Genomic DNA, 144,179 nt, shown 5'->3' on the forward strand with positions numbered 1-144,179 from the left:
CATACTCTTCAGAGACTGTCCTAATATGTAAACCATACTCTTCAGAGACTGTCCTAATATGTAAACCGTACTCTTCAGAGACTGTCCTAATATGGACACCGTACTCTTCAGAGGATCGCTTTGTTAGCAACTAAAGGACAGTAACCTTAATGTGTATGAGCAGCTGTTAGATCTGAGATCACCTTGGCTGAAGGAGGAAGGATGGATGTCATTTCAAAGTACTCAATGGGACAGAGTAAAATGAGGGCGACACTCCAGCCATGCACTAGGCTGGTAGAACTACTCGACACAGACTCCAATATTGATCAGCAATTTCATCAGTCAAACACTGAGTGGTTTTGGGGTCAGAGGAGATACGTATATCTCTGGCAGACACATGCATGTATGCTCTTAGTGAAAGGTCTGGTGGAGGTCAACCCAAGAACTCTGTCTCCTCTTTCCTTTTTCTTACATCTTTCTTTTCTTTCCTCCATTTGTTCTGTCTTTTCTCCACACACTCACACTACCTATTTTCTGCTTGCACTAGTCAGAGCCACACCCCTGTCTTTAGTCTGTAACCACACTGTTTTCCCCTTTCATTCATCCCTCCGTTCCCTCCTTCATCTGCAGTCACGTTATTCTCTCGATTTGTGCTAGCTAGAAAGCCACTCAACTAAGCACAAAAACATATACTTACAGGACTCGTGCACACCTTATATCTTGACTTTACGCACCTTAGAATTTCACTCAAATGTACCAAGTAAAATGCGGTCCTCTAGAGACAATGCACTTGCATACACCTGTGTGTGTGTATGTACATGCTTATTCCTAAGGAATTCACCTAGTGATGTAGGGGGATGACAGCTCCATATATGGCTCTGCTCAGTTTCTACTGCCTCCACCCCTGCCCCTCATGTACACACACTCATACGCACATACCTGATGATGACAAGCTGGAGTCCAACCCCATCCCATCCCATTTTCTCTGGTTCTGATCAATGAAGAGAGAGAGAGCGAGAGAACACTGTCGGTGCGTGTCCGTGTATTCTGTCAGTACAGGGTTACCTCACACATGCACTCTGAAGACACAGCAGGGAGAAGAGGCGCTGAATCCATTGTTTTCTTTCCGAGAGAGAGCTCCGCAGACCTGAAAACACCAGGATTCCTACCGTGGTGGAATGCCTGTGACCCTAGTATTTCCTGGATTTCTTTTAACATTCTAGTGTTTCCTCGACGCATTTCTCAATCCTTGGTTTTTCTGGAATGAGCTGTTTTCCTGCCTGCGTCGTTTCCATGCCAGCATGGGAACTGTCGTGTCTAAAAGGAAGAATTTAAGAAACGATGCGATATCTTCGGTGGCAGCAAAAGTTAGGTGAGTGTCCTGCCCTCTTTCCCGATCGACCACCCACCAACAGACTAGCCTATCAGTATTGCCGTCATACTGTAGAAGAGATCTGCTATGCTACCAAGTTAATGTAAAACACTGTGTGACATAATAGTGACATTTAGGTTACCCAACGAAATTGTGTAATTGCGCGTTTATAAACGCCTCAATCTATTCTCCAGAATTCTTCCACGTTATGTCGTCGGGTGCAGGACAGGTAGGCTACAGCTTATAACCATCGGGGAGCAACATCAACCCGTCGCTGCGTCTGCAGCATGCTCGACATGACTTGGCGTGGAATGATCACACAATTTACTGCTTTTGGTGCCCAAAAGTTGCCTTTGTTCTCACCATTGACACAAGCAAGTCTCCGGACGCATGCAGAAAGTGTGCATCATGAAGGGGAATATGTTCACTGATCCTGGAGATCTGTGTGGTGCAGTGCAATTTAAATGCTTTGAGCTTAGTCCATGTCAACTTCAGTTCACTCTATGTCTACAGACAAAAGTTAAATTAGCACTATAGCATAACCTCTTGAAGGTAGCATATTGGTTATTGTGCTAAAATCAAACGATGATATGCGAAAGATAGGTAAAATCATGGCAACATCGCCTAACCCATTTAGGTTACTGTAGCCTATGGGTCCCACTGCACTGGTGACATGTTTAAAAAATATATAGGCTCCAACTGGATGGATTAGATATGAAGGACACTTACCATTAACCGTCATCTTTATAGAGAAACAATATCTTAACATATTGCACGAATTGTAACATATCACATAAATTGCAAAATCCGTAACATATCTCATGAAATGGATGACGTAGTACACAATTGGATGACCTAGTACACAAAAAACGGGGACTACTAGCTGAAATTATACAAAAGTTAGAGAGTGCTACTGCTCTTGGATGCACTGGTGTTGCATGCTGCGGGCAAATGATTGAGCTATCAATTTATCGATCAGCCGCAATTGACTTGGGCACCTTCGGTGATCACCCATCACAGTGAGTTATTGCACCGGTCGGAGCAGGGCAACAGAATGCCTATAAACGCCACCGTTAATTTATTCAGCAAAGGAAGCAAATTCCTGCCAGGTCTCCAAGGCTATAAGCCGTGTAAACGACCCACATGGGCTAATCGTTACTTCGCATGTCCTGTAAACAGGGGTCGTTAATCTGGGAGATTTCTGACACCCCCTCACCCAGGCAATAATGTACAACAGCACCGCAATAACATTTGTTCTTAAATTGGCTATGCGCAGGTCTCCTGTGTTCACTGTCTGGGTCTATCGAGAGGAATAACCAGCAGTTTTCTCAATGCATGTCGTCTGCTTATGGATTCCCAAGAGCTGGATAGGTCTGGACTCGATTTGGCCAATAGTGTAATCTATGTGATGGCTCCCTTGTACCGTCATGGCTGCTGCTGCACCTTGGTGAGATTAAATGAACCGTACAGCAGGTGGACATTATATAGGAGAGAAGTTCACAGAGATCAATATACAGTATCTGATTGGTCATACATGAGTTGTCACACGGTAGTCTTCTCTTAATGGAGGTCACTGCATGACCTTGCAGATGCTGGGTTTACTCCACAGACAGATGTGGGATTGCATTAGCATGGTTACGTAATTCTGTGTGTATGTGTGCGTGCGTACGTGTGTGTATGGATATGTGTGTTTGTGGGTGTGAGCGCTCTCTTTATGCAATGCCGTGTGTGTGTGTGTGTGTGTGTGTGTGTGTGCGCACAACTCTCTGTGCTGCGGTATTCTCGGTGTACACACACAAAGGGCTGTGACGAGAGAGAGGGGACCTAGAGCACGTACAAATATCACATGACACACACATACACACCAATCTTGTGCCTGACACATTGACATTATCTCTCATGTCTGGACACTTGACTGGACATACAGTAGTACACACCAGAGACAACTGGTGTCTCTCCAGGCTGAGTACACTCATTGTACACTCCATCCTTTACCTTCATTACTGTGATCACACATCTAACACATACAATATTCATCCCCCACTCACCTGCATACTGTATGAACTCATCAATCCATGGTCACGCACAGTACTAACCTAGTCTAATCTCTCACACATACACACATACACACATACACTCACACAGGTGCTTACTGTATACACACACACACACAGTATGTCTGTGTTCTACAGTAGGAGCTGGCCTATATTCTTGGTATTCACAGCCCGGCCTTAGCTGCGCGACATTGTGACTAGAGAAAGCCATTAAAAGGGTGCCAGGGTCTGTGGGTTGAACGTCCTCAACACACAGGAGTTCCTCCAATGGTCCTGCTTTCCACACACACACACATGCATGCACGTACATACACACGTACGCACACACACACATACACGCACACACATAAACATACCCGCATGCACGCACATACTTACACACACACACACCAAACAATCATTATTTCCTCTACACACACACACAGGCCTGCTGGGACACAGAGTCCTACTCTCCTATTCGATGCACCCCGGCCTGCTTTCCTCTCCACTGTCTGAAGGGCAGGCAGGGCTCTGCAGCTCTGCAAGCTGCTCCTCATATCAAAGCTGTCTTTCTTTCTGCAGTGCCTCTTCTCCTGCTCTACCCCACCGAGCTTTGCCCTGTGCCTTCTCTCTTCTCTCCCTCTGTGTTCCAGAAAACCCTCTATCCCTGCTGGATCCCAACACACACTGTACCATGTTCCTAAGATACCTAACACTTCAATGCATATGCACTTCATTTGACATTCCCCTTTCCTCTCTGCAGCCCATCTATTGATTCAGTCCAATGCTTTGTCATTCCTCTCCTCATCTTTTAGCCCACTTCAACCGCACTCAACTCTGAGGCTCTGAGGCTGAAGCAGTGAAACCGACAGTCTCAGGTGAAAGTGTGTGTCCTGTGTTAGTGGGACATATGGCTGAGCTCCGTGGCTCCTCTGTGCTCCTGTAGGCTGTGTGATGGATGAGGCCAGCTGTGCTCGTCCACAGTGGCGAGGCCTCTCTGTCCGACTCTTCCGGTCCCGGTGTAAGCGTCAGGAAACACAGTGTCACCCTGTGGAGGGAGGGGCTCACTGAAGAGCTCTGCCAGGGGACATAGCAAACGACCGGAGGTCACACACACCTCAGCCGGCGGGCATCCAGACAGTCGGTATGTGTCCGGTGTCTGAGTCATCAGTCATTACTGTTTACCAGTACTTTTAAACACTCTTGTTAGAATATACCGTCTGGTGAAGAGTGATGCTTCACCTCTTTACAGCACACAGTGCTTATCGTATAGGGGTGGGTGGGGTCGGACAGTTAATCACATCCCACAGCCAATCAGAATGCTGCGCACTATGAGGTGTCCAGCCACTCTAAGTGTTGATTGGACAGTGCAGGCAGCGTGTTAGACTGACGCAGAGAAGATGCAGAGACACCCACCTTCTGCCAAGGTGTGTGTATACCTGATAGCATTACAGATCACACAAACTACTGAAACGTTCAAACCGCTGAGGCTAGAGCAATAGATAGCTCACCCTGGCCTGCAGCCTTTTGGATAATCTTTGGAAATCTGTCATCAGGAAAATCCCCAAATCCTTGATTTGTGTATCCTTAAGGAGAGTGATACGATTGATCAGTTGAAGGGCATTGGACTACTAGAGCACTCTGAAAGATGGAGTGATGTGGGGCTCACACTTCTCACATTCAGACACATTATTTTGGGTTTCATTCAAATAAATGGCAAGCAGGTTGAAAGGAGTGCCAGTAGAATTAGTAATGATATTTCTATGGCCAGTGCGTTGTCTCTGGTGGTGCAGTGTAGCAGATAGTTTTAGCCCCTGGTCTATCTTTCTTCTATGTGCTCTCTCTCCTCTCACATAATAGTTTTCTCCCACTCTTATTTATTCCTTTACTACCCTTTAATCTGTTTGTTTTTCTGAGCTGAACTATCCTAAACTAAGCTTACTCAAGTGTAAAATGAGCCAGTGAGCTCCTGTGTTCTCTTTTCCTTTCCCACCCTCTCATCCTCCCTCTTTATTAGAGGCTATTACAGTGCTTGCTGTAATTATGGTAATTGTGTGAGATGATACCGATTTCGAAGTGACTGACACACAGCAATAAGGCCTGTGACACTGCTGTCGTGTTGGGTGCTGGTTATGTGTGTGTGTGTGTGTGTGTGTGTGTGCGTGTGTTTGATGAGCTGCATCGTGGGCAAGTGTGAATTTGCTGCATCACTCAGCGTTTAGGAGGCTGATGTGGCACCTACTCTCTGACGAGGTGATGTTTTCATCAGTGCTCTGATCAAGTGCTGGGCCCATATGCCCTATAAATGAGTTAAGCAGCTGGAAGAGAAAACCAATTCAATTAGTGAAACGGTGAGAGGATTCGATTAGCCAACATTTAAAGATATTGCTGGCCAGCCTATTGTTTATCGATGAGAGGGTAAAGGCTGGGGAATTGGTCTGCAGGTAGACTACTGGGAATCCTGCCAGTGAACTGATGGTCGTCTTAAGGCATTAGTTGTTTGTCCTCTAAATTATATTGGAGTATGTTGTTTCACTGCATTAAGAAACAAAGAAAAATGAAAGGGAAAGGATTGTGAGTTGATAGAGAAAAAGGAACTTCTTATGCATTTAGGCTGTGTTTACACACAGCCCAATTCTGATATTTTTCCACAATTATTGGCAAAAGAGCTGATCTGATTGGTCGAAAGACAAATGAGTGGAAAGAAGATCAGAACTGGGTTGCCTGTCTAAACTCATCCAATGTGGACTGTTTGTTTAGTTTTTTGTATCTATAGTGTGATGAAGTGGTGTGTAGAACTCTATATTGGCCCAATGTTGTGATGACAAGACTCTTTCTTCAGCGAGGACTAGTAAGAGATTCGGAAGGGTTCAGTCAGTGGCATAGTGGCAGAGAGGGAAGAAATGAGATATGCTTTTTAAGTCTTGTCATTAGTGTCTCATGATCAGAAGTAAAACGGTGCCCCCTATTGGCAATCTGCAACAGAGCACGAGCCAACAGAACAGATCCTATTATTGAACTATACGGACTCGGTGGATTTGTCTCTAACGTGTTCTCTTGCACAATGAGACTCCCCTGTGTAGTTTTGATGTGAGTGTGTTGCATGATCTCCTGAACATCTGGATGCCGTATCATGCTTTCTTTCCTCCTCATTATCCCATGATAATACCTCTATATTCACACAGAGTTCAAACTCTATACTATTCTAGCATTCTCACCACACAGCCTTGCCATGAACTTTGTGTAGATAGAGCTGCAGTGTCTTGGGCTGCAGGTACAGTGGGGAGAACAAGTATTTGATACACTGCCGATTTTGCAGGTTTTCCTACTTACAAAGCATGTAGAGGTCTGTAATTTTTATCATAGGTACACTTCAACTGTGAGAGACGGAATCTAAAACAAAAATCCAGAAAATCACATTGTATGATTTTTAAGTAATTAATTTGCATTTTATTGCATAACATAAGTATTTGATACATCAGAAAAGCAGAACTTAATATTTGGTACAGAAACCTTTGTTTGCAATTACAGAGATCATACGTTTCCTGTAGGTCATGACCAGGTTTGCACACACTGCAGCAGGGATTTTGGCCCACTCCTCCATACAGACCTTCTCCAGATCCTTCAGGTTTCGGGGCTGTCGCTGGGCAATACAGACTTTCTATTGGGTTCAGGTCTGGAGACTGGCTAGGCCACTCCAGGACCTTGAAATGCTTCTTATGGAGCCACTCCTTAGTTGCCCTGGCTGTGTGTTTCGGGTCGTTGTCATGCTGGAAGACCCAGCCACGACCCATCTTCCATGCTCTTACTGAGGGAAGGAGGTTGTTGGCCAAGATCTCGCGATACATGGCCCCATCCATCCTCCCCTCAATACGTCCTGTCCCCTTTGCAGAAAAGCATCCCCAAATAATGATGTTTCCACCTCCATGCTTCACGGTTGGGATGGTGTTCTTGGGGTTGTACTCATCCTTCTTCTTCCTCCAAACACGGCGAGTGGGGTTTAGACCAAAAAGCTCTATTTTTGTCTCATCAGACCACATGACCTTCTCCCATTCCTCCTCTGGATCATCCAGATGGTCAATGGCAAACTTCAGACGGGCCTGGACATGCGCTGGCTTGAGCAGGGGGACCTTGCGTGCGCTGCAGGATTTTAATCCATGACGGCGTAGTGTGTTACTAATGGTTTTCTTTGAGACTATGGTCCCAGCTCTCTTCAGGTCATTGACCAGGTCCTGCCGTGTAGTTCTGGGCTGATCCCTCACCTTCCTCATGATCATTGATGCCCCACGAGGTGAGATCTTGCATGGAGCCCCAGACCGAGGGTGATTGACCGTCATCTTGAACTTCTTCAATTTTCTAATAATTGCGCCAACAGTTGTTGCCTTCTCACCAAGCTGCTTGCCTATTGTCCTGTAGCCCATCCCAGCCTTGTGCAGGTCTACAATTGTATCCCTGATGTCCTTACAGAGCTCTCTGGTCTTGGCCATTGTGGAGAGGTTGGAGTCTGTTTGATTGAGTGTGTGGACAGGTGTCTTTTATACAGGTAACGAGTTCAAACAGGTGCAGTTAATACAGGTATTGAGTGGAGAACAGGAGGGCTTCTTAAAGAAAAACTAACAGGTCTATGAGAGCCGGAATTCTTACTGGTTGGTAGGTGATCAAATACTTATGTCATGCAATAAAATGCAAATTAATTACTTAAAAATCATACTATGTGATTTTCTGGATTTTTGTTTTATATTCCGTCTCTCACAGTTGAAGTGTACCTATGATAAAAATTACAGACCTCTACATGCTTTGTAAGTAGGAAAACCTGCAAAATCGGCAGTGTATCAAATACTTGTTCTCCCCACTGTATAGCCACTTTTCACCTCCATTTTCTCTCTCTGCTGTCCCTCTGGTTTTTTTTCCACATCCTGCTCTCCCTTCTCCTCTTCTTTATCTCCCTTTCATCTTTAATATGCCCCTTTCTTCTCTTCCTCTCAGTTGTAATCTTCCTCCCCTACATCCTCCTCCCTACCCCAAATCCACTACCTCGTAGCTCTCCTCTCCACTCACATGTCTGGGAGCATGCTGGTCCCCTCCTCCCCCTTCTTTCTCTATCTCTCTCTCGCAGTCTCACTATCCCTAGTGTTCCCTCCCTTCATCGAACCTATATACAGTTAAGTATTACCCAGATGTGCTATATCCAGAGAGAGAGAGAGAGAGATATTATTTTTGCTGACTCTAGAGTCATGATTCGTTTTTCTGAGTGACTCGTTCATTTTAGTCATTAGATTGACCTGCTAGAGCTGGCTGCAATGAGTCCTACAGCGGGATTAATACACACTCCTCCGGGTCAGCGGCTTCAGAGACGTGCTTCGACATATGCATGCAGGAAAATCGATGAGCATCGATAAGAAAAATACATGTTTAGCACTGATAATTGAACAGCATGGTGCAAGAGTGAATGCAATTAATTGATTATTGAACGTTATGATGGACACAGCTTTGTATAACTATAACATATAATGCCTCTGCTCAACAAACTCGAACTCGAGAACAAATCGTTGGGGGGCTGCAGTTCGCTAACGACATTGCGCTTATCACCCTCACATGCTGACTAAACCGGCTCAGTGCGTGCGTCTGCGTGCGCCATCGTGCGCATGTTGATTTTGTCTATGCCCACCAGATGCGTTCATGACACACAGGTTAAAATACCAAAACCAACTGTGAACCAACTATATTAATTTGGGGACAGGTTGAAACACACACGAAACATGAATGGACATTTATCTAGCTTGCTATTGCTAGCTAATTTGTCCTGGGAGATAAACATTGGGTTGTTATTTTACCTGAAATGCATATGGTTCTTTTTTTAGCTGGATCTTTGTAAAATGTTGACACATTTTGAATCATACAAAATCGTGTGTTCTCTACTCCGACAATTTATCCACAGATTAAAAGGGGAACCCTAGTTCGTTTTCTTTGATTAATCTCTCCTCCTTTGTCATGCTGCTGCTTCTTGTTCTTCTGTGGATTTTATATGGCGGTTGGTAACCAACTTTAAGGTGCATTACCGCCACCAATTGGACTGGAGTGTGGACCCTGTTCATATTTCAATCACCAACGTGGGTATATGCATGTAAAAACCAATGAGTAGATGGGAGAAGCGGGACTTGCAGCATGTCATGCATCTAAAATAGAACCAAGTTCTAGTTTAGCACCTGACTACGCAGACGCCCGTTGACGCGCGTGAGCAGTTTGGATACAAGTATTTAATAACATTTACATGTACATTTATTTTGTATCGCTCACGCACGCAACGCAGCCGGTTTGGTCAGCATGTCACCGCAGTCAAGCAATGCATTCCGCCAAGAGTCGTTTACAATCTAGTCGGATGCGCCACAACTAGACCTTGTTTCAAATGTATCAAAACATAATCTTATTTGTATGCCTAGCAATCAACAAATGTACATTGCTAGGTGGCAAACAAATAAGCCACCTATGTGAACGAGAGGCTTGTAGAATCATGACTCTTTTGAGATTTCAGTTCATCGTTCGCCGGTAGCGGGTCCTGCGTGCTCTGTGCATGACTGACTCAAATGAACGAAATTAGTTATTTTGACTGAACGAGTCGAAAAGATCAGAGTCAGTAAAAAGAGCCGAACTTCCCATCACTAATGGAGAAAAGATGGAGAGAGAGATGGCGATGGGGAGGCGGTTTGCTCTCTCTCTCTCCTCTGTTTTTGCTCATGTTTTATGGATGATGTGTATCTCCGAGGCCACTGTGTGCATCCTGTTGTTGATTTTAATCAAAGCTCCGAGCTGCTGAATAATAAAAAAGGGAAAAATGAAAAAGTATTCAGAAGCTTCAGAAGGGAAGGAGTAATTACCCATTACACCAGACCAGTTTAATCGCACTCTGCACAGAGAGATAGCTCCCAGAAGGCCTGACTAATCACACCATGACGAAGTGCACTCGCTCACACACGCGCATGTGAATGGGCACATACACACACGCATCCACAAACATAGACACAGACACACAAACAGCATTCCAGGGAGGATGATACTGTTTAGCCAGAGAGGAAGGAGGAAAGTGCAGTGGCAGAATCACATTGACACATGTTTGCAGGGTTATTTTTACATGTGCACGGGAGCCGTTTGGTGGTGCACGTGTCGAGCCACTCGTTTACTGGTGCCACCCCCAAACCCAGAGAACCAGACTGTTACTGTGACTTGTGTGGAGGAGCTTAAAGCAATATGACATCTACAGTACCGCAGAGGGGCTTTGAAGTGGATCCTTTTGACTGATGAAATACTAAGGGGGAGAGAAAGGGAGGAGAAGAGAAGAGATTGAGCTTTTCTCTCTCTGTCTCTCATACTTAAGGCTTCCAGGCAGTCCTAGGGAATGTTCTGTATTCCCGCTGAAACCGGAAGTGCTATTTAAAAGCATATAATACCAGCGAATAAAAAGTATACCAATGTAATTGCAGAAATCTAGGCTACACATGAATCTAACGTTTTTTTTTTTTGTATGTGTTTCAATTTAATCAACTAAAAGTTACCACACTTTTCGTTGATGTAGCCTAGTTTTAAGGTAGCCTAGACCTATGAAGCACTGTTGGCCGACTGGTAAAATATTATGAGGTCTAGTGAAAATTACATTCGTTTTAGCCTACCTTTGGAAGACGTCAGGTAGCTTTTCTCTCCCCTTGCATCTGGCTATCGTTGGAATTTGGGAAGGTTGACCGTTTTTGCCTCATGATAACTTGCTCATTGTGGTGACAGTCACAGGGAACATCAAATTATCCGCTAAACAAACAGACCAAGGCTAGCAGAGATTCAGCACCATGGATAGCGCAGTTGATCAATTGCCCGCGAATCTGACCAGTAGCCCACTGTGCGCCCGCTTTTGTTAGCATAACATCATGAAACAATGACCACGTTTACATGCACACAGTATTCCGGATAGTAGCTCATATCACGCTTAAGGTCTTATTCGGGATAAGCTGTTTACATGCACCTTTGATATCCCGCTCATGAGTATCCCTGTAACCATGAATAAACATAATATTCCTAATTTAAGTAGGCTATATGGGTTAAATTGAATAGTAACTAAAATATGGACACTGACTGTAGGCCTATAATCTCTCACATGTAGTGTAATGTAATATTACAACACATTTTAATTTTGTCTTGGGAACAGGAGTGGAGAAATATTATTTATTTATTTATTTATTTTATCTTTTGAGAAAATGTGAATGAGCTTGTTATGTGTTATCTTTGACACTGTTATGCAAGCAGACTGTATTTCACCCATATAAAATATGCACCCAAGTGGAACTGAAGTCTTTCTCAGCTTTTCATTTGCTTAAAACCGGTCAAACTGATGACATTTGGACATTTTGCAAAGGAATAATTTTTCCACTGAGTTATTGCGTTTTCTCACGGGTCCCTAAACGAAACAGACAAATTTACCGGCGTTAACTAGATTACTAATGCATTCATTCTATCGATGTAATACATTATTCAGGTGAGCGCTACTTTATTTAGTCTTCTGGGGCAACAAGTATAGTTGACAAACAAATGGCCTACCAAATGTCGGAAATTATAAGATGAAACTTGTCTAAATTAGGGGTGAAAGTAGCCAGTAGTAAATTATAGTAACTGAATTATAGTAGTATAAATTGTTATGGAATTATTATGGTGGATCGCGGAGGTAGCCTTTTTCATCACACAACACCCATGATATGCGAAACTGAGCCTGTGCAGACCGCAAAAGCAACAGTAAATGGGATAAGATGTTTACATGCCACAGTATCCCGTCTTCGACCAGCATATCCCAGGCATTTTATCCGGGTTTCTCATAACCGGGATACAAGCTTTTTCGGGTTACTGTAAACAGGATATGATGTTTATATGCATCAACTCAAAAACAGAATACTTGAGTATCCCGAATAATGACGAGATATTGGTGAGCATGTACACGTGGTCAGTGTTGAACATGTTTATTTCCTCCAGTGCTTTTAAGGACACAATGGATCAGCCGTTTGTGATTAGCAACAGTTTATATTTGAGACTCTGGCAGTGTCACATGTAAGTGGAGCTTTGAATTTTTATTTAACCAGGCAACTCAGTTAAGAACAAATTGTTATTTACAATGACGGCCTATACCGGCCAAACCCGGACGATGCTGGGACAATTGTGCGCCGCCCTATGGGACTCGCAATCACTGCCGGTTGTGATACAGCCTAGAATCGAAACAGGGGGTCTGTAGTGACGCCTCAAGTACTGAGATGCAGTGCCTTAGACCGCTGCGCCACTCGGGAGCCCTCGGGAGAATGTGAGATGGAGATCGAGATTGGACATTGTCTACCATAACTGCGTCTAGAGGTCGTGTGTAGCTTGCACATAGAGCAGGGACTGTAGCACTTTTTTTTCGAAATTAATATTTTTTATTTTGGGGGAACTCAGTCTTGGTCTCAACTTACTAATGAGAGATAGAATATTAGAATACACAAGGTGCAATTTCGAAACTTGGTTGTGCATCATCAGTTTACCTCTTGTTATATGTAACTCACTGACAGTCACATAATTAGGCTAAATCAGTTAAAATTGTATAGATTGGTAAATAAGTCTACTTAGTCTACATTTACATTACATTTTTACATTTGTCATTTAGCAGACGCTCTTATCCAGAGCGACTTACAGTTAGTGCATTCATTTTCATACTAATCTCTTCAAATTGCATTCAATACAATATTCAGGGTCTCGCGAATGAGCTGCTTAGTTTGATACACCGATCACACGGTTAACAGCTATAGGCAGTAACCTGCCCTTCAGGGTCTGGAGAACATGTAGGGAGTAGGTCAGCAACCTGATTCTGCACCGCAACACGTCAGAAAACACAGGACAGGCAGCCATTATGGTGGGAAGCCCCTCCACCTCTATGGAACCAGAGGGCTGTGTGTGATGGAGGAGTCTGGGCCGTAGGCTACAGGTCATGTGGTCTCAGACTGACCAACCAGACTGCAGCACACCTGAGGGATGGGGTGAGGGCAGTTCACATAGACTGACACCAGACTGCAGCACCCAACTCCCGAAGAGGTGATGGCAGCCTCGGATATCATCGACTTCCTACAGCCGCCCTTGTAGGCAGACCAAAAGCCTCATTTCAGAACAGACCAGCCTCAGTGCCATCAGAACCCCAAAGGTATCGGGTCATTTTATGACGGATGCATTGTATTTTCTGTACGGCTGCCAAAGACAAACTCGTTTTATAATGACAGCCATAACGTCTAGCCAGCTATCTACAGTAATCATGGCAGAATTACCGACCGGCCAAGCAGGGCATGTGCCCTGACCTCCAGGGTACCCCCATTGATTTTGTTAGTCACTCTCACTCAGATATCATACTAACATGTCATAAGTCATGGAAAATGTGTAGAATTGCAGGAAATTAGCTTTAAACTGCAAACATGTCTCACCACCCATGACAATTAGAATTGAAGGAAATTAGCTGTAAAACTGCAAAACAAAATTGTTCTGTAAAGCAAAGTTATTTTATTTACCTTTTGATAATAAAATACTTTTTCTGCTAATAGGTCCCTCTGTAAGTAAATTATAGTTTTAAATCCCAGTGCTGAGTTAATGATGTCAAGCAGCTAATTATATAGCTAACCCAAACTTTTTACATTTGAGTAATTTAGCAAACACTCTTATACACAGCAATTTACAGTAGTAAGTGTATTCATTTCATACTTTTTTCCCCTCCGTACTGGTCCCCCGTGGGAATCGAACCCACTACCCTCGCGTTGCAAGCACCATGCTCTACCAACTGAGCCACTCGGAGCCCCCCTGCGCGAATGCACAACGTCTATTTCTATGGGCACAAGCACTGTTCATGACACAAACTGTTCACACCCTCTTGTTGGCGGAGAGAATTTTGTCATGGGGTGCAAAGGAAATGTGGCAGTTTATAAGCAAATTTTCTTGCAATTCTTTACATTTTGCCATGTCTAATGTGTATTTATGTAATATTTGAGTTACAACAAAATTACAACAATATCTATGGGCTAAAAAACATAAATAAAAAAACGTTAGCTGACATACAGTTGAAGTCGGAAGTTTACATACACCTTCGCCAAATACATTTAAACTCAGTTTTTCACAATTCCTGACAGTTAATCCTAGTAAAAATTCCCTGTCTTAGGTCAGTTAGGATCACCACTTTATTTTAAGAATGTGAAATGTCTTAATAATTGTCTTTAAATTGTTTAACTTCGGTCAAACGTTTCGGGTAGCCTTCCACAAGCTTCCCACAATAAGTTGGGTGAATTTTGGCCCATTCCTCCTGACAGAGCTGGTGTAACTGAGTCAGGTTTGTAGGCCTCCTTGCTCGCACACACATTTTCTATAGGACTGAGGTCAGGGCTTTGTGATGGCCACTCCAATACTTTGACTTTGTTGTACTTAAGCCATTTTGCCACAACTTTGGAAGTATGCTTGGGGTCATTGTCAATTTGGAATACCCATTTGCGACCAAGCTTTAACTCCTGACTGATGTCTTGAGATGTTGCTTCAATATATCCACATAGTTTTCCTTTCTCATGATGCCATCTATTTTGTGAAGTGCACCAGTCCCTCCTGCAGCAAAGCACCCCCACAGCATGATGCTACCACCCCTGTGCTTCATGGTTGGAATGGTGTTCTTCGGCCTGCAAGCTACCCCCTTTTTCCTCCAAACATAACGATGGTCATTATGGCCAAACAGTTCTATTTTTGTTTCATCAGACCAGAGGACATTTCTCCAAAAAGTACGATCTTTGTCCCCATGTGCAGTTGCAAACCGTAGTCTGGCTTTTTTATGGCGGTTTTGGAGCAGTGGCTTCTTCCTTGCTGAGCAGCCTTTCAGGTTATGTCGATATAGGACTCGTTTTACTGTGGATATAGATACTTTTGTACCTGTTTCCTCCAGCATCTTCACAAGGTCCTTTGCTGTTGTTCTGGGATTGATTTGCACTTTTCGCACCAATGTACGTTCATCTCTAGGAGACAGAACGCGTCTCCTTCCTGAGCGGTATGACGGCTGCGTGGTCCCATGGTGTTTATACTTGCGTACTATTGTTTGTACAGATGAACGTGGTACCTTCAGGCATTTGGAAATTGCTCCCAAGGATGAACCAGACTTGTGGAGGTCTACACATTTTTTTCTGAGATCTTGGCTGATTTCTTTTGATTTTCCCATGATATCAAGCAAAGAGGCACTGAGTTTTAAGGTAGGCCTTGAAATACATCCACAGGTACACCTCCAATTGACTGAAATTATGTCAATTAGCCTATCAGAAGCTTCTAAAGCCATGACAGCATTTTCTGGAATTTTCCAAGCTGTTTAAAGGTACAGTCTACTTAGTGTATGTAAACTTCTGACCCACTTGAATTGTGATACAGTGAATTATAAGTGAAATAATCTTGTCTGTAAACAATTGGTGGAAAAATTACTTGTGTCATGCACAAAGTAGATGTCCTAACCGACTTGCCAAAACTATAGTTTGTTAACAAGACATTTGTGGAGTGGTTGAAAAAAATGAGTTTTAATCACTACAACATAAGTGTATGTAAACTTCCGACTTCAACTGTAGTTGATCTGGACGTTTCTGACGAATTATAAATAGCTCTCTAAGGTATGTAATGACTAACATGACAAGAGGAGCGGATGATGCACTACCCTATTTCGAAATTGCACCTTGTTCATTCTACTATTACAACTTTCAAGAGTAAGTTTAAAGCCGGACTGAGTTCCTTAAAAAAAAGAAATATATATATATATATATATATATATATATCTATATATATATATATATATATATATATATATATATATATACACTACCAGTCAAAAGTTTTAGAACACCTACTCATTTCAGTGTTTTTCTTTATTTTTACTATTTTCTACATTGTAGAATAATAGTGAAGACATCAAAACTATGAAATAACACATATGGAATCATGTAGTAACCAAAAAAGTGTTAAACAGATCAAAATATATTTTATATTTGAGATTCTTCAAATATCCCCTTTGCCTTGATGACAGCTTTGCACACTCTTGGCATTCTCTCAACCAGCTTCACCTGGAATGCTTTTCCAACAGTCTTGAAGGAGTTCCCATATATGCTGAGCACTTGTTGGCTGCTTTTCCTTCACTCTGCGGTCCGACTCATCTCAAACCATCTCAATTTGGTTGAGGTCGGGGGATTGTGTTGGCCAGGTTATGTGATGCAGCACTCCATCACTCTCCTTCTTGGTAAAATAGCCCTTACACAGCCTGAAGGTGTGTTGTGTCATTGTCCTGTTGAAAAACAAATTATAGTCCCACTAAGCCCAAACCAGATGGGATGGCATATCGCTGCAGAATGCTGTGGTAGCCATGCTGGTTAAGTGTGCCTTGAATTCTAAATAATTCACAGACAGTGTCACCAGCAAAGCACCCCCACACCATAATATCTCCTCCTCCATGCTTTACGGTGGGAAATACACATGCGGAGATCATCCGTTCACCCACACCGCGTCTCACAAAGACATAGCGGTTGGAACCAAAAATCTCAAATTTGGACTCAAGAACAAAGGACACATTTCCACCGGTCTAATGTCCATTGCTCGTGTTTCTTGGCCCAAGCGAGTCTCTTCTTCATATTGGTGTCCTTTAGTACTGTTTTTTTTGCAGCAATTCGACCATGAAGGCCTGATTCACACAGTCTCTTCTGAACAGTTGATGTTGAGATGTTTCTGTTACTTGAACTTACCATCATAGCGCTTGATGGTTTTTGCGACTGCACTTAAAGAAACTTTAAAAGTTATTGACATTTTCCGTATTGACTGACCTTCGTGTCTTAAAGTAATGATGGACTGTCATTTCTCTTTGCTGATTTGAGCTGTTCTTGCCATAAAATTGACTTGTTTTTTTAACCAAATAGGGCTATCTTCTGTATACCACCCCTACCTTGTCACAACACAACTGATTGGCTCAAACGCATTAAGAAGGAAAGACATACCAGAAATTAACTTTTAAGAAGGCACACCTGTTAATTGAAATGCATTCCAGGTGATTACCTCATGAAGCTGGTTGAGAGAATGCCAAGAGTGTGCAAAGCTGTCATCAAGGCAAAGGGTGGCTATTTGAAGAATCTCAAATATAAAAATATGTGTTATTTCATAGTTTTGATGTCTTCCCTGTTATTCTACAATGAAAAACATAGTAGAAATAAAGAAAAACCCTTGAATGAGTAGGTGTTCTAAAACTTTTGACCGGTAGAGGATATATACAGTACCAGTCAAAAGTTTGGACACAGCGCTTTGAATTTATGGTGACTTTGTGTAAGTAAATAGGCCTACCATAGGCTACAACAGCACACACACTCATACACACACTGAGCATTGATGATTGATCATGCAGATAGCAGAGCAGAGCTGCCCACAGAGAAGCCAGACTTAGACATTCTATATAATTTAACAATGTCCATAGAAATAATTTATAATAATTTACCGGTTTCTCGCCATTATCTCGTGGGCCTTATGCCCGAGTTGAGGGGGCCGACAGGAAGTGATGTTGTTGTATAGGATCATCCCTGGCTCTAATCCAGCTCCCTGTCGGAAGCAGGTCCAGAGATGCAGGACTGTTACACACACACACACATACACACACACACACACACACACACTAAAAGATAGAAAGCTCTCCACATGGGTGGCAGTACATTGCATAAGGCTGTAGGAAACATCTGTCAGCTCTTATTGGATAACTGGCAACACATGTCTCCACTGTATCCTGCATGAATGTGAAATCCATTTCTCCCTATGTCTCAGACTCCATCGATAGGGAGCTCAGTCACACTGTCTGTTTGTTATGCTGCATGTCTGTCTATCCCGCTCCTGTCTCTCTGTAGGCCTGTCAATCAAAGGATCGGGAGTATCTTAGTGGACACTTAATCTTGGTAGGGAGAGGGGCATGTGCAAAATGGGGAATATAAAAACTAGATGCCTATGATGCCCTCTGTTGAAAAGATGAAATGATGACTTCCTGAACCGAACGCTCGGGGTCTAAACTAAATAATGCTTTTCTCTCTCGTCGTTTGACTCCTGTAATCTGCTGCTGCTGCAGTTTCCCTCCAGCTTGAGCTATGACATGGATATTTACTGATATCTACATCTTTTTGCTCTATTTCTTTTTTTACTCCCTCCTTTCATACCCACTGATGAATAGAGTCACGTCAGAAGTCATGTCAGTCTCCTAGAGTCATTCTATCAATCCCGAGTGGCGCAGTGGTCTAAGGCACTGCATTGCAGTGCTAGCTGTGCCACTAGAGATCCTGGTTCGAATCCAGGCTCTGTCGTAGCAGGCCGCGACCGGGAGACTCATGGGGCGGCGCACAATTGGCCCAGGGTAGGGGAGGGAATGGCCGGCAGGGATATAGCTCAGTTGGTAGAGCATGGCATTTGCAACGCCTGGGTTTTGGGTTCGATTCCAGTATGAAAAAATAAAATAATGTATGCGCTCACTAACTGTAAGTCGCTCTGGATAAGAGCGTCTGCTAAATGACTAAAATGTAATGAGGATTTCTTTTCATAATCTCCCAGTTTCTATGTATGAATGAGTGCATTTGTCTGTAAGTGTGTGCATGTATGTTTGTACAGAATGTGTGTGGGTTTGTACCACATATACTAGTGAATGCCTCTGACTATTTTCAGCTATGTTCAGCTATGTTGTCACAGCCATTTCTCAGTTGCTAGATATGCATTGATGCAAACTAAGACACAGGAGGTCATATGATTGGAAATTAAGTACACCTAAGCCGTTCTTTTACCACCTCTCTCTCTCTCTCTCTCTCTCTCTGAGTCTGCCTGGAGTTGAGAGATAAACAGCTACATCTTAATCTGTGGGTGGCACAAGCTACATAGCAGGCAATTAAGTTAACAATTCCCTCTCTCTTTCTCTTCTTATCTTTCTCTCTCCCTGTCACTCATGTGTTAACATCAGTGTGTGTCATGTGGGTGTGTCTCTACAGAGCAGCGCGAGCATTTGGAGAGTACCTGTCCCACACACACCCTGAGAACCGAAACGGATCAGGTCAGCATCCCTCCCTACCTGCCACCGTTTGTTCTCCCTCCATCTTTCTGTTCATTTTCCTCTTGTGCTTTTCCCTCTTTTCTTTTGTAATAGCATATTTACTCCATCCTCCTTTATATGTCATTTACATAATTTATATGTAAACCACTGATTGAGGATGGATGATAATGTTCCACGATCCTATTCTCTCTCGTCTTCTGCTCTCTATGTCTATTTCTCTCTTTCTGTAACTCCTCCATCTCTCTCTCTCCTTCTGCTTCACCCAGCAGCCCATCTCCTGTCTGACACATTTGTGGGCCCAGACTCTGACTCCCCTGGTGGTGTCCGTCACCACAGCAACAACCATCCATACCCCCACAGGGGTTCTCCAGCCCCCCCTGAGTCCAGCCTGTTGAAACCTCCGCTGGGCCACCTCCAGCCCCCGCCTCCCTCCATCACCACCACCAAGGCCCGTCTGTCTCTGGAGCGCAGCTTCTCGGCCGAAGAGGACCAGCAGAAGTGTGTGGAGTGCGCCCTGCAGCCTGCCCGCGTCTACACCATCACCGGAGAGCACGGTATGCTGGGTAGCAACCGGGGCAGCAAGGAGAGCCTGGAGCTGGAAGTGCTGAAGGGGGCGTCGACCCTGGTCCAGCCCTCCACCTCCCCCTCCTCCACCTCCTCCTCCCCCACCCAGCACCACCTTCGCCACGGTCACCGTAGCAACACTCATCGCGATGATGGGAGCCATCGTCATGGCAACCCCGTTGCCAGCGGCAGCAACCACCACACTCTGACTGTTACCGGCGGGGGCGCCACCCACCATGGTCACCATGGCAGCCACCACCACCTGTCCCAGCAGCCCCTGTCAAGCTCGGTCAGCGCCCACAACATCCGCAGCTGGGGTGAGGGGGGAAAGGGTGGCTCGCGGGAGGACTGCAGCCTCAACATGGCCTTGGACTCTAGTGGGGCTCCGTCCCGTAGCCAGGGCTCCCTGGATCTAGAGAGCTCCCGCGAGGCAGGCAAGCAACACAGATGCCTTGAGAGGATGTGGAGTGTGGACCGGATGACTGGGCTGGAGAGAGGTGAGATGAGGGAGACAGAGAGGGAGAGGCGCTGAAATCCAGGGGGGGTTGTGTGGTGAAGGGGGGGGGTCGATGTTAGTTGGATTGTGACGTGGTCTGTATTTCTGACTCTTCGTCTCTCCGTCTCTCCTCTGCTCTCTCTCCCTGTGTGTCTCCCTCTCTCCCTCTGTGGAGTGGACTGGTGCTGTGTCCTTTGAGGTTTCCTATCGTTGCTATAAAGAGTTAAAAAACATACACACTATGTGGCTGGCTGCTACTGTAACTTCCATTCATTATCTCTCTCGCCACAGAGGACAACAGCTGGGACCCAAAAGAAAACATGTTCAGCTTTCAGACTGCTACTACCACCATGCAGGCGTGAGTACCCAGCCCTCACACTCATACACACAAGCACACACACACATACACACACACACACATACACATTTACAAACATACTATATTATCGTACAAACATACAATGTAGAGGACCAAACAGTTAGACACACACATTTATGTACATAGACTAGTGCATGCCCACACATACTCACATACATAATATCTCCCACAACAAGCCACAGTTGTCTACAGTAAGCTAGTTACAGTGAATCAGTGTGACCTTAGGGACAGATGCTTGTGCAGGTGCTAGTCCTGCTAACAACTGAACACCTGTCTCTCTGGGAACACGCTGACATCCCAGCTAGCACATTTGATTCCTTGGAAGTTGTGGGAACGTACGTTTTTGGTTTCCCATTGGCTCTGGGAACTAAGTTTCCTGACTGGTAAAACTGAACGTTTTTTGAAACCTTCTGAGAATGAAAGTGAAAATTTAGCCTGTTCTGGGAACATAAATGTTTAGGTTACAGGTAGGTTCTGAGAATGTTTTACTATGGTTCCCAGGCAGTTTTTCTGGGAGGTTTTATTAACATTCTGAGAACGTGTTTCAATACGTCTGTTAATAACACTGGTAGCTTAGTTCAGGTTAATTGTTTTGAACTCCAAGCACAAATAGGACCCATAGAAATGTATTGGCTTAGGCATTAATCATGCAAACACTTTTTTTTTTTTTGCGACACGGCATCAGTGAACACTTAACTCTCTCTATCCTCTATCCTCTATCTTGTTTTGTTCTTGGAATGTTACTAATGTTTTCTTGTGTTTTTTATGGAACATTTTCTTAATGTTCTGAGACCATGACTTTAAATAAAACCATGAGGAAACCTTCAGACAAACATTATGCTGATTTTAAACAAAAAACACTTTCTGTTTAACATAGACGGAAAATATTCATATGTGATGAAAGGCGAGTTCCTAACAAGTTCAGGAAGCTAAGCTAGAGCTCTGTGAGACGTTCACAGTAATGGGGGAAGACGTTTTGATCAAGAGAGACCTTTAGAAAATATGTACATTTTCGCTAACACACAAATATGTATTTTACAGTTATAAGAAAGGTGAAATCTTATAGTTAGTCATTTTATAATTTGATTATACTATATTTAGAAAGCATATAAGTCCTTTCAAGCCTTATACAGTTTTGTTGAATAGGAAATACATCATAAAATATTTCATATTTTAGTATTTTTATAATATTTGTACTGTGTACTTGAGCTTGTATCCTCAGTAAGGTGAGATTTTAACTTTTCTTGGCGTATGCAGCATTACTAGTTATTGTTTATAGCCCTCTCATGATAAATCATTACTTTTGGGGATTATGTAGATTACATTTTCGATTACATTCAGTTACATTTAACTGGTTTTAAATAGAACCATGAGGAAAGCTATAGAAAACGTTATGCTGAAGTACTGAAATTCCCACAGAAGAATGTTGTTTCTTAACATTCTCTGAACTATTTGAGAACATTCCCAATTTCAAACCAGTTGGATAATGTTCCTAGAACATTACCAAAACTGAAATGTAACCATGTTTGAACTTTTAGGAAATGTCCTGTTAAAGTAATAAAATACCTAGAAAATATACTTTTTTGGTCAAGTTCCTTAAATGTGCTGAGAATGTTTCAAAGCCAAGCAACTATCCTGCACGTTTCCCAGAAAGTTGTGGGAAGGTTGTATGCAAAAGAACCATAGGACAACCATGCTCTCACCAAGCTCTAAGAAACATATAGTTCTCAGAACGTTATGTGCTAGCTGGGATGTCACTGGGACTCCACATCCACTCTCTCTCTCTCTCTCTCTCTCTCTCTCTCTCTCTCTCTCTCTCTCTCTCTCTCTCTCTCTCTCTCTCTCTCTCTGTCTCTCTCTCTCTCTCTCTCTCTCTCTCTCTCTCTCTCTCTCTCTCTCTCTCTCTCTGTCTCTCTGTCTCTCTGTCTCTCTGTCTCTCTTTCTCTCTCTCTCTCTCTCTCTCTCTCTCTCTCTCTCTCTCTCTCTCTCTCTCTCTCTCTCTCTCTCTCTCTCTCTCTCTCTCTCTCTCTCTCTCTCTCTCTCTCTCTGTCTCTCTTTCTCTTTCTCTCTCTCTCTCTCTCTCTCTCTCTGTCTCTGTCTCTCTCTCTGTCTCTGTCTCTGTCTCTCTCTGTCTCTCTCTGTCTCTGTCTCTGTCTCTGTCTCTCTCTCTCTCTGTCTCTCTGTCTCTCTTTCTCTCTCTGATAATGCTTCCTCTCTCCTTTAATACACACACGTTGTAATAGTCATGACCTATAGGATGTTAATGTCTTTCTCTCTCTTTTTCTTTCATGCACTTCTTTCTCTGACCCACTGCAGGATATCGTGAGTATCTTTGACCTACTGAATCTAGCTTACCTCCCGCTCCTTAACCCCCTTGACCCTTAAGCCTATGACCTTTAACCCCATGACCCATAACCCTTCCCTGGGCTTAGTGTTTGAAGTTACAGAGGAAACTGACTTCACTGTAACTAGAGTGAATGAGGAAGCACACATTTGGAAGCTGTGTTTATAATATGTGTGTGGATGTTACCTAAACCTGCTCTACCAACAGTGAAAACATGTCCTAACCCACTACAACCCAGACATAGCTGTTGTAGATAGCTGAACCCCTATGCAAAACAAACCGAAACCTACACCGCTGACTGAACCCTTCACTAATCCACTGCAACTGACCACAACTGAGACTTTAGCCAACCCCAAACCCAAGCCATGGTAAAGGGCCTCTGTGCACTGAGCCGTCCTAAGCCCTGTCACTGCAGCTAAACCCAGCTCTAATCCACACACTGCAAGAAGACCCTGGGGCGACTGGCACAGACAGACAGCTAATAACCCAGACCCGGCTGCAAGATGCAGACTGTTCTGGCTGCAGCACTGTTCTCCTTCACCTCTGGCTGCTTGATACCTCCAACTAACCCACATGGTCAACTCTTCAGCTAAACCCCAGCTGGCCCTAACGTCTGACGCTAACCTCCTCAACTAACTCAAACAAAGAGACAGTATCCCAAATCCCGATGATGCAAACCTAGCCATTACAGCTACATCCCCCAGAGCCGACTAAAGCCTGTACTGTAGCTAAACCCTACCCTGGCAATACCCCCCGCCTCCCCTCATCTTCCTCCTGCGCTATATCTCTCCCCTCGTGCTAAGCCAGCATTCTCCCTCTCATCCTTTCATTCTGTGCCACGTCCTGGCAGGGCTTTCCGGGGATTTGTGCAGAGAAAGAGGAGAGAGAGGGAGCTGGATTCGGCTGAAGTCATCCAGAGGTACCTACTGTGTTCCTGGCTGGTCAGGATGTGCTGCTGGGCTCCAGTACTCTCTGACTCCCCCCATCCATTATCCATAGAATAGATATAGACTCCCAGGAGGGGTAGAAAATAGGAGGAAAAAAGCAGATTGCAATTACGTTATTACTATAAGTGAGAGAAAAAAGGATCTAAAGTGCAATATTGGGATGCAAACTCAAAGTGTAATACATTTCAACTCTATATCTGACATGGTAGAGGTGATTATTTTCTTAAGACTGTAACCTGGGGCCTCATGTACAAAGACTTGCGTTGAATTCATACTAAAACATTGCGTACGGACAAAGCCATAAATGTGCGTACGCACCAAAAAAATCAGATGTATGAATCTCTGCGTACGCAGCATTCCACATACATTCTCTTTGTACATCCCAATCAACGCGAAATTGAGCGCACATCCACGAGCACCACACCACACCCTGTCTCCTCCCTCAATTAAATCAATTTAAATATGGTAATTAGTCCAATTTGGCAAAAGAAACCTGCAAGAACATGGCTAAAGCAAGCAAGAAACGAAATTTCACTGAAAACGAATTAGAGGTGCTACTATCAGAGGTAGAAACAAGAAAAAATATTTTATTTGGAAATCTGTCCTCTGGAATTAATAACAAAAGAAAGAAAAAAGAGTGGGCGAGTTTGTCTGATGCCGTCAACGCGGTGGGATCTGAGAGTCGCACCGTAAATGAACTGAAGAAGAAATGGTCAGACATAAAGGTGGAAGTTAAGCGGAGAACTGCTGCGCACCGACAAAGTGTGGGCAGAACAGGCGGTGGTACAGGGACCGATGAACTTGCACCCTTTGATCAGAGAGTTGCCTCTATTGTAGGAGACACGTTAATCTCTGGAATCGTATCCGCTGATGTAGGAGACTCGGATATACTACAGGACTGCCAGCAAGGTGACTCAGATTTATTTCCTTAACTTTGATATACATAGCCAGCCACCGTTTAATTTTAAAATGCATGCAATATAGCAAAAGGTACACCAGAGATTTCACGTATCCACTGCTTTTATTGCAAATGCGTGTACCCATTAATAAGGAACAGACTCAAATTACTGTTAAGATGTGCCTGTGTTTAATTGGACTTAGGAACCGCAGGAACGTCCACTGGCACGCACTCAGAGTCCGCACCACCTGAGCAGCCAGAGCCCATTCAGTCCAGCGTCTCCCGTGTCTCTAATGTTCCCCCCAGTGCTGAAGCCCGTCCATCTGGCCGTGTCTTGACGCATGCTGTTCTGGAGTCACAACAACAAATTGTTAGGGCCATTGAAGAAATGAACAGTCACCTTAAAAATGTCACTGACGCACTCACAGAAATAAGCCATTCATTAAAAGAATTGGTCAAAAAATGAACTTTGTGTCTGAGTACCATTTATATTGTCGCAATTACACGTTGACGGGCCTGGATGGGTTGTTGATTGTGCTGCACATATACTGGTCCTGGGTCAGGGTCATCTGGCGGTGCCCCCACCTCACCAAGGGGTATGCCATGCCTGTGCGCGACATTGTGCAGCACTCCACAGGCCAGTATGATGCGGCAAACCTTGTCAGGGCGGTATAACAGCATCCCCCCGGTCCTGTCAAGGCAGCGCCACCGACATTTCAGCTGCCCAATCGCCCGCTCCACAACTGACCGAGTGCGGGAATGGGCATCATTGTATCTGCGCTCTCGGTCAGTTTGTGGGTTGGTGAGGGGGGTTAACAGCCACGTCTTTAGTGGATAACCACTGTCTCCTGATGGGCAGTAATAATAATTACAGACACAAACATTTTACTTTTAGATAGAACCATACATTTAAATGCATAACTTACCAAGTAGCCACCCATCGCGCACCCTGCCAGCTTGGAGTCTCATCCCAACCATGCTGTTTGTAAGGATATATGAATCATGGGTTGACCCAGGCCACCTTGCCACAATATTTGTTAGGCGCATTTGTGCATCACATATAATCTGCACATTTATTGAATGGAAATGTTTCCGATTCACATATGCAAATTCGTCTTCAGATGGCGCCTTTATAGCAATATGTGTGCAGTCGATCGCTCCGATTACATTAGGAAAACCGGCTATCGCTGCAAATTGCGCTTTGATGTTTGGCTGGTCACCTGCATCGTATGGGAACGTTATATACCTGGTAGACAAGCGGATGATGCCGTCCCATACAGGTGGCATTGCACGGCTCAAACACGACTGGCTTATTCCTGAGCGGTCTGCCAGTTCTCTTTGGAAAGAACCGGTTGCTAGGAAACCAAGTGTAGTAAGCACCTGTAAAGGAACGGGTAATGCGTGGCTCCTCACTGTCTCTCTTTCCAAATTCGGACCCAACTCAGCGCAGAGCTCCAAGAGTATAGCCCTTGGAAATCTGAAACGGCTGATGAGCCAGTCATCGTCGTGGGCCAGAAAATCACCGTGGTCCCTAAAAACTTCGTTCTCTCCGGATTTGTCCATTGAAAATGTCTTCTAATAAAGCCAAAGCTGCCATTGCTAGACGGGTTGTATCAATTTTCACATCCTTTATATATGTTCTTACTTAATTGCATAATTAATAGAATATTCTAATAAGACTCGTGTGACAATAATATGGCAAATCATTTATCAATTACAAATTATAAGCAATATCTGGCAGGTGCGATAGAACAGTTCGTAGTGTAATGTTTGCCACTTCACTTTATTGCCTCTATGAGTCGCCAACGGACAAACATCACAAAAATGTACGTACGCCAGGCCTGAAGTTTACGTGGAAGAACGCACATTCTTACGTTAATTTCACTGTTAGTACATCTGACCGTGAACGTGAAAGCTGGCGTACGCCGTGTTTTCGTGCGTACGCAAGATTGATACATGAGGCCCCAGGTGTATACTTTTGTTTCAAAGTAGATTTGTTTAGGACTACCAAGAAAAACTCTATGTGATCCTGATTTAGCCCACTGCAGTAAAAGGTTAACCCTAATTTGCTCCAGGTGCATTGAATACATTGTATGTGACAATGAAACATATCTCTAATTTATTCCATTCCAGCCATTACAATGAGCCCATCCTCCTATAGCTCCTCACACCAACCTCCTCTGGTGAGGTTGTATAATGGTACGGAACCTAGCTAGCTCAGTGCTAACGTAGCCAAAAACTCATGATGAGCTAGGCTACTGTATATGAGGCATAGTTAGCGATGCTAACAAGGCTAAAGCTAACTCCTGGACAGGTGACTATCAAATCAAATCATCAAATCAAATTTATTGGCCACATACACATGGTTAGCAGATTGTAGCAAGTGTAGCATTGCGAGTGTAGCAAAATGCTTGTGCTTCTAGTTCCGACAGTGCAGCAATATCTAGCAAGTAATATCTAACAGTTCTGCAACAAAAACCTAATACACACAAATCTAAGTAAAGGAATGGAATAAGAATATATAAATATATGGATGAGCAATGTCATTATCAGAGTGGCATAGGCTAAGATGCAATATACAGTATAGAATACAGTATATACACATATGAGATGGGTAATGCAAGATATGTAAACATTAAAGTGGCATTATTAAAGTGACTAGTGTTCCATTTATTAAAGTGGCCAGTGATTTTCAAGTCTGTATGTAGGCAGCAGCCTCTCTGTGCTAATGATGGCTGTTTAACAGTCTGATGGCCTTGAGATAGAAGCTGTTTTTCAGTCTCTCAGTCCCAGCTTTGATGCACCTGTACTGGCAGTGGTTCGGGTGGTAGTTGTCCTTGATGATCTTTTTGGCCTTCCTGTGACATCGGGTGCTGTAGGTGTCCTGGAGGGCAGGTAGTTTGCCCCCGGTGATGCGTTGTGCAGACCGCACCACCCTCTGGATAGCGCTGCGGTTGTGGGCTGTGCAGTTGCCGTACCAGGCGGTGATACAGCCCGACAGGATGCTCTCAATTGTGCATCTGTAAAAGTTTGTAAGGTGACAGGCCAAATTTCTTCAGCATCCTGAGGTTGAAGAGACGCTGTTGCGCCTTCTTCACCACACTGTCTGTGTGGGTGGACCATTTCAGTTTGTCAGTGATATGTACGCAGAGGAACTTAAACTTTCCACCTTCTCCACTGCTGTCCCGTCGATGTGGATAGGGGGGGTACTCCCTCTGCTGTTTCCTGAAGTCCACGATCATCTCCTTAGTTTTTTTTACGTTGAGTGAGAGGTTATTTTCCTGACACCACACTCCGAGAGCCCTCACCTCCTCCCTGTAGGCTGTCTCATCGTTGTTGGTAATCAAGCCTACTACTGTTGTGTCATCTGCAAACTTGATGATTGAGTTGGAGGCGTGCTTGGCCACGCAGTCATGGGTGAACAGGGAGTACAGGAGGTGGCTGAGCACACACCCTTGTGGGGCCTCAGTGTTTAGAATCAGCGAAGTGGAGATGTTGTTTCCTACCTTCACCACCTGGGGGCGGCCCGTCAGGAAGTCTATGACCCAATTGCACAGGGCGGGGTTGAGACCCAGGGCCTCAAGCTTGATGATGATGATCTTGGAGGGTACTATGGTGTTGAATGCTGAGCTATAGTCAATGAACAGCATTCTTACATAGGTATTCCTCTTGTCCAGATGGGATAGGGCAGTGTGCAGTGTGATGGCGACTTTGGGAGTGAGCCCATTACCTTGGCAGAGTCAGTCAGATGGGCAGACGGACAAACCTACAGACGTTTTCCCACAATGCCAGGCTGCAGCAGTAAAAGGTCACTGTGGCACGAAGCCTCGGCTGATTAATGGAGGAGCAACAGACCACCATCCCCTCTGTCTGGACATGGAGAGGTGGAGAGAAAGAGAGAGAGATGGAGAGAGAGGGGGAGGAGGAAGAGAGATGGGGAAGAGGGGGGGATAAGAGATAGGGAGACAGAGGGAAAGCGCGGCGGGGAGAGGAGAAATGGGAAAAGAGAGGGAGGACGAGGGTGCATTGGAGCAGCCTACGACACACAATCAGAGAAACACAGAGGGAGAGAGAGAGGGTGGAGGAGGAGAGAGATGGGGAAGAGAGGGGGGATAAGAGATAACGCCGGAGGAGCATCGGATCGGCCCTCAGCGCGTGAGCAGCATAGAGAGATAGACGGAGGGAGATAGATAGAGAAAGAGAGGGAACAGAGGTAGAGAGAGGACAATGGAGAGAGAGGGAGTAAATGAGAGGTAGGACTAGAGAGAGACAGAGAGAGAGAGGAGAGCCGGTGACTCATCCCCAGCTGGCTGAGTGGGCGGAGGGGTGTTTTCTCCTTCTCTTTCATCCTCTCATTAGCCGACCTGCTGCGTGTCTCTCCTCTGTGGGCATGTGGGGAAAAAGAGGAGTGGAGAGTTGGTCTCTGTTCTCCATTCTATCAGCTCACGCTCCGCCATCTGTCACACGACGATAGTGATGAGGCCTGCTATTTTTTAGGGTTGAGGGGTTAGGGAATGTTTGAGAAAGGAATGTTTTAATCACAATGTAAAACTAGTCTGATTTGAGATTCCTTTTTTTGACTGTGTGTGTGAAAAGGTGTAAATTGGATTATCATTCATTGTTGGTGAACAGTGTTTCTCCCTCTCTCTATATCTCACCCTCTCTCTCTCTATCTCTCACTCTCTCTCTCTCTGTCCTCCTCATGTCTCACACTTCTCCACCCACACGCGGCAGCTATGTTTGACCCTGTCTTCATTAGACGTGTTGCTGCCGTGGTGAACAATCACAAGGCGTGCTGGAGAGATGTGACTTCTGTGGGGGAGTTGGCCAGAGAGATGGAGGAGAGGAAATGTTTATTTATTTAAAAAATAGCAATTATACGGAATGGAATGAATGGCATGAATAGGGAACGACAGGCAGGCAGTTGAGAGGGGGAAACAGACAGAGAACACAATGATATTGGTTGTTAGTGAAATGTCACTCAAAGCTATGAAGAGCCGTAATACTTTAAGCTAGTCAATGAAGAAGGTGTCTGTATTTTTTTCTTTGATCTAGGCTACTGGTTCAAACATGTCTATGTCGGGTCAGAAACATCTGACAAAGGGCAGTGGTGTTACATGTAGCAACAGGTAACAGATACTGAAGGTTATGTAGTAGCAGTTGAATGTTCCAATGTTACTTAAAACACTCACTTGACAGACCTAAATTATGAAATAATTAATCGTTTGCTATCTTAAATCTTGAATTAGAAAAATGTTGTGCACATCTGTCACTTTTTATCTTATTGGTTACGTCACAAATGGCACCCTATTCCCTACGTACGTATATACCGCACTACTTTCCACAGTGCTCTGGTCAAAAGTAGTACACTATATAGGGTGCCATTTGGGACAGACCCACTCTCTTTCCCTTATTAACTCACTTCCTCCTCTAAACGATTCTTCCTCTTCTTTTCCTCTTCCTCCTCCTCCCTCTCTCCCCATGCCCAATCGGCCCACAGGAACTTCCGGAAGCATCTTAGAATGGTGGGCAGTAGGAGAATGAAGGCACAGAGTGAGTCACGGTGTTACTGTGTGCTGTGTGTTCTCCCAACATGTCCGCCCCCCATCAGTGGTTTTGTGTTTTGTTGTCTTTATGTTTATGCATGGCCATGTGTGTGATGTGTGCTATTTCTATGTATATCGGTGTGTGGCATGCCGTTGTGCACCGATGAGTGTGTGTGTTTTGGCACAAGTCTGATGCTGGTGCTGGATATGCGAGTCGTTAAGCTAACGAATGAAATATCTCCCCAGTCTCTCATTTGTGAGGCTGGTGTTGTTGCACCTAGCCAAAACTCACCCACCCAGTGTGTCTTCTGGAGAGGAGTTGCGGTGTTTGGGGGTGGAACCTGTGTGTGTGTGTGCGTGTGTATGTGCGTGAGCGTACGTGTGTGTACAATGGACTGTGTGTTGGGTGTTCAGGGTGTGTGTGTTCAGGGTGTGTGTGTGGTGCGTGGGTGTGTGACTCTCTCTCCCCACCTGCACTAGCATTTGCCGAGCGTAGAGCGAAGAGTTTCAACCGCTCCTGGAGTGATCCCACCCCTGTCAAGAATGACTCTTCACATGACCCCAGAGACAGTGAGTCAATACAGTCACACACATTACTATACACACTCACTAAGACACTCACAAACAGTCACATGCATTACTATAAATACACCAGTGGAGGATGGTGGGAGGAGCGATAGGAGGACGGGCTCATTGTAATGGCTGGAATGGAATGAATGGAACCGTATCAAACACATGAAACATATGGAAACCACATGTTTGACTCTGTACCATTTATGAGCCCATCCTCCTTTAGTTCCTCCCACCAGCCTCCACTGATACACACACACTCACAAACAGACACATACACTCACACACAAGTACAAGTATGCTGAAGCATTAAGCATTGAAAATAATTTATGATAAAAGACACATACACACTAATCGGCTGTCTCTGCTGTTGACTCTGACCCTATCTGTCTGTCTCCTTCTGACCGTGGGTCTGTCTCCAAATTTGTGATGCTCTCTCTCTTTCTCTGTGAGTATTTGTCTCAAATGGTGTGGGAGTGTGTCGAGCGCAGGTCTGGGAGTGTGTGTGGATACGCACTGTATGTTTATGTGTCTGCATGTCTTTTTCTCTGTAGTCTCTTGAATGTTTGTGTGTTTGTTTCTGTTTTTCCATCTACTTTGGGCCTCTGCATCTCTCACAGTCCGATGATAGAGGTTACTGTTTATGACATTGAAATGGCGCCAGGTATATTTGTGTCTTGAATTTTTCTTCTTCTCTGACAGCCCAATGTTTTTTTCCTAATGATTGGCACAATCTGTTGATCTACCCTGTCACCTTTCCCGTTCTCCTTTTCACCTCACGATATCCTACTCATACATTTTCTGCTTTCCTCTTTGACTAGACTATTTTGCTTCCTTTTCTTTCTTAATTTTCTTCCACCTATTCCTCTGGATGGTTGTTGTCCTCTGTCACTTCACCTCTGTCTCTCTTTGTCCCTCACTGTCACTTTCTACTGCCACCGTTCTCACTCCCTGCCACTCTCCCTCCCTCCATCTGCCGTTTCCCACTCCCTGCCACTCTCTCTCCCTCCATCTGCCGTTCTCACTCCCTGCCACTCTCTCTCTCCATCTGCCATTCTCACTCCCTGCCACTCTCTCTCCCTCCATCTGCCTTTCTCACTCCCTGCCACTCTCTTTCCCTCCATCTGCCGTTCTCACTCCCTGCCACTCTCTCTCCCTCCATCTGCCGTTCTCACTCCCTGCCACTCTCTCTCCCTCCATCTGCCGTTCTCACTCCCTGCCACTCTCTCCCTCCATCTGCCGTTCTCACTCCCTGCCACTCTCTCTCCCTCCATCTGCCTTTCTCACTCCCTGCCACTCTCTCCCTCCATCTGCCGTTCTCACTCCCTGCCACTCTCTCTCCCTCCATCTGCCTTTCTCACTCCCTGCCACTCTCTCTCCCTCCATCTGCCGTTCTCACTCCCTGCCACTCTCTCTCCCTCCATCTGCCTTTCTCACTCCCTGCCACTCTCTCTCCCTCCATCTGCCGTTCTCACTCCCTGCCACTCTCTCCCTCCATCTGCCGTTCTCACTCCCTGCCACTCTCTCTCCCTCCATCTGCCTTTCTCACTCCCTGCCACTCTCTCTCCCTCCATCTGCCTTTCTCACTCCCTGCCACTCTCTCTCCCTCCATCTGCCGTTCTCACTCCCTGCCACTCTCTCCCTCCATCTGCCGTTCTCACTCCCTGCCACTCTCTCTCCCTCCATCTGCCTTTCTCACTCCCTGCCACTCTCTCTCCCTCCATCTGCCTTTCTCACTCCCTGCCACTCTCTCTCCCTCCATCTGCCGTTCTCACTCCCTGCCACTCTCTCTCCCTCCATCTGCCGTTCTCACTCCCTGCCACTCTCTCTCCCTCCATCTGCCTTTCTCACTCCCTGCCACTCTCTCTCCCTCCATCTGCCGTTCTCACTCCCTGCCACTCTCTCTCCCTCCATCTGCCGTTCTCACTCCCTGCCACTCTCTCTCCCTCCATCTGCCTTTCTCACTCCCTGCCACTCTCTCTCCCTCCATCTGCCGTTCTCACTCCCTGCCACTCTCTCTCCCTTCATCTGCCTTTCTCGTTCTTTCTCTATTATTCCATTGCTTTCTTTCTCTCTGTCCGCCTCCCCCCCTCTCTTACGCCATGTCTCCCCCTCCCGTCTCCTCCCCCCTCTCTTTAACGGTGTGCCTGCTCTCTTTGTCGGGGGATAGGTGGGGACCTGCCGGCCTCGTGTGGGACTCTGGATGAGGGGGAGCGTGAGGACCTAGACTGGGAGGAAGAGAGGGAGATGGAGAGACTGGCCTGTGAGGGAGACGACTTCATCCCACCCAAAATCATGGTGAGGGACTAGGGTTGAACAATTCTCGTAACTTTCCCAAAATTCCCAGGTTTACCCAATGAGGGACTGGCTGCATGTGAACATGTTTACTGTGTTGGAATGTCATGGCTGTCGTGATTCTTCAAGACATGATTGAAAATGTGGTCTCATGTACTCAAAAGACCATATAGAAATCAATGGGCTACTTTTTTATCCTTAACTGACTGAAATAAAGTGGAATTGAATTAGAGTGGACTCCTGTTTGATACCAGTATATACACTAAGTGTACAAAACATCAGGAACAGTTGCTCTTTCCATGACATAGACTGACCAGGTGAATCCAGGTGAAATCTATGATCCATTATTGATGTCACTTGTTAAATCAAATCAAATCAAATCAAATTGTATTTGTCACATGCGCCGAATACAATAGGTGTAGACCTTACAGTGAAATGCTTACTTACAAGCCCTTAACCAACAATGCAATTTTAAGAAAGAATACAAAAAAAAAAAAAAAAAAAAAATCTTTAAATAAAATAATTATAAGAAATAAAATAAAATTTAAAAATTAAAGAGCAGCAGTAAAATAACAATAGCGAGGCTATATACAGGGGGTACCGGTACCGAGTCAATGTGCGGGGGAACCGGTTAGTCGAGGTAATATGTACATATAGGTAGAGTTATTAATGTGACCATGCATAGATAATAAACAGAGTGTAGCAGCAGCGTAAAAGGGGGGGGGTGCAATGCAAATAGTCTGGGTAGCCATTTGATTAGATGTTCAGGAGTCATATGGCTTGGGGGTAGAAGCTGTTTAGAAGCCTCTTGGACTTAGACTAGGCGCTCCAGTACCGCTTGCCATGCAGTAGCAGAGAGAACAGTATGACTAGGGTGGCTGGAGTCTTTGACAATTTTTAGGGCCTTCCTCTGACACCGCCTTGTATAGAGGTCCTGGATGGCAGGAAGCTTGGCCCCAGTGATGTACTGGGCCGTACGCACTACCCTCTGTAGTGCCTTTCGGTCGGAGGCCGAGCAGTTGCCATACCAGGCAGTGATGCAACCAGTCAGGATGCTCTCGAAGGTGCAGCTGTAGAACCTTTTGAGGATCTGAGGGGGAATAGGTTTTGTCGTGCCCTCTTCACGACTGTCTTGGTGTGATTGGACCATGTTAGTTTGTTGGTGATGTGGACACCAAGGAACTTGAAGCTCTCAACCTGCTCCACTACAGCCCCGTCGATGAGAATGGGGGCGTGCTTGGTCCTCTTCTTTTTCCTGTAGTCCACAATCATCTCCTTTGTCTTGATCACGTTGAGGGAGAGGTTGTTGTCCTGGCACCACACGGCCAGGTCTCTGACCTCTTCCCTATAGGCTGTCTCGTCGTTGTCAGTGATCAGGCCTACCACTGTTGTGTTGTCGGAAAACTTAATGATGGTGTTGGAGTCGTGCCTGGCCATGCAGTCATGAGTGAACAGGGAGTACAGGAGGGGACTGATCACGCACCCCTGTGGGGCCCCCGTGTTGAGGATCAGCGTGGCGGATGTGTTGTTACCTACCCTTACCACCTGGGGGCGGCCCGTCAGGAAGTCCAGGATTCAGTTGCAGAGGGAGGTGTTTAGTCCCAGGGTCCTTAGCTTAGTGATGAGCTTTGAGGGCACTATGGTATTGAACGCTGAGCTGTAGTCAATGAATAGCGTTCTCACATAGGTGTTCCTTTTGTCCAGGTGTGAAAGGGAAGTGTGGAGCGCAATAGAGATTGCATCATCTGTGGATCTGTTGGGGCGGTATGCAAATTGGAGTGGGTCTAGGGTTTCTGGGATAATGGTGTTGATGTGAGCCATGACCAGCCTTTCAAAGCACTTCATGGCTACAGATGTGAGTGCTACGGGTCGGTAGTCATTTAGGCAGGTTACCTTAGTGTTCTTGGGCACAGGGACACACAAAATATTTAAGTGCCTTTGAATAGGGTATGGTAGTAAGTGCCAGGCGCACCGGTTTGAGTGTGAGGACGCTGCAAGGTTTTTCACGCTCAACAGTTTCCCATGTGTATCAAGAATGGTCCACCACGCAAAGGACATCCAGCCAACTTGACACAGCTGTGGGAAGCATTGGAGTCAACATGGGCCAGCATCCCTGTGGAACACTTTTGACAACTTGTAGAGTCCATGCCCCGTTGAATTGAGGCTGTTATGAGGCTAAAAGGGGGTGCAACTTAATATTAGGAAGGTGTTCCTAATGTTTTATACACTCAGTGTGTAATGCATCTTGGCTACGCAGACAGACTAGTGTGAATAGTGAGTGTTCAGGGCCCAGCAGGCATTGGTTGAGAGACAGAAAACAACAGAGAGTGAATGGGACACTCCTTTCTCTTCCTTCTCTCTTCTTTCTCCATATCTCACTCTCAGCTGATCTCCTCCAAAGTCCCCAAGGCAGAGTACGTTCCCACCATCATCCGCAGGGATGACCCCTCAATCATACCCATCCTCTATGTGAGTGGCTTTCTCGCTCTCTCTCACACACACACACACACACACACACACACACACACACACACACACACATACACACACATACACACACACTGTCACCTTGTTCTCTATGTGTCTGCATGCACAGGTGATAAATCAGTTATCATGTATAATATTCAGTGAAGGGATATTGAGTGGACTTTATATCTCTGTGTCTCCAGGACCATGAACATGCTACGTTTGATGATATCCTCGGTAGGTAAACTGCCCTTTATGTGACTTTGTCTTTATCTGTTTGTTCTGTTAAAAGCTTCATCCCAAATGGCATTCTATTCCCTATATAGTGCACTACTTTTGACCAGTCCTATAGGCCCTGATCAAAAGTAGTGCACTATGTAGGGAATAGTGTGCCATTTGGGACGCAGCCATGTTTGTGGAGTGAACCGCATTATGCAGTGAGAATAATGCAGTGTTCCATATTGTTTTATTTTAGTGTGGGGAAATCTGTTTTTACTGTACTCCCTGTCGCTCTCTAACTCCTCTCCCTGTCGCTCTCTCTAACCCCTCTCCCTGTCGCTCTCTCTAACCCCTCTCCCTGTCGCTCTCTCTAACCCCTCTCCCTGTCGCTCTCTCTAACCCCTCTCCCTGTCGCTCTCTCTAACCCCTCTCCCTGTCGCTCTCTCTAACCCCTCTCCCTGTCGCTCTCTCTAACCCCTCTCCCTGTCACTCTCTCTAACCCCTGTCGCTCTCTCTAACCCCTCTCTTTCTCTCTCTCTAACCCCTCTCCCTCTCTCTCTCTAACCCCTCTCTCTTTCTCTCTCTCTAACCCCTCTCTATTTCTCTCTCTCTAACCCCTCTCTCTTTCTCTCTCTTCACAGAGGAGATTGACAAGAAGCTAACAGCCTACAGGAGAGGCAGCAAAATCTGGAGGATGCTCATCTTCTGTCAGGTGATATAGGGAGAAGGTGGAGAGAGAGAAAGGGGAGAGAGAGAGAGATGACAATGATTATGAAAGAACAAAAGAAAGCGTGTGTTGGCTAAATGCTGTAATTCCCAGTGGAAAGATAGATAACACCACAATTAGTGACATAACTCTGGAGGTCGAGGGGATAATTGTGTTTTTCTCTTAATGGGATCCTGCTATGTTATATGAGTGCCAAGTAGTGGTGTTGGTTTGAATCTTGACTGAGAACTTGAAAAGCTACATCTCTGTGGGGTTCTTAGGGAGGTCCAGGGCATCTGTACCTGTTGAAGAATAAAGTGGCCACATTTGCCAAGGTGGAGAAAGAGGAGGACATGAGCCAGTGAGTTTCATCAGTCATACTCTTCATACAGCAGCCATACTTTTTATACAGTACCTGGATGCGTCCCAAATGGCACACTGCACTACTTTTGACCAAAGTCTTATGGGCCCTATTTGCCCTGGTCAAAAGTAGTGCACTACATAGGGAATAGGGTACCATTTGGGATGCACCCATACAGTACCTGTCTCTCTGTTAGTATTGTTAGAGTAGCAGTATTGTTGTAAGTGAGCCATGTTATCCTCCTACAACAGGTTCTGGAGGAGGCTGAGTCGGTTTATGAGCAAAGTGAACCCTGAACCCAACCTCATCCACATTATGGGCTGCTACGTCCTCGGAAACCCCAATGGAGAGAAGGTACAATACACTTCTCAAATATTAAAACACACACACACATATACACACACACATAAACACACACTCCTTACTTTATGTGACTCATTATGGCGCCTTGCTAATATATGGAGAGGTTCGAGAATCGCTGTCTTTGTTTCTCTCACTCCTCTCTCTCTACTTCTCTCCCTCTTACCTGTAAGAGCCCACTATCTCATCCTGAGTCATGTTTCTGGATTTAGCAGAGAGGCACAGGGACCAAGTGACTGTGACAGGAGAGAGGCTGCTACGCCATTCTTCACTTAAAGCCACACACAAACAGAGCACAAACAGAGCACAAACAGAGCACAGAGTGTGTACACACACATAGACACTCTCTCATACACCCACATGGGACCAGTGCTAACACAACTCTGTGGGCTTCTGTAGTCTGCCAAAGTGCTTGGTGTTGTTAGTTACATAATGTGAAGTGCTCTCTGGCATCTCTGTTGTGAAGCTGTTAAGGGGAGTATACAGTAAAGTAAAATGCAGGGGCCAGGATAACTGTCTGCTTAAGCACTATAAACAACCGAAACATCCCAGAGCCCTCCATGTAGTCCCCCAGGCTCTGCTCTGCCATCCTCCTGGCTGTCTACTCTCTCATTATTTGTCTGACAGTGGATCTAGGGACCACGGAAACAGACGTGATGTCACAGGTTATGAAAGTGATCGTGTACACCTTATATATGATGGGGGTAAAGAACGTATGTATATATGTGACCTTGGTTTCGGCATCAGTGTCTGTCTGAATGTTAGAGCATGAATATGTGTGCATAGGAGGTGTATGTAGAGTGTGTGTGTGAGTGAGTGACTGTGTGTGTGTGAGTGAGTGACTGTGTGTGTGTGTGTACCTGCCTACCTGAGCGTTTGCTTGTGCATGCGTGTGTGTGAGACAGATGCAGGACCAATCAGCTCTGACAGTTAGCATGTCCAATCCTCTCTACTCCTCCTCTCCCCTCCCCTCCTCTCCTCTCCACTCCTCCTCTCCTCTCCTCTCCTCTCCTCTCCTCTCCCTCTCCTCTCCTCTCCCTCTCCTCTCCTCTCCTCTCCTCTCCTCTCCTCTCTCTCCTCTCTCCTCTCCTCTCCTCTCCTCTCCTCTCCTCTCCTCTCCTCTCCTCTCCTCTCCTCTCTACTCCTCCTCCACTCCTTCTCTCCTCTCCACCCTCCTCCCCCCTCCTCTCCCCCTCTCTACTCCTCCTCTCCACTCCTCTCCCCCCTCCTCTCCACTCCTCTCCACTCATCTCCTCCCCTCCACTCCTCTCCCCCCTCCTCTCCACTCCTCTCCACTCATCTCCACCCCTCCTCTCCACTCCTCTCCTCTCCACCCCTCCTCTCCTCTCCACTCAACTTCACCCCTCCTCTCCACTCCTCTCTTCTCCACTCCTCCTCTCCACTCCTCTCCCTCTCAGAGTTACAGTCAGGTCATGGTTCCTGCTCCACTGAACACCCTCTGAAAAAATCTAAAAGCCTTGTCAGAATACAGCTAACCAACCGTTTCCTCCTCTACTGCTCAGCAGTAGAGTTGATCACATATTGACTGGGGTGATATGTCATCATTTACAGTTTCAACAAGTTCTCGTGAACTCAGAATTCTGGATCTGGTGATCTGATTCTTAGAATTCTCCTTCTTGACCTTGACTCAATACCCCCAGCGCATTATCATTCTATTTGTATTGGCGAGGTGTCTTGACTTGGGGACACAGCTTGGCAGATCAGAAGAACAGCTAGGATGGGCTTGCTGCTAAGTGAAGAAAGTTGTGCTCCCTGAAGAGAAAAGCTAGCTTCAATAAAACTCTAAAGCAAAGGCTCCCGGAATGAGAGTTGTCAGCCAGTATGTCTAGATCCATTAAATTACAGATGAGCTAATTCTTTGATTCTCCTTGAGGGCAAGTCTCCAGAGGTGAGTATGAAAGAGGTGTTCCTCAGAGCAGGCAGAGTGTCATCACAGAGTACAGAAAAAGGAACACACATAGACTGGCAATCAATGGGCGCCTTTGAAACTCTTTCTTCTACTCTCTCTCTCTCTCTCTCTCTCTCTCTCTCTCTCTCTCTCTCTCTCTCTCTCTCTCTCTCTTTCTCTCTCTGTCACCAATCTTAGATGAATGCGCAGTTTGCCGCAGCCGTAAAGCTTGGAGCTGGAGGCTCACTGTGGCGGGTGCTTGGTCCTGCCGAGGTCCAGGCTGGATGACCTCGGCAGGACCTAGCAGGAGGGAGAGCCAGGCTCTGAGGCCAGGCTGGAGGATTAATTGGTGTCTGTTCTTATCGTTGGCCAACAGCTGTTCCAGAAGCTGAAGAACCTGATGAGGCCTTACTCCATCGAATTTGAGTCACCACTGGAGCTGTCCGCGCAGGGTGAGGACTGTCAGCTACACACGCATGCACCGCACCACACACACACACACACACACACACACACACACACACACACACACACACACACACACACACACACACACACACACACACACACATATACTCGACCAGCATTAACTTTCGAAGTAAGGATTTATTGATGGACTTGTTCCCTCAATTAAAAATGTCATTATTTCTCCTTCTTCCACTCTCTCTCTGTCCCTCACATTTTTCATTTATACTGCTATGTCTCTCTGCTACTGCTATGTCTCTCTGCTACTGCTATGTCTCTCTGCTACTGCTATTTCTCTCTGCTACTGCTATGTCTCTCTGCTACTGCTATGTCTCTCTGCTACTGCTATGTCTCTCTGCTACTGCTATCTCTCTCTGCTACTGCTATGTCTCTCTGCTACTGCCATCTCTCTCTGCTACTGCTATCTCTCTCTGCTACTGCCATCTCTCTCTGCTACTGCTATCTCTTCTGCTACTGCTATGTCTCTCTGCTACTGCTATGTCTCTCTGCTACTGCTATGTCTCTCTGCTACTGCTATCTCTCTCTGCTACTGCTATCTCTCTGCTACTGCTATCTCTCTTTCTCCATTTGCTCTCATTTTTATTTCTTCCTCTGTCACTGCTATGGGTCCATTCACTGTAACTGGACCATCTTGTCTTTCTCTCTCTCTCTCCCTCTCTCCCTCTCTTACACAGACTGGGTGATTATGTGAGATTTTGGTGTGAGTTAGATAAGGTCAGGAAGGTTAATGGCAGGCAGTGAGAGAGGGTCAAATGAACCTGCTCCCTGAACAGTGAATGACGTCTCCCATAGTGTCAACACACAATGATAGAAAGTTGAACCATCCATTGTAAATTATATTGTTCTTGAGAATAACCAGTCAAATGTTAAAGAGATTATTATCATATTCAATATATTTGTGTAACACACACAGTATATTAAGGGTGGGTTGCGCCAACATGGGTTAAATTAATCTTAGATTAGACCTAATCTAGACTTTATAAATCTAGGATTATATTTAATCAGAGATGTGTTGCACCACTTAGATTAATTAATCCGGTTTAAAATGAAGTTTAAATCTTTAAACTATGATTAGTGACATGTCATAATGGATTCACCAAAGCGATTATGTTCTAATTCTATTTCTATGGAAACAAACCATCACTGGTCATTGCTACCTAGCAAAGTGAATTTTCACTTCAGGCTAAATTATGGAATTAATTGCGCTTTTTGTCAAATTAGTTAGCTGGCTAGTTTACTCTTACCAACATGATAAACCAAAGTAACTAAAATTGTTAATCACACCAAAAATACAGCAGATACACTGACTTGTTATCAAATTAATCCTCCTCCAGTGGCAGGTTTTAGAATGAATCCCTGATCAATGGAGCGACAGGATTCAATTTGATCTGGGTTTAAATCATAATTACATTTAACTAGGATACATTTTAAACTAAGTTTTGTGCAACATAAACCTGGATTTAAACCAGTGTAAGAGTTAATCCATGTTGGTGCAACACAACCTAAGTACATTAAGGTGGACTCGCTTGAGGGTAACAAATCTTATTAGCTCAGTCCTTGTATTTGTAACTAGATAAGGTGCCCTGTAGGGAAACACATAATTTAATGTTTACTTCTTTTATCTAGGAAAAGAGATTATTGAGATGTACTTTGACTTCCGTCTCTTCCGTCTGTGGAAAACCCGCCAGCACTCCAAACTCCTGGACTACGAGGATCTTTTGTGACGGGGCTCCAAGTGAAGTCAGCCCTGTAGCATACATACAGTCTATACTGGGGCAGAAGGACCCACTGAACACCACTGCTCAACTCAACTCAACCCTAATGCTCAATCCCACTGTAACACCCATCATACCTGCTTTCATCCAGGAGAGGACTGGGAGAGGGGGGTGGAGAAGAAGAGGAGGTAGAGGAGGAGAGGGACAGGAGTGATAGAGAGGAGGTAGAGGAGGAGAGGGACAGGAGTGATAAAGAGGAGGTAGAGGAGGAGAGGGACAGGAGTGATAGAGAGAAGGTAGAGGAGAAGAGGGACAGGAGGGATAGAGAGAAGGTAGAGGAGAAGAGGGACAGAAGTGATAGAGAGAAGGTAGAGGAGAAGAGGGACAGAAGTGATAGAGAGGAGGTAGAGGAGGAGAGGGACAGGAGTGATAGAGAGGAGGAGAGGGACAGGAGTGATAGAGAGGAGGTAGAGGAGGAGAGGGACAGGAGTGATAGAGAGGAGGTAGAGGAGGAGAGGGACAGGAGTGATAGAGAGGAGGTAGAGGAGAAGAGGGACAGGAGTGATAGAGAGGAGGTAGAGGAGAAGAGGGACAGGAGTGATAGAGAGGAGGTAGAGGAGGAGGATGACGGGTGACATAGCAGCTATCATGGCGGTGTGTCTCTAACCCATTATTTATTTCAACCTTCCTCTTCACCTCCTACGCAACCACAAAGGTCAGGGGTCAAAAAGAGAGAAACCAAGCCAAAGGAATGCTAGAAGGACAAGGAGACCTGAAGATTGGAGAGAAAGAGTGAAGGAGTATAAAGGGAGAGACAAAGAGGTATGAAGGGATCTTCTGTGCTCTCTCTTTCTCTCCCTATGTTTGTGTCCGAGATGCTTATAGCACAAACCTTTAAATGCAATTGTATTTGTTGGTTCTTTCAGATAATCTGGATTGGAGAAGCATAAATAAACGTATGTCTACATCACATGAATATAGTCTAGCTCTAGTCATGCAAATAGTCTATATATGAGAATATGATATTTTTGATGTGTATTGTTGTGGTGTTTCTTATGGACTCTTTTCAATAACTCAGGTTTTAGCCATGAAATAATTGGTTTGATCCCCTACTCTATCAGATGTTGTTATCATAATTGCCATTGCTTGGGATGAATGTATATCTCAGAGACATTTATCTGCTATCTATTTCAACTGATTCAGCTCCAGATCCAAAAGTGTAGGGATGATGTGACCACAAATACAGCGTGGGCGTGTGCGTTTTCCTTCTCTGATATAGCCAAGCTGCACCAGTCAATGTCTCACCACAGAGTGAAGTCACTGGCACACGCTTCCAGTAGAGGACTTGTGATATCAGGTCTGGTGTCATCGCCAATAGCTCAAGCAAAGCTCCTATTGGTGTTACCCAGTAACACTAAACGATCAGGGGACGTCTAAAAGGAACAGCTGCTCTGCTTACTGTTGGAAAAGAGAAAAGACATAACTCCACACTAGTCAAAGCCATCCAGCTTACACACACAGCATTATTCCCAGCCAAGCTCTTCTCTGTAAGCGCCAAATCAACACAACATAACACAAACACATTTGTCTTCTTTTGTGTGGCTGTTCTGTCGGCCTTTGGCATGCTCTTGAAAAATGTACTGTTTCTGAGGGGAACTAACGGGTGAAGAGTTGAGTGGTAGATATCGATGTCATCCTTCAGATGTAGCAATAGATGTGGTGGTGTGGTGGAACAGTACTTCTACATGGTGACCTTGACCCACCTCCGAACGCTCTAACTGTTGGAGACTGAGTCATAGTGATTTACGTAACCCAGACTCTGACTCAGCACTCTTATAGCAGTTCTATATGTACTCTTCTGTTCTCTTCTCTAAAGTTCATATAAGCCTTTGTTACTACATCTAATTAAAGATGCAAACAGCCATACAGTGTATCTCTCTCTCCACCCGTATCTGATCATTTATGTAACATCAATCTCTATGACTGTACTGTTACCTTTTAAATATAAAAAAAGGTGTGAGGGAAAACATAAGAGCGGATTAAAAAGAAATGTATCCAAAAAGAAATGAGGATTTGTTTTACTTACTCATTTGAGCTACTTGCTTCTTGCTTCTATCCAGTTTACTGTGTATGGTATGGTATTGAGCACAGAGTGAGAATCCAGAGACATGTATTTCTCCTCGATCTGTGGTTTGTAGCAGCAACATGGAAGAGATGGGAGGAAAGTAAGAAAGTTGAGAATGACCGAAAATGATTGATGTTCTCACTCTTTTTGAAACTCTCTCTTGCTAACAACAAGACTTTATGTGCAGCGACTCACTGTACTGTACGCTTCAGAGTTCTGGAGCGCTGAGGAAAAATAACAACAAAGCACTTGTTTTTTTTCATGTCTCATTTGAACTCAGACAGAGGATGCTACTGTTTTTAATGTCTGCTTATGGGCCCTGTTCAAAGGTAGTGCACTATAAAGGGAATAGGGTGTATTTGGGACGAAGCCTAGGAGGTCTGCTCTTTAGCTACGTCTTTCCTCCTCTCCTCTTTTGCATCCTCCCATCACTCCTCTCTTGGCTGCCCACTGAGAGATGGCTGGTGGCTGGCTCAGCTGGAAGATGATTGGCTTAGTTAGAGGATGATTGATCGATGACAGACTGAGGAGGCATACAGCCCACCCACTTGGTGGATTGTGGCCGCGTTCCAGGCTGACTACATTGAAGACACGCATTTCAGATTTCACAATGCCTGGATAGGTGTTTAACATATCATCGAACCAAATCATATAAGACAGCAATCTGATGCCTGACTGTGCAGTTTATGACCTGGCACACAACTGTTGGTCGATGCAATGCGATGTCTGCAATGTAGTCGGCCTGGAACGATACCATTCTGCTTTGGGGAGGTCCATTGTTAACCAGTGAACGCCCCATGATTGATATTTAGTGCCATTAAGAAGTCCACAGCCTTTTGTATGTCTGTTTATTCTATAGCAAGTAGTCTACACTGAATTATAATCTATGAATCATTTAAGACACGAGGGGAGTGTGAAACGATGTGATTATTTATTTTGGAGCACTCTGATTCTCAATGTGTTTCTAGATCAATGTAGACAACAATAAAATACACACTGTATATCTCTACTGGTGATAATGATCATTTGAAATTACCAACCTCGAAAGCAAATCTGTGTCGTGAGCATTTCATCGTACTTTACCATCATGTTATTGAGAGGGAGAAAATCCATTTTGGATTAAAGTGGGCTGTGTTAAGGGCATCCATTCAATCTACTGAGAGAAACCATGTACACAATTGGCACTGACGCATGCATAATGGTTTTTAAAGCACATTTCCAGTAAAATAGTCTGTGGAAATGGAGACCAGAGTTTGCCTCTTTTTTTCATTGATGTCTTGTCATTTCATTAAAGCGAGTATTAACGGCGTCATGCTGGAAGAGCCATGTTTCAGAGTGCTATAGCAGGGTTCTTTGACCCTGAAAGGCCATATCCTACTATGCTATCTGCCTCACACTTCACTCCTAATGAGTCCATTGGAGAAATGAAGAATTCCAGTGACCCTGTGTCATATCCATAGCAGGGTCAGTGAACAGGTCAATTTAACATAATTGAGTGATTGCTTGGAAAGAAAGTCTGCACTGACTACGCACTATGCAGACTGAGCACTCGATAAAGCAATGGGAGTCTACAGAGATTAGCATTGATTCAGACTGTTAAAATGAAGGGGGAAAGAGGAGTAAAGGGTTGCTTCAACAGAATATCTTTGTAGTTGGATATTCTCTGATTAAACTGATCGTGCCTTGCAGTATTTCATCTGTTGGGCTGATGATGTGTAGTCCTTTGTCTAACATTGGAGTTATGTCCTTCCACTCTGTTTGCCCCCATTCTGAACTACAATAGAACAAGAGGGATGGAGAGATGGTAGACAAGAACAAGCTCGAGTCTGAAACTTACTTTAGAGGAGGATCTTTTCAGTAGTTTAACAGACAGAAAGATACAGGGATTGATGGAGTGAGATGTATTTATGATTTTTGTTTTTTGGGGGGTAGATCAGCTTTAATACTGCAGATAGATTGTAGCTTCCGTCAATGTAATTGTCTGCATCATTTCCAATGGAGTGAGTATTTATTCTGGTTTTCGGCACGTTTATCACTAATCTCCACCCCTCCCTCTCTCTATATATATACCTGTTGCAGGGTAAAGACATACATTTAAATCTAAAGAAAGTTTTCCAAGATTTGCCTAGGGGGAGAAGTTGGAATTCTGGAGAACTGCCTACACTCTTAGAAAAAAGGGTTCCAAAGGGTTCTTCAGCTGTCCCCATAGGAGAACCCTTTTTGGTTCCAGGTAGAACCCTCTGCGGAAAGGGTCCTACATGGAACCCAAAAGGGTTCTTCAAAGGGTTAGGAAAGGGCCAATTGTAGAATTTCCGCGAGTTAGACAGTCGATGTGTTTGTAATAATTTGGGAGCACGTTCTCAAACTACTTTTGTTAAAGTGTGTGCGTCAAGGTCAATGTCACCGCAGTGGTCCATCCAGCACTGAGCGCAAACCTTGTGGACGAGTAGGCTACAGCAGGCTGTGACTGGTTAACATGCACATCTAGGCCTACATATTCTAGTCGATTCTTAAATGTCCAGGTTGATGCTAAGTACAAGTGTCTCACAGGTTGAAACAAGACTAACCTAAATCAGACAATAATGGCAACAATCAGGGATTTTTCTTTGGTAAGTGTTGGCCACCTGTGATTCTCATAAGTAGGCCTACTCATTATGTCACATTAGACCATCATTGACAGGGTTTCTGAGTGAAGATAAGGGGGAATTGAGCTTTCATTCTTTCATCTCTTTTCATCTCCTCTCGCTAACCCAGTTTGCCTCCTTCTCTCACGCCCCTTGATGCTTCACTGTGCCTGAACTCAGAAATAGAGCATAGCCGCTAGAGTCTAGAGCATAATGCGCTAAACATTCCATCTATCACCATTTGGAACAGAGGAAACAGAGGAGTGTGTGTGTGTGTGTGTGTGTGTGTGTGTGTGTGTTTCTTCAATAGGTTCTCTACTGAAACCATAAGGCAGAGCAATAGCTCAAAATAATGTACCAAATGCTTCAGTTACCTTGTGGTGTGTACACAAAGTCTCAGTCACTGTGGATGGAGGAGGCATGGCTGCCTACTGTTTGTTCTGCTTTGTCTATCAATTATTCAGCTCCTCCCTTTATGCCATACACTGTCTATGTGCTATTGAGTAGGATGGAAAGGTAGGCCTTTAGAGCCTAAAGTTAGGCCTTTTGATCCAGGATATAGCAGCCTAAAAGGCCCTTTTCCTAAAATACTAAGTTTCAATTTGTTTCAGTAGAAAGAAAACATTTTCTTAAATTCCAAAACAAGGGCTTTTGTATAGCTCAAACTCAAGAAGCAGAGCATATCCAGTGGTGTGTATTCATGGATGCCAAGGGAAGCCAGGCTTCCCACAAAAATGTACCAAAAAAAAAAATAAAAAAAAATGTATCTTTGGTCTCTCTGTGTTTCATAATTTTCCTTCAAATCGCAAGAGGCTGAATGTACAGTGGGGAAAAAAGTATTTAGTCAGCCACCAATTGTGCATGTTCTCCCACTTAAAAAGATGAGAGAGGCCTGTAATTTTCATCATAGGTACACGTCAACTATGACAGACAAAATGAGAAAAAAAAATCCAGAAAATCACATTGTAGGATTTTTAATGAATTTATTTGCAAATTATGGTGGAAAATTAGTATTTGGTCAATAACAAAAGTTTCTCAATACTTTGTTATATACCCTTTGTTGGCAATGACACAGGTCAAACGTTTTCTGTAGGTCTTCACAAGGTTTTCACACACTGTTGCTGGTATTTTGGCCCATTCCTCCATGCAGATCTCCTCTAGAGCAGTGATGTTTTGGGGCTGTCGCTGGGCAACACGGACTTTCAACTCCCTCCAAAGATTTTCTATGGGGTTGAGATCTGGAGACTGGCTAGGCCACTCCAGGACCTTGAAATGCTTCTTACGAAGCCACTCCTTCGTTGCGCGGGCGGTGTGTTTGGGATAATTGTCATGCTGAAAGATCCAGCCACGTTTCATCTTCAATGCCCTTGCTGATGGAAGGAGGTTTTCACTCAAAATCTCACGATACATGGCCCCATTCATTCTTTCCTCTACACGGATCAGTCGTCCTGGTCCCTTTGCAGAAAAACAGCCCCAAAGCATGATGTTTCCACCCCCATGCTTCGCAGTAGGTATGGTGTTCTTTGGATGCAACTCAGCATTCTTTGTCCTCCAAACACGACGAGTTGAGTTTTTACCAAAAAGTTCTATTTTTGTTTCATCTGACAATCTCCCAATCCTCTTCTGGATCATCCAAATGCACTCTAGCAAACTTCAGACGGGCCTGGACATGTACTGGCTTAAGCAGGGGGACACGTCTGGCACTGCAGGATTTGAGTCCCTGGCGGCGTAGTGTGTTACTGATGGTAGGCTTTGTTACTTTGGTCCCAGCTCTCTGCAGGTCATTCACTAGGTCCTCCCGTGTGGTTCTGGGATTTTTGCTCACCGTTCTTGTGATCATTTTGACCCCACGGGGTGAGATCTTGCGTGGAGCCCCAGATCGAGGGAGATTATCAGTGGTCTTGTATGTCTTCCATTTCCTAATAATTGCTCCCACAGTTGATTTCTTCAAACCAAGCTGCTTACCTATTGCAGATTCAGTCTTCCCAGCCTGGTGCAGGTCTACAATTTTGTTTCTGGTGTCCTTTGACAGCTCTTTGGTCTTGGCCATAGTGGAGTTTGGAGTGTGACTGTTTGAGGTTGTGGACAGGTGTCTTTTATACTGATAACAAGTTCAAACAGGTGCCATTAATACAGGCAACGAGTGGAGGACAGAGGAGCCTCTTAAATAATAAATTACAGGTTTGTGAGAGCCAGAAATCTTGCTTGTTTGTAGGTGACCAAATACTTATTTTCCACCATAATTTGCAAATAAATTCATAAAAAATCCTACAATGTGATTTTCTGGAAAAAAAATTCTCAATTTGTCTGTCATAGTTGACATGTACCTATGATGCAAATTACAGTTCTCTCTCATCTTTTTAAGTGGGAGAACTTGCACAATTGGTGGCTGACTAAATACTTTTTTCCCCCACTGTATCTCACCGGAGAAAACATCAGAGCGAGCGAAACAGTGCCCCTCTGTCTCTGTATGTGTAGCATATCTATCTGATTCTGTCTGGTCAAAAAGAGTAAGACATTGTTGCCGCCCGTAGCATTGAATGCAAGGGAAGCCAGCGAGCATTTGGTTTCCCTTGATTAAAAAAAAAAATACAATAATAACCACTGAGTGAGCTCAACTGTGAATGGCCTGCCGCACCAAAAGAAAAGTGTCAAGGGAAGCAAGTTTGGATTTGGCTTTGCACCAATTACATCACATCAAGCTAAACGTCATTGACAGAAAAAATACTTGAATTGTGGCATCTTGTTGTGTTGTCCTCTGGTGGCTAGCTAGCTAGCTAGCTAAAATTGTCCCTTTCCTAAATTAGCCATGGGCGGAGATAGGGATTTGGACTTCCTAAATTAGCCATGGGCGGAGATAGGGATTTGGACTTCCTAAATTAGCCATGGGCGGAATTATCCGTACCGGCCAATGATTATAACGGCGATTCTGATCCAACCACGCATTCACACACACACACAGAGAAATTGTACAATGGACAGCCACATGATATTTAGCTTACGTTGACTAGACTAAATTGTTTTTGGAATCTTTTAGTTGTCACTGTATTAGACTAAGCATAGGTGATTTGATTATGTTAAAATGTTGAAGTTGAAATGGTACTGGAATAGTGGAGGCAGCTCCTGTTTTCTTTGCGACTTGTGGTAACTCTCCAGTGTTCTAAATCGATAGTTGTTTACTGGTCCGAAAATGTCAGAAACATTCACTTGATTGCCCATGCTGTAGGTCATGTAACTGTTTGTTACATGCAATATGCTTTGTGGACTCCACCGGACAGATGTTGCTCTCCAGTTTTGTAATGAAACAAATGTGTGGTTGAATTTATTCTGCCACTGTGTCTTCTTACTGTATCGGCCTTAGGCCTACATATCACGGCGGCAAGGCATATGAACTAACAGGTTATAGAGCAAACAACGCAATTATCACAACACATAGGTCGCAACATGGCTTTTTTTCTGTCTTGGCATCCCCAGTGATTTTATCCACGCACCGCTACTGAGCATATCAGAGCTATGTGATGTGCAGGAGGGAGGGGGGAGGGGGAGTGCTAGGTACTGGGATGTCTGGTAGTTAGTGAGAGAACCAGAGCTTGAAGCTTGAGCTTGTTGGGCTCATGAGCCAACACGTGAGACGTCTGTCTGAGGAGAGCAGTTGACAGTACAGTCTGTCTCTACCAGAACCCCTCACTGCTCATCTCTCTTTGCTCAGCTGATGAAAGTGCTGAAAAGTGGTTGTCATGTTTATATTATCATTTTAAAATCAGAGCAGTGTCGAGAGTGTGGAACTCTGAATTTCCAGAACGAGTTTGTTACTTTTCCATCACTGTCAGAACATACGTTTTGAACATTTGTCTGAAGCTGCGAGTTGCAACGCGTTGTAAATTGACTATTCCGCATAGAAGTTAAAGGATGTGTGAGTGCGTGTGTGTGCACGTTGGTGTGTGTTCGTTCATGATTGGCACATTCAAAGTTTGTTTTGTCCTTCAACCAAGGCCTAACTGAGGGATTGTTCTCTTCATTGTGGAGCACATTGGGGGATTGGAATCAACAATGTATGGAATTAGACATTTTACATTCACAGTAGCATCTCTGATGTCCCTAGACAAAACATATTCAGGAAATGGATGTATTTTCATCCGACTATAATGCTAGAGTACCACTAGAGTTTCTCTTACATTTAAGGCCAACTTGAATAATTTATTTACTTTATCTGAATACTTTATACAGACTGTGATTAACCATCTTTCTGCACTAAAACAGGTCCCTCCTCTAATTAAAAAATAATATTCTCCTTACAGAAGATTTCTTTCCCTCCCTCCCTCACCTACTTTGTCAGCTCCCTCCTTCTCTTTAGAGGCCAACCCTGCCATTTCTCCAAACGAGGAAACCAGGGAAGGCCTGAGAGAAATAAGAGGAGGGGAGGAACCAGAGAGGAACTAGAGGATCAGAAAAAACTGCACACCTGCAGAAGTGTGCAATTCTAAGACTGCTGACCTAGGACAGTGTATATCTCTCTCTCAGAGCAGGATAGCTGCAGAGTGCTGTTAAATTCATTTAGAGGTTAGTGGTGGGGAAAATTGTTCTTTCCAATGTGAGCGATTTTCTTGACTTTTTTCTTGCCTTTGACAATGTCCTATTGATTGGTACAAATAAATGATGGTCAAAAAGCAAACCTTTTAAAAACATTACGTGCCGTTCACCCTCAGAAAATAACCTTGAAGATATTTTTCCATTTTCCATTTGTATTTGTATTGCTTCCACAGCAACAAGGGGAATCATGCAGCCATGCCATGTCATATCAATAGGCTGGAAGAAGCAACAGGGGAATTACTACATGACTCTCCTGTTGCAGTAAATTATGAGAATTGCAGAATTAAGAAAGAGCTCCAAGCCCATTTTCTGAGAGAGAACCACCACAATGGCTGCGTTTAGACAGGCAGCCCAATTCTGATCTTTTTTCCACTAATTGGTCTTTTGACCAATCATATCAGATATTTTCACATCAGATATCTTTCAAAGCTGATCTGAATGGTCAAAAGACCAATTAGTGAAAAAAATATCAGAATTGGGCTACCTGTGTGAACGCAGCAATATTGTTTTGAATTATTCAACATATTGGTTTTAGCCAGACACCAATTAAAGACCTTCAGCTAATGAGGCTAATGTAATGAGCACAATAGTGTTCTTTTTTTTTATCCAATTAAAAGTCCAGTTTAAGTACATACACACATCAATACGTTTTATTAAACATTGCTTTAAATCTTCCATATAAATCTAAAGATCTGTAAAGTAAGCAAAATCCTACCCATCCAACAGATTCACAAAATATAAACATAAAGTACTGTATGGATCTGATATGGTAAAATATATCCCCACAAAAGGGTGAGGCAAAACAGGTACTGTACAAGCATGACAAGAAACAAAGGCATTTAGTAGAAAACGATACACAACAGCAGTTAAGTTCTTCCTATGGTTAGTGTTTCATTGAGTTTAATATTATTTCATTCACTTCCTGAGAGGGAGGTATAGCGCTCCTTCCTGTCGACTTAGCCCTAGTACTGAACACCAACCCTGACCTAACACTGGCCACCTATGTTAATCTCCAACAGAACAATGTTGACGTTAGAAACCAGAAAGAAAGGACAAGAGGAAATGAGAGAAAGAAAGAGTGTTGTTTGGTCCTTACGCACACAGTAGCACAATTCCTTCATCCTATTGATTTCAGCCATGTACTGTAACAGTCACTTCTCGTGCAATGTAATCCTGACTCCTGTAATCCTGCTCAACTGCTGCAGTCCAGCAGCATCATTCAGATGACTACTTTGACAAAGAGAGGGATTTCTTCTTGCTTGTGTCGCCACTTGGACTGGCTGATCAAAGAGTGGGGGAGCAGTCCCACATAAAGGTTCTTTTAAATCAGGGGTTCCCAACCTTTTTCCCCCAGGGCCCCCTTTTTCACATTTGAAAAATGTCAAACCCTCCTCTCGTTTTTTATTTATGATTGTTTATTGAGATATTCTATATTAAATACACCACCAGCTTGATTTTGTTTAATTTGAGGGACTAGGAAAATGTTGTTTTGTAGCTAATTTCCTGCAATTCTTTGTAGTTTAAGAAGACTCGTGACATCTTTTAGAAGCTATTTAATAATAATGGAGAAGGAAAATAAAGTCTAAACCCGATTTCCTCAAATGTTATTCCACTACCAAACATGTTTTATTATGATCATTTATATGAACCCTTAATTTAATTATAGGTATTCTCTTTTACAGAAAGTGAATAGATCAATTGATAGCGACAGAGCCACACATTGTATAAGATTACTTCCCAAGCAAAGTCCAATTTCCCATGTGCATCAGAGTCGTGTCTTCCTCAGGCAATTAACCGCATGTTTCTAGCCTAAAGAATTGCAGATTTAGGCGTGCCCCCTAGGTTGGGAACCCCTGTTTTAAATTATGATAGGAGACAGCTTTGAAATAGAAGAGAATAGACAAATCAGGACTACTCAGACAGTCTTCCTTATGCACTATTTACAATCAAAGGATTTCTACATCCTTAACTTAAAGTGGAAAAATAAAATCATATAATACAACTTCAGAGCCAGGAGGAAATGCTCCTTAGGGAATTTTTGAGTCTGTTTCGACCCCCATCCCTTTCAAATGGACCCACACTAGCTGAGTTTGTACTGTAGAAAGACAGTGGGGGTGGTGAGTGTTGAACTTCCAGTCATCCGGTTCTGTTTCAGAGAAACACACAGAGTCACACAGAGTCAGCAGGAAGTGCTGCATTATGAGCCCTACACCTGCTTCCTGTAGAGCGGCCCTGAAGTATAAAGTGCCTCTGCTGTTTAAGACTGGGGTGGCTGCCTGCTGCCGTCCAGATTGTCCTCTGTTCCAGGGGAGGAGGGCTGAAGGGGGTACACGGTGACCCCACCCCATCACCCAGTAGTCAGGTCTGAGTCGGGGGGTTCCAGGCTCTCAGCAATGTCCTCCAACTCATCCAGCAACTCTGAGAAGGAGGGTCTCCGAAACGCATCCATCTGAACCACAGGACAAGAGGACAACATGAGTCCATCTGAACCACAGGACAAGAGGACAACATGAGTGATCTTCTATAGTAGATGGCACATGCAAGTATTTTTTACACTCTTGTATTTTTGAGGCGAACTCTATGACCAGGATTCTTTTGAAGCATGTTATAGTGCTGTTAAAGCGCTACGCACTGAAATACAGACAATGTGAGATCGCATTCATGATAAACGCTGCAGATGTTGGGTCAAACTTAAATTACCTTTAAAAAGCACACCTAAATAAGAGCCATGTGTTTGTCGGTCAATGCCCTTTGGAATGAACCCCGGCTTAAATCTCTCATTTTCTTACACATGATCTCACATTCACTCTCTAACGTTGTCTCTCAGCCTCTCTCTCTGTTTCTTCCTCACACTCCCTCCCTCCAGTCCACACTCACCAGACAGCAGTTGGCTGACAGCTCCAGGATGCGTTGTGGACAACCCTGGACCATCTCACTGAAGGCCTCGACGTCTAGACCATAGTCCTGCAGAGAGAACAAACACTGTGTCAAATGCATTGTACACCATGTACGGGCCCATAGAGTATCACTAAGTAGTTACAGGTTAGAGAGCTAGATCAGATAACCAATGTACGTCATGGCAAAAAAGGGAAGTCTTGAGATCATCACTATTGTGTACAGGCTACTGTATACCTCCTTTTGATCATCAGGGACTACTGATGAATTCGCAGAACACATACTGTATAGATAGGATAGCAGTGTGACTAACTGACCCTGCGGTCCTCCCACTTCTAATGACAAATGTCACAAATAAATCTAATTTAGGTGAAACCTCAACAAGCACATTAAAGTCTATCTCTGCTCCCTGTCTCTGACCTTGTCTTGATCATCCCAGGGACGACAGACAGGGACATTAGATGACTCATTTCACCATCATCTACATAAAAATGTCATTGTCACTGGCCTAATAACTAAAGAGTGCTATCAAGTCACAAGACAGCTAATTGCCAAATTATGTTGCAGGATCACATTCAATATAATGTCTGAGTTGTGGGGAATTACATTTAATTAACTCATGCCTCAGTTGTGGTATAATTTCCCCATGTACAGTGAGGGAAAAAAGTATTTGATCCCATACTGATTTTGTATGTTTGCCCACTGACAATGAAATTATCAGTCTATAATTTTAATGGTAGGTTTATTTGAACAGTGAGAGACAGAATAACAACCAAAAAATCCAGAAAAACGCATGTAAAAATGTTATAAATTGATTTGCATTAGGAGTGCTCCTAATCTCAGCTTGTTACCTGTATAAAAGACACCTGTCCACAGAAGCAATCAATCAATCAGATTCCAAACTCTCCACCATGGCCAAGACCAAAGAGCTCTCCAAGGATGTCAGGGACAAGATTGTAGACCTACACAAGGCTGGAATGGGCTACAAGACCATCGCCAAGCATCTTGGCGAGAAGGTGACAACAGTTGGTGTGATTATTCGCAAATGGAAGAAACACAAAATAACTGTCAATCTCCCTCAGCCTGGGGCTCCATGCAAGATCTCACCTCGTGGAGTTGCAATGATCATGAGAACAGTGAGGAATCAGCCCAGAACTACACGGGAGGATCTTGTCAATGATCTCAAGGCAGCTGGGACCAAAGTCACCAAGAAAACAATTGGTAACACACTATGCCGTGAAGGACTGAAATCCTGCAGCGCCCGCAAGGTCCCCCTGCTCAAGAAAGCACATATACAGGGCCGTCTGAAGTTTGCCAATGAACATCTGAATGATTCAGAGGAGAACTGGGTGAAAGTGTTCTGGTCAGATGAGACCAAAATGGAGCTCTTTGGCATCAACTCAACTCGCCGTGTTTTGAGGAGGAGGAATGCTGCCTATGACCCCAAGAACACCATCCCCACCGTCAAACATGGAGGTGGAAACATTATGATTTGGGGGTGTTTTTCTGCTAAGGGGACAGGACAACTTCATCGTATCAAAGGGACGATGGACGGGGCCATGTACCGTCAAATCTTGGGTGAGAACCTCCTTACCTCAGCCAGGGCATTGAAATTGGGTTGTGGATGGGTATTCCAGCATGACAATGACCCAAAACACACGGCCAAGGCAACAAAGGTGTGTTTCAAGAAGAAGCACATTAAGGTCCTGGAGTGGCCTAGCCAGTCTCCAGACCTTAATCCCATAGAAAATCTGTGGAGGGAGCTGAAGGTTCAAGTTGCCAAACGTCAGCCTCGAAACCTTAATGACTTGGAGAAGATCTGCAAAGAGGAGTGGGACAAAATCCCTCCTGACATGTGTGCAAACCTGGTGGCCAACTACAAGAAATGTCTGACCTCTTTGATTGCCAACAAGGGTTTTGCCAGCAAGTACTAAATCATGTTTTGCAGAGGGGTAAAATACTTATTTCCCTCATTAAAATGCAAATCAATTTATAACATTTTTTACATGCGTTTTTCTGGATTTTTTTGTTGTTATTCTGTCTCTCACTGTTCAAATAAACCTACCATTAAAATTATAGACTGATCATGTCTTTGTCAGTGGGCAAAAGTACAAAATCAGCAGGGGATCAAATATTTTTTCCCCCTCACTGTATAGTGTCAGTCTAAATCTAGTAGTCTATGGTTCTTTGGTTTTGATAAGTGTGTGTGTGTGTGTGTGTGTATGTTTTTTATTTACCCGTGTTCTAGGAAGGATCTCTGGATCTGCTGGGATCCGTCCCAAAATCTCACACAGCATGATCCCAAAGGAGAAGACATCCACCTGGAGGAAAGAAGTTATGTTATTGACTTCATCGTCCTAATTCCATTCCATTCCATTAATGAATTAAATCAATTAAATTAATGTTATGAATGGATTAAAATAGGAAGGATCAGATGTATGTATTTTCTATCATTCAGTGGAAACCATTAAATAAAATCCTAGTTATTTCTATATCAGGGTGTAAGACTCGCTGTGTCCCAAATGGCATCCTCTTCCCTTTTTAGTGCACTGCTTTTGACCAGGGCCCATAGAGCTCTGGTCAAAAGTAGTGCACTCAAAAGGAAATAGGGTGCCATTTGGGATACAAAGAGTGTGTGTAGTCTACCTACCTTGCGGTCGTAGGGTTCCCCTCTGAGCATCTCGGGGGCCATCCAGAAGGCAGAACCCACCAGAGACATCTTCCTCTCAGGGTCGTTAGCCGGCAGCTCCACCATTACCTCCCTGGCCAGACCAAAGTCTGTCACCACCGCCTCCCTGCCCCGAGACGTCTCCCGGATCAGACAGTTCTGCACACACACAACATTCAGACAACGTTAGACAACAGTTCTGCACACACACAACGTTCAGACAACGTTAGACAACAGTTCTTTTTTACATTTCTTTTTAATTGAACCTTTATTTAACTAGGCAAGTCAGTTAAGAACAAATTCTTATTTACAATGACGGCCTAACACAATGCCGGCCTACAATTCTGCACACACACAACGTTCAGAACATTACTCATATTACAAGCACTGGTCACTGCTATCAAATCTATTACATCTATTCAAATTTACTATACAGTAGATATAAAAATGTATTCATAAATGTATAGTAAATATTCATAGAGCTGGTATTCACTTGAAAGGCAATAGCTGAAGTCATCCTCTAGTCACACTGCAGTGCAACATGTTGACCACAAGAGGTCAGTGAAACACTTCTACATCCACAAGACAAAGCAATTTTAACCTCCTCCATTCTATCTGCGTTTGAGCCTGGAGGTAGCAACCTAATTCCATAGACTGTACATTCATATGTTTCTACATGATATGAAACACCTCTTTATTCACTGTTGGAGTGCTGACAGGTATGACTGATCACTGTGCTGGAGGTCAAACCACACAATTCTAACATGGACAAAGAGGCACATGGACAGCGAATAATTGAAACAATCATAACATTGGATGTGACTGTGAAAACACACTTGAGATTCGTTCCTCTGTCATTTACTGAGCTGACTATGGCTCCTGCATCAGGACAAACAGTACCCATCTGAAACCAGCTGGTTTAGCAGGCTGCCTCATAATCCAGTCTGAAACGTCCCTTCACCACCCATCCTCTCTGAACAGTGAATTATTGAGACGTGCCCTGGGGGACATTTTGTTGGCCCAATGCTAGTGATGACAGAGTAGTCTCTCTAGACAGATGGGTTGCCTCCCACAATGTACCAATGCTCCAGCTTACACGTCTGTAGAAGTTCCGGCGTTAGTTGGGACAGAGAGGAGAAGTTGGAAATGGGACGTGAGTCACCGGTGACATCACTGCCGTATCCACTTGTTGCCCTAACTAAATATGAGCACACTTCACACCCGCATTTTAAGCCCCGCCTACCCAAACTTTAGATGAGATATTTCCCTTTCAAAATGTCCAAGAGAATCCGACATCCTCCCCAGATCTAGTGCTCTTGTTCCTAGGTCTGGGTTTCCGAGACTAATGACAGATCGTAACAGTACGTTTCAACCAATAGGTCATTGACAGTGATTTAGACAATATCTGTATCTAGACCTATGGGCCAGTGGTTAGACAGAGAGTATCTGTAACTGTGTTTTATAAAAAAGAATTCAGCATATCTCTATAACCTCTCTATCCCTGGTGCTGCTGGGGAGACATGACTGGTTCAAGTTAGAGCATGCAGGGCGTTTCCTGCCACACCATGGCCTGTAATGACAGAGCAATGGAGCAATGGGAGGATCACACCCACCAAAACCCATCATCATCTCATCACTGATGTGGTTTACTACTAAAGAGAGGAATTTGGACTGGGATGGATAGATAATGAGAAAGGGAGATGTGAGTGTGTGCATGCTTGTATATAAACAACCCCTTGCATAATGTTCACATAGAGGATAATGTAAATGTAATTATCTAGGAGGTGGAACACACCCAACCTCAGCCCCCTCTTACTTGTTTTATAGACTAGGGTCCTGTCCAGGGGGTGTACTTGTACATCATACTGCCTCACGCTATAGAAACATGAGATAGACTTCTGTCCTATGGGCTGTTCCGGTTCGGACAAGGCTTACTTACTGTACACTGTACATTGACATTCCTATCAATGTGGGGTTTAGTTTCAGTTATGGGCCTTCCCAGAAGATGGCCCTGTTATTAAGTGGTACTCTATTCCCTAAACAATTCACTACTTTTGCTCTACTATTTAGGGAATAGGTGTTATTTGGGATGCAGCCTTTGAGAAGGACTTAATAGCAGGGCCAGCTTCTGGGGAGGCCCATAACTTTAACAAAACACCACATTGATAGGAATGTCTCCCCTACAGTGAAATTCAGTCAGTAGTCAGTGGTATCTGAGGCAGGATCCCTGTAATCTGCCTATGCTGGCAAAAACAAGCTTTATTATAACTAAAGCGGCATGAATAAGAGCTAACACTGTTTCAAAGAGGACTTATTCTTACTTTTTCTCAAAGTTGCCCAGTGGGACTAATACAGGCTATGAAGAATGCAAACCCTGCAGCTTAGCATTTGCGTTGTATACAGTGAAACAGTGAAAGGTTCAGTTCTGCTAAAGCTAGTAGAGTTAAAGTAGGCACTAGGTTAGGTCCCTATTATGGGTGTTAGGGTATAGTGCAGTTAGAGTGGATATCTATCTACGTCAGGGTTCCTCAACTGGCGGCCCAAGGTGATTTTATTTGGCCCCCCCAAGTTTTTTGGAGCCAAAAAATAAATAAATAAATAAATTGTTTATTGTTGGACATAAAAGACTAAAAACACCAGCAAATCAGCTCCAATTAATTTTTATTTTGGAAATCTGTTCCAGAGTATTCCCATGCATAATAGGGCGATATATGTGATCGTATACAAATGTAAGCAAGGTTTGAAATTATTATGTTTTAGTCAAATATTACATCTGTTTGGGTTCTTGCGGTCAATTTGCAGTCAAATTATTCGTAATTTTGTTCCGGCCCACTGACCATCCGCTCAAGAAAAAAATGGGCCCGCGGCTGAATCTAGTTGATGATCCCTGATCTACGTGCTTGAGAAAATAGTCGGCTGACCCTAGTTATCTGATTTACAGATCAAGAAATAACCAGACGAGACCCTGGCCTGGCAGTGGTGTGTGTGTGCATGCGTGCGCGCATATGTGTGTGTGTACTTGTGTGCGTATGTGTGTGTGTTTGTGTATACCTTGGAGTTGAGGTCTCTGTGGTAGATGTTCTTGTAGTGCAGGTAGGTCATGCCTCTGCTGATATCACAGGCCAGGTCCACCTTCTCCCTCCAACACAGAGACACGTCCTCCTGGGCCAAGAGGTCTTCCAGACAGCCCCCACTCACATACTGGCACAACACAGAGAGGGGGTGCATAAGTACCATATAGATCCTATATTCATGTCTATGGAGATGGATCCTTTTTTCAGTACCATATAAAGTACATAGATATCCTACATACATAGCAATCTATTCCCTTCAACAACCATGATTACTGCCAGGTGCACAAATACAGAGGGAAAGTACCATAGAGAATCTACATTTGTGTCTATGGAGATGGGTTATACCATAGAGATAATCATTTCTATGGGTTTTACACAGGCATACCAATCTCTTGCTACTACGGTGAGATGCACAGATACTGAGAGGAGAATATTGGTGCTATAAGTGATTAAGAACATGAGCACCAAAAAACGGAGACTTACCTCCAGTATCGGGTACAGCTTTTCTTCTCGTACACAGATTCCAAGATACCTATGAGGATAATAATAGTTTGCATTACTATCCCGGTGTTACACCTTTTTTTTGTTGCAACTCCTACACATCTTCCTCTAAAAACAAGCATTTGTCATATATGTTGGAAAGGGACTGACCTGACAATGTTTGGGTGTGAGAGCTTCTGCAGTAGACTGATCTCTCGTACGATGCTGTCCTGGTCCACGTCGTTCTTATAGATCTTGACCACCATCACTTTCCTCGTTGTGCTGTGCGACACCTAGACAACAAAGGGCGTTATATATTTACAGAGGTGTTGTTGCTCAGCTTTGATTGACAACAGTTGGACAATCTCTCTATTGTGCATTTGGACAAGTTGTAAACAAGGCTGGATCTCTCTGAACTAGAGCCAGGGTAACAAAACAAACAATGCCGTTTCTTATATACCAACACAAGACCAAAATGTGCTAATCTTAGCGTCTTGATGTCTTCCTGAGGTGATTAAAGTTAACTGCATCCTATTGTCTCTGTGAGGCCAGACTGGTTCCGTGGTACGCCATGTTCACTCCACAGTAGCATTCTTTGGCTGCGTCCCAAATGGCACCCTATTCCCTATGTAGTACACTACTTTTGACCAGGGCCCATAGGTCAAAAGTAGTGCCCTACATAGGGAGCCATTTGGGAGACAGACTTTTACTGACTGTCTGGTACAGGTTCCTGAACCATCACACTGGCTGACTGACTGCGCACCTGTAATCACGCTCCTTTCAGGACTGGACTTTATATCGCCATCTCTGATCCGTATCTGAACGTCTGGGAGTTCCAACTCAACACAAACACGCACGGTGGCCCTGCATGATGGCCCTGCTACAGAGCTATTGTGACCTGACATTCCCTCCAAGGACAACTACTAGAAGGACTGTTGAAGACGCTGCCAGTGTTCAGTCATTAGCATTTCAATGTTGTTCATTTGACTCTACAGACATTACCTCACACCTGGGCATGTTGTGTCTGATGCTCTGAGGAGTGCTTAAGGGATCAGCCAAGGCATCATGTTTTCTGTTGACACCCGAGTTGGTAGTACACAAAATATAGGTTGCTCTTTGTATGGGACTGTAATTTATGTATTGGCTTCTGTCAAATATGTTGTAATACACTTATCTGGATGTGTGCCATATACAGCATGATGACACTTTTGAACACTTTTGTAACTGAAAAAAATATGAAAAATGGGAAGTAAATCATAGACAAGGTGTGTAGAAAGTCTGTTCTTTTTTGTTCTCTCTTTCACACACATATCAATGTATTCACAAGTACACACACATTTATTTTCAGCCATGTACAAATTGGACGGTTCATACCTTGTACACCTTGGAGAAGAAGCCACTCCCAATCAGTTCGGCACTGAAGTCTTCCCAGAATTCCAGTTTGCGGACGGCGGTGCGAAGCTTCTGCCAGCGGTCCACCTGGCAGTAGGTGTCTGCTACCTCTCCGAGCAGCGTGGGGCTGCTGGGTTCAGGGGTCAACTCCACCTCACACCTCATCCTGGACAGCTCGTCTAGAGAAGCACAGGGTCACAGGGTCAGACACTCAGTTTCACTCACTATCCCTATCCCAGTGTTAAAGCCATCAGAGGAACTAGAATTATCACAATGCTCTCCTTCAATCCAGAAATATTGGCGGCAAACACTCAAAATTATACTGAGCGAAAATATAAACGCAACATGCAGCAATTTCAAAGTTTTTACTGAGTTACAGTTCATATAAGGAAATAAGTCAATTGAAATAAATACATTAGGTCCTAATCTATGGATTTCACATGACTGAGCAGGGGTGCAGCCATGGAGGCCATAGGCCCACCCACTTGGCAGCCAGGACCACCCACTGGGGAGCCAGGCCCAGCCAATCAGAATGAGTTGTTCTCCACAAAAGGGCTTTATTACACACAGAAATACTCCTCAGCACCCCCCCACACCCCCTCAGATGATCCTGCAGGTGAAGAAGCCAGATGTGGAGGTCCTGGGCGGGCGTGGTTACATGTGATCTGCGGTTGTGAGGCCGGTTGGACGTACTGCCAAATTCTCTAAAACTACATTGTAGGCAGCTTATAGTAGAGAAATGAACAGCTCTGGTGAACTTTCCTGCAATCAGCATGCCAATTGCACATTCCCTCAAAACATGAGACATCTGTGGCATTGTGTTGTGTGACAAAACTGCACATTTTCAAGTGGCCTTTTATTGTTCCCAGCACAAGGTGCACCTGTGTAATGATCATTCTGTTTAATCAGCTTCTTGCTATGCCACACCTGTCAGGTGGATGGATTATCCTGGCAAAGGAGAAATGCTCACTAACGGAGATGTAAACAAATATGTGCCTAATAAATTGAGAGAAATTAGCTTTTTATGCGTATGGGATTTTTTATTTCAGCTCATGAAAGATGAGACCAACACTTTACATGTTGCGTTTAGATGTTTGTTCGGTGTCGTAAACATGAGAAAAAAAGTTTCTGAAAAAGAACATTGATCTTGAAGTAAAATGGGGGCGATTTGAAAGGGAAAAATACTCATTTAAAATGCTAATGAAACAAATTCAGAGGAAAGGGAAAACATTTTGGTGAGATGAAAGACTTTCTGAGATGAAAACATAATTTGCACAGCAAAGATCTTTTGAATGCATACAATTAATTTTAAATAACTTTGCAATTTCCTTCTAAGTATGTAATGGCAAATTATTTTCTACATTTCTCAACTGTATTTTATTTACTGTAACTAAGTACTGATGTTCCTACCTTTTACCTGTTTAACTGCCAGTATCAAATGTCTACCAGTGTTGAATGTTATGGTTAAAGTGTGACGCCACGCTGAGCCGAGGGAATACTGATAATGTATCTGTGACACTGTGTGATTCTGTAGCCGCTGATGTTGTGTCTTCCTCCCAGCCTGGTGTTTACAGTACATTTGGTACTGTCAGATTAGAATATAAAAGGGCCTGTCTCCAAGAGGGCCTGTCTCCGCTAGACATTTTCTCTGCTTCTGTGTTGCAACTTGTATTAAACTGAAATTACTCTTCTGTTCACCAGAAAATCCCCTTTACAAAGTGATGTTTGACTTGGCCAGCATAACTATGACAGGTTTAAAACCCAGTTGGAGACACAGAATCACGGTTTAGATTAATTATTCTTTGCTTATGTGGTGTGTAGCCTAAAACTACAAATACATACTGTACATGGGTAGAGGTCTATGACACCATCACAACAGCATAAGTCATTGTTGCTTTCAGCTCCAAGGCAGAAAACAATTATATCGGGCTGAGGCCTTGGCTACTGTATCTAACACCTGCTCAAGGCCAAACAACCTCCTGTTTGTTGTCTGTTCACACAGATTCCATCAGACAAGCTTCTCATAGCATCTGCAAATGGTGCGGAGTTGAAAAGAGTTCCGCTAAATATTTTCATCATGATGATCAGATAAGGTATGATCAGGTAAGGTGTGCATGACAATACTTTAGTGGGAGAGCATACATGGTGACAGAGATAGAATAGAAGTGGGTAGTCTGGGTAGGCGTGGGGGTGGATGAGGAGGGGGAGGTGTGGGTAGTAGGTAGATCGATTGGGGGGCAGAATGGTGGGGGAGGGGATGAATTACATGCTGACTACACTGACCACGTGCATGCGCCATCGCCCGCATGTTGATTTCATCCATCCACACCAGACGCGATGATGACACGCAGGTTAAAATACCAAAACCAACTGTGAACCAACTATATTAATTTGGGGGCATGTCGAAACACACAAGAAACATTCATGGATATTTAGCTAGCTAGCTGTTGCTAGCTAGTTTGTCCTGGGAGATAAACATTGGGTTGTTATTTTACCTGACATCTTTTTAGCTTTTTCTTTGTAGAATTTTGAACTGAATTCATACAAAATTGTTAGTTATCTTTAATGAATCTCTCCTGGTTTGTCTTTCAAGCATCCACGTAGGTTTGTATATTCCTGATATCTAATAAGGAGGGGACGTGCAGTGCGTGGAGCCAAGTTCTATTTTAGCGCTTGGCTACGCAGACCCTCGTTCGCGCGAGCGGTGTGGGTGAAATGATTGAATAGCATGTGTGTGTATATTAATTTTGCAACACGCACACAACGTGGTCAGAGTGTTGGTTTACACGTTAGAGTGGTGATAAGACAGAGACAGTGAACCCATGGGACCTCTGACCAGTGGCCAGGCCACACACAGGTCATATAAAGGTCATATACACAGGCCCCTGTATCACACCTCCCTGCCATGTACACACACAGGCCAAGACCCCAGGACAAGGCCTCTGAGACAGGGGCTTCCTCAGAGTCTTTCCAGCACAGTAATGTCATAAACAATGCAATACTCCAAGGAATGTCATGAATCCACAAAAATACAGTAAGTCATGGTAATGTTATGACTTTGCCAGGAGGACTGTTTTATCTGAAACACACTGCCACACAGTAACTCTGGGCAGACAAGCCAATGTTGATTAGCTATAAACTCAACTGTGTCTTTGTTTTCAAAGGACTGTAAAGTACAGTTGTATTCTCTCTATCTCTTTCTTATCTCTTTACTTATCTCTATTTTGCCCTCTCTTTCTCTACCGCTCTTTTCTTTTGCTCTCTCTCTCACCTGTATTAGCCTACCACTGATGTCATGGGACAAGAAGCAACAGTCAGTTTTAACATGAGCCTGGTCTATTTGGGTGGTCGATTGGGTTACACTCGCATGCAACACACAGCCTTTACCCTGGAGTGTGTAACGTAGAGTGGTGAGATCATGAGGGCCACATGAGCTTATCGTCCAGCCCTGGGCCAAAGTGAAGTTCTAAGTGTGTTGGTGTGGGGATAGATATGGTTTACTAGTGGCTCCTAGTAAACCATAAATCACTTGTTGACTGTCCTATAGGTTATAATCATGTTTAAATGGTCAAAATATTTGTGGACTTCTCTTATGACTTTAAAAATATATACACTACCGTTCAAAAGTTTGGGGTCACTTAGAAATGTCCTTGTTTTCAATGAAAACATACATGAAATTAGTTTGAATAGGAAATATAGCAAAATGCATAGGAAATGTAGTCATTGACAAGGTTAGAAATATTTATTTTTAATAGAAATAATAATTGTGTCCTTCAAACTTTGCTTTCGTCAAATAATCCTCCATTTGCAGCAATTACAGCCTTGCAGACCTTAGGCTTTCTAGTTGTCAATTTGTTAAGGTAATCTGAAGAGATTTCACCCCATGCTTCCCCCATGCTTTCACCCCATCCACAACTTGGATTGGCTTGATGGGCACTTCTTACGTACCATACGGTCAAGCTGCTCCCACAACAGCTCAATAGGGTTGAGATCCGGTGACTGTGCTGGCCACTCCATTATAGACAGAATACCAGCTGACTGCTTCTTCCCTAAATAGTTATTGCATAGTTTGGAGATGTGCTTTGGGTCATTGTCCTGTTGTAGGAGGAAATTGGCTCCAATCAAGCGCCGTCCACAGGGTATGGCATGGCGTTGCAAAATGGAGTGACAGCCTTACTTCTTCAAGATCCCTTTTACCCTGTACAACTCTCCCACTTTACCATCACCAAAGCACCCCCAGACCATCACATTGCCTCCAACATGCTTGACAGATGGCATCAAGCACTCCTCCAGCATCTTTTCATTTGGTCTGCGTCTCACAAATGTTATTCTTTGTGATCCGAACACCTCAAACTTCGATTCGTCTGTCCATAACACTTTTTTCCAACCTTCCTCTGTCCAGTGTCTGTGTTCTTTTGCCCATCTTAATCATTTCTTTTAATTGGCCAGTCTGAGATATGGCTTTTTCTTTGCAACTCTGCCTAGAAGGTCAGCATCCCAGAGTCGCCTCTTCACTGTTGACGTTGAGACTGGTGTTTTGCGGGTACTATTTAATGAAGCTGCCAGTTGAGGACCTGTGAGGCGTCTGTTTCTCAAACTAGACACTCTAATGTATTTGTCCTCTTGCTCAGTTGTGAGATCTTCAGTTTCTTGGCAATTTCTCACATGGAATAGCCTTCATTTCTCAGAACAAGAATAGACTGACGAGTTCAGAAGAAAGTTATTTGTTTCTGGCCATTTTGATCCTGTAATCGAACCCACAATTGCTGATGCTCCAGATACTCAACTAGTCTCAAGAAGGCCAGTTTTATTGCTTCTTTAATGAGCACAACAGTTTTCAGCTGTGCTAACATATTTGCAAAAGGATTTTCTAATGATCAATTAGCCTTTTAAAATGATAAACTTGGAACACAGGACTGATGGTTGCTGATAATGGGCCTCTGTACGCCTATGTAGATATTCAAAAAAAAAATGTAATCAGCCGTTTCCAGCTACAATAGCCATTTACAACATTAACAATGTCTACACTGTATTTCTGACAAATTTGATGTTATTTTAAATGGACAAAAAATTGCTTTTCTTTCAAAAACAAGGACATTTCTAAGTGACCCCAAACTTTTGAATGGTAGTGTATGTATACAGTGCCTTCAGAAAGTATTCACACCCCTTGACATTTTCCACATTTTGTTGTGTTACAGTCTGAATTTAAAATGGATTAAATTGAGATGATGTGTCACTGGCCTACACACAATACCCTATAATGTTGAAGTGGAATTATGTTTTTCAAAATGTTACATTTTTATAAAAAATGAAAAGCTGAATGTTTTGAGTCAATAAGTATTCAACCACTTTGTTATGGCAAGCCTAAAGTTGAGGAGTAAACATTTGCTTAGTAAGTCACATATTAAGTTGCATTGACTCACTCAGTGTGCAATAATAGTGTTTAACATCATTTTTGAATGACTACCTCATCTCTGTACTCCACACATATAATTATCTGTAAGGTCCCTCAGTCGAGCAGTGAATTTCAAACACAGATTCAACCACCATGACCAGGGAGGTTTTCTAATGCCTCACAAAGAAGAGCACCTAATGGTAGACACTGAATATCCCTTTGAGCATGGTGAAGTTATTAGTTACACTTTGGATGGTGTATCAAAGATACAGGCGTCCTTCCTACAGTGGGGAAAAAAATATTTAGTCAGCCACCAATTGTGCAAGTTCTCCCACTTAAAAAGATGAGAGAGGCCTGTAATTTTCATCATAGGTACACGTCAACTATGACAGACAAATTGAGGAAAAAAAATCCAGAAAATCACATTGTAGGATTTTTTATGAATTTATTTGCAAATTATGGTGGAAAATAAGTATTTGGTCACCTACAAACAAGCAAGATTTCTGGCTCTCACAGACCTGTAACTTCTTATTTAAGAGGCTCCTCTGTCCTCCACTCGTTACCTGTATTAATGGCACCTGTTTGAACTTGTTATCAGTATAAAAGACACCTGTCCACAACCTCAAACAGTCACACTCCAAACTCCACTATGGCCAAGACCAAAGAGCTGTCAAAGGACACCAGAAACAAAATTGTAGACCTGCACCAGGCTGGGAAGACTGAATCTGCAATAGGTAAGCAGCTTGGATTGAAGAAATCAACTGTGGGAGCAATTATTAGGAAATGGAAGACATACAAGACCACTGATAATCTCCCTCGATCTGGGGCTCCACGCAAGATCTCACCCCGTGGGGTCAAAATGATCACAAGAACGGTGAGCAAAAATCCCAGAACCACACGGGGGGGACCTAGTGAATGACCTGCAGAGAGCTGGGACCAAAGTAACAAAGCCTACCATCAGTAACACACTATGCCGCCAGGGACTCAAATCCTGCAGTGCCAGACGTGTCCCCCCTGCTTAAGCCAGTACATGTCCAGGCCCGTCTGAAGTTTGCTAGAGTGCATTTGGATGATCCAGAAGAGGATTGGGAGAATGTCATATGGTCAGATGAAACCAAAATATAACTTTTTGGTAAAAACTCAACTCGTCGTGTTTGGAGGACAAAGAATGCTGAGTTGCATCCAAAGAACACCATACCTACTGTGAAGCATGGGGGTGGAAACATCATGCTTTGGAGCTGTTTTTCTGCAAAGGGACCAGGACGACTGATCCGTGTAAAGAAAAGAATGAATGGGGCCATGTATCGTGAGATTTTGAGTGAAAACCTCCTTCCACCAGCAAGGCCATTGAAGATGAAACGTGGCTGGGTCTTTCAGCATGACAATGATCCCAAACACACCGCCCGGGCAACGAAGGAGTGGCTTCGTAAGAAGCATTTCAAGGTCCTGGAGTGGCCTAGCCAGTCTCCAGATCTCAACCCCATAGAAAATCTTTGGAGGGGAGTTGAAAGTCCGTGTTGCCCAGCGACAGCCCCAAAACATCACTGCTCTAGAGGAGATCTGCATGGAGGAATGGGCCAAAATACCAGCAACAGTGTGTGAAAACCTTGTGAAGACTTACAGAAAACGTTTGACCTGTGTCATTGCCAACAAAGGGTATACAACAAAGTATTGAGAAACTTTTGTTATTGACCAAATACTTATTTTCCACCATAATTTGCAAATAAATTCATTAAAAATCCTACAATGTGATTTTCTGGATTTTTTTTCTCATTTTGTCTGTCATAGTTGACGTGTACCTATGATGAAAATTACAGGCCTCTCTCATCTTTTTAAGTGGGAGAACTTGCACAATTGGTGGCTGACTAAATACTTTTTTCCCCCACTGTAACTCAGTTGCTGGAGAGGAAGGAAACCGCTCAGAGATTTCACCATGAGGCCAATGGTGACTTTAAAACAGTTACAGAGTTTAATGGCTGTGATAGGAGAAAAATCAGGACGGATAAACAACATAGTAGTTACTTCACAATACTAACCTAATTGACAGAGTGAAAAGAAGGAAGCCTGTACATAATACAAATATTCCAAAACATGCATCCTGTTTGCAATAAGGCACTAATGTAAAACTGCAAAACATTTGGAAAGTAAATTCACTTTATGTCCTGAATACAAAGCGTTTTGTTTGGGGAAAATCCAACACAACACCATGAAGCCAATGGAAAACCTGGTTCAGTCTACTTTCCACCAGACACTGGGAGGTTAATTCAACTGTCAGCTGGATAATAACCTAAAACACAAGGCCAAATCTACACGGGAGTTGCTTACCAAGAAAACAGTGAATGTTCCTGAGTGGCCGAGTTACAATTTTGACTTAAGTCTACATGAAAATCTATGGCAAGACCTGAAAATGGTTGTCTAGCAATGATCAACAACCAACCAACAGAGCTTGAAGAATTCTGATAATAATAATGGGCAAATTTTGCACAATCCAGGTGTGGAAAGCTCTTAGAGACTTAAACAGCAAGACTCACAGCTGTAATCGCTGCCAAAGGTGCTTCTACAAAGTATTGACTCAGGGGTGTGAATACTTATGTAAATTAGATATTTCTGTATTTCATTTTCAATAAATTTGCTAAAATTCTGAAAAACATGTTTTCACTTTGTCATTATGGGATATTGTGTGTAGATGGGTGAGAGAAAAAACATATTTAATCCATTTTGAATTCAGGCTGTAACACGACACAATGTGCAATAAGACAAGGGGTAAGAATACTTTCTGAAGGCACTGTATATTTTTTACCTTTATTTTACCAAGCAGGTCAATTAAGAACACATTGATTTTAAATATATTTACAAAGGCCTGGAAATTGAATCACGCATCATAAATGCTTGGAAATAAATCATGGAAGAGAGAGAGATAGAGCACAAAGAGTAAGTGTGTGTGTGTGTTATGTACTGCATGACCAATGTGTACAAGAAATATATTATTTCATCAACAACAGCTTAACATGTCAGTGTGGATGAGAGCCTGTTACATCACCCCAACATTAAAAAGCCATCGCTGCTCAACCCTCAGCCATCTATGACATGGGGGACTGCCAGTAAAGGCCTTCTTTCTCTTTAACCATCCAACCATATTTACAGCAAATAAATAAACCAACCATTTACAGCACTAGCTCCATCCAATCTTCCCTAGGCGGTCCTAGCAGCCACACTCCACACTGCAGTCTCCACAGCCATCAGTCCAATGAGTCCATCACTCTAACCCTTGGCTCTCCCTGCAACCCCGGGCATCCACACACATCCTCTCACACAATCTACACTATATATACAAAGGTATGTGGACACCCCTTCAAATTAGTGGATTTGGCTATTTCAGCCACACCCGTTGCTGAGAGGCGTATGAAATCGAGCACACAGCCATGTAATCTCCATAGACAAATATTGGCAGTAGATTGGCCTTACTGAAGAACTCTGTGACCTTCAACGTGGCACTGTCATAGGATGCCACCTTTCCAACAAGTCAGTTCGTCAAATTTCTGCCCTGCTAGAGCTGCCCTGGTCTACTGTAAGTACTGTTATTGTGCAGTGGAAATGTCTAGAAGCAACCATGTGTCAGCCGCAAAGTGGTAGGCCACACAAGCTCACAGAACGGGACTTCCGAGTGCTGAATAGCGTAGAGTGTAAAAATAGTCTGTCCTCAGTTCCAATACTCAGTACCGAGTTCCAAACTGCCTCTGGAAGCAACGTCAGCACAATAACTGCTCGCCAGGAGCTTCAAGAAATAGGTTTCCATGCCCGAGCAGCCGCACAGAAGCCTATGATCACCATGCGTAATGCCAAGTGTCGGCTGGAGTGGTGTAAAGCTCGCCGCCATTGGACTCTGGAGCAGTGGAAACGCGTTCTCTGGAATGATGAATCACAATTCACCATCTGGCAGTACGACGTACGAATCTAGGTTTGGCGGATGCCTGGAGAACGCTACCTGTCCCAATGCATAATGCCAACTGTAAAGTTTGGTGGAGGAGGAATAATGGTCTGGGGCTGTTTTTCATGGTTCGTTCTAGGCGCATTAGTTCCAGTGAAGGAAAATCTTAACACTTCAGCATACAATTACATTCTAGACAATTCTGTGCTTCCAACTTTGTGGCAAGAGTTTGGGGAAGGCCCTTTCCTGTTTCAGCATGACAATTCCGTCAGTAGAGGATGCCTGGTTGTTCTTTAAAATTAATTTCCTCTCAATCTTAAATAAACATGCCCCATTCAAAAAATACAGAACTAAGAACAGATATAGCCCCTGGTTCTCCTCAGACTTGACTGCCCTTGACCAGCACAAAAACATCCTGTGGCGTACTGCATTAGCATCAAATAGCCCCCGCGATATGCAACTTTTCAGGGAAGTTAGGAACCAATATACACAAGCAGTTAGGAAAGCAAAGGCTAACTTTTTTAAACAGAAATGTGCATCCTGTAGCACTAACTCAAAAAAGTTTTGGGACACTGTAAAGTCCATGGAGAATAAGAGCACCTCCTCCCAGCTGCCCACTGCACTGAGGCTAGGAAACACTATCACCACTGATAAATCTACAATAATCGAGAATTTCAACAAGCATTTTGCTATGGCTGGCCATGCTTTCCACCTGGATACCACTACCCCGGCCACCAGCTCTGCACCCTCTGCTGCAACTTGCCCATGCCCCCCCCGCTTCTCCTTCACACAAATTCAAACAACTGATGTTCTGAAAGAGCTGCAAAATCTGGACCCCTACAAAATAATCTGGGCTAGACAATCTGGACCCTTTCTTTCTAAAACTAGCCGCAGAAATTGTCGCAACCCCTATTACTAGCCTGTTCAACCTCTCTTTCGTAACGCCTGAGATCCCCAGAGATTGGAAAGCTGCCGCGGTCATCCCCCTCTTCAAAGGGGGTGACACTCTAGATCCAAACTGTTACAGACCTATATCCATCCTGCCCTGCCTTTCGAAAGTTTTTGAAAGCCAAGTTAACAAACAGATCACCGACCATTTCGAATCCCACCGTACCTTCTCCACTATGCAATCCGGTTTCCGAGCTGGTCATGGGTGCACCTCAGCCACGCTCAAGGTCCTAAACGATATTATAACCGCGATCGATAATAGACAGTACTGTGCAGCTGTCTTCATCGACCTGGCCAAGGCTTTCGACTCTGTCAACCACCGCATTCTTATTGGCAGACTAAATAGCCTTGGTTTCTCAAATGACTGCCTCGCCTGGTTCACCAACTACTTCTCAGATTTCAATGTCTCAAATCGGAGGGCCTGTTGTCTGGAACTATGGCAGTCTCTATGGGGGTGCCACAGGGTTCAATTCTTGGGCCGACTCTTTTCTCTGTGTATATCAATGATGTCGCTCTTGCTGCTGGTGACTCTCAGATCCACCTCTACGCAGACGACACCATTTTGTTTACATCTGGCCCTTCATTGGACACTGTGTTAACAAACCTCCAAACGAGCTTCAATGCCATACACCACTCCTTCAGTAGCCTCCAACTGCTCTTAAACACTAGTAAAACTAAATGCATGCTCTTCAATCGAACGCTGCTGGCACCCGCCCACCCGACTAGACTCACTACGCTCGACGGGTCTAACCTAGAGTATGTGGACAACTACAAATACCTAGATGTCTGGTTAGACTGTAAACTCTCCTTCCAGACTCACATTAAGAATCTCCAATCCAAAGTTAAATCTAGAATTGGCTTCCTATTTCGCAACAAAGCCTCCTTCACTCATGCTGCCAAACATGCCCTCGTAAAACTGACTATCCTACCGATCCTTGACTTCGGCGATGTCATTTACAAAATAGCCTCCAACACTCTACTAAAGCAAATTGGATGTAGTCTATCACAGTGCCATCCGTTTTGTCACCAAAGCCCCATATACTACCCACCACTGTGACCTGTACGCTCTTTTGTTGGCTGGTCCTCACTACATATTCGTCGCCAAACCCACTGGCTCCAGGCCATCTATAAATCACTGCTAGGCAAATCCCTGCCTTATCTTAGCTCATTGGTCACTATAGCAACACCCACCCGTAGTATGCGCTCCAGCAGGTATATCTCACTGGTCATCCCCAAAGCCAACACCTCCTTTGGCCGCCATTCCTTCCAGTTCTCTGCTGCCAATGACTGGAACGAATTGCAAAAATCTCTGAAGCTGGAGACTCATCTCCCTCACTAACTTTAAGCATCAGTTGTCAGAGCACCTTACCGATCACTGCACCTGTACACAGCCCATCTGAAATTAGCCCACCCAACTACCTCATCCCCATATTGTTATTTATTTTGCACCCCAGTATCTCTATTTGCACATCATCTCTTATTCCAGTGTTAATACTAATTGTAATTTTTTTGCACTATAGCCTATTTATTGCCTTACCTCCATAACTTGCTACATTTGCACACACTGTATATATATTTTCTGTTGTATTTTTGACATTATGTTTTGTTTTACCTCATATGTAACTCTGTGTTGTTTTTATCGCACTGCTTTGCTTTATCTTGGCCAGGTCGCAGTTGTAAATGAGAACTTGTTCTCAACTGGTTTACCTGGTTAAATAAAGGTTAAAAAAGAAATAATGCACCCATGCACAAAGTGAGGTCCATACAGAAATGGTTTGTCAAGATCGGTGTGGAAGAACTTGACTGGCCTGCACAGAGCCCTGACCTCACCCCCATCGAACACCTTTGGGATGAATTGGAACACCGACTGCGAGCCAGGCCTAATAGCCAAACATCAGTTCCCGACCTCACTAATGCTCATGGCTGAATGGAAGCTCGTCCCCGCAGCAATGTTCCAACATCTAGTGGAAAGCCTTCCCAGAAGAGTGTAGGCTGTTATAGCAGCAAAGGGGGGACCAACTCCATATTAATGCCCATGATTTTGGAATGAGATGGTCGGCAAGCAGGTGTCCACATACTTTTGGTCATGTAGTGTACTTACCAGCAGCCCTCCCACAGCGGCACAAAGCACACCACAATGGACAAATGATTGACAATGTTATAACAGACAAACAACTGGGGGGAGAGGGATGGGGGGCTGCCCAAATAACCAGTGTTTGGTAACCTCCCCTATCGCAGCCACCGGGCGCAGATTACAAAATCCAGCTGACGTAAACAAGGCATAATGTTGTATACAGAGGACATGTTAGATAACTTACATTAGGGCTAAAGCCTTTCTACAGGCCCATATGGGAATCATCATCAGCCCATTTAGGTCCCCGAAGGGATTATTAGGGGATTTACATAGAGAGATGGATCTGAAATCCCTTGACGCTATACTTCCTGTCTCATCTCACTTAAGATCAAATCTTGCTTTCTCTCTCAGATTTGTGAAGATTGCTTCTGCCATTTTTGCATAAAGTGCCCTTTTTCATTCCAGCATGAGCCTTTTCAACACTATGGAATATACAGTGGGGTCCGAAACTATTGACACCATTCATAAAGATCAGCAAAAATGACTATATAAAATAAATAATTCAAATACTGAGCTATATTGTATTTTTATTTTTTTTAAGAAAGGGAAATTATATTATTTTATACTAATTCAATTGCTCAGAGAAATAGATTTTGTTTAGCAAGTAAATATTATAAAAACAAATTTAAAAAAGGTAGGTGTCAAAATTATTGACACCCCTGTTTTCAATACCTCACCTTGTGAGGATAACGGCAATGAGCCTTTTAATAAAATGTTTTATGAGTTGGAGAACAAATTGAGAGGAATCTTAGACTATTCCTCCATACAGAATCCTTCCAGATCCTTGATATCCTTAGTCTGCGCTTATGGACTGCACTCTTCGATTCAAACTACAGGTTTTCAATGGGTTTCAAGTCCGGAGACTGAGATGGCCATTGCAAACTGTTGATTTTGTGGCCAATTAACCAATTATTTGTGGATTCTGATGTGTGCTTAGGGTTATTGTCTTGCTGGAAGATCCACTTGCAGCCAAGTTTCAGCCTCCTGACAGAGGCAACCAGGTTTTTGGCAAACATTTCCTGGTACTGGGTAAAGTTAATGATGCCGTTAACCTTAACAAGGGCCCCAGGACCAATAGCCCCAGAACATCAAAGATCCACCACCATATTTGACAGTAGGTATGGGGTTCTTTTCTGCATACTGTATGTGGCCAAAGAGCTCTGTTTTCATTCCACTGTATATGCAACCATGGTGTACAGTACAGTACTGTACAGTATAGTACAATATAGTACAGTACAGTATAGTACAGTACAGCTGGCAACAGAGAGATAGTGTCAAATCAACACAAACAGGCAATTACCTGATAACTTTCTGCTTCTCGAACTAGAACATGGCTCTTCACATGTGTTGGACACATGACACTGCATGAGCTATCACCTATTGTGCATGATGCACACGCGCACACACACAGACACACGTCATATTTTTTCTTTAACGATGAACTCATTGTTTTCAACACTCCTGAAACCTGCTTGGCTGGTCCCCTACCATTGCATTTTTTTTTCTTGTAGGACTGAGAAGATTTTGAATGTGATGTTTCACATTGTGACCGTTCAAAATGAGAAAGCATATCGCCAGAGTTCTACTTCCCCCTCACATTCTCTCCCACTAAAACTCTCAGAGCTTTCAGGAGAGTGGGCAGAAAGGCCTTCCTCATTCCAAGGCTTTGTGTGTTTGTGTGTGTGTGTCTGTGTGTGTGTGTGTGTGTGCGTGCGTGTGCAGATTCATGAGAACTAGCTGAGTTTGTGTGGGCTAACCTGCCTTTCTGAACACTAAGCCATGTATGTATGAGGGTGTATTCTAAGTGGTCCTCCGGAGCATTACGCAAACTCTGTGTCATTCTTTGTCTGACTGAGTAGTTTACAAGGGAAATGAATGGTTGAGACCAAAATGTCTGAGTATACGAGCTACTGAAAAGAGAATGTGGTTGTGCTAGTGGGAGTACAGTATGTACCTTGTATTAGTATGGAGAGAGAGAGCGAGAGAGAGAGAGAGAGAGAGAGAGAATCATGGAGCAAGCTGGGTTAAGCAATTTTGGACATGTGGAGGGCCACCCACCACTAAACAATCACAGAGCCACTCAGCCCTCACACACAAATGAACAGCAGTTGATTTCATAACACTTGTTCTGAGAGGGCCAGAGATGGGACAGAGGGGGAGGCGGGGGAGTAGTAAAGAACAAGGCCTGATCAACAACAACCTTACACTGGCCAGCATCACAGCATCACAATTCGACTCAATGCATTATTTCATACACAATATGCAAGTGTACATCACTCTCATATGCAATGCAGTTAGTGTAAGATCCTTATGGGCAATGTAACAAACAAAAGATCAGGTTGAAAAGTGACGAAATTGAGCTTTTCCAAATGGGCCACCCACCCGTGGATAATGATTAATTTATGGTCTCTGTGACATGAGGCTGCATGGAGAGCTGGCAGGGTTGGGACTTGTGTTGATGGTAAGTGGATCGGCTCCTGGCCTGCCTGGGCTTTGCCTTGCTGAGCTGGATCAATAATTCAGTGTAGTGGAACCTGTTATCCTCGATGGTTTGTCTCCTGGGGTCACGACCTGCTGCTTCCATAAGGTGTGTGTCGGCCTGTGTGTGCATTTTGGGATTCAATAACTTTTTGAACCCCTTTTGATTGCAACAAACCTTCCATACATACAGTGGGGAGAACAAGTATTTGATACACTGCCGATTTTGCAGGTTTTCCTATTTACAGTGGGGATAAAAAAGTATTTAGTCAGCCACCAATTGTGCAAGTTCTCCCACTTAAAAAGATGAGAGAGGCCTGTAATTTTCATCATAGGTACACGTCAACTATGACAGACAAATTGAGAGAGAAAAAATCCAGAAAATCACATTTATCATTTTGTCTGTCATAGTTGACGTGTACCTATGATGAAAATTACAGGCCTCTCTCATCTTTTTAAGTGGGAGAACATGCACAATTGGTGGCTGACTAAATACTTTCTTTCCCCACTGTACAAAGCATGTAGAGGTCTGTAATTTTTATCATAGGTACACTTCAACTGTGAGAGACGGAATCTAAAACAAAAATCCAGAATATCACATTGTATGATTTTTAAGTAATTAATTTGCATTTTATTGCATGACATAAGTATTTGATACATCAGAAAAGCAGAACTTAATATTTGGTACAGAAACCTTTGTTTGCAATTACAGAGATAATACGTTTCCTGTAGGTCTTGACCAGGTTTGCACACACTGCAGCAGGGATTTTGGCCCACTCCTCCATACAGACCTTCTCCGGATCCTTCAGGTTTCGGGGCTGTCGCTGGGCAATACGGACTTTCAGCTCCCTCCAAAGATTTTCTATTGGGTTCAGATCTGGAGACTGGCTAGGCCACTCCAGGACCTTGAGATGCTTCTTACAGAGCCACTCCTTAGTTGCCCTGGCTGTGTGTTTCGGGTCGTTGTCATGCTGGAAGACCCAGCCACGACCCATCTTCAATGCTCTTACTGAGGGAAGGAGGTTGTTGGCCAAGATCTCGCGATACATGGCCCCATCCATCCTCCCCTCAATACGGTGCAGTCGTCCTGTCCCCTTTGCAGAAAAGCATCCCCAAAGAATGATGTTTCCACCTCCATGCTTCACGGTTGGGATGGTGTTCTTGGGGTTGTACTCATCCTTCTTCTTCCTCCAAACACGGCGAGTGGAGTTTAGACCAAAAAGCTCTATTTTTGTCTCATCAGACCACATGACCTTCTCCCATTCCTCCTCTGGATCATCCAGATTGTCATTGGCAAACTTCAGACGGGCCTGGACATGCGCTGGCTTGAGCAGGGGGACCTTGCGTGCGCTGCAGGATTTTAATCCATGACGGCGTAGTGTGTTACTAATGGTTTTCTTTGAGACTGTGGTCCCAGCTCTCTTCAGGTCATTGACCAGGTCCTGCCGTGTAGTTCTGGGCTGATCCCTCACCTTCGTCATGATCATTGATGTCCCACGAGGTGAGATCTTGCATGGAGCCCCAGACTGAGGGTGATTGACCGTCATCTTGAACTTCTTCCATTTTCTAATAATTACGCCAACAGTTGTTGCCTTCTCACCAAGCTGCTTGCCTATTGTCCTGTAGCCCATCCCAGCCTTGTGCAGGTCTACAATTGTATCCCTGATGTCCTTACACAGCTCTCTGGTCTTGGCCATTGTGGAGAGGTTGGAGTCTGTTTGATTGAGTGTGTGGACAGGTGTATTTTATACAGTTAACGAGTTCAAACAGGTGCAGTTAATACAGGTAATGAGTGGAGAACAGGAGGGCTTCTTAAAGAAAAACGAACAGCTCTGTGAGAGCCGGAATTCTTACTGGTTGGTAGGTGATCAAATACTTATGTCATGCAATAAAATGCAAATTAATTACTTAAAAATCATACAATGTGATTTTCTGGATTTTTGTTTTAGATTCCGTCTCTCACAGTTGAAGTGATAAAGATTACAGACCTCTACATGCTTTGTAAGTAGGAAAACCTGCAAAATCGGCAGTGTATCAAATACTTTTTCTCCCCACTGTATTTGCCCATTGTAGAAGTGCTCAGAAAGTTACTTTTTGGACCTGAATGCCAAACATTCAAGAGATAAAAGTGCTCAAAGTTTACACCTTTTGCATACCCCACCATAGCATGAGACAACCATGTCTTCATCACTGGAAAAGATAAACAGTTGAGATTGATATCATTTAAAAACTCACAAACAGGTTTGTCAAACTATTTTATAATTTCTTGAAAAAAATGTTGTTTTAAATAAAAATTGTCATTTTTTTAACCATTAATGCCAATTATCTAAAAACGTGTAAACTCAGATTCTGTGGTAGCGAAGACCCTATTTTACATCATATGAGCTTTTTGTGTTGTGCCCACCATCGGTTGAGACACAACATGAATTCAGGGTGGGTGTCATGTTTTGGCTAATAAATGTACTAAAATAGGAATAAAATAGAAATGTCAACTTTAAAATCAAATGGTACCACAACAATGGTTGGAGGTCCAGACATCAGAAAATGTTGACTTGAACGGTCATATCTGTTGTTTTAAATACTGTCAATCCTCCATAGGAAACCTATTGAAATCATAGAAATATAGATAATAGAATAGACATGACCATTTCAGTTGACATTCAATGGTTGGTGGACCAGCGGCCATCTTTGTGGTAGTAATTAGAAGTTACAATTTCAATTACATTTAAATGTCAATAGTGTAACAGATAAATTGCAGTGGTCTGAAGGGATAGGTGTAGGTCCATTCTATGAATTATATTTCTATGATCAAAATGACACCCACCCTGTATTCAAGAGCATGTTGTGTCTCAACCGCTGGCCGGCACAACACAAAAACCTCAGATGCTGTAAAATAGGGTCTAAGCTACAACATATGTGAATATGAAAAAAACTGAAGTTTACAAATTTTTAGATAATTGACATTAAAAACAAACAAACAAAAAAAACTAGAAATTATGACATCATTTGACAACCCTGTTTGTAAGCTTTGAAATGATATAAAACTCAACAGTTTATATGTTCAAGTGATGAAGACATGGATGTCTCAATGTAGGGTGGGGTATGCAAAATGGGTCAACTTTGAGCACCTTTATCAAATATTTTTATCACTAACCCAAGATAGACCACAGCCTGTCATTTCAGTGGTCCTCTGTAGCTCAGCTGGTAGAGCACGGCGCTTGTAACGCCAAGGTAGTGGGTTCGATCCCCGGGACCACCCATACGTAAAAATGTATGCACGCATGACTGTAAGTCGCTTTGGATAAAAGCGTCTGCTAAATGGTATATTATTATTATTATTATTATTATTTCCAATGGGAGCAAATTAATCATTGTGGGCAGAACCAAGCACGAGCTAGTGAGCTGCTATTGGCGTGTTCTAGCATGTATTTGCATATTTCCGTTAGGGAACGCCTACTCTGTGAAGTGCGCGTGTGCAACTCAATTCGCCCATGCAATTTTGTAAAAAAGTCTACAAAACTTAGTCCACTCTTTTCATAACAGATTGTAGTTTTGGGAACAGAAAACTCTATTGCTATCAAATGTTCCATTGATGAGACAGTTTGCAGAATGTCTGCCAAAATCCATCTCGCTCCATCTTCTCCCACTTCCAGCTACCGGGCTTCCTCTCATCACCATATTTGGTGGTGAGTGGAAATGCCAACCAGATGCTTCAGATTTATACATCCGGTGAAACATCTGGCTTATTGTTCTATCTGTGCCTTTATCTCCAGAATGTTTTGGCATTCAGGTCCAAAAAGTAACTTTCTCACCACTTCTTCCATGGGCAAACATGTATGGAAAGTTTTGTTTAAAACAAAAGGGATTCTGTCAAAATGTGATTGAATTCAAATGGAGATATTGTTACCGTGTTGCTTAAAACTACATTCAAAGTTTAAACGTATTCATGACTAAGAGTCTTGGGCAGGGTGTTCTAAGCTCCTAATGCCGTGATCATTATATTTGACATGAGACATACTGTATTTTTATTATTTAATCACCCATTTTCCTTCACCTGGTCACATTGTCTTGAGTAGGTGTCAAGTGTATTATTAAAGTCAGACTCAAAGTATCAATCAGAGGTCAGTGACTGAGGTCTGGTAGCTTAATTACTGGATCAGCGTTCTGACAAACACACAACCAACCAGAGACACAGTAAATCAAATCAAATGTTATTGGTCACATACACATATTTAGCAGATGTTATCGCGGGTGTAGCGAAATGCTTGTGAAATGCATTACTATCCAGCTCCTGCATTTGGTTGGAGTGAATAATGGTGAATGGTTCAGATTGGCCTAGAGATCTGTATGGCTCTGGTTCAGAATGTTTTTTTTGGGGCCACCAGTCATCAGTAGTGCCAGTGCCAAAGCAACCAGTACCAGACCAGGTGCCTGAGTACAGAACAATAGGATGTTCAAAAGGTTCAACTAACTGCCCAGGACAGCTACCTACCTACCGCTGGAGCACAGTCTGCTACTGGTGGTGAACTCTCTACTGTACCTCTGGTACCATGTACCACCATGCCTCCTAGCTGGCACACCATCAGAGACCCACAGAGACTCTGGCTAAAACCAGGGGGGGCACCTATAACACAATGCAATAGATAGGATATGGCTGGGTTCTACACCAACTAAACAAACTATGGGTATGAAAACAGTTTATTGGGTATTAACTATTTCCCTGACCAGAACTATGCACAATGTGGCAGCTTCGTGTAGGATTCAGTTTGTTTTCAGTTCAATTGTGTAGCCAGGCTTTTTAAGTAGATATTATTCAAGTAAACGTGCATGAAGACTTTTTATGAAGGGTTAACTTGGACCAGAAGAGAAACTGGGGACATAGGAAGGATTTAACTAAGGACATATGAAGGATCTACCACGCCTGTGTGTCATCACAAACAATCCAGGATGTGACAAGATGTGTCTAAAGGTAATCCAGACATTTCCAGAGCACTTGACCGTACTAAGACAGCAAGACCTCAGAGGAAATGACTGCACTCCAAGGCCTTGACCCTTAGCTTAATGTAACCTTGTTCCTCATGATCACTCTATGCTCTCCCATTATGACCTGACAAGTATTTTAAGTCCTACTGGATGGCCGGAAAACTAAGTGACACGTGTCACAGTTCCACATTGAGTAGCCAAAGCTGGAAATGACCTATGGCCAACCTCCAGAATCACACAAACGGCATCTGCATACAAACACACACACATAAGTCCTTCATGCAGCTGAATCTGACCAATGTTACCCTCTGTGTTTACATCACGTAGAGATGGTCACCTCATGGCAGGGTTCAGTCAAGGCTTGCGTGCCATCGTTGTGCCACACAGATAAGAGCTAATTCGCGCGGTTAAGCCCCTTATGAATCGACCCCCTTGTTCTCATTTGTTTTGGTCAGTAAACCACCCCAAACAGATGACCTACGCACATTCATTCAGCTACTTTGCTCCAACTGAACCATCGACGGCTGCCACAAACAATTTCCCATTAGTGAAACACCACAGAATATAGCATTAGTATCAACATAACCAAGGACAGTACGTGGCAAACAGAAAGCACAGACAAAACATACATCACTCCTAGAGGGAGAGAACATTCTTAAGAGCGTTTCTCATTCCTTCTCTAAATGAGTGACAATGATGTATAGATCTGAGGAAGGCTTTGTACCCACAGAGGACACAGGGTGAAAGATCTGACTTTGTCATTGGAACGCCATGAGAAGAGATCGTGCGGTTCCTCAGGCTCAGAGACAAATGAACACTGATGTATTTGACAGACATATTGTCTTTGCGTTTCTCTTACAAAGGCTGAAGCAAATCATTTCATCCATACAATATTTCTACAAAATGTGCTGATATGTAATGCAATATTCAGGTATACAGGATGTACGTGTATTGTAAATATACACTACATGACCAAAAGTATGTGGACACCTGCTTGTCGAACATCTCATTCCAAAATCATGGGCATTAATGTGGAGTTGGTCCCCCCTTTGCTGCTATAACAGCCTCCACTCTTCTGAGAAGGCTTTCCACTAGATGTTGGAACATTGCTACGGGGACTTGCTTCCATTCAGCAACAAGAGCATTAGTGAGGTCGGGCACTGATGTTGGGCTATTAGGCCTGGCTCGCAATCGGTGTTCCAATTCATCCCAAAGGTGTTCGATGGGGGTTGAGGTCAGGGCTCTGTGCAGGCCAGTCAAGTTCTTCCACACCGATCTCGACAAACCATTTCTGTATGGACCTCGCTTTGTGCACAGGGGTATTGTCATGCTGAAACAGGAAAGGGCCAAACTGTTGCCACAAAGTTGGAAGCACAGAATCGTCTAGAATGTCAATGTATGCTGTAGCGTTAAGTTTTCCCTTCACTGGAACTAAGGGGCCTAGCCCAAACCATGAAAAACAGCCCCAGACCATTATTCCTCCTCCACCAAACTTTACAGTTGGCACTATGCATTGGGGCAGGTAGCGTTCTCCTGGCATGTGCCAAACCCAGATTCATCCGTTGGACTGCCAGATGGTGAAGCGTGATTCATCACTCCAGAGAACGCATTTCCACTGCTCCAGAGTCCAATGGCGGCGAGCTTTACACCACTCCAGCCAACGCTTGGCATTGCGCATGGTGGTCTTAGGCTTGTTTGCGGCTGCTCGGCCATTTCATGAAGATCCCGAGGAACAGTTATTGTGCTGACGTTGCTTCCAAAGGCAGTGTTGCAACCGAGGACAGACGATTTGTACGCGCTACGCGATTCAGCACTCGGTGGTCCCGTTTTGTGAGCTTGTGTGGCCTACCACTTCGCGGCTGAGCCGTTGTTGCTCCTAGACGATTTCACTTCACAATAACAGCACTTACAGTTGACCGGGGCAGCTCTAGCAAGGCAGAAATTTGACGAACTGACTTGTTGGAAAGGTGGCTTCCTATGACGGTGCCACGTTGATAGTCACTGAGCTCTTCAGTAAGGCCATTCTACTGCCAATGTTTGTCTATGGAGATTGCATCGCGGTGTGCTCAATTTTATACACCTGTGAGCAACGGGTATATGAAATAGCCGAATCCACTAATTTGAAGGGGTGTCCACATACTTTTGTATATATAGTGTATATATAGATGGTAGTTACATATAAATACAGTATGTGAATTATAATAATGTAAACTTAATTTTTTGTCTTACCTGTATATCAAGCACTGTATCAACTATACCCCTAATGAGCGTCAACTCTACTGTATTCACAAGCTCCCTGTTAGAAAGCCTCCTGTACTGAAGGCCCACAACACCTGTTCTGTTGTCTGAAATTAATAACTGATTTATGACTTGTCCTCCTCGTTCGGGTGGCAGTTGCACAGTTCCTGTTCTTCCCTACTCCTGGGTAGAGTAACTTAGTGCCAACAAATTCACGGCAATGCATCAAGCCCCCACCTACCCTTAGGTCCCCTATGTACCCCACCTACCCTTAGGTCCCCTATGTACCCCACCTACCCTTAGGTCCCCTATGTACCCCACCTACCCTTAGGTCCCCTATGTACCCCACCTACCCTTAGGTCCCCTATGTACCCCACCTACCCTTAGGTCCCCTATGTACCCCACCTACCCTTAGGTCCCCTATGTTCACTGCCTACCCTTATATCTCATATGTCTTCTCTTATGTCCCCCCCAAGCAAAATAAATGTACATTTGGATTGGACTGAAAATAATTATAATAATAAGTGTGGGAGTTGACCGCACTGTTCACCACACACTCAAAACTCTGAATTCCATGGTGATTAAAGTTGGTATTGCCAAATCAGCAGTCAGTGAAGTGAAATAATTGGCCAGTCATGTTATTATCCTGTGATTACCATAACATGTCCATAATGACATGTACATTACATTTATTACTGTACCACCTATTTCCTTCAGCTTTGAGTGTAACTGGGTAGAAAATGAAGTCATGATTTCAACACAAGTTTAGACCTACTTTATCACCGTGACTGGCTTGGCACAATCTAAGTTTAGGTTAGATCATTAAACAAGCCATATTTCAGTAGTCTATGTAAACTAAGTCCCTGAAAAATGTGAAGCACCTGCCACGCTGATGGATAATATAACAATGTAAAACCCTGGGGTGCACAGATATATGATTAAAGCAATGCAATAACTTTCAACAATAGATTTTCTCAAATTATTTTCTTTCAAGGGAGGGAAATGTGTTAAAGGTACCACATGTAACAATTCAACAACGAACCGTCTCACTGTGGCCAGCAAATCTCTAGTTGTCAAATTAACTGGTCCGTTATTGAACTTGACAACAAGAGAATTGCTGGAGCCATTCAATTTGACAACAAGAGATGGTCTGTCCTTTGTTGACCAATAAGAAGGCTGCACCATTAGAATGACATTTTGAGTGGGCCCAATATAGTATATTAAGGACATTTTCTAAAATTACAATGCAAAAATATTACATTTAGCTCTAAAATGTAAAGAATTGAGTGCAAAGGAAAAAGGAAAGTAGTAAGTATGCTGTTAGGAGCTTATGGTTGGACTAGAAGAGTGTGTTACTTACTCCATCGATTCAGTAAGCTAGTCATATGCATCTTGTGGGGGTGAACGGGACAGGATGCACAGTCAGTCCCACAGCGTGTGTGTAACCCAAGCAAGACCAGCAGAAGTTAGTGCCTTTGTTCAGCAGCTGAGAGAGACCAGACCACACACACAATGAACACAAAGCACACACAGACAGGGACAAATGTGATTAGACATGCAAACAAGTGTCACTGCCACACCACATAACACACATGAAACATTCCACACTCTTGGTGATAAAACTATTACTGCAAGGGACAGGTTCGATTTTGCACTTGCACTTTCAGTAGGCTACTTGTGTAGTTTGGATGATATAGGGACCTAACAAGAGAGCACCTGTTGCACATTTCACCGCTTACCAGTGGAGGCTCCTCAGAGGAGGAAGTGGAGGACCATCCTCCTCAGTGAATTTCAGAAGAACAAATGAATAGTGAAACATAAAAAAAGTTATCATTTTTAGATAAAACTATACTAAATATATTCACATATAACCAAATAATTGATTAAAACACACTGTTTTGCAATGAAGGTATACAGTACACTAGCCTCAACAGCACTCTGTAGGGTAGCACCCTGGTGTAGCTGGAGGACAGCTAGCTTCTGTCCTCCTCTGGTTACATTGACTTAAAAACAAAACCTAGGAGGCTCATGGTTCTCGACCCCTTCCATAGACTTACACAGTAATTATGACAACTTCTGGAGGACGTCCTCCAACCTATCATAGCTCTTGCAGCATGAACTGACATGTTGTCCAACCAATCAAAGGATCAGAGAATGAATCTAGTACTGAAAGCATAAACTACAGCTAGCTAGCAATGCAGTGCATAAAATGTGGTGAGTAGATGACACAAAGAGTGAGAAAGACAATAGTTGAACAACTTAATTTCTTCCAGAATTAAGGAGAAGCAAAAGAGAGAGAGCTAGCTATATTTCCTAGTATTCTTTTTTTCACTTTCACTTTCTAAGCTAGCTTCAAATGCAGCTAGCTAGTTTAGCCTACTCAAACACCAGGCTCAAACAGAGAGGGATGATATTTTAGCTGGCTGGCTATGGCTATCTAACACCGGGGCCCGCCTGTGTAACTGCTCGCTGCTGACTGTACACTGTGCTGCATGATTGTAGCTAGCGGGTTTACTAACGCGTTAGTTCTAGTAGCTATGTTGACTATACCGTGACAACGATGTTTGGCTTGGAAAGGTTTTTCGCCTGGTCACAGACATCTGATGTGTTGTGCCCTGAAGTCAATAAGTGAAGGGAAAAGGTGAGGAGGAGAGCGCGTAGATACATGCGAGAAGGAATTATATATACAACTAGCTGTTTGTATGGGGCTGCTATGAAAGTAAACTGTGTTTGCTTGTGATCAGTGGTGTATTAATTGTGCCGATTCTGTTGAAAAAAACAATTTCTTAAACAGAAGCAAACGCAATTAAACAGGGATAAACATACCTGAATTTGTCCAATATAAACTCTTGTTTGAAAGTGTTGGAGTAATGATTACACCCTAGATCAGCTAGATGCAGGCAAGAGTGTGCAAAGCGGTATTGAATGTGTCACTGTCTGCCACCTTGATTACTCAAAAATCTCTCGACCTGTGCACCTACGTTGTAAACGTTCATTCATAGGCTAGGTTGTTGCAACCTCATAGTGGGTACAGGGAAAATTCTAGTATCATGTAGTAGCCTAAACATATCGATGTTACATTGAGCTGGGTGAATGGAATCCCTTACAAAAAAGATTGCAGTTTTGAAACTGCAGTAAAAGTGCAGTAACTGCAGTCGACTGTGGTATTTTGGACACAGTAATTGCAGAATAACTGCAGTGTACTGCACTGTAACTGCAGTTGCACTGCACAATTACTGCAGTAAAAAAACAGTGTCCTGCAGTTATATTGCACTCTTGACTGCAATCTTTTTTCGTAATGGATATGAATGACAGTCATCCAATATGCTGTAATAGAAATAAGGCCATGTTCATTAAAAAAATGTCTCATCCTCCCTCATCTTAAACGGCACCAACTGTGTATGATCAAGTTACAGGTATTTTTAAGGTTCAGACTAGTCATTAGGCCCTACTTGCCATAAAAAACGTATTATATTTTAGGATGTGTATGAAAAGGATGCAATAAACTGTTGCATGATACTGCATAAGATTTATAATTTTATTGGGATATGATATCATTCTAAAGTTCACCTATCAATCCGAGGTGTAGCCTAGTTTGTGTCTTGTATATTCAATCACATGTCAATTCTTCACATAACTACCATTTGGACGTCGGCTACTGTGAAAGCAGTGGTGGGAAATATATTGGAACTGAGATAAAAAATTAAAAGTTGCAAGTGTGTGTGCGTTCAAACGGTAAAACAAATCATGTTAACAGATATTTGGAAAGTTTGTGAACTATATGCTTCAATTGATGGCTACAAAATAGCCACTGTCAAATTGTACATGTATATACTACTTACTGCGGCAAACTGTTGTGTAGACAAGCGTTTTCTTCAATGAACTTCCCCGGCTGCGTAGTAGATGAAAATATATTTCCCATAGAAGATGCAATGACTAGAATGGCACGAGCGCTGCAACACTTTACATTTTACTGCGTTCATGCGAGTCTCGACCAAACAGAGCAATCAATGCGTCAGACTCAATCTGTCACCGTCGGGCTCAGTTGTTTTGCAGAAACTGAACCCAAACAGGTTGATGAAATGCATGCCTTATCTGTTGCCTTGGGAACACCCTGCAATTACAGGACTCACTCCGCTTCAACCTGTCACTCGTTAAAAAGTGAGACCGATGAAAGCGTTGCCTAGTGGCTCTCTTTCCCTCCCTCCCACACACCACACTGACCACAACACAGACAGCTGCCAACGTCGCAATGAGAAACGTTAAATTCTGAAGAACCGTTTATTCTCATAACATTTTCACGTATGTAAAGCAAGTCTAGATGTCCTCCCAAAATGTTGACCTGAATTTCATATTATAATAAATTAACCACTCTCAATTTATTAAAGAACACGAAAATCCCTATTCCCTACGCTAAATAAATTCACCAAGACATTCAACAAGTTTGCTTGAAGCTGGTTTGTACAACTCTGAAAATACATTCACCTATTAGGCTATCTATCTATTATCTATAACGATTAATAAGAAAACGTATTATTCAGCTTTAGGATATTTTTTTTACCAAGGCAGTGAATGTGCTGAGTGCATCCTGTATCATGAAATGGGATAGGATGCACTCTGGTGGTCATTTTTTTGTGTAAAGTAAAAGTTGATGTAGCTACATACAATATGGGCATTACCAATGTATACACATAATTGGGATTACCCCTATGATGGCCCGAAAACAAGTGCACAATGCTCTTCTGCAAAAAATACTCAACAATAATGTGACAGAGTCAGGACACAAATTGCAGAAAGGCAACTGTAATTTATTCAAATAATGAACTGGATACAATATGTATAGAATAATTCATTATGAGCTCTCGTTTTGTGAGAAGCTCTGTCATACTGACAATTCAATGGTATGTTTACAGTATGTTAGCATGCATTTGGGTAGAGGCCCCAACGTCTCACTACAATGGATGACATTATACTATAGTACATTGTGTGATATGGACAGTAAAGGTAATCCTAGCCCTTTCAATAAGATTGGGCAAAGATTGTGATGAAACAGAAAGCGAAGATTAAATATATGTATAAATACAAATATCATACAGCATTCTGGGGGTTGCATTTAATTTAACCCTGTAGTCAAACCCAACCTCTCCTTTGATATATTGTTCTTAGGAGAGGGGAGCACTTTCACGTGGAGGGGTGATAAAATATGGTTTGTCTTCGACATTTTCAACAGTCCAATTTAAACCCATGATAGTGGGTTATATCAAAAGTTATGTCCCCCCCACTTCTAAAACCAAAGTTGCGTCATGACTGTGTTTATCCAGAATTAGAATATTTTGAGCAAAATTTGATTTGGACTGACCTTATAATTATCCTCAGTATCTTATCCATCATTTAAATGTTAGATTATTTTCAAAAGGGCCCCTCCTGAACATTTGACAAGATGGTTAGATCACTATCTCACTAACAGGTACTTCCATACTACAGTTCCTTCACAGCCCTTGACTTCTTCCACATTGTTGTTAGAGCCTGAATTTAAAATTGATTAAATTGAGATTTTTGGGTCACTGGCCTACACACAATAACCCATAATGTCAAAGTGGAATTATGTTTTTCTAAATGTTTACAAATAAATTAAAAAGCTGAAATGTTTTGAGTCAATAAGTATTCAACCCCTTTGTTTTGGTATGCCTAAAGTTCAGGAGTAATACTGTGCTTAACAAGTCTGTCATAATAAGTTGCATGGACTCATACTGTGTTCAATAATAGTGTTTAACATTATTTTTTAATGTCTACTTCATCTCTATACCCCACACATACAATTATCTGTAAGGTCACTCAGTCGAGTAGTGAATTACAAACACAGATTCAACCACAAAGACCAGGGAGGTTTTCCAATGCCTCACAAAGAAGAGCACTTATTGGTAGATGGGAGAAAAAAAAAAAGGCAGACATTGAATACCCTTTGAGCATGGTGAAATTATTAATTACACTTTGGATGGTGTATCAATAAACCCAGTCACTACAAAGATACAGGTGTCCTTCCTAACTCAGTTATAGGATAGGAAGGAAACCGCTCAGGGATTTCACCATGACGCCAATGGTGACTTTAAAACAGTTACAGAGTTTAATGGCTGTGATAGGAGAAAACTGAGGATGGATCAACAACATTGTAGTTACTCCACAATACTAACCTAATTGACAGAGTGAAAAGAAGGAAGCCTGTACAGAATACAAATATTCCAAAACATGCATCCTGTTTGCAACAAGGCACTAAAGTAATAATGCAAAAAATGTGGCAAAGCAATTACATTTTTGCCCTGAATACAAAGTGTTATGTTTGGGGCAAATACAATACATTACTGAGTACCACTCTCCATATTTTCAAAAATAGTGGTTGCTGCATTATGTTATGGTATGCTTGTAATCGTTAAGGACGGATGTTTTCAGGATAAAAAAGAAACGGAATGGAGCTAAGCACAGGCAAAATCCTAGAGGAAAACCTGGTTCAGTCTGCTTTCCACCAGACACTGGGAGATTAATTCACCTTTCAGCAGGACAATAACTTAAAACACAAGGTCAAATCTACACTGGAGCTGCTTACCAGCAAGACAGTTAATTTTTACAGTTGTGACTTAAATCTGCTTGAAAATCTATGGTAAGACTTGAAAATGGTTGTCTAGCAATGATCAACAACCAATTTGACAGAGCTTGAACAATTTTGAAAATAATAATGGGCAAATATTGTATAATCCAGGTGTGCAAAGCTCTTAGAGACTTACCCAGAAAGACTCAGTTGTAATCACTGCCAAATGTGATTCTAACATGCATTGACTGAAGGGTGTGAATACTTACGTAAATTAGCCATTTCTGTACTTCATGTTCAATACACTTGCAAAAATGTCTAAAAACAGGTTTTCACTTTGTCATTATGGGGTATTGTGTGTAGGTGGGTGAGAGAAAAAATATATTTAATTCATTTTTAATTCAGGCTGTAACACAACGAAATGTGGAACAAGTCAAGAGGTATGAATACTTTCTGAAGGCACTGTAGGTGGTCAGCTATACAGAGACCTCTCAGATACCATCTAACAACACAGCATACATGACAGGCTGACTGACAGGGTCCAGCATTGCAACAGAGCGACATTTCTTATGCATAGTAAGTCTTAAAAAACACACAACATACAAGTCCGTGTTTTCACATACAGCAGTGACATGCAAGAAAATGACACGTTGGTGCTGAAATAATCATTATGCGGAAGCATTAATTGTTGAATTAATGTTGTTTCAATAATATCTTATGGAATCATAAACATGCCCAGTGACTGAAGTTATCTGTACACCAACACTGTCTAACTACATGCAAAAAGCGCAAGAGGTTAAAAACACATGCCACTAGAGAACTGGGGAGATTATTAGACCACTTTGGGCTCATCTAAGATTGCACTCTACTGGCAATGTCGAAGTTCTACCATCTCGTTTGTATCTTACCATATCTGATGACAACTTTATCTATGTCAAATTAATTCCAACATTTCCATAAGAGATATGTCATGCATAGATTGTACAAGAGGTCTGCAGTCACACTAGGCTATACGCTTGGTATTAAAATTAATTTGTAAGAGCCAGTAATTTATACAATTTCACAATAATATGCCATTTAGCAGACGCTTTTATCCAAAGCGACTTACAGTCATGTGTGCATACATTTTTACGTATGGGTGGTCCCGGGGATCGAACCCACTACCCTGGCGTTACAAGTGCCATGCTCTACCAATTGAGCTACAGAGGACCACAATGACATTGCAATTACAAATATTAACTTGGTTAAAAGGTGTTTGTTTCTCTATGATTGCTCTTACTTTACAAAATATGATACACATTTTCTTTTTGGTGTTCTGAAAATGAGATGTTTAAAAACCACACCCTTAAATCTATTACCATATAAAAAGAAAAAACACATGATTTTGATTTGAGCTTCAACATTGTATCATCCCCATTTGCTCTCCACACGTTTGAGAAGTAAACACATATATTAGAAACATTTAGTTTCATTTCGTTTTTAAAAGCTCTTTACCAGTTGTAGTAACTGGGAGTCTTTACAATGAACCAGTAGTGAGGACTTAATAAATAAAACAAATAGATTGTGCATCAACTACATCTATTAAATGTGCAACTTATGTAGCTTATACAATTTTTGCATTGGGAAATTAACAAACTCACATGCATACTATGAATTTGGTAAACCTTTTTCATTTCAATAAACCTCTACTATACAGGTTTCCACTCAAAACATGTTCCTAAACTGGCCACATTGATGAGTGGTCCAGACAATCATAAATAGTCAAGTAATCTGCTCTGCTGAAACGTGGGGGCCAGGAGTCACCCTTTGAAATGTACAACCATCAACAAACACCCCCTCCCGCCCCCATACCCCTGCAGTAAACGTGAGAGCATTTTCAAATGGAGGAGAGGGTGGAGAAACACGTGTACCTAGGCTAACAGACCTTTACAGCAGAAGCCTGAGACAGAGCATGCTATGACTAGAAACATGAGCATGCATTACAGACATGGGGTTAAGTGAGTGACAGTCAGGAGGGAGATTCCCCCAGAAGGGTGTCCAGGCTCCAGTCACTTCCATATTCAAGTCCTGGATCTCTTCCAACAGTCCTGTCCACCTCAACAAAAACCATTGGTGGCCGCCACAACATAAAGCAGTGAGTGAAGGGTGGGCTTGAGGGGGGGCTGCAAGTCGAGTCGCTAGCATGCGCCCACCTTCGCGCTGAAAAACCACACAGCATCAGGAAAGAGCCTCATCTTCGCCCACGAAGGGCAGGTCCATACTTCTCATGCCCTCACCGCTCTCTTGTTTCCTAGAAAACAGACAGAAGGAGCAGAATTCAATACAGCCATCAGTGCTAAGTACAGTGGCTTGCGAAAGTATTCACCCCCCATTTTTCCTATTTTGTTGCCTTACAACCTGGAATTAAAATGGATTTTGGGGGGTTTGTATCATTTGATTTACACAACATGCCTACCACTTTGAAGATGCAAAATATTTTTTATTGTGAAACAAACAAGAAATTAGACCAAAAAAATGAAAACTTGAGCGTGCATAACTATTCACCCCCCCAAAGTCAATACTTTGTAGAGCCACCTTTTGCAGCAATTACAGCTGCAAGTATCTTGGGGTATGTCTCTATAAGCTTGGCACATCTAGCCACTGGGATTTTTGCCCATTCTTCAAGGCAAAACTGCTCCAGCTCTTTCAAGTTGGATGGGTTCCGCTGGTGTACAGCACTCTTTAAGTCATACCACAGATTCTCAATTGGCTTTGACTAGGCCATTCCAAGACATTTAACTGTTTCCCCTTAAACCACTCAAGTGTTGCTTTAGCAGTATGCTTAGGGTCATTGTCCTGCTGGAAGGTCAACCTCCGTCCCAGTCTCAAATCTCTGGAAGACTGAAACAGGTTTCCCTCAAGAATTTCCCTGTATTTAGTGCCATCCATCATTCCTTCAATTCTGACCAGTTTCCCAGTCCCTGCCGATTAAAAACATCCCACAGCATGATGCTGCCACCACCATGCTTCACTGTGGGGATGGTGTTCTCGGGGTGATGAGAGGTGTTGGGTTTGCGCCAGACATAGCGTTTTCCTTGATGGCCAAAAAGCTACATTTTAGTCTCATCTGACCAGAGTACCTTCTTCCATATGTATGGGGAGTCTCCCACATGCCTTTTGGCAAACACCAAACGTGTTTGCTTATTTTTTTCTTTAAGCAATGGCTTTTTTTCTGGCCACTCTTCCTTAAAGCCCAGCTCTGTGGAGTGTACGGCTTAAAGTGGTCCTATGGACAGATACTCCAATCTCCGCTGTGGAGCTTTGCAGCTCCTTCAGGGTTATCTTTGGTCTCTTTGTTGCCTCTCTGATTAATGCCCTCCTTGCCTGGTCCGTGAGTTTTGGTGGGCGGCCCTCTCTTGGCAGGTTTGTTGTGGTGCCATATTCTTTCAATTTTTTAATAATGGATTTAATGGTGCTCCGTGGGATGTTCAAAGTTTCAGATATTTTTTTATAACCCAACCCTGATCTGTACTTTTCCACAACTTTGTCCCTGACCTGTTTGGAGAGCTCCTTGGTCTTCATGGTGCCGCCCCTTGCTTAGTGGTGTTGCAGACTCTGGGGCCTTTCATAACAGGTGTATATATACTGAGATCATGTGACAGATCATGTGACGCTTAGACTGCACACAGGTGGACTTTATTTAACTAATTATGTGACTTCTGAAGGTAATTGGTCACTTTTCCATTACTTATTTTTTAGAATTTTCTGAAACAAGTTATTTTTTTCATTTCACTTCACCAATTTTGACTATTTTGTGTATGTCCATTACATGAAATCCAAATAAAAATCAATTTAAATTACAGGTTGTAATGCAACAAAATAGGAAAAACACCATGGGGGATGAATACTTTTGCAAGGCACTGTAGCTGTGTCAATTCTATCACTGCATAGATAGTTAGTTAACCTCAGTTTAGCTGGGAAACTGAGTGGAACCATTCACTTGTTACATAACTGGAGAGAGTGAGCAGAGAGGGAACTTAGCAAGCTGTTAGTCGAACATTCAGGTCAGAGGAAAAAAAAAGTACATGAAAGTAGTTCACTGGTATGTCCTTGGGAGAGGGAGGAGGGTATTGTGGTGCTGCATGCAGAGGATTCAGTAACCCATAAAAATAAAAATAAACGGATACTTTGGCCAAATTTAATTCAGGGTTTTCACAGGCAAAGTGTTAAGGCTACAATTCTGTAAGTGCTTGGCCAAGGATCGAGTCAGGCTGGTTGACCTTGATCATGTTATGAAGTTCATTACAATCAGGGTTTAGACAATGAGATTCTAAGTTGACGGTTTCTGCTCATTGCTGTACAGTACACACCTGGCCAAAAACACTTACATTTGCGCTCGGTAGTAGGCAACCCCACTTCATAACAGATACCAGTGCAGTTGGGGATCAGCAAGAGGTTCCCAGACATGGCTTCAAGTACCCCTGTGTATTGGCTATAATTGTTTCATTGACTGTATGTTAAACTGTTACACAGGAGCACTTGACAAACTAACACCATTCATGCCTATGGACTTAAGTGTATTTCATACCACTTAAATAGTACTAAGATAGATAGGCAGGCAAGGCAGTGGCAGGCCCATAGTCCTTTACCTTTTTTGGTTACTATGAATGTAGCAGTATCTCACATTTCCCGCTCTCCTTTTGCTGGTGGGCAGGAGAGGGGGGGACAGATTAAGAGGCTGCCACAGCAAGTGCAGGCAAGCATATCATTGGTCGCCCAGGGAGAGAATAAATCTTAACACCTTCTAAAAGGAGCATCATTTTGCAAGATCAGACTAGTTAGGAATGTTGCCCATGTACGAAAGTGCCTCTAGCACAGAGCTTCTCCAGAGTAATATGAAGCTACATTACATTTATTAAAAACCATGAACTGCTTTTCAGAGTTAGGGGCAATTCCAGTCCATTTCAATTCTCTTCAATGCTTTTCAATTAGGAACATTTGGAATGTGGTTTACTTTCTGAATGGACAGGAATTTAAATGGAATTGACCCCAACCCTGCTGCTTTTAGAGTTGCAAAATTCTGGTAACTTTCCCCTAATTCCCCGGTTTTTCAAAAAAAAAGCAGAAAATCCTCCAACCAGGATTTCGGGAAAACCTGGGAATTTGGGGAAAGTTAACAGAATGTTGCAACCCTAACTGACTAGAGAGCAGTGTAAAAGGCCTAAGAGGGGGACTTACGTGAGCATGTGTCCCGGTGCAGACAGACTTGTGCCTCTGTCTTCTGTCCTCTGACGGCCCCAGTCAAAGGGGTTCCCAAATGAGCGCTTCCTTAGCATGGTCCTCACCAGGATCTACATAAACAGACAGATAGACAGACATCTGTGATCTGGCCACACAACTCTGAGTGATATTGTATTGTGTCAGTGGCTTTTTAGGGGGACAACATCAGATATCAGACTGTATTATGTCCGGGGCTTTTTGAAAGGGCTATACCATAGAGTTAAGTATGAAACACATCACGGAGTGGCTATGAGCAGATCATTCATTGTCCGTAGTCATACTTTCACTTTTCCTGGTTATAGTTCAAACAAAGTATTTTAATTAGTTACATATTTAGCAACACTTCATATCAAGTTGCACTAATGCAATAATTACTCTATAACTTATTTGGTAACCACAGTTTAATTACCCAACTGTATGACAGTAAGGTAGATGAAATAATCAAAGAGCTGAAAGGAAACTGAACATATTAAACCAATAAATGAACATTCGTAACAAGGCATCTTTTGTGAACTGCAAAGTATGACCTCATGTCCCAGGACAGCAAGAAACTGCCTGCCGTAAAATGAGCCTGAGTGTGAGTTCTGAGCCATTAATCCAGTGCTATCATGTTTAATCCAGTGTTAAAGGCAGGGTAGTGTGTGGCCTGTGTGTGTCCTCCTCCCACCACTCACCACAGTGGCCAGACTGGGGATGTGTTTGACAGAGTTCTCCACCTCCTCCTCGGTCACCTCAATCAGCATGCAGCAGTTATCATCCTCCAGAGGGAGGGGTTCCGCTCCGTGCCTCGTCACCCACGGGTGCACCTGGAGGGAGCAGAGAGACAATCTCAACATCATGTAAGCACACACATACACACAAATGTATTAATTTTAATTTTAATTTTATTTCACCTTTATTTAACCAGGTAAGCCAGTTGAGAACAAGTTCTCATTTACAACTGCGACCTGGCCAAGATAAAGCAAAGCAGTGCGATAAAAACAACAACAACACCAAGTTACATATGGAATAAACAAAAACGTACAGTCAATAACACAATAGAAAATATATATACAGTGTGTGCAAATGTAGTAAGTTATGGAGGTAAGGCAATAAATAGGCCATAGTGCAAAATAATTACAATTTAGTATTAACACTGGAGTTATAGATGTGCAGAAGATGATGTGCAAATAGAGATACTGGGGTGCAAATGAGCAAAATAAATAACAATATAAATAACAATATGGGGATGAGGTAGTTGGGTGGGCTAATTACAGATGGGCTGTGTACAGGTACAGTGATCGGTAAGCTGCTCTGACAACTGATGCTTAAAGTTAATGAGGGAGATAAGTGTCTCCAGCTTCAGAGATTTTTGTAGTTCGTTCCAGTCATTTGCAGCAGAGAACTGGAAGGAATGGCGGCCAAAGGAGGTGTTGGCTTTGGGTATGACCAGTGAGATATACCTGCTGGAGCGCATACTACGGGTGGGTGTTGCTATGGTGACCAATGAGCTAAGATAAGGCGAGGATTTGCCTAGAAGTGATTTATAGATGGCCTGGAGCCAGTGGGTTTGGCGACGAATATGTAGTGAGGGCCAGCCAACGAGAGCGTACAGGTCACAATGGTGGGTAGTATATGGGGCTTTGGTGACAAAACGGATGGCACTGTGATAGACTACATCCAATTTGCTGAGTTGAGTGTTGGAAGCTATCCAGAATAAAATAATGGATTTCTGAAACACTGCTTGAGATTACTTACTTCTTGACACACACACACCATAAACATATAAGAAAATCACAAAGAAGCAAACCTTAATCTGTGGTATTGATATCCTGCTCTCTGGATTCTTGTCCAGCATCTTCAGTAGCAGATCTTTCAGATCGTCAGATATGTCTGCACTGTAGGGCCACAACAATAGTCAGACTTAGGATGCTTACGGTCATCCATTTGTAATGGATCATATCACTCCCAGTAGAGTTGAATGTAGTACTCACTGCTCTGGCAGCTCCACTGGCTGGGTCTTGATCTTCTGATGAAGACTGAGGATGCGCTCATCCATGAAGGGACACTGTTGATGGGAGTAAAATTACAGTCAACGTGGTTGACAAAAGTTAACATTTTAGGTGAACAATGATGTATAAAAATGTACAAGTTAAATTGTTCAGTATCCGTGTTAAACCTGACCTTGCTTTATGCAGATGTGGATTGTGAGGTAATATGTGCAACACAGTGTAAGGTTAGTGAGCAGTGTAAGGAAAGAGGTTAGAGGTTTACCACTCCAAACACGAAACAATAGAGCGTCACTCCCATGGCCCAAACATCCAATGCCTACAAGAAGAAACAGAAATGGACTTAATTTAAAACCCACATCATTAAATTGTCCCATACGAGTTGCCCTACGGGAATTCCAAAGGAAAATATGTCATTTCCAAAGAGCCCTCCAGGGGGTGACAGAAGCTCATTCACCTTGCCAGAGAAGTTCTTCCTGGTCTCAGAGAGGGTCTCTGGGGCGAGGAAGGCGGGTGTGCCCACCGTGCTGGTCAGAAGGGCATCTGCCCCCTCAAACTGGTTACTGACCCCAAAGTCAGCGATCTTAATATGACCGTCCTCCCCAACTAGGAGGTTAGAGGGCTTGATGTCCCGGTGGATGATCCTCTGGTAATGCACTGGAAAACAAAAACAACAACAACAACACATGTTACCGGCATCACTGTGCTGCAAACAGTATCGCTTCCATCACTGTCCTTGTCCATGGCTCGAACTAGTTACCCTCTGCTCGCAAACACCTGTGACCGCCTGCTTGACAGCCTACTAACCATTTGCGCCACTGAAAAGGATCCAATTTAATGGCGCAATTAGCAACATTTCAAGCTGTGGGTGAGTTTATTTGGTACGATCTCAATTTGTTACACACACACGCCTTAGTAGAATACAGGTAAATAAGGATTCTTACCTTGTCTATAAGTGAAGGTGGGTTGACTAAGTAGTTGTATAAGGGAGAGGGAGAGATGTTTTGAGTGCTGCATCTAGTGCCCATACAGTGCATCTCCCTCCCTCCATATCTCCGTCTGTACTGCTCTGGTAGAAGACAGAGCTTGTGGTAAGTCTTAGGGTGCGCCCCCTTTTCCCTATATAGTGCACTACTTTCACCAGAGCACCATAGGCTCTGGTCAAAAGAAAATGTAATGTAGTCTCTGGTCAAAAGTAGTGCACTATATAGGGACTAGGGTCCTGTTTGAGTGCAATAATGGCACTAAAAGCCACTGAGATTATGTGCGTCGGGCAAAGGCGGCAGTGGGTGGCTAAAGAGAGGAAGAGAACAGACAGTTCTGAGATCACAGAAGAGAACCCACTCACAGAACTCGATCCCCCTGAGCAGGTCTTGGAAGTAGAACCGCGCCTGGTCTTCATTCAGCGGCTTGTCCGTGGGCATCTCCTCCATCACAGCCCTGCGCGCACATACTCACGCACACACACACGTAAACATACCCACAGACAGACACACACACGTAAACATACCCACAGACAGACACACACACGTAAACATACCCACAGACAGACACACACGCAGAGAGAGCAGTGCATTAAGCGTCAGTAGGGCACTATAAAATCTGCGATGCAGTGAACGCGGACGGAATCACGGAATCCAGACATTAAAACGAAATTCAACAATGTTCAAAAATGTATTGTATATACTAGAGAAGCAACTAAATGTATTGAACATGAATACATTTTCCCAAGTTTATCATAAGACATAAACAGAATGCATCAGTGATACGTATTTCCTGCAACTTTCTGAAGAGGCAACGAGAATGCCCCTGTCTGTGTGTGTGCTGTGCACGCGTTAGCGATGATGCTAGCTAATGGAAACAGTCTTCTGGTAGATGGAAAGGTTTTCCAAAAAACCTTCTCAATAAAAACTTAACTACAAACTTCAGGATATAATTGCAGAGTTTCATGAGGCTCTATGCTTACCTGGCAGAATGATATCATTATTATTTTCATCAATCCAGTGGGTATTTGTTTAGCAAATTCATCACATGCAGTACAAAAACACCGCTAAACAACAGCCACTTCAATTAAAGGGTAACTACACCAAAAAATCACAATTTCGATTTTTTTTTATTTGTGATTGAAGCATTGTTGTGGACTTACAACATCCAATTTAGTTGTTTTTCTATTTAAAAAGGGTGATTTTGAGAGAGAAAACCTGAAAGAACTGGGAAAATCTGAAACCTGGAAAGAGCAAACAGAATTTTGGGAAAAACTAAACGGAATCAGGAAAAATATTACAATGATTTTGTAGGGCCCTACGTCTGTGCTTAACTAGATTGGGCTCATTCCAGCTTGTAATGATTACAGTAAAAAAAGGCTTAACTTACCCCTGTTTGACCAGCTCAAACACTGTGAACAGAACAAAGATGCCATCATTACATCATCATCAACAATGCTTTAGCTAGTTAGTTATTATGATTGAATTGATAATAGCTTCGGGAAATCATTTAATCTGTGAGTAGGTCTGATTAGGACGTGAGTGGGACGTGTGTGTGTGCATGCGGATTGCCAGGCAGAGGGAGAATCAGGCCAATCATACCCATGTACAGATGGTCCTCACCAGGGTCATCCAGAACCTGGCAGGAGAAGAAAGCAGGTGAGAGGAACACATACTAAGTATACTAGGCCTACAGCACACTACACTACTAGCAGTCTGTGGTAAACACAAGTAAACTTGCAATCACTGACAGGGTCGAGGACACAGTGCAGACTACGCAGTCTCAATGATTGTATTATGTATTGGCAGTACACAAACAGCTTGAGTTAAGAGGACCAACGCCATCCAAATTGCAGAGCTTACCTCCACCAGCTTCACTACATTGGGATGGTCCAGCTTTTTCAGGATGGCAATCTCCTGGTAAACCCGTTCCAGGGGTCCTTTGGGCTGAGGGGGGCCTTCGGGGGCTGCTTTGGCTCCGCGGGGGGGTGGTCTCCCTGCAGGTGAACAGGAGGGAAGAGAGAGTGTAGTGGCCTTGTTAGTCTACAGCAGCAGAATCCCAGAGTAGTGTACTAGCTAGTAGAGCCGGGTAATATGGACAAAAAGTAATATTGTGATAAATGCAACTACACTGAACAAAAATATAAAATGCAACAATTTCAAAGATTTTACAGTTACAGTTCATATAATGAAATCAGTCAATTTAAATAAATTCATTAGGCCCTAATCTATGGATTTCACAGATATGCATCAGTTGGTCACAAACACCTTAAAAAAGAAGTGGGAGCGTGGAACAGAAAACCAGTCAGTATCTGGTGTGACCACCATTTGCCGGAAAGGGGATTCATTTGCCTCATGCAGTGCAACATCTTATTCGCATAGAGTTGATCAGGCTGTTGATTGTCGCCTGTGTAATGTTGTCCCACTACTCTTCAATGGCTGTGTGAAGTTGCTGGATATTGTCGGGAACTGAAACACACTGTCGTACACGTCGATCCGAGCATCCCAAACATGCTCAATGGGTGACATGTCTGGTGAGTATGCAGGCCATGGAAGAACTGGGACAATTTCAGCTTCCAGGAATTGTGTACAAATCCTTGCGACATGGGGCTGTGCAATATCATGCTGAAACATGATGGCAGCGGATGAATGACATGACAATGGGCCTCAGGATCTCGTCACAGTATCTACAGTCTTGGTCAAAAGTTTTTAGAATTACACAAATATTTTCTTCAGTGTTATGAGATATTTTTGTCAGATGTTACTATGGTATACTTAAGTATAATTACAAGCATTCCATAAGTGTCAAAGGCTTTTATTGACAATTACATTAAGTTTTTGCAAAGAGTCAATATTTGCAGTGTTGACCCTTCTTTTTCAAGACCTCTGCAATCCGCCCTGGCATGCTGTCAATTAACTTCTGGGCCACATCCTGACTGATGGCAGCCCATTCTTGCATAATCAATGCTTGGAGTTTGTTTTTGATTGTCCACCTACCTCTTGAGGATCGACCACAAGTTCTCAATGGGATTAAGGTCTGGGGAGTTTCCTGGCCATGGACCAAAAATTTCGATGTTTTGTTCCCCGAGCCACTTAGTTATCACTTTTGCCTTATGGCAAGGTGCTCCATCATGCTGGAAAAGGCATTGGTCGTCACCAAACTGATCTTGGATGGTCGGGAGAAGTTGCTCTCGGAGGATGTGTTGGTACCATGCTTTATTCATGGCTGTGTTCTTAGGCAAAATTGTGAGTGAGCCCACACCCTTGGCTGAGAAGCAACCCCACACATGAATGGTCTCAGGATGCTTTACTGTTGGCATGACACAGGACTGATGGTAGCGCTCACCTTGTCTTCTCCGGACAAGGTGTTTTCCGGATGCCCCAACCAATCGGAAAGGGGATTCATCAGAGAAAATGACTTTACCCCAGTCCTCAGCAGTCCAATCCCTGTACCTTTTGCAGAATATCAGTCTGTCCCTGATGTTTTTCCTGGAGAGAAGTGGCTTCTTTGCTGCCCTTCTTGACACCAGGCCATCCTCCAAAAGTCTTCGCCTCACTGTGCGTGCAGATGCACTCACATCTGCCTGCTGCCATTCCTGAGCAAGCTCTGCACTGGTGGTACCCCGATCCCGCAGCTGAATCAACTTTAGGAGATGGTCCTGGCGCTTGCTGGACTTTCTTGGGCGCCCTGACGCCTTCTTCACAACAATTGAACCTCTCTCCTTGAAGTTCTTGATAATCCGATAAATGGTTGATTTAGGTGCAATCTTACTAGCAGCAATATCCTTGCCTGTGAAGCCCTTTTTTTGCAAAGCAATGATGACGGCACGTGTTTCCTTGCAGGTAACCATGGTTAACAGAGGTTGCAGTGGAATGTGTTTTGGGGATTAAGTTCATTTTCATGGCAAAGAGGGACTTTGCAATTAATTGCAATTCATCTGATCACTCTCCATGACATTCTGGAGTATATGCAAATTGCCATAATCAAAACTGAGGCAGCAGACTTTGTGAAAATTAGTATTTGTGTCATTCTCAAAACTTTTGACCACGACTGTATGTGCATTCAAATAGCCATAGATAAAATGCAATTGTGTTCGGTGTCCATAGCATATGCCTGCCCATACCATAACCCCACAGCCATCATGGGGCACTTTGTTCACAACGTTGACTTCAGTAAACCGCTCGCCCACACAACGCCATACACGTGGTCTACCATCTGCCCGGTACAGCTGAAACCGGGATTAATCCGTGAAGAGCACACTTCTCCAGCGTGCCAGTAGCCATCAAAGGTGAGCATTTGCCCAGTGAAGTCGGTTACGACGCCGATCTGCAGTCAGGTAAAGACCCTGGTGAGGACGATGAACACGCAGATGAGCTTTCCTGAGACGGTTTCTAACAGTTTGTGCAAAAATTCTTCAGTTGTGCTAACCCACAGTTTCATCAGCTGCCCTGGTGGCTGGTTTCAGACGATCCCGCAGTTGAAGAAGCCGGATGTGGAGGTCCTGGGCTGGCGTGGTTACACGTGGTCAGCGGTTGTGAGGCCAGTTGGACGTACTGCAAATTCTCTAAAACTACGTTGGAGGCGGCTTATGGTAGAGAAATTAACATTAAATTCTCTGGCAACAGCTCTGGTGGATATTCCTGCAATCAGCATGCAAATTGCACACTCCCTCAAAACTTGAGACATCTGTAAGTGACAAAACTGCACATTTTAGAGTGGCCTTTTATTGTCTCCAGCACAAGGTGCACCTGTGTAATGATCATGCTGTTTAATCAGCTTCTTGATAGGTGGATGGATTATCTTGGAAAAGGAGAAATGCTCACTAACAGGGATGTAAACAAATTTGTGCCCAAAATTTTAGCTAAATAAGTTTTTTGTGCATTTGGAAAATTTCTGGCATCTTTTATTTCAGCTCATGAAACATGGGACTACCACTTTACATGTTGCGTTTATATTTTTGTTCAGTGTTTCTTGCTCGATAACAATAAATAGCATACAACAATAAAAACAATTGTTTAATGGAAAGTTACTTTACATTAGCGGCAGGGCTATAGACAATTTATTTCCAGTGCCAAGTACACTACATATACAAAAGCATCTGGACACCCCTTCATATTAGTGGATTCAGCTATATCAGCAACACCCGTTGCTGACAGGTGTATAAAATCGAGCACTCCGCCATGCAATCTCCATAGACAAACATTGGCAGTAAAATGGCCTTACTGAAGAGCTCAGTGACTTTCAATGTGGCATCGTCATAGGATGCCACCTTTCCAACAAGTCAGTATGTCAAATTTCTGCCCTGCTAGAGCTGCCCCGGTCAACTGTAAGTGCTGTTATTGTGAGGTGAAAACATCTAGGAGCAACAACTGCTTTGGTACGCCACACAAGCTCACAGAACGGTATTGCCGAGTGCTGAAGCACGTAGCGCGTAAAAATAATCTGTCCTCGGTTGCAACACTCACTAAACAGTTCCAAACTGCCTCTGGAAGCAACATCAGCACAAGAACTGTTAGTCGGGAGCTTCATGAAATTAGTTTCCATGGCCGAGCAGCCGCACACAAGCCTAAGATCACCATGTGCAATGCCAAGCGTCGGCTGGAGTGTTGTAAAGCTCGCCGCCATTGGATTCTGGAGTAGTGGAAACGCGTTCTCTGGAGTGATTGATCACGCTTGACCATCTGGCAGTCCGACGGACTAATCTGGGTTTGGCGGATGTCAGGAGAACGCTACCTGCCCGAATGCATAGTGCCAACTGTAAAGTTTGGTGGAGGAACAATAATGGTCTGGTCTGTTTTTCATGGTTCGGGCTAGGCCCCTTAGTTCCATTGAAGGGAAATCTTAACGCTACAGCCTACAATTTCATTCTAGACGATTCTGTGCTTCCAACTTTGTGGCAAGAGTTTGGGGAATGCCCTTTCCTGTTTCAGCATGACAATGCCCCCGTGCACAAAGCGAGGTCCATACAGAAATGGTTTGTCGAGATCGGTGTGGAAGAACTTGACTGGCCTGCACAGAGCCCTGACCTCAACCTTATCGAACACCTTTGGGATGAATTGGAATGCCGACTGCAAGCCAGGCCTAATCGCACAACACTAATGCTCTTGTGGCTGAATGGAAGCAAGTCCCCGCAGCAATGTTCCAACATCTAGTGGAAAGCTTTCCCAGAAGAGTGGAGGCTGTTATAGCAGCAAAGGGGGGACCAACTCCATATTATTGCCCATGATTTTGGAAGTCAGAAGTTTACATACACTTAGGTTGGAGTAATTAAAACTAGTTTTTTAACCACTCCACAAATTTCTTGTTAACAAACTTTAGTTTTGGCAAGTCGATTAGGACATCTACTTTGTGCATGACACAAGTAGTTTTTCCAACAATTGTTTACAGACAGATTATTTCACTGCATCACAATTCCAGTGGGTCAGAAGTTAACATACACTAAGTTGACTGTGCCTTTAAACAGCTTGGAAAATTCCAGAAAACAATGTCATGGCTTTAGAAGCTTCCGATAGGCTAATTGACATCATTTGAGTGAATTGGAGGTGTACCTGTGGATGTATTTCAAGGCCTACCTTCAAACTCAGTGCCTCTTTGCTTGACATCATGGGAAAATCAAAAGAAATCAGCCAAGACCTGAAGGTACCACCAGGGACGGCCTGTTCAATAGGGCGATATGGGCGACGCACTGCCAAACGGGAAAAGGAAGGGATTTTTTTTCTAATAAATTATATCACGGCAACAGTAGTTATCAGTGTTGTAATCTATACGTCTGATCTGCCACAGTGCCACACTGCCACTAAATGTGCTTCAAATGGCTCCACCCCCTTTTGGGGCGATTTCAGTCAGATTGAAAATCGCCCAGAACTTCTGTCATAGACTCCCATGTAAAATCTATTTTTTTCAAATTTCAGAGCCTTCAATACAATCTCAATGGGTGTCTGTGGGCTTGCACTTACGCGCTTTCGTCATACGTTACGTAACCATGAACGTAACTGAGAAAAGAGTGGATTGTTTGAAAGAAGTTCCTTTTTGTCGGCGAACAAATGAAGATAAATTGGCAACGAAACAATTAGGACCTCCCAGACCAAATTTAATAATTCAACAGGTTTCTACTAAAGGCGGAAAGTCCTACACCCGAGGATTTTCCAAAAATTGGTACGAACGAAAAAGACATTGCCACTCACTCAACTGGATGACGAGGGATACAGGCTAGCTGTCCGCCGCCACAACGATGAGGTTAGTGTTGATAATCACAAGTTTACTGGATGTGGATATGGTGTAATAAAGGCAGTTTATTCAGAGGTAAATATATCTGGAATCGCGTTCACGGACCCGTTCGTCAAACTCTTAGGGAGCTATAAATTAAGCCCCATTACTTACCATATCAGATAAGAGAAATTGCTGCAGCTACATATATTTTACATCCTGGCCCTACATAGTTCACTATTTGCATCACTTACCAAAATATTACATGTGGTCATATATGCTTGGAAAGTGGAGATGCCATAGAACGTCAAAAAAGTAAACATTGCTGGAGACACATTGCGTTTGCTAGCGAAGAGATTTGTTGTGGCAAATGAACTTGGGCTGGGAATTGCCAGGAACCTCACGATAAGATATATGCATCAGCATTGCGAGTCTCATGATTCTATACGTATTGCGATTCGATACTGTGATTTTATTGCGCACCATATGTCTGTTGCAGAGGGATCAGAAAGCCATGAGAACGAGTTTTGATCAGTCATGGAAATAAAAGTGCTGAAAACAAATTGGCTCCCAATGTGAAAAGATTGAGAACAAGCTATGAAGGAACAATAATGGTGTTTTGGTGCAGGTACAGCCAACTAGCGCTAAAATATTGTGATATTGTCAATACAGTATATCGTAAAGTATCACTATGTAACTCGATTTCTTTCACCCCAATCCCTCAAATTAACGGTAAATAACTGAATTGTTTGCCCCACATTTAGCTAAGATGATTAGCTAGCCAGCTAAAATGATTTAGTTAGTTAGCAGTCGCATCTACAATAGTTTACTGTCAATAACATGTCTCCAAAAATGACGTGGTGTCTCCAATTGTGTTGACATTTTACAATTGCAATGCGCATCCATGAGTATCCACTTTCTGTAGCTCAGCTGGTAGAGCATGGTGCTTGTAACGCCAAGGTAGTGGGTTCGATCCCCGGGACCACCCATACACAAAAATGTATGCACGCATGACTGTAAGTCGCTTTGGATAAAAGCGTCTGCTAAATGGCATATTATTATTATTATTATTATTATTATTATTATTATTATTATCTGAAGAGAGCCCCGAAACATTGTGTGCAGACATTTTATGCAATAAATGAAGTAGGTTCAATCTAGTAGTTCTGATCTTCTGATTGGTCCTGATGAGTTGGGCGAGGTCCCCTGCAGGCTACTGTCACTGTTGCATTGGCTCTGAGTCGGGTTCTCTGTCTTCAAATGTTCAGCCTAAGAGAGGGGATTTTTGTGTGTGTGTGTGTGTGTGTGTGTGTGTTTAACAGTGATGATGTGTGTGTGTGTGTGTGTGTTTAACAGTGATGATGTGTGTGTGTGTGTGTTTGTGTGTGTGTGTCCTCAGAGCAAGAACTCGTGAGTTGGAAGAACTGAGAGGCCTATGGCGTGGGTGTTGTCCTTGGCCACCTGCTGACAAGGCTGACAAGATAGGACCCTTTTGTCCATTGTTATTGGATAGGAACAGAACTTATAACCAGCTCCTGACCTAAATAGATCTTAGCACAACATTTTACTCAACATATCATATTCCATATTCACTATAACAAATATATTTACTACGACATTAGCAAGAACCGCCACATCCTCAGCCGGCTAATCCAGTGTGTGAAGTTTTGCGGAGTGTTTGAGTTAGCTTTGCGAGGCAAAGATGAAACTGAGGGCTCCACCAACCCTGGTAAGCCAACACTTTTGAGATCAGTCAATAAATGCTTCTGGTATTGACTTATATGCTGCCCCTGTCTTCATGTTGTTGCTGGACATATCTTTTTTTAAATGTGTGTAGGTCACCTAAATCATCAGAAAAATTGCCCCTCCTGAGAATTTTTTCAGGAGCCGCCACTGGGTACCACGTTCATCTGTACAAACAATAGTACGCAAGTATAAACACCATGGGACCACGCAGCCGTCATACCGCTCAGGAAGGAGACGTGTTCTGTTTCCTAGAGATGAACGTACTTTGGTGCGAAAAGTGCAAATCAATCCCAGAACAACAGCAAAGGACATTCTGAAGATGCTGGAGGAAACAGGAACAAAAGTATCTATATCCACAGTAAAACGAGTCCTATATCGACATAACCTGAAAGGCCGCTCAGCAAGGAAGAAGCCACTGCTCCAAAACCGCCATAAAAAAGCCAGACTACGGTTTGCAACTGCACGTGGGGACAAAGATCGTACTTTTTTGAGAAATGTCCTCTGGTCTGATGAAACAAAAATAGAACTGTTTGGCCATAATGACCATCGTTATGTTTGGAGGAAAAAGGGGGACGCTTGCAAGCCAAAGAACACTATCCCAAACGTGAAGCACAGGGGTGGCAGCATCATGCTGTGGGGGTGCCTTGCTGCAGGAGGGACTGTTGCACTTCACAAAATAGATGGCATCATGAGGAAGGGAAATGGTGTGGCTATATTGAAGCAACATCTCAAGACATCAGTCAGGAAGTTAAATCTTGGTCGCAAATGGGTCTTCCAAATGGACAATGACCCCAAGCATACTTCCAAAGTTGTGGCAAAATGGCTTAAGGACAACAAAGTCAAGGTATTGGAGTGGCCATCACAAAGCCCTGACCTCAATCCTATAGAAAATGTGTGGGCAGAACTGAAAAGGCGTGTGCGAGCAAGGAGGCCTACAAACCTGACTCAGTTACACCAGCTCTGTCAGGAGGAATAGGCCAAAATTCACCCAGCTTATTGTGGGACGCTTGTGGAAGGCTACCTGAAACGTTTGACCCAAGTTAAACAATTTAAAGGCAAAACACTTAGCTAGATTGCAATCTCTAAATATGATATTGCTGCTATATAGCCATGAAAGCTAATTGATTAAACCTATCAGTAAATGTAGGCTAATGTCCTACAAAAACTTTCCAATGCTAGGCCTAGGCTACTTGATGTACAACAAGATCTCACGGTTTTACCAATTTATCCACGTTTCTCCAAACATCAAATTTAGAAGTTGCTCCAACTTCAAATTTCGAAGTGTTTTTGACAACCTGGGTTGCTCCTGCTGCTATGTATCGTTCCAGGCAGATACTTTCAAAGCAGGAATCAACATAATGCATCGGTTTTAGAACTATCTACATGAACGCTGTGTAGCAAAATCACAGAAAACTACTCACGTACGAAAAATGCTTCGGTAAGAAGAAGACAATGTCGGTAATTTTCGGATTATCGTCCAAGCACTACTAGCTAGGCTATGTACTCCCTGCTGGATTTACTATCTGCCTCATGCTCTGTACTTACGTGGGAAACCTGCCTGCCTCATCAGCCTCTTCTTGGACAGTACTTTCATCGCCTAGAGGAGGGGAGGGAGAAAGAGAGGGAGGGAGAAGGAGAGAAGTCTGACATCAAAGTATGGAGAGATGTACAGTAAAAAGGAGTGCAGTTACATGCTACAAACCTGTGCACATGCTTCTCTGGATAGAGGATGGCGTAGATGTGAAACATTACCCTACTTTTACACAATACAAGAAACACATTACAGAACTGCGAGTGTTCCTCAATTAATTAATTATCTAACCAATTGCCTCTGTTCTGCTTCACATACTGTCACACCTCATAGCGATAGCGTTGTCATGATACCAGTATCGCGATACTACGATACCAGATTTTCCATGGCAAAAAGGAAAACACAAAGCAGACTAAACTTTTTGGTCCTTTAAAAAACCTATTGTATGTAACATATTGTGTGCTATAGCTTGGAAAATAAACATGTGATCTGGGTGACAACATAAGGCTGCTAGTTTCCAAAATTAGGGCCACTTCATGTTTTATTTCTTTGTCACGATACCGCTGAGTATCGCGATAATTGTATCGTGTCAACACTACATAGCGATTAGTACTAATGATGACAGTGTGAGAGTGTGTGTGTATGTGTTGTGTGTGTACGGTGGCCAGCAGGACTCACATAGTAGGTGTTGTCGTCTTCATTGTAGGCCAGCTTGACAACACCATAGGAGCCCTTGTCAGAGAACAGGAGAAAACAGTTAGACAGAGTGTGACATTCAGCAGCTGTCAATCATCCACACAAATAAAAACCTGCTGTACACACTCAAAAGGACACACAAACCCGGATGCACGCACACACACAGAATAGCTATCCCAAGCTGACCCATCGGAAATGTATGGGCTGAGTACTCTCAATGAGGAGCAGCTTCAAAATCAACAGTCCAATTCAAATCTACCCACCCACCCACACATATTAGATTTGTGCCTAATTAGTGCAACACAATCTAGCTTCTCTACCCACACACATATACAGAGCTTAGCACAATTAGTTGGAAAGTATATCCTTCACACACACACACACACACACACACACACACCCCCCCCCCCAGCTGGGAGAACAGATTGGGGCTACAGCAGGAAGCCCATCCCAGACTAGAGAGATGAGGTGATAGCAGAACACAACTCTCTCCAACTCCATCCTGACAGGCTCCCATTGTCTACTGCTCCACACAGAACAGAACAGACTCACTTGGCCCCATGCACACTACCCAAGGAGGAGATGACTAGGGCTATTTATACCAGCCTCTCATCCTCCTCTTAACTCTCCCCGGGCCAGGGATTTTCAGAGAATTTGAAATGACAAGGCTGGCAGGGAGAACTGAGAATGATGGCAACTGTGTCCTTAATGATCCTCCGTCTTTTTAACATGCACAGTGGGAAATAGATAGAGGAATGGGGACTTCTTCAAAAGAAAATCAAAACAGACTATTTTATTCCAACAGCCATTAGGCTCTATAATAGATAATCTGTTGGTTCCTCTTGTATACAGCATATTCCACTTTCACTTTAAATGTGTAGCTACAGTATAGCACTTTTAATTAAATATATTGTGTAGTTTCTGTGTTTTCATGTTTTATGTACCATCTTTTTAAGCACGACCAAATTAATTTCCCCCTGGTGGTATAATAAAGTTGATCTGAAGTGCTTTGAAGAGCGACGACAGTACCTTTCCGATTTCATCTTTGAGCTTGTACTGGTTGAGCTGCACGCAGTCCTTTGAGAGAGAGAGAGAAAAAAGCAATTGGTTGACTAATGCATTTTTCTTGGTCTACAACAATCATCACATTAGGTATAGCATTAGCAGAACCAACAATCCATGTAAAAGCAATGTGCTTCCCAACACAACCTTCATTATGGATCACCTTGGAAAACAAACTAACAAAAGTCAGCATGACTAAACATACAAAATTTAAGTCTGTACAAACCATGAGTAATGGGATCTGCTAGTTTATATCAAGTCAAGTCTAGAGGTGTTCAAGGAGAAGGGTAACAGCATAGCTAGAGACCATAGGGTGCTATTTGGGACACAAACCATCTCTACATGGAGTCTACTGGACTATGCTTCTGAGATCTAATGGGGAGTGAGCTGGCATCTAATAAGACCATGGACCTTACCTTCACATAGACTCAACCTTTATACCAGTATGCTGCTTCATTTACCACTGGGGACAAATGCACATGTTCAGCTGATGTGCGTTCATAGAATTTGGCTAACACAAAAATTGTGTTTTATTAAACAGACCAAGTAGGAGGTTAAATGGCCGTAGCCTACCTGCAGGTCAGTGATGGAGACGCGGTGAGACTCCACGGTGGGTCTACGGGGCAGCCGGGGGGAGGAGTGGGGCGAGGTGATGGGCGAGTAGGGCAGCGAGGGGTAGATGAAGCGGCCGTTGAGCCCTGGGGAGCCGCAGGGAGACGAGGCCGTCTGGGAGCGCTCCTGCAGTGATAGCTTCCTGTCTGACAGGTTTAGTCTTCCCCGGTGCTCATGGGGCTTGGGGAACAGGGCCTCGGGGCGGCCCACGGCGTGGGACAGCTGGTGGCAGGAGTGGGCTCTGAAGGGGGGCGCGCCAGGCTCAGGGGTCTCAGAGCTGTCCATGTCCTCCACCTCCTCACCTCCCTTGGGCTCGTACTCTGTCACCACGATGAGGGACTCCAGGTAGTCTGGGACAGGGTGGGGTTGAGGGTTCATCGTTGGGGCAGGGCAGCTGCACAGCAGGGGCTGAGTATGAGTGTGTGTGAGCAGGGAGGCATGGCAACAGGGCGAAGGGGGCTCAGCAGAGGGCCAGGAGGAAACACACGGAAACATGACGTAGACTGTCCCCAGAGCCTATTGGCCGCTGCTCCATCAGTGGTCTACCTCAGGAGAGCAGACAGCTAAGAGCAAACAAACAATAAAAAATATATTTCACTTTTCAACACAGAGAACTTGAAGGATGAAAAAACAAAAAATTTCTAACATTTAGGCTAACAGATACAACACAGGTCTGTAGACAGACACAGAGCCTAGGTCCTGACCTTGTTCATGGGGAAAATAGCAAGATGTGCCAGACCCCCTTGGAATTCCAACCTGCAACAACATTTTAGCTCTTTCAACTCAAAACGAGTTGAGGTGCCAACAAACACATCCTAGGAAAAGTATGAAAACACAGAGCAACTTCATAACTAGAGAATCAATCAACTTACAGCTGTATGAACTTAGGCTAGGCTACGACATTACTAGCATACAGTTTCTCCATGTGCTAACAACTCCAAATAGTGCTAGAATCAAAAACAACATCTCCGAACGGTTGGACTCATTGAAGCCTCCATAGGGGGTTAGGTTATCTATTCTAGCCAACCAAGGTTGTTTACCTCTATCTCAAGTACCCCCCCCAGCCAATCTGAGGCCATTATCTGTTCTGATGTTGACTCTGCCTTTCAGGGGTGGTAAATAGGGAGTGATTTCTCTGCAGGTTGATTCCTGAGGGGAATGGGAGCTGAGTAGACAACAGATTGGAAAATCAAAGCAGCCAGAAGAAGATAAACACTCGTCCCCAAGTCAAGATCGCAACGAGGAGAATGTGTGTGGGAAAAGAAGCCCCCTCCAGGTGGCCTCGTTTCTCCTCTCTCTCTCTCTCTCGCTCTCTCTCTCGCCTCCACATTCTCTCTATTCATCCCTCTCTCTTTACCACCACTGTCTTGGGGGAGTGAATTTATTTTGCTCTCTCCTTGACTCTTTTTCAACACTCTGACATTTTCTCTATTCATAAAACTCCCTCTAGCTTCCTCTCTATAACCTCTGTCTGTGTCTCCTTCTCTGCCTCACCACCACTCCCTGTCCCCTCAGTCACGTCCAGCCTTTCTCCCTTTTTGGTACCCGCTGTACTTCACCACTGACCCCTAGCTCATTATATCCACAAGACAGCCTCCTATTAAACACCCCCACACACACTCACTGGCAGTCTCCATCTGCTGGGGGAGAGTCAACAACAGGTATTGTGTGTTTATCTTTTGATGAAGAGAAACATTTCCAGAACATGCTGTGGATTGGACAACCTTTATGAATCTTCCTCCTTCCCTCGTTACCAAGTAACAATACAATAACAATATCAAACGGGGTCGGTTTCAACAGATCACAGAAAATAAAGGATATCAGACCCAACAACGAAGTGCCCCCCTTCTTTTCAGAGCAGAGTAGCACTGTAAACTCCCCTGCTGTCACAACTCAACTCTGATAGCCTGATTTAGCTTGAGGAGAGTAGAGGAACGTGGTGAGACGTGACCCACTGTGTACATGGGGCTTTCTATAATCGGAGTGCAGTCAACTATCCATGACCTACTTTGATCTCAGATGGTTGACGAGGCCCAGCTCAAGACCTATTTCCACTCACATGAGATGCTAATGCAAACACAATCCGTGGTTGAGATATTCACACACACTTCAGAGTTAGCCTACATATTAACACATTTTCTTGTCCCTATTCTTGTCAAATTGGCTGAAATGGAGTCCAAAGACAACTTACTTCCTTGCTCCTAGAGATCTGAGGCTCAAACCATTAAACTACCCTGATCCCTCATTACACTGGTTCGCTGACGAAGCAGCTTCCAGCCCTGGAAACAAACAGATGCTGCTCTGCTCCAGATGCCACTGGCTCATATCATAACAACAGTCACATGATCTGACCTGGGTGGGTATCAGAATCTGGGGATTCACTCTGAGGACAACAACACTCACACAGGGCCATATGTAGCAGAGGAGTATTCTCAACATCATTAACAGATCAACATTACAACCCTGTCACTGATCTATAGTCCGAGACCAGATAAACCCCTGTGAATGGCAAGAGAAGTCTCTTCTCTCAAGCAGACTATATAGCTGATGTAACTACTGTAATATTTATGCAGTGGACTCAATGGGATTGACGGCTAAACATCTGGAAACCCATTAGGCCTATTTCAAATATACTTGACCAAACAGATGTTGCAAGCAAACACTTGGCAAGTTTGGTATCATGATTTGACCTGGGTGCCTATGACTTATCGATATGATCTGTTCACATTAATTGGATGGGAAGCAATTCGCATTAAATGACAATGTTAGTCTGCAAGCCCACAATTCGGTACCCAGGTGGCTCATTCCCAGGAAGATACTTATAACCTGTACATTACCACATCAACACACAAAACAGAGAACCATGCAAGGTTCACCTTCACAACAGCTTACAGAAAATTTGCAAACGTTACTGCTGTGCAGGATATGTTACATAGCTAACGTTACAGTTTATAGCTAGCTAGGTTGCTAACCCTAACGAAGATTTTCGCACTTCAAAATAGCTTAGCTATTGTTTAGGCTATGTATTGCCAAATAAGGTCATGTTATAGGTAATGGCATATTTATATAATTGACATACGAACATAAAATGTTGAATACACCTTGACAGATTTCCCACGTATCGTCGTACTTGATTGTGGAGCTAGCTAGCCAACTTAGTTAGCTTCACGATACAGAATGATGTTGAGGGAAGGCGACGCTCGCGCTTCACAAAAACAAGCCCTCGACCGTTAACGTGATGCGTGGTAGAAACACTTGCACAAAAACTTACCTTTTCATTAAGTGCAAATGTCAACTAAAGGTATTCCGTGTGCTAGCCACCTGAGGTATGAAATAGCGTTGATGTTGCTGGTTAGCTACATAGAGAAACTGAACGGGGGTATCGTTGTGATAAGTAGCGAGAATCCTCTGACGGACCAATGTAGTTGGGCAGACACCTTGTGGCCGGTGGGTGAAATGCTGTGGGTGATGGACCCTCTCAAACGAACGGTTCTATTATTTACCCCAGTAGATTCACAACAGAAAATAGCTATTCGGAGCATAGCTGAAACAAACTTGCCATGGAATTGGCCTTTCTTGGCATCGGAGAATATAGCCTTGATGATTTCTGGCTCCACCGTGTGGTACAAAAACGATATACACTACATGACCAAACGTATGTGGACAACTGCTCGTCGAACATCTAATGGAAACCCATTTCATGAAGCTCCCGACGAACAGTTATTGTGCTGACGTTGCTTCCAGAGGCAGTTTGAGTTTGTAACTCTGTAGTGAGTGTTTCAACCGAGGACACGATTTTTATGCGCTTCAGCACTCGCGTTTTTTGAACTTGTGGTCTACCACTTCCGGCTGAGCCTTGTTGCTTCTACACGTTTCCACTTAATACACTGCTCAAAAAAATAAAGGGAACACTTAAACAACACAATGTAACTCCAAGTCAATCACACTTCTGTGAAATCAAACTGTCCACTTAGGAAGCAACACTGATTGACAATAAATTTCACATGCTGTTGTGCAAATGAAATAGACAACAGGTGGAAATTATAGACAATTAGCAAAACACCCCCAATAAAGGAGTGGTTTTGCAGTTGGTGACCACAGACCACTTCTCAGTTCCTATGCTTCCTGGCTGATGTTTTGGTCACTTTTGAATGCTGGCGGTGCTTTCACTCTAGTGGTAGCATGAGACGGAGTCTACAACCCACACAAGTGGCTCAGGTAGTGCAGCTCATCCAGGATGGCACATCAATGCGAGCTGTGGCAAGAAGGTTTGCTGTGGCTGTCAGCGTAGTGTCCAGAGCATAGAGGCGCTACCAGGAAACAGGCCAGTACATCAGGAGACGTGGAGGAGGCTGTAGGAGGGCAACAACCCAGCAGCAGTACTGCTACCTCTGCCTTTCTGCAAGGAGCACTGCAAAGCCCTGCAAAATGACCTCCAGCAGGCCACAAATGTGCATGTGTCTGCTCAAACGGTCAGAAACAGACTCCATGAGGGTGGTATGAGGGCCCGACGTCCACAGGTGGGGGTTGTGCTTACAGCCCAACACCGTGCAGGACGTTTGGCATTTGCCAGAGAACACCAAGATTGGCAAATTCGCCACTGGCGCCCTGTGCTCTTCACAGATTAAAGCAGGTTCACACTGAGCACATGTGACAGACGTGACAGAGTCTGGAGACGCCGTGGAGAACGTTCTGCTGCCTGCAACATCCTCCAGCATGACCGGTTTGGCGGTGGGTCAGTCATGGTGTGGGGTGGCATTTCTTTGGGGGGCCGCACAGCCCTCCATGTGCTCGCCAGAGGTAGCCTGACTGCCATTAGGTACCGAGATGAGATCCTCAGACCCCTTGTGAGACCATATGCTGGTGCGGTTGGCCCTGGGTTCCTCCTAATGCAAGACAATGCTAGACCTCATGTGGCTGGAGTGTGTCAGCAGTTCCTGCAAGAGGAAGGCATTGATGCTATGGACTGGCCCGCCCGTTCCCCAGACCTGAATCCAATTGAGCACATCTGGGACATCATGTCTCACTCCATCCACCAACGCCACGTTGCACCACAGACTGTCCAGGAGTTGGCGGATGCTTTAGTCCAGGTCTGGGAGGAGATCCCTCAGGAGACCATCCGCCACCTCATCAGGAGCATGCCCAGGCGTTGTAGGGAGGTCATACAGGCACGTGGAGGCCACACACACACTACTGAGCCTCATTTTGACTTGTTTTAAGGACATTACATCAAAGTTGGATCAGCCTGTAGTGTGGTTTTCCACTTTAATTTTGAGGGTGACTCCAAATCCAGACCTCCATGGGTTGATCAATTTGATTTCCATTGATAATTTGTGTGATTTTGTTGTCAGCACATTCAACTATGTAAAGAAAAAAGTATTTAATAAGATTATTTCATTCATTCAGATCTAGGATGTGTTATTTTAGTGTTCCCTTAATTTTTTTGAGCAGTGTATAATAAGCCATTTAGCAGACGCTTTTATCCAAAGCGACTTAGTCATGCGTGCATACAGGTTTAGGTATGGGTGGTCCCGGGGATCTAACCCACTACCCTGGCGTTACAAGCGCCATGCTCTACCAATTGAGCTACAGAGGACCACTTCACAATAACAGCACTTACAGTTGACTGGGGCAGCTCTAGCATAGCAGAAATGTGAAGAACTGACTTGAAAAGGTGGCATCCTATGACTGAGCCTCTTCAGTAAATCCAATCCTACTGCCAATGTTTGTCTAAGGAGATTGCATAGCGATGTGCTTGATTTTATACACCTGTCAGCAAGGGGTATGGCTGAAATACCACTAATTTGAAGGGGTGTCCACATACTTTCGTATATATTGTGTAATTTTACAACCCATAAATCTAGGTAAAGGGTGGTAAAATTTGAACGTTTCTAAAAAGGTAATTGCATGTCATATCCATAGACATTAAGGGTCCTATCACAATCACTAAATAAAGAGACCAAAAGGCACTTCAAATAGAAGTTAGCAGAATTTATTTCAAATATAACAAAAAAGAGGGGGTGAAACTACAATGTCAAAACAGGTGTCAGTCTTGCAAAATGTAGAAGTCTGGCAAAAGAATAAAATAGTGTATATTCTCTTAAGAAAAAACATTAAAAACACTGTACAATGTAATCTTTTTAAATTAACCATTGCGGATACTATCGCCTCTTCTGGAAAATGTTTCCTCTTCCCATTCCTCCACCACGACCCCGTCCTCTTGCAGCCACTGCAGAAAACACAGTTAAATTCATTAGATATACATTTAATAAAATCTGTCTATATACAGGGGGTACCGGTACAGAGTAAATGTGCGGGGGCACAGGTTAGTCGAGGTAATATGTACATGTGGGTAGAGGTGAAGTGACTTTGCATAGATAAACAGTAGCAGCAGCTTAAAAATAGGGAGGGGGGGGGGACAATGCAAATGGTCCCGGTAGCCATTTGATTAGCTGTTCAGGAGTCTTATGGCTCGAGTGAAAATTAGTGTTATTGACCCTCAATCCTTTTCCATACTGGTGTATGTAGAAGCAGTAGCACTCACCCTGAGCTTTGAGAATGGCTGCCTTCCCCCTCCCTGCCCCGGTGCCCTGGTTCTTGTTTTTCATGCTCTTTAACATAGGGGCATTCTTTAACATGTCCGGTAAAATCAGGAAGCGAATCTTGCTGCCCCGGATGTAGACCTGCTCTAGTTGGGCTACACGGCCATCCCGATGAGTCACAGTGATATTTGACATCTGAAAAGAGATAAGAGTTGATATACTTCCTACAGACAACTCTAAAAGGGACAACAAACAAATCCCTCCCTTACATAATAATAAAATAGAGATTATCTGACAAGTATCCCTTAAAACAAGTTATTGTCTGAAACCTGAAGGCAGTCAGATGACAAACCTGGCAGTTCATGTTGTCCTCAGCCTCAATGAGCTTGCCCCTGTACACTTCACCAGTGTTGGTCTCACAGGTCACAATGTGACCCTCAGCTTCATGCAGAATCTTGATGGGCACGCCGATGGACATATTTGCAGTGGTCCTGTAGAAACAATGAGACAATATTTAGATTGACAGCATCTCCAGAGATAGAAAACAAATTGTACCTTATTATAATAATTAACAAGGTATAACACCCAAACTAAAGTATTTTATTTCAGCATAATGGAAGGGTTAGATTATAGCCTACTATAAATAAAATGCTTGCACTGCCGCACCCCTGGTCACCCTAAGTCCTGCTTTTGGCACTACCCGTCCATGCACTGCCCCATTTCACCTTTTACCTGGAACCCGACTCTTTCAATGTCTGGTCTTCAGTCCATGCACTCACTTGGCTGACCCAGATCAACATCAGTCTTCATTGTTGCCAATGATATGCCTGGCCTGACTTAGTCTTGATGGACTATTGTTCTTCAAACTAGGTGGTCATAGTACTATGAACTTCTACTTGGCCAATCAGAGGATGTACTCCCCTCTTGAGTGGATCCTTCATAGTTTCTTCCTACCAATAGTTCAGTTTCTTTGTCACCTCTACTTGCTGGTTTAGGCCTGGGTTACAATTGTATTAACATTCTGTGGTTATTCAGCCTGCGCATGGCTTTCAAGTTATGGTGGTCTACATTGAAAACAAACCTTTTCAATTCTACTGGAAAGCTAAGTGAGTTTCAGTATCAAGGTTGATAGCTACCTGCACAATTTCTGAGCCAGGTAAATTAGAAAAAAACGTTAAATTCAAAATATTGTCACATACGCCTGATAGGTGCTGTGAAATGTGTTGTTTTACAGGGTCAGCCATTGTAGTGCGGCGCCCATGGAGCACATTCAGTTTAAGTGCCTTGCACAAAAGACACATCGACAGATTCTTCACCTTGTAGGCTCGGGTATTTCAACCATCGACCTTTCGTTACTGGCCCAACACTCTAACCGCTAGGCTACCTGCCGCACAAACGTATTTAAAAGTGCAAAATTTAGTTAGCTAGGTAACTATATAGCTAGCCAACTATAGCCTACTCATCCGTGGGGGGGTCTCTACTGTAGCTATCTAGCTAGCTAACGTTAGCTTGCTGGCAGGGATGGGTGTGTTGGTTTAGGCTCGCTGGATAGTATAAGCAATCTAGCAAAACACACTTGCTTAAAATGTAGCATTGTTTTTACCTTAATTTGAACTTGAATGAAGTTGTTCTTTGTTGGTTTCCGCGGTCTTCCAACTTTCAAGCTTCTGCAACGTGCGACCTATGAATCAGCCGCGAGAGTGTTTTGTGCGTTTTACGACTACCCAGAATGCAACTGGGGAAAGGAAGAACTTCCGGTTAAAACATAAAGTGATGCCTCATGGGACTTGTTGTCTTCCTCGAAATATGAGTCAATGGCGCTTACATTTGCTAAAGAAGTTCAGGCGCCCCCACTTTTTTAGATGGAGACGATCCCTTTGTAAAATGAACGTGTTTAGATAAATTAAACATACAGACAATCTGACAGGCCATTTCCTTTCATTGTGGCCCTTGCTTGTTCTGCCCACAATGCTTAATTTGCTCCCACTGTAAACGACACAGATGGAATATCTTGGGTAAGTTACAAATATCTTTGCTACAGTGGTTTACGATCCTATAGTACACTGATATTGACGGTAGGGAGCAGTATTGAGTTGGTGCGTTGTTTAGAATAAATCAAAGTAGCCTACTTCATCCAGTGGCAGCCAGTGTCATGGTAATGTAAAAAATAACTCTTGCTTATTTAAACATGTGCTTTGGATGGTATCCGTGCTTACAAATATCTGGGCATCTGGATAGATGAAAAGCTGTCTTTTAAAAAGCATATTGATGAGATAGTTAAGAAGCTGATAATAAAAATTGACTTATTCTATAGAAATTGGTCCAGCCTCTCGCTAAATAGTAGAAAGCAGATGATTTAGTCGACGTTCCTATCGGTCCTAGGCTATGGCGATATCATATACGAACGCAGCTGCCACTTCATTAAAGTCGTTAGATGCAGTTTATCATAGCGCACTGCGCTTTATTACGGGCAACAATTTTAGTACTCATCACGGCATTCTCAACCAGAAAGATGGTTGGCCTTCTTTGATGTCACGTAGGTTGATACATTGCTATATTTTCATTTATAAAGCCCTTTTACAAAAAGTCCCACTATACCTAACATCGTTACTAAACTTTAGACATACGAGTTACCACACCCGGTCTCAGCGATGGCTAACTCTGGAAATTCCTTTGGTCGCTACTGAGTTAATATTGACGGTAGGGAGCAGTATTGAGTTGGTGCGTTGTTTAGAATAAATCTAAGTAGCCTACTTCATCCAGTGGCAGCCAGTGTCATGGCAATGTAAAAAATAACTCTTGCTTATTTAAACATGTGCTTTGGATGGTGTCCGTGCTTACAAATATCTGGGCATCTGGATGATGAAAAGCTGTCTTTTTAAAAAGCATATTGATGAGATAGTTAAGAAGCTGATAATAAAAATTGACTTATTCTATAGAAATTGGTCCTGCCTCTCGCTAAATAGTAGAAAGCAGATTATTCAGTCGACGTTCCTATCGGTCCTAGGCTATGGCGATATCATATATGAACGCAGCTGCCACTTCATTAAAGTCGTTAGATGCAGTTTATCATAGCACATTGCGCTTTATTACGGGCAACAATTTTAGTACTCATCACGGCATTCTCTACCAGAAAGTTGGTTGATACATTGCTATATTTTCATTTATAAAGCCCTTTTACAAAAAGTCCCACTATACCTAACATCGTTACTAAACTTTAGACATACGAGTTACCACACCCGGTCTCAGCGATGGCTAACTCTGGAAATTCCTTTGGTCTCTACTGAGTTAGGTAAATCAGCTTTTAGTTTTCTTGCACCTTATTTGTTTATCCATCTTTAAAATGATCTTAAATGGCATGTTCTGGTGCCTCTGGCAATTCAGAAAGCGGATTTAGGACCTTATTACAGATGAATGTGTTTGTTTTTTATGACCGTGTTTTTCTTTCTGCTTACATTTTATATATATATATATATATATTGGTGTGTATTTTCTGTAATTTATGTAATTCAGGGCTCATCTGTAAAAGAGTCCTTTGTCTCAATATGATAAAAAAATAAAGGTGAAATAAAATGTTAATCTGACCAGCTGTGAAACTGACCAGTCAGTCATGCACAGAGGTGCTTTTGAAAGAAGCAGGAAACAAACAAATATTGCAGCTGCCATTGTCAATTAGTTTGATAACCTGAGAAACAGGACAAATGAGCAAAAGTGTAAGTGGACTTACATGAAATTGCATACAGATGTCCAGTTCCCCTTCCTTCCTTATCCTAATAAGATTATGGGATGCATGCCTGCCTCAAATGGCCACTAATAGAAGGCTATTCAGCTCCTTTTAATGCACATGTTTTGAAGTTGTCCCCTTTCTAGCTCAAAGAGCCCAAGGGCCCATGAATTCTGGATTTGTGAAGATAGTATTTGACCTTTAAAGTCTTTTCACATGTTGTGTTTTGGCATGGTTGTGGTGATGTGCTTAGTTTTTTTTTTTTTTTTAATCAGGAGATTGTCTGCACATATCTATTTTCTGCACAAAGTGACCCACAGAGGAAGTAGATGATACAAATATAATGTGTCCAAGGATACCAAGCCATACTATCTCTCTTTTTCTCTGTAACTGACCATGGACTAGTCTGGACTGAGCTTTGAAACTATTTTTCTCTCTCTAACACACACACACACACAGAGAAAGACAGACGAGGAGTCCTACCAACTCATTATATACTATCTCTAAGCTCCAGACCAAAACCTAATTCAAGCTTCAAATAAACCTGCCAGGGACCTGATCTACACAGCTCTCTGTCCCTCTATACACTTATTCAGTCAGTGCCAATAATCTAGAGACATGCATCAGAGGGTACATTTACGTTTTACATTTTAGTCATTTAGCAGACGCTCTTATCGAGAGCGACTTACAGTTAGTGAGTGCATACATTTTTTCATACTGGCCCCCCGTGGGAATCGAACCCACAACCCTAGCGTTGCACGCGCCATGCTCTACCAACTGAGCTACACAGGACCCCCATGTCTCCTCTTCTCTATTTATAGCAGTAGCAATATGGCCATAGAATCAACTGTGACAGAGGGACTTGTAAAGGCATGTTTACAAACAAATAACCATAAAGATTATCCGCTAGGCTAATTATGTCCCTAATAAAATGTGTATACTCTAACAAGGCACCCACTAGACTCATGTTGTATGTTAAAGCCAGCAATATGTTAATTTTTACTGTATTACTCGCTGTAAAAGTTAACCCACTTGAATGAGCCATTGTTTTATTACACAATATCATGCCGCCAAAGCCTCCACCTGAAACTTGTCTTTCTTTCACCATGTTTAGTCTACAATTGATTATGTCATTCAGAATGCAAAAACATTCCACAGTGTTTGATTAGTATTTTTATGATGGTTACGGCATTGATTGTAGGTTGTAGAGCTCATTTTCATATTTCCTTCATCTCATGTTATTATAGTTACACAACACAAAACATTTTAAAGAGCAAATTGCCAATGTCCACCTTCAATTTTAATTCACTGCATAATGTTATGATGGATGCTCAATAGATGCAATGCATCATTATTGAATAAACACACACAGTACATGCCCACACAAACTAAGGCTGTGAGCACTAAAGGGAGAACTCTTCCCCCACATCACGCGATTGCTCTGGGGAGAAAACACTGCTTAATGCAGGTCGTTCCCACAGTGGAGGAGCATTTCAATAAGGAAAGGGAAAGCATAATGGCATAATAAAAGACAATCAAATGCACCTTCATTTGATTTCCATTGAATTAGGCCCAGTGACTGGCGTCAGCAACTACTCTGTAAACACAATCACACCAGTTGGTGAGCGTGTGATTGTGTGTGTGTTTTAGCTCTCCAGGGGGAGGTTAAAAGGTGTGCCCACTTATTTGAGCAGTGAGATAAAATCCTTTGTGTTTCTTTGTTTTGGCTTGTTGGCAACACTTGTAGGGGGATCTGGCTCTGAAATTATACAATGACTTTGATGACGTACTCAATAGAGTTGTGATGGGTGACTGGTTCTTTTGTCCAGGTTATCAATCTGGCAACCTCATATGTTCAGTAGATATAGACAGAGTATATTTGGCTGTAAAATCAGCAAGTTACAGAGGCTATATATGGAGGCTATATGGAACTATTGATTTTCCCCTTGGAGTAATGTAGTTAGTTTTCACTTCAGCAGTGAGCGTGCAATCACAAGATGCTGCGATTTAACCAGATGCAGTATCACATCTTTCAATATAAACTAATGGACGTCTAGAGCATCATCACATCTTAGTGATGTGTTCTCTCTCCCCACCAGAACTCACTTAAAAAAGAAACACACAGTGATAATAGAGTTTAAGACTTTTAATAATCTGACAAGTAAACTCAGGGGACCAGCTTTTGAAAACAGGATATGACAGAATTGGAGGAATACTGCATTGCAAAAGGGAGAGCATACATTTCAGAAGCCTCACACTGACATACAGTAGTTTCATTAACTCAGTAGTGGTTGGCCAGCAATACCGGATATTGTATCATACAGTGTTGCACAGTCGTTGGCGTCCTTATGGTTTTGGTCATAATCTTTCAGCATACGACAGGTGTTCCTTAGACCAGTCCATTAATTTATAATGTGATCAATCTTTAAATTCAGAAAGACTATCAGCCTACAGTAAAATGCCTCAGAGGCGATGTATACAAAATGTGTCCACAAATAACAGCTATGTGAACAACAAATACAATCATTTGAAGAAAGAAAAAAGTTAAATGGCTGGGAGTAATTTAATACCAGTTTGTTGTTGCCCTTCCAGGCTAAGGAGTCTCCCTCCTAAAGAAAGAAAAGCTATTTCTAGTAAGTGCAAGCATTTCCAAGATTTAAGTCAAATTTATTTTTACAGGCGTAGGGAACATGCTTTTATCTTGGTCCCTCACTTCTCCCCCTCCTAGTTGATGATGTACATTGGGGTATCAGTAACTTGTCCATCATGGGGATAACTATATCATGACACCTCAATGAGTTCTACTGAATGGTTAGGGCTGGTCTGTGTGGGGGACAGAGGCCTGACGTGCACAAATGAGATGTTCCCACTGTCATCTCCATCACCTCTGTTGTTCCCACAAGGTTCTTAGTCTCAACCCCACTTTGGACCGCACATCCCATGATGCACTGCTTCCACCTAGGCGACAGGGGGGCATCCCCTCTGTGGTGTCCATTTTGGATGTAGCTGATTGGTGCAGGGTCTGACCGTGGTGGTGACCACTGGCAGAAGGCAGAGGAAGCCTCTTTCCCAGCTCTATGGGTCTCTATGGGAGTCCTAGTGGGGCTGAGTTTTGGGCTGGTCTCCAGGGCATAACTGTTCACCATGGTGCCAAATGAGTCATCCACCATGCTGATGCGAGTGGAGGTACGCATGATACTAATGCTGCCGCCCATCCCTCTGCCACCCCCAGCCCCATGCCCCTCCTGGTGGCCCAGCACATGCTGGCGCAGGATCCTGCGGAATGTATGGCGGAACTCCCGGAGGCGGTATGCGTAGATTAAGGGGTTGACCACGGAGTTGGCGTGGGACAGGATGATGGCGATGTTCATCACCCAGATGTGTGGGCGCCCACAGTCCTGGCAGAACAGGTTGAAGCAGTTGATGATGTGCAGGGGCAGCCAGCAAAGGGCGAACAGCCCCATGATGATGGCCAGAGACTTGGCCGCGTGGACCTCCTTCTGCAGGGTGGAGCGGGAAGATGTGGATGACGAACTTGTCCCGGGGGCGTGCATGTGAGCCAGTTTCAGGTCAATCCGCCTCAGCTGGCCCCTTGTTGCCATGAAGATGTGGGCGTAGATGGCCAGCATGACCAGCAGAGGCACCAGCACGCAGCCGAAGAAGTTGAAGTAGACCATGTAGTCCAGGGTGACCACACCCTCGAACAGGCACTCTGTCATGCCCTCGGGGCATGAGCTGCTGTTGGTGGCGTTGACGCCCCTGTTCCAGCCCAGCATGGGAGTGAGGCCGATGCCCACAGAGAGAACCCAGCACACTGCGATGATGCCCTTCGCCCTCCCGGCCGTCACAAGGCTGTTATACCTAAAGATCACATGAAAACACAAGAGAGGAATTCAGATAGGTGCTTTATATTTTTTATTACATGACAAACATTGATGTTCCCAGGATGAGAGAGTTCCTTTATTCAAGGCCAGACAGACTCAATAACAAAGCAAGTTCACCTTTCCTGGACCAAACGAATGGCTTCCTGTGATCAGAGAGCTCTGCAGAATGTATGGGACAGGCTTCAGAGGGTAAACAGCCTTTATACATAGAATGTACCCATATCTACTTGTATAGCAGCAGCCTTTTGGGAAATGAGTCCATTGTTTGACAGACTCGACTAGCCCTGCCATACTAGGAGATGGAGCAGCGGATATCAGCTCATGTACTATATGTGGACTTAAGAAAGCATTTCCTACCTGTATTGTGATTTAGGGAACATTGCACAAAAGCTTATCTACCCTCTGATGTAACCCTTGTTGGCTGTGCTTTGTTTGTGCCCCAGACAGTACACAAATTAAAATCTGTGTTCTATGTAATATGCAGAATGAGATCAACCGATTGATATAATATCACAAACCACTCAATATTGTGATACACCACAGCTATAGAAATTTAAGGCAAATATTCGCTCAGCATTAAAGCAAATACTAAGGGGAACATTCAGTCTTAAGGCCAATAGTTGTAATGAACAGAATATTAGGCTGTTGTCAGGTCTTGCTGTCTGTATTCTTCCATTGGCCATTTCTAAACCAGAGTTCATAATGTAAAATCTCAAAGGGCAGCGCCACAGACACATGACCCAGTTGTTTGTGGTTAAGGGGTGGGTTGGGGGGTCCAGGGGGGATTAGGCCTCTGTGAACCAGGGTGGCGGCAAGTTTACTAAGCCCCTTGGATCTAGAGCTCAGGCTCCAATGAAAGCTCATTCATATTTCACACACATACAAATACACACACACACACACACACACTGGCTGGGCCCCTAACCCTAACCTGCAATGACTTTTCCACGAAAGCAATGCCTTCCCACAGGAGAATCAAAATTGCGGTTGTGACTGTGACCAAACAGTGGCTTTGGTTACCCACACGTTTGTAGTATGAGGCACCCTATTTCACTCTAGTTTCACTCTAGTTAAAGGGATTTTGGTTGTTGTTGCCAAGTTTGCGGGTTGTTTGGTTGTAGTCTGCAGGAAATATCCCTTAACATATATTCAAAGTTACATATTTGTCCCTTATGCAAACTTGAGTGCCTTATTAACATAGCATACTAAACTAGCTATCTAGACATTTATTGCAGGCAATTTGTTGCAGTTAATGTTCCTAATGACTGGTGTTGAGCAGATAGCAACCCGGATGATACATATTTTGTAATTATTTTTTTATATATATATATATATATATATATATATATATATATATATATATATATATATATATACACACACATATACACACACACACACACATACCCCTTTTTCTCCCCAATTTCGTGATATCCAATTGGTAGTTACAGTCTTGTCCCATCGCTGCAACTCCCCTACGGACTCAGGAGAGGCGAAGGTCGAGAGCCATGCATCCTCCGAAACACGACCCTGCCAAGCCGCACTGCTTCTTGACACACTGCTCGCTTAACCCTGAAGCCAGCCGCACCAATGTGTCGGAGGAAACACCGTCCAGCTGGCGACCGAAGTCAGCTTGCAGGTGCCCGGCCTGCCACAAGGAGTCGCTAGAGCACGATGGGACAATGAAATCCCGGCCGGCCAAACCCTCCCCTAACCTGGACGATGCTAGGCCAATTGTGCACCGCCTCATGGTTCTCCCGTGATCGAACCCGGGTCTGTAGTGACGCCTCAAGCACTGCGATGCAGTGCCTTAGACCGCTGCGCCACTCAGGAGGCCCAACCCGAATTATCTACCTGCCATCACACCCTGAGGGAGAGCTGAAAAACAGAAAAACACAAAGCTCTCTCTCTCTGAACCAAAGAGTTGCTCACTACCCTGTCAGGTTCTTGGTTCAGCACAGTGGTGTACTTTAAAGTACTACTTAAGTAGTTTTTGGGGTATCTGTTTTCTTTAATTGACTATTTATATTTTTGACAACTTTTACATTTACTTCACTACATTCCTAAAATAATATAATGTACTTTTTACTCCATACATTTTCCCTGACACCCAAAAGGACAGGAAAAGGGTCCAATTCATGCACTTATCAAGAGAATATCCCTGGTCATCCCTTCTGCCTCTGATCTGGCACTCACTAAACAGGTTGAGATAAAGGATGGGCTGGACATGCCAAGAGATGAGTTGGGATTGGTCTGCCATGTAGTATGCTTCTGTCTATAACATGAGCTGCTCAGTATGTGTAGATAATCCTTGCTACCGCAGCTTTTTTGAAAGAGATGAAGTTAGCCATGGAGAACTGCAAAAGTGTTGCTACTGCTCTCAACAACATTGCTGCCCTGAATTTAGTAGGCGGTCTGTGTGAACCGGAGTGACTTGACACAACTGGCCAAACAAGCTGTAGCTACAAACAAAATGGAAACGACACTTAGTTAAAGTGGTTCCAGGCTGCCATGAAGCGTTCATCCATGTATACGGGTAAGAGTCTAGCTACATATTCAGATTTTATATGTTTCTAATTTAGTCAGAAAGTACTGTTAGCTAGCTAGCGAACATTAGCTTGCTGACTCGCTAGCTAACGTTACGTGTATGATCTGTGTCAGTGGCGGTTGGTGCCGTTTAAGATGAGGGAGGACCATTTTTTTTTGTTCATGAGCATTGCCTTATTTCTATTACAGCATATTGGATGACTGTCATTCATATTCCATTCACCCAGTTCAATGTAACATCGATAGGTTTAGGCTACGACATGATACTCTAATTTTCCCTATATCATGAGGTTGCTACAACCTAGCCTATGAATGAAAGTTTCCAACTTAGGTGCACACAGGTCGAGAGAAAAAATTGAGGTGACAGACTGTCACATTCAATACCAAATTCAGGTATGTTTATCCCCGTTTCATTCCGTTTAAGAGATGTTTTTCAACAGAATCGGCGGAAAGAACACACCCCTGATCACGCGTAAACACAGTTCACTTTCATAGCAGCCACGTTGTATTTCTTCTCGCATCTATGTATGCACTCACTAACTGTCTGGATAAGAGCGTCTGCTAAATGACTAAAATGTAAAATGTAAATCTATGCACTATCCCCCTCTCACCCTTTCCCTTTATTTGTGGACTTCAATGCACAACACATCAGCTGTATGAGACCAGGTGAAAAAACCTTAATAATTACTGTGTAAGTCTATGGAAGGGGGTGACAGCCATGAGCGTCCTAGGTTTTGTATTGAAGTCAATGTACCCAGAGGAGGACGGAAGCTAGCTGTCCTCCGTCTACACCATGGTGCTAACCTACAGAGTGCTGTTGAGGCTACTGTAGACCTTCATTGCAAAACACTGTTTTAATCAATTATTTGGTGACTTTAATATATTTATTATAGTTGTATCTAAAAGGATAACTTTTTTAATGATTTATCATTTGTATTTTTATTAAAATTCACTGAGGATGGTTCTCCCCTTCCTCCTCTGAGGAGTCTCTATAGATCTGTGTAGTAATATTACTTGTATCTCAGAAAGCCGTTTGCATTGCTAGTTATAGCCTAATGTTAGCTACCTAGCTAACATTGAACCTACACTACATGACCAAAAGTATGTGGACACCTGGTCGAACATCTCATTCCAAAATCATGGGCATTAATATGGAGTTGGCCCCCATTTGCTGCTATAACAGCCTCCACTCTTATGGGAAGGCTTTCCACTAGATGTTGGAACATTGCTGCGGGGACCATTCAGCCACAAGAGCATTAGGGAGGTCGGGCACTGATGTTGGGCAATTAGGCCTGGCTCACAGTCGGCGTTCCAATTCATCCCAAAGGTGTTCGATGGGGTTGAGGTCAGGGCTCTGTGCAGGCCAGTCAAGTTCTTCCACACCGATCTCGACAAACCATTTCTGTATGGAAATCGCTTTGTGCATGGGGGCATTGTGCACGGCGAGCTTTACACCACTCCAGCCGACGCTTGGCATTGTGCATGGTGATCTTAGGCTTGTGTGCGGCTGCTCGGCCATTTCATGAAGCTCCCGACAAACAGTTATTGTGCTGACGTTGCTTCCAAAGGCAGTTTAGAACTGGGTAGTGAGTGTTGCTATTTTTACACACTACACTCTTCAGCACTCGGTAGTCCCGTTCTGTGAGCTTGTGTGGCCTACCACTTCACGGCTCAAATGTCTTGCTCCTAGACATTTCCACTTCACAAAAACAGCACTTACAGTTGACCGGGGCAGCTCTAGCAGGGCAGAATTGTGATGAACTGACTTGTTGGAAAGGTGGGATCCTATGACGGTGCCAAGTTGAAAGTCACTGAGCTCTTCAGTAAGGAAATTATATTGCCAATGTTTGTCTATGTAGATTGCATGGCTGTGTGCTCAATTTTATATACCTGTCAGCAATGGGTGTGGCTGAAATAGCCGAATCAACTCATTTGAAGGGGTGTCCTCATACTTTTGTAAATATAGTGTAGTTGGTTAGCTTTAGCTAGCTGCAGATTCATACTACAGCATTTCATGCATTGTGGCTAGCTATGACAATCCGTTTGTACGGTATGCGTTGGGATTATGGTTCATTGTTTAGGTACATGTCTAAACAAAAGACTCCACATAATTACATGACCCATCATGTTTGCCAGGTGTGTGTCGGGGTGATTACTGCCATCAATTGTATTTCATTAACATGTGTACATGTCTAGACAATAGTGACCCATCCACTTAGCTAGATGTGGCTGGGGGGTGGTTATAGCATTTATTTTGCATGACACATCAAGTGTGTCTGGGTAAACAATCTAATAATGATAAAATATCTTTTTATGGACACTTTCTATTTTTGATATTGCTACACCTTCTGTATCCTGTGCATGTGACAAATAAACTAAGATTTGATTTGATTTGATATAGTGTGTGTTTACCAGAGATGGTAATGTAAAGAACAACATGACCTGCACCAAAGTCAGAAGTTTACATACATAAAAATAAAGGAAACACCAACATAGTGTCTTAATAGGGTGTTGGGCAACCATGAGCCACCAGAACAGCTTCAATGTGACTTGGCATAGATTCTACAAGTGTCTGGAACTTTATTGGAGGGATGAAACACCATTCTTCCACGAGAAATTACATAATTTGGTGTTTTGTTGATGGTGGTGAAAAACGCGGTCTCAGGCACCGCTCCAGAATCTCCCATACAGTTGAAGTCTGAAGTTTACATGCACTTAGGTTGCAGTCATTTAAACTCGTTTTTTCAACCACTCCACAAATTTCTTGTTAACAAACTATAGTTTTGGCATGTCGGTTAGGACATCTACTTTGTGCATGACACAAGTAATTTTTCCAACAATAGTTTACAAACAGATTGTTTCACTTATAATTCACTGTATCACAATTCCAGTGGGTCAGAAGTTTACATACACTAAGTTGACTGTGACTTTAAACAGCTTGGAAAATTCCAGAAAATGATGTCATGGCTTTAGAAGCTTCTGATAGGCTAATTGACATCATTTGAGTCAATTGGAGGTGTACCTGTGGATGTATTTCAAGGCCTACCTTCAAACTCAGTGCCTCTTTGCTTGACATCATGGGAAAATTAAAATAAATCAGCCAAGACCTCAGAAAAAAATTGGGAGAAATTTCCAAATGCCTGAAGGTACCACATTCATCTGTACAAACAATAGTACGCAAGTATAAACACCATGGGACCATGCAGCCATCATACCGCTCAGGAAGGAGACGCGTTCTGCAAATCAATCCCAGAACAACAGCAAAGGACCTTGTGAAGATGCTGGAGGAAACAGGTACAAAAGTATCTATATCCACAGTAAAACGAGTCCTATATCGACATAACCTGAAAGGCTGCTCAGCAAGGAAGAAGCCACTGCTCCAAAACCGCCATAAAAAAAGTGTTATGAGAATTTCTATCCCAATGTTTCAAAAATGAACTTATTACTCAGTCTGTATCCCAGAGGTTGTATATCTCTAATAATCAGACCAAGCAGCCCAGCATACAATCATCAGGGTTTATTCATGAGAACGTTCTAAAACAAAATGGTCATACAATATTTTTATATGCACACGTCAGAGAAAGAATCCCTCCCCTCTGTAGGCAGGCTGTAGTTTTCCACTTTATAATTGCTCTCCTGACCATCAGTTCACACACACACACACAAGCCTAACAGTTTCTCTCCTCCCTAAATTCCTCAGTTATCTTGGTTTCTCAGTTGCCTGTAGACAGTTCTCCTTGTCATTTGTTGTCTGGCCTAACTCTTACTCACATTGCTAAATAGTAGCACAATGTCATAATCTTTACTGGTCCTACACTCACACATTACCAGGTAGTAGATTCTAACACATCTCACACAGTTTCAGAGTGTAATAATTAGTCCCTACTAAGAAAATACTAAATCATACTTAAAACAAGAACATTTCACAACTATATTTAAGGGTGGAACATTTAGTCATTACTTTTAACCTGATTCCTATATCAAAAAGCCAGACTACAGTTTGCAACTGCACATGGGGACAAAGCTTGTACTTTTTGGAGAACTGTCCTCTGGTCTGATGAAACAAAAATATAACTATTTGTCCATAATGACCATCATTATGTTTTGGAGGAAAAAGGGGGTCACTTGCAAGCCGAAGAACACCATCCCAACCATGGCAGCATCATGCTGTGGGGGTGCTTTGCTGCAGGAGGGACTGGTGCACTTCACAAAGTAGATGGCATCATGAGGAAGGAAAATTATGTGGATATATTGAAGCAACATCTCAAGATATCAGTCAGGAAGTTAAATCTTGGTCGCAAATGGGTCTTCCAAATGGACAATGACCCCAAGCATACTTCCAAAGTTGTAGCAAAATGGCTTAAGGACAACAAAGTCAAGGTATTGGAGTGGCCATCACAAAGCCCTGACCTCAATCCTATAGAACATTTGTGGGCAGAACTGAAAAAGCGTGTGCGAGAAAGGAGGCCTACAAACCTGACTGTTACACCAGCTCTGTCAGGAGGAATGGGCCAAAATTCACCCAACTTATTGTGGGAAGCTTGTGGAAGGCTACCCGAAACGTTTGACCCAAGTTAAACAATTTAAAGGCAATGCTACCAAATACTAATTGAGTGTATGTAAACTTCTGACCCACTGGGAATGTGATGAAATAAATAAAAGCAGAAAATAAATAATTATCTTTCTATTATTCTGACATTTCACATTATTAAAATAAAGTGGTGATCCTAACTAAGACAGGGAATTTTTACTAGGATGAATTGTGAAAAACTGAGTTTAAATGTATTTGGCTAAGGTGTATGTAAACTTCCGACTTCAACTGTAGGTATAAGGAGTGTATTTATACCTGGAGTTTTTCCTTATTGTAGGCTACTACTTTCACCACTTTTAGTCTTGAAATCGTTGGTTGTTAATTACACTACCTTAGTCACTCTGTTTAGCACATGGCCTCACATGTGAATCCTTAAAGAGATGGGTGGGGCTAAGGCTTAAGAAGGTGTGAACGATGCTGAATAGGTGTAGACAAAGAGGAGCTCTCCAGTAGGTGTACCAAAACATTCAAGGGCCATTTTCTCAAAAGTGGGGTTACAAGTTGATCAACTTTCAAAGCAGAATTACTTTCTCCATTGTTCCTCAACTGCAGTGTATGATATACCATTTTGTAGCTCTGAGTCTCTACTTTTATCCAATGTAAAATGGTAAATTATGTCCAGTGTGCCCCTGGCTATCCATAAATTAAAAAATGTATTATAATAATTGTGCCGCTTGGTTTGCTTAATATAAGGAATTTGAAATTATTTATACTTTTACTTTTGATACTTAAGTATATTTAAAACCAAATACTTTTAGACTTTTACTCAAGTAGTATTTTACTGGGTGACTTTCACTATTTACTTGAGTCTTTTTTTTATTAAGGTATCTTTACATTTACTCAAGTATGACAATTGGGTACCTTTTCCACCACTGGTTCAGCGACTGTAAAACGTTTTAGTCACATTATCTCTCAAAGTGTTAAGCCTGATTTGATCCTAACTTGGCTGGCTCACTCCGAGGCTGGAACCCAGGACCTCTGCCTCACAAACACACGTGACCGCCATCCTGACGCGTCTTACTCAGTCGTGCCACCCGAAAAGCTAGCTATCGGCACCACAAGTGGAGAGTTTCACCGTCCCATTCTGCTACACAGTCACGGTATAGAATAGAGGAGGTGTATGGGACATTCAACATACAACACATTCAAAAATACACTGCTCAAAAAAATAAAGGGAACACTTAAACAACACAATGTAACTCCAAGTCAATCACACTTCTGTGAAATCAAACTGTCCACTTAGGAAGCAACACTGATTGACAATAAATTTCACATGCTGTTCTGCAAATGGAATAGACAACAGGTGGAAATTATAGGCAATTAGCAAGACACCCCCAATAAAGGAGTGGTTCTGCAGGTGGTGACCACAGACCACTTCTCAGTTCCTATGCTTCCTGGCTGATGTTTTGGTCACTTTTGAATGCTGGCGGTGCTTTCACTCTAGTGGTAGCATGAGACGGAGTCTACAACCCACACAAGTGGCTCAGGTAGTGCAGCTCATCCAGGATGGCACATCAATGCGAGCTGTGGCAAGAAGGTTTGCTGTGTCTGTCAGCGTAGTGTCCAGAGCATGGAGGCGCTACCAGGAGACAGGCCAGTACATCAGGAGATGTGGAGGAGGCCGTAGGAGGGCAACAACCCAGCAGCAGAACCGCTACCTCCGCCTTTGTGCAAGGAGGAGCAGGAGGAGCACTGCCAGAGCACTGCCAGAGCACTGCAAAATGACCTCCAGCAGGCCACAAATGTGCATGTGTCTGCTCAAACGGTCAGAAACAGACTCCATGAGGGTGGTATGAGGGCCCGACGTCCACAGGTGGGGGTTGTGCTTACAGCCCAACACCGTGCAGGACGTTTGGCATTTGCCAGAGAACACCAAGATTGGCAAATTCGCCACTGGCGCCCTGTGCTCTTCACAGATGAAAGCAGGTTCACACTGAGCACATGTGACAGACGTGACAGAGTCTGGAGACGCCGTGGAGAACGGTCTGCTGCCTGCAACATCCTCCAGCATGACCGGTTTGGCGGTGGGTCAGTCATGGTGTGGGGTGGCATTTCTTTGGGGGGCCGCACAGCCCTCCATGTGCTCGCCAGAGGTAGCCTGACTGCCATTAGGTACCGAGATGAGATCCTCAGACCCCTTGTGAGACCATATGCTGGTGCGGTTGGCCCTGGGTTCCTCCTAATGCAAGACAATGCTAGACCTCATGTGGCTGGAGTGTGTCAGCAGTTCCTGCAAGAGGAAGGCATTGATGCTATGAACTGGCCCGCCCGTTCCCCAGACCTGAATCCAATTGAGCACATCTGGGACATCATGTCTCGCTCCATCCACCAACGCCACGTTGCACCACAGACTGTCCAGGAGTTGGCGGATGCTTTAGTCCAGGTCTGGGAGGAGATCCCTCAGGAGACCATCCGCCAACTCATCAGGAGCCTGTATGACCCGTGGCCTCCACGTGGTCATACAGGCACGTGGAGGCCACACACACACTACTGAGCCTCATTTTGACTTGTTTTAAGGACATTACATCAAAGTTGGATCAGCCTGTAGTGTGGTTTTCCACTTTAATTTTGAATGTGACTCCAAATCCAGACCTCCATGGGTTGATAAATTTGATTTCCATTGATAATTTTTGTGATTTTGTTGTCAGAACATTCAACTATGTAAAGAAAAAACGATTTAATAAGATTATTTCATTCATTCAGATCTAGGATGTGTTATTTTAGTGTTACCTTTATTTTTTTGAGCAGTGTACATTTAGACAACAAATAAAGACAACAAATAATTGTAAAGATTATCAACTAAACTAACCCTACTTGACAACCACGCAAATATTGTCCATTCCTCACAGACAAATTATTGTTATCTATAAACTATCTCCATTTTGTCATTAAAGGCAGGACTAAAGGACAATAAATATACATCTAATTGTAAGGAAATTCAACAATTTTCCCCTTTGGGGAAATTAATGACTATAAAGCTAAAAGGGAGGGATGACAATGCTCTGTGTGTGTCCCCTTGTGTCACAGTGACAGAGAGGCTACGTGAGAGTGTTCATGTTTCTGTTGGGGGGGGATCCAGGGCTGTTTGAGGTGAGAACACAGTCCTGTCTATCTATACTGTGCCTGGGCCCGCTCCCTCACAGGTCTCCCCTGGTGTTGATTTACCAGGATGATAATGATCAAAGCCTTTAGCCATTTTAATCCTTCCAGCAGCACACAAACACTAACCCAATGAAGCCTGTGGAGACATTTATCTCTGTCTGCCCTGCGGTGGGAAGATTAACCCTAATCGAATTACCCTGCTATAATTCAATGTATTTTCATACACAAATGCATTGTGCTGTGCACATCACTTATATCATAGCCAAGATCTAATGGGCCAGAGGACCTGCCTTTTGATGTTCTGTAAATAAAACAACATATCAAGCATAGATGATACCTGTTTGTTTGATAGTTGGTTTTTAGAGAAGACCAGGAGCAGAGTGTCACCACCATGCTCAGCCCTGTCCCTAGCCAACCCCCCCAGTCCCCTCCCTCTCCTCCCCTGCTAAGGTCATCACCTGAGGGGACTCTTGATGGCAATGTAGCGGTCCACAGCGATGGCCAGCAGGCTGAAGATGGAGCTCTGGGTGAGCACCAGCACGAAGCAGGCAATGAACAGGCAGCCGTGGAAGTTGGCGCAGAAGCCCATGCTGATGGTGATGGCGAAGGGGATGGCCAGCAAGCCCACAGCGATGTCTGCCACCGCCAGGGACACCACAAAGTAGTTGGTGATGGTCTGCAGGGTGCTGTTGAGGCACACGGCCCAGCAGACCAGCACATTACCGGTCACGGCCAGGCAGGCGATCACCAGCTCCAGGGCGATGTAGACCAGAGAGGCATTGTTCAGCATGGTGGGGCCGGGGGCACGTTGAAGGTCACAGCCAGAGTCTGAGTCAGGTAGCAGGGAAGGGGCCTCCTCTCTACATGCATCGCTACACGTGCAGACTCTGGCCCTCCACCAGGGACCGTCCGTTCGATGATTAGCAGGCTCAACCACCAGTAACAACTTCCTGTTTCTATAGCCGTTGCCCAGAAATTGTGCCACTGCCAACCACAGAGCAAATGAAGAAGTGAGTCGAGGTTCACTCTACTCTATTGTCACGCTACAGAAGGTTGTTTGGTTCTCTCCTTCTTCCAGTCCTTCTGTCCAATCGTGTTCTCTGTTGCTAACCTCAGGGGCTGGACACTGCACACTGGGAGAGGCTGGAGTGTTGCCGTTGCCAACCAACTGTCACATGAAGATCAGTATCCTGCAGTGAGAAAGAGAGAGTAATGTTTACTGTTCATTTCTGATTGTTTATTTCCCTTTTGTTTATTATCTATTAACATATGTTTCCCATGCCAATAAAGTCCTTTGAATTGAATTGAGAGAGAGAGCGAGAGAACAATCTCATTACTAGTCTCTGTACAAACAGGCTGCAGGTCAACCAGCACACACACACACCAGGTCACAACAGCAATTTGTCTCCCAAAGCCAGCAGCTCTGTTTCCCACACAGATCAAAGCACAGTCCAATAATACAGCTTTTATTTTAGGACAGCTTTCCCCTCAAAAAAGGTCACACTTATCACCAGACCCTGTCACGCTTCTCTCTCCAATCAAGAACCAAGAATTACGCCAATGAGCGTAGCGATATGAATTGTAGTGACACAGCTAGTGCTATTATTGGAACAAATATTTAGACAGTGTTTCTATTGTAATCATTTACATGGCTGTTCCTATTCTATTCAAGGTGTGGTCTTTTTCTCCAAAGCATTTCCTAATTCAGCCAGGTTCTCCTATATCTAACGCTGTTGTTGGCAACTTTCCTTCCTGTTGCCAGTACAAACCCCTTAGCAAGAGAGATTGAAATGTGGGCTAGTCTATTGAGTTTACTGGGTTTCACAAACCCAGGAGAACGAAGGAGAGACAGACATGTTATTCCTATGCCAGTTATTACAAAAGCCATATAGCCCTCACTTCAAAAGCCCTATAGTTCTGTACGAGTATACACCTCTGGATATGTATAAATGGATCAAATGAAATCACATTTTATTTGTCACATGCTTCGTAAACAACAGGCGCAACAGTGAAATGCTTCCTTATGGGTCCTTTTCCAACAATGCAGAGTTCAATATAAAGATGGATATTAGCTACTACCTGAAAGTTCAGTATCATGACAGAAACCGTAGACAGAGGGAAACTATGACGTGGTATAAGATGAAGCGTTCTCAATGTGAAAACACTGCTGTTCCCTTACTGATAATATGCAGGGGGCAGTTTTCTTCTATTTATAGTAAGCTGCTAGTTGTTATCAGGCCTGAGGGAACCCTCTTGGCTTTCATGTTTAGACAGAGATTAGACCGCTCGTTCCCCTGGAACCCACTGAACTGTGTTGGCAGCCTTGTCTGAGATTGTGGCAGAGCACATACCTCAAAAAATTTGCCTTCAATCAGGGCGACAAGGCGACTGCACCTTTATCCTGGCCCAGAAGGTCTGTAACCGCTCAACCCCTCCCTCACCCCACAACCCCCAGAGCCCCTATGGAGTGAGATAAGGACAGTGGAATCTAGGGAGGAGGACAGACTAAATGGCGCTGTCATTGCTGATGTGGAAACATAACCTGGTTTCCACTTCTGTCACTACTACATTATATCATTTCTTATTGCTGACAGTGATGTAGTGGTAAAAAAAAAAATTGGTGGGTGAAGTCTGGTTGCCGTGAAAAAAGTAAAGCTCACTTTACTTTAAATGCATTTTCCTCAAAAAGGTGGGTAAACTTTCAGGCAAAAAAATAAAGTGGGTAAACTAGAAGGCCCATATGGCAACCGGAGTATGGGCAAGTGGGTGTGTCGAAAGGAAAGTAGTGGGCGTGTGAAAAGGAGTGGGTGTGTCGAAAGCGCTCTCCTATAGACAGTTTTGATTGAGACATTATTTTTTTTGTACCACGCAACTACCGTACCATATTTCACTGTTAGTTTTACAGAAATAATGGTAACTGTTCAGTTATTAAAACTGACGATTGTTTATTTTTTCATTAAAAGTACTGATGACGGGTGTATTGTTGCTTGTATGCATTGTATGCGTGTGCTTACCGTGACTGTCACCCTGATATTGGCTATTAGGTAGCTACAGTGCCTTCGGAAAGTATTCAGACCCCTTGACTTTTCCCACATTTTGTTACGTTACAGCCTTATCCTTAAATGGATTCAATAATTTAAAAAAAATACTCTAATCTACACACAATACCCAATAATGACAAAGCGAAAACAGGTTTTGACATTTTTGCTAATTTATAAAAAATAAAACAGAAATACCTTATTTACATAAGTATTCAGACCCTTTGCTATGAGACTCCAAATTGAGCTCAGGTGCGTCCTGTTTCCATTGATCTTCCTTGAGATGTTTCTACAACTTGATTGGAGTCCACCTGTGGTAAATTCAATTGATTGGACATGATTTGGAAAGGCACACACCTGTCTATATAAAGGTCCCACAGTTGACAGTGCATGTCAGACCAAAAACCAAGCCATGAGGTCAAAGGAATTGGCCGTAGAGCTCCGAGACAGGATTGTGTCAAGGCACAGATCTGGGAAAGGGTGCCAGAACATTTCTGCAGCATTGAAGGTCCCCAAGAACACAGTGGCCTCCATCATTCTTAAATGGACGAAGTTTGGAACCACCAAGACTCTTCCTGGAGCTGGCCGTCCGGCCAAACTGAGCAATCGGGGGAGAAGGGCCTTGGTCAGGGAGGTGACCAAGAACCCAATGGTCACTCTGACAGAGCTCTAGAGTTCCTCTGTGGAGATGGGAGAACCTTCCAGGATGACAACCATCTCTGCAGCACTCCTCCAATCAGGCCTTTATGGTAGAGTGGAAAGATGGAAGCCACTCCTCAGTAAGCCACTCCATGACAGCCCCTTGGAGTTTGCCAAAAGGCACTTAAAGACTCTCAGACCATGAGAAACAAGATTATCTGATCTGATGAAACCAAGATTGAACTCTATGTCCTGAATGCCAAGCGTCACGTCTGGAGGAAACCTGGCACCATCCCTACCGTGAAACATAGTGGTGGCAGCATCATGCTGTGGGGATGTTTTTCAGCGGCAGGGACTGGGAGACTAGTTAGGATTGAGGCAAAGATGAACGGAGCAAAGTACAGAGAGATCCTTAATGAAAACCTGCTCCAGAGCGCTCAGGACCTCAGACTGGGGTGAAGGTTCACCTTCCAACAGGACAACGACCCTAAGCACACAGCCAAGACAATGCAGTAGTGGCTTTGGGACAAGTCTCTGAATGTCCTTGAGTGGCCCAGCCAGAGCCCAGAATATAACCTGATCTAACATCTCTGGAGAGACCTGAAAATAGCTGTGCAGCAACACTCCCCATCCAACCTGACAGAGTTTGAGAGGATCTGCAGAGAAGAATGGGAGAAACTCCCCAAATACAGGTGTGCCAAGCTTGTAGCGTCATACCCAAGAAGACTCAAGGTTGTAATCGCTGTCAAAGGTGCGTCAACAAAGTACTGAGTAAAGGGTCTGAATACTTAAGTAAATGTGATATTTAAGTTCTACAAACCTGTTTTTGCTTTGTCATTATGGTGTATTGTGTGTGGATTGATTAGGGGAAAAAAACAATTTAATCAATTTTAGAATATGGCTGTAATCTAAGAAAATGTGGAAAAAGTCTAGGGGTCTGAATACTTTCCGAAGGCACTGTACTTCGCACGCCATTGCGTGGAAAGCGGGAGCGAAGGACACTGTCCCGGTGTTGTTGCTGTTCATGCCCTCCCCCCATTGAGTAGACTGTATGTATGTATCAAGGTGACATCTACAGTGCCTTCAGAAAGTATTCACACCCCCAATTATGTTTTTAGGAATTTTTACAAATTAATAAAAAATGAAAAGCTGAAATGTCTTGAGTCAATAAGTATTTAACACCTTTGTTATGACAAGCCTAAATAAGTTCAGGAGTAAAAATCTGCTTAACAAGTCACATAATATGTTGCATGGATTTTTGAATGACTACCTCATCTCTGTACCCCACACATACAATTATTTGTAAGGTCACTCAGTCGAGCAGTGAATTTCAAACACAGATTCAACCACAAAGACCAGAGAGGTTTTCCAATGCCTCACAAAGAAGGGCAACTATTGGTAAATGGGTAAAAATACAAAAAGCAGACACTGAATATCCCTTTGAGCATGGTGAAGTTAATAATTACACTTTGGATGGTGTATCAATACACCCAGTCACTACAAAGACACAGGCGTCCTTCCAAACTCAGTTTCCGGATAGGAAGGAAACCGCTCATGGATTTCACCATGAGGCCAATGGTGACTTTAAAACAGTTAGTTTAATGGCTGTGATAGTAGAAAACTGAGGCTGGATCAACAGCATTATCGTTACTCCACAATACTAACCTAATTGACAGAGTGAAAAGGAAGCCTGTACAGAATGAAAATATTCCTAAACATGCATCCTGTTTGCAAAAAGGCACTAAAAATGTGGCAAAGAAAGGATCTTTATGTCCTGAATACAAAGCGTTATGTTTGGGGAAAATCCAACACAACACATCACTGAGTACCACTTTTTTCAAGCATGGTGGTGGCTGCATCATGTTATGGGTATGCTTGTCATCGGCAAGGACTAGGGATTTTTTTTTTATAAAAAGAAACGGAATAGAGCTAAGCACAGGCAAAATCCTAGAGGAAAACCTGGTTCAGTCTGCTTTCCAACAGACACTGGGAGACAAATTCACCTTTCAGCAGGACAATAACCTAAAACACAAGGCCAAATATACACTGGAGTTGCTTATCAAGACAACATAGAATGTTCATTAGGGGCCTAGTTACGTTTTTGACTTAAATCTGTCTAGCAATGATCAACAACCAACTTGACAGAGCTTGAACATTAAAAAAAAGAATGTGCAAATATTTTACAATCCAGGTGGGCAAAGCTCTTAGAGACTTAACCAGAAAGACTCACAGCTGTAATTGCTGCCAAAGGTAGGGGTGTGAATACTTATGTAAATAAAATATTTCTGTATTTCATTTCCAAATAATGTGCTATAAAATTCTAAAAACATGTTTTCACTTTATCATTATGGGGTATTTTGTGTAGATGGGTGAGAAAAAAAATGATTTAATCAATTTTGAATTCAGGCTGTAACACAAGAAAATGTGGAATAAGTCAAGGGGTATGAATACTTTCTGAAGGCACTGTAGATGTTATCAATATTAGTTATTTCTTGTGTAGGCTGCTATCCTACTTTAAATTAAATCATGGGAGGGACAGAAATGGCAACGTTAGCTACCGCCGGCGACACCGTGATACAGCTGCCCAGTGGGAAGCACCTTGGGTTGGCAGGACCTCGATACAACACCAGTCGCCATGTTAGCTACCGCCGACAACACCGTGATACAGCTGCCCAGTAGGAAGCACCTCAGGTTGGCAAGCACCTCCATACAACACCGGTGCACTAGTCATTCGCACCGGCTTATCGGCTCGTGGTGCATCCCAATCAGCCACGCAAAACGGTGATTCGCTTTCCATACACCCACTCCTTCCCACACGCCTACACTCTGGTTAATAAAAAAGTGGTCAGATGACGCAGATGCTAAGCTACAGGACTGTTTTGCTAGCACAGACTGGAACATGTTCCGGGATTCTTCAGACAGCATTGAGGAGTACACCACATCAGTCACTGGCTTCATCAATAAGTGCATCGATGATGTCGTCCCCACAGTGACAGTACGTACATACCCCAACCAGAAGCCATGGATTACAGGAAACATCCGCACTGAGCTAAAGGGTAGAGCTGCCGCTTTCAAGGAACGGGACTCTAACCCGGACGCTTATAAGAAATCCCGCTATGACCTCCAACGAACCATCAAACAGGCAAAGAGTCAATACAGGACTAAGATTGAATCGTACTACACTGGCTCTGACGCTCGTCGGATGTGGCAGGGCTTGAAAACTATTACAGACTACAAAGGGAAGCACAGCCGCGAGCTGCCCAGTGACACAAGCCTACCAGACGAGCTAAACCACTTCTATGCTCGCTTCGAGGCAAGCAACACTGAAGCATGCATGAGAGCACCAGCTGTTCTGGATGACTATGTGATCACGCTCTCCGTAGCCGATGTGAGTAAGACTTTTAAGCAGGTCAACATTCACAAGGCCGCAGGGCCAGACGGATTACCAGGACGTGTACTCCGAGCATGTGCTGACCAACTGGCAAGTGTCTTCACTGACATTTTCAACATGTCCCTGACTGAGTCTGTAATACCAACATGTTTCAAGCAGACCACCATAGTCCCCGTGCCCAAGGACTCTAAGATAACCTGCCTAAATGACTACCGACCCGTAGCACTGACGTCTGTAGCCATGAAGTGCTTTGAAAGGCTGGTCATGGCTCACATCAACAGCATTATCCCAGAAACCCTAGACCCACTCCAATTTGCATACCGCCCCAACAGATCCACAGATGATGCAATCTCTATTGCACTCCACACTGCCCTTTCCCACCTGGACAAGAGGAACACCTACGTGAGAATGCTATTCATTGACTACAGCTCAGCATTCAACACCATAGTGCCCTCTAAGCTCATCACTAAGCTAAGGATCCTGGGACTAAACACCTCCCTCTGCAACTGGATCCTGGACTTCCTGACGGGCCGCCCCCAGGTGGTAAGGGTAGGTAACAACACATCTGCCACACTGATCCTCAACACGGGGGCCCCTCAGGGGTGCGTGCTCAGTCCCCTCCTGTACTCTCTGTTCACCCATGACTGCATGGCCAGGCACGACTCCAACATCATCATTAAGTTTGCCGACGACACAACAGTGGTAGGCCTGATCACCGACAACGGTGAGACAGCCTATAGGGAGGAGGTCAGAGACCTGGCCGTGTGGGGCCAGGACAACAACCTCTCCCTCAACGTGACTAAGACAAAGGAGATGATTGTGGACTACAGGAAAAAAAAGAGGACTGAGCACGCCCCCATTCTCATCGACGGGGCTGTAGTGGAACAGGTTGAGAGCTTCAAGTTCCTTGGTGTCCACATCACCAACGAACTATCATGGTCCAAACACACCAAGACAGTCGTGAAGAGGGCACGACAAAGCCTATTCCCCCTCAGGAGACTGGAAAAGATTTGGCATGGGTCCTCAGATCCTCAAATTCTACAGCTGCACCATCGAGAGCATCCTGACTGGTTGCATCACCGCCTGGTATGGCAACTGCTTGGCCTCCGACCGCAAGGCACTACAGAGGGTAGTGCGTACGGCCCAGTACATCACTGGGGCCAAGCTTCCTGCCATCCAGGACCTCTATACCAGGCGGTGTCAGAGGAAGGCCCTCAAAATTGTCAAAGACTCCAGCCACCCTAGTCATAGACTGTTCTCTCTGCTACCGCACGGCAAGCGGTACCGGAGTGCCAAGTCTAGGTCCAAAAGACTTCTCAACAGCTTCTACCCCCAAGCCATAAGACTCC

The 144,179-nt window shown here is 43.5% G+C and overlaps 5 protein-coding genes and 2 long non-coding RNA genes across 18 annotated transcripts; 2 read left to right on the forward strand and 5 right to left on the reverse strand.

Moving 5' to 3' along the window:
* The first annotated feature begins 924 nt into the window (after nucleotides 1–924).
* Nucleotides 925–41,973, forward strand: LOC121582591 (NMDA receptor synaptonuclear signaling and neuronal migration factor-like). 8 transcript variants are annotated; one of them, XM_041898499.2, is made up of 16 exons: nucleotides 925–1,351; nucleotides 19,431–19,492; nucleotides 19,759–20,553; nucleotides 20,844–20,910; nucleotides 23,248–23,253; nucleotides 24,126–24,194; nucleotides 30,621–30,673; nucleotides 31,147–31,236; nucleotides 33,407–33,534; nucleotides 35,917–36,000; nucleotides 36,201–36,234; nucleotides 36,858–36,928; nucleotides 37,204–37,283; nucleotides 37,535–37,637; nucleotides 39,929–40,004; nucleotides 41,665–41,973. In XM_041898499.2, the coding sequence occupies exons 1-16, from the start codon at nucleotides 1,281–1,283 to the stop codon at nucleotides 41,760–41,762; spliced, it is 1,887 nt and encodes a 628-aa protein (XP_041754433.1). In that variant the 5' UTR covers nucleotides 925–1,280; the 3' UTR covers nucleotides 41,763–41,973. The 8 variants fall into 8 exon arrangements, with proteins under 8 accessions (XP_041754433.1, XP_041754435.1, XP_041754434.1 ...); XM_041898501.2 differs by having other exon boundaries at nucleotides 19,759–20,490; XM_041898500.2 differs by having other exon boundaries at nucleotides 19,762–20,553.
* On the forward strand, nucleotides 24,639–25,587 carry LOC123492585. Its single transcript, XR_006661793.1, has 2 exons — nucleotides 24,639–25,131; nucleotides 25,324–25,587. It is a non-coding gene; the product is annotated as an uncharacterized LOC123492585 (long non-coding RNA).
* On the reverse strand, nucleotides 25,128–25,639 carry LOC121540619. The gene is made up of 2 exons (XR_005995521.2): nucleotides 25,604–25,639; nucleotides 25,128–25,469 (listed from the first exon to the last, which is right to left on the reverse strand). It is a non-coding gene; the product is annotated as an uncharacterized LOC121540619 (long non-coding RNA).
* Nucleotides 41,974–51,720: 9,747 nt separating the features above from the next.
* On the reverse strand, nucleotides 51,721–87,843 carry LOC121582590 (dual specificity testis-specific protein kinase 2-like). Of its 2 annotated transcripts, XM_041898497.2 has the most exons (10): nucleotides 87,548–87,843; nucleotides 85,066–85,191; nucleotides 61,584–61,780; nucleotides 60,381–60,502; nucleotides 60,213–60,261; nucleotides 59,707–59,856; nucleotides 56,638–56,814; nucleotides 56,225–56,308; nucleotides 53,970–54,056; nucleotides 51,721–53,541 (listed from the first exon to the last, which is right to left on the reverse strand). In XM_041898497.2, exons 2-10 carry the CDS (start codon nucleotides 85,094–85,096, stop codon nucleotides 53,440–53,442), a joined length of 999 nt encoding a protein of 332 aa, XP_041754431.2. In that variant the 5' UTR covers nucleotides 85,097–85,191; nucleotides 87,548–87,843; the 3' UTR covers nucleotides 51,721–53,439. The 2 variants fall into 2 exon arrangements, with proteins under 2 accessions (XP_041754431.2, XP_041754432.2); XM_041898498.2 differs by lacking the exon at nucleotides 85,066–85,191.
* Nucleotides 87,844–91,429: 3,586 nt separating this feature from the next.
* Nucleotides 91,430–115,048, reverse strand: LOC121582589 (calcium/calmodulin-dependent protein kinase kinase 2). 4 transcript variants are annotated; one of them, XM_041898493.2, is made up of 17 exons: nucleotides 114,644–115,045; nucleotides 111,334–111,935; nucleotides 110,728–110,775; nucleotides 109,681–109,734; nucleotides 109,017–109,068; nucleotides 100,382–100,515; nucleotides 100,142–100,157; nucleotides 99,909–99,930; nucleotides 98,884–98,975; nucleotides 97,993–98,192; nucleotides 97,801–97,854; nucleotides 97,521–97,594; nucleotides 97,337–97,424; nucleotides 96,222–96,353; nucleotides 95,506–95,618; nucleotides 94,917–94,970; nucleotides 91,430–92,578 (listed from the first exon to the last, which is right to left on the reverse strand). In XM_041898493.2, exons 2-17 carry the CDS (start codon nucleotides 111,865–111,867, stop codon nucleotides 92,506–92,508), a joined length of 1,740 nt encoding a protein of 579 aa, XP_041754427.2. In that variant the 5' UTR covers nucleotides 111,868–111,935; nucleotides 114,644–115,045; the 3' UTR covers nucleotides 91,430–92,505. The 4 variants fall into 4 exon arrangements, with proteins under 4 accessions (XP_041754427.2, XP_041754426.2, XP_041754428.1 ...); XM_041898492.2 differs by having other exon boundaries at nucleotides 100,121–100,157; nucleotides 114,644–115,044; XM_041898494.2 differs by lacking the exon at nucleotides 94,917–94,970 and having other exon boundaries at nucleotides 100,121–100,157; nucleotides 114,644–115,040.
* A 2,300-nt stretch (nucleotides 115,049–117,348) lies between these two features.
* On the reverse strand, nucleotides 117,349–119,643 carry LOC121583338 (small nuclear ribonucleoprotein Sm D3). Its single transcript, XM_041899517.2, has 4 exons — nucleotides 119,518–119,643; nucleotides 118,267–118,405; nucleotides 117,917–118,109; nucleotides 117,349–117,601 (listed from the first exon to the last, which is right to left on the reverse strand). The coding sequence occupies exons 2-4, from the start codon at nucleotides 118,390–118,392 to the stop codon at nucleotides 117,534–117,536; spliced, it is 387 nt and encodes a 128-aa protein (XP_041755451.1). The 5' UTR covers nucleotides 118,393–118,405; nucleotides 119,518–119,643; the 3' UTR covers nucleotides 117,349–117,533.
* A 4,127-nt stretch (nucleotides 119,644–123,770) lies between these two features.
* Nucleotides 123,771–136,948, reverse strand: LOC121582587 (adenosine receptor A2b). Its single transcript, XM_041898491.2, has 2 exons — nucleotides 136,221–136,948; nucleotides 123,771–125,499 (listed from the first exon to the last, which is right to left on the reverse strand). The coding sequence occupies exons 1-2, from the start codon at nucleotides 136,550–136,552 to the stop codon at nucleotides 124,440–124,442; spliced, it is 1,392 nt and encodes a 463-aa protein (XP_041754425.1). The 5' UTR covers nucleotides 136,553–136,948; the 3' UTR covers nucleotides 123,771–124,439.
* Between the last annotated feature and the right edge of the window lie 7,231 nt (nucleotides 136,949–144,179).

The sequence above is a fragment of the Coregonus clupeaformis genome, chromosome 15, assembly GCF_020615455.1.
Source record: "Coregonus clupeaformis isolate EN_2021a chromosome 15, ASM2061545v1, whole genome shotgun sequence".
NCBI lineage: Eukaryota > Metazoa > Chordata > Actinopteri > Salmoniformes > Salmonidae > Coregonus > Coregonus clupeaformis.

Bases quoted from the DNA above. Each gene is read 5' to 3' on its own strand.
- LOC121582591 (XM_041898499.2), top strand. From the start codon at position 1,281: ATGGGAACTGTCGTGTCTAAAAGGAAGAATTTAAGAAACGATGCGATA. The intron at 31,237-33,406 runs GTGAGTCAATAC...GTCGGGGGATAG, and splicing joins TTCACATGACCCCAGAGACA to GTGGGGACCTGCCGGCCTCG. The intron at 40,005-41,664 runs GTGAGGACTGTC...TCTTTTATCTAG, and splicing joins ACTGGAGCTGTCCGCGCAGG to GAAAAGAGATTATTGAGATG.
- LOC121582587 (XM_041898491.2), bottom strand. From the start codon at position 136,552: ATGCTGAACAATGCCTCTCTGGTCTACATCGCCCTGGAGCTGGTGATC. The intron at 125,500-136,220 runs GTGATGACCTTA...TGTGATCTTTAG, and splicing joins GCCATCAAGAGTCCCCTCAG to GTATAACAGCCTTGTGACGG.
- LOC121583338 (XM_041899517.2), bottom strand. From the start codon at position 118,392: ATGTCCATCGGCGTGCCCATCAAGATTCTGCATGAAGCTGAGGGTCAC. The intron at 118,110-118,266 runs GTTTGTCATCTG...ATCTCTTTTCAG, and splicing joins AGGACAACATGAACTGCCAG to ATGTCAAATATCACTGTGAC. The intron at 117,602-117,916 runs GTGAGTGCTACT...TGTTTTCTGCAG, and splicing joins AGCCATTCTCAAAGCTCAGG to TGGCTGCAAGAGGACGGGGT.
- LOC121582589 (XM_041898492.2), bottom strand. From the start codon at position 111,867: ATGTTTCCGTGTGTTTCCTCCTGGCCCTCTGCTGAGCCCCCTTCGCCC. The intron at 100,516-109,016 runs GTAAGTACAGAG...GTTCACCTGCAG, and splicing joins GAGGCAGGCAGGTTTCCCAC to GGAGACCACCCCCCCGCGGA. The intron at 96,354-97,336 runs GTTTGCTTCTTT...TGCTCCCTCCAG, and splicing joins TATCAATACCACAGATTAAG to GTGCACCCGTGGGTGACGAG.
- LOC121582590 (XM_041898497.2), bottom strand. From the start codon at position 85,096: ATGCATATGACTAGCTTACTGAATCGATGGA. The intron at 60,503-61,583 runs GTATGAACCGTC...TTTGTTGTCTAG, and splicing joins TCTTCTCCAAGGTGTACAAG to GTGTCGCACAGCACAACGAG. The intron at 56,815-59,706 runs GTATACACAAAC...GTGTGTGTGCAG, and splicing joins ACAGAGACCTCAACTCCAAG to AACTGTCTGATCCGGGAGAC.